This window comes from Crocodylus siamensis, chromosome 15 (assembly GCF_052110815.1).
Source record: "Crocodylus siamensis isolate JL-2025a chromosome 15, ASM5211081v1, whole genome shotgun sequence".
In the NCBI taxonomy this organism is placed as follows: Eukaryota; Metazoa; Chordata; order Crocodylia; family Crocodylidae; genus Crocodylus; species Crocodylus siamensis.
The window spans coordinates 2,803,768-2,947,946 of NC_143409.1; the positions used below are offsets into that span (position 1 = coordinate 2,803,768).

At 47.2% G+C, this 144,179-nt stretch overlaps 1 protein-coding gene across 3 annotated transcripts; it reads right to left on the reverse strand.

Moving 5' to 3' along the window:
• Positions 1-3,314: 3,314 nt before the first annotated feature.
• On the reverse strand, positions 3,315-109,312 carry GLCE (glucuronic acid epimerase). Of its 3 annotated transcripts, XM_090028951.1 has the most exons (6): positions 109,178-109,312; positions 77,115-77,213; positions 41,771-41,839; positions 24,687-25,282; positions 14,955-15,200; positions 3,315-8,547 (listed from the first exon to the last, which is right to left on the reverse strand). In XM_090028951.1, exons 4-6 carry the CDS (start codon positions 25,267-25,269, stop codon positions 7,523-7,525), a joined length of 1,854 nt encoding a protein of 617 aa, XP_089885077.1. In that variant the 5' UTR covers positions 25,270-25,282; positions 41,771-41,839; positions 77,115-77,213; positions 109,178-109,312; the 3' UTR covers positions 3,315-7,522. The 3 variants fall into 3 exon arrangements, with proteins under 3 accessions (XP_089885077.1, XP_089885075.1, XP_089885078.1); XM_090028949.1 differs by lacking the exon at positions 41,771-41,839; XM_090028952.1 differs by lacking the exons at positions 41,771-41,839; positions 77,115-77,213; positions 109,178-109,312 and adding an exon at positions 48,783-49,017.
• Positions 109,313-144,179: the final 34,867 nt, after the last annotated feature.

Genomic DNA, 144,179 nt, shown 5'->3' on the forward strand with positions numbered 1-144,179 from the left:
GTGGCAGGCAACATCCTGATGCTGTAAAAGGTTGTTAATGCATCTTGAGACACCTCAGGCAGAGGCCAGGCTCCCGCTACACAAGGCAAAACCCCGCAGTCTGTACCAAGCTGAGAAATATCATGCAATGGAAACAGGCTGAAATCAGTCGAAGATGAAGGCAGCCACACTTGGGACACACTGACTGGGCAGGTCTCGATGCACCACGACACGGGGCTGTGAACACCCAAGACACCTGCACTGCGCAATGATGCTCAGCAAGACGCAGAAGGGACCCCTGCTCAGGAACCCCCTGGGACAGAGGAGAGACATCCTGATCTCTGGTTTTGCCCAGACATCAGTTGGGACCTGCCCCAAAGGTTGTAGGCAGGGAAGACTACAGAGCCTCTGCCCTCTAAACCGCACCCTGGAGCCAGTCCCCAGCAGGCACCAGGCCTTGATCACTAGCAGAAACCAACTTTGCTGCGCCTGCATCATTTCACCCTGCGCGCCGCTCTCGGGAGCGTCAGGAGGGGAAGGGGCACCTTACCTCCGCTGACTGGACGGCCTCTTCACCTCCTTCTCCACGCAACGAGTTCAGTAACTCTTCCTCGGCTATGGCAGCTCTTCCAGAAACGCGGCCGGTTTCCACTCAAGGCCAGGCAGCGACAGAGAACCCGCCACGTCCCTCCTTCACTCGTTGCGATGGTTTGTGCATCACGCGCCTTATTGCAGCGCTGAACCTGTTTGGCCTTAGCCTCCAGCCACTGTCCTGCCCTGCATTTCTCTGCGAAGGCAGGGAGCCTGCAGTGCCCGGTGTCCCCCTGCAGATACTTCTACACAGCAGTCCAGTCGCTGTCCCCCGGGATCGAGACCTCCATCTGTCCAGTCCGTCTCCCACTAGGAGGCATTTCCCCAGCCCTCGAATTACACGTGGCTATTTCCTGCAGCCTCTCCAGTTTGCTGCCCCAGCACCAAAACGAACGCCGCGTGCCATTACCTGTACTTCTGCGCCCCACGGCCCACTCATAGCTCCCAGGACTGCACCAGCCTGGGGTGCCTTGGCTCTGTACAGAGCTCCCATTCAATCTGCTCTCTGCTCTGACCCCAGCCCCTCTGCGGGGTCCCTGCATTGCCAGCTACAGCCCCTACTTGGTTTGAACAGGCCTGGGTTTGCAAGCACGAGACAGGGCTGTCTGGCTGCCCTGCCTCCCGCGTCCTTTCCCATCCCACTCCCCCGTGGCAGCAGCAGGTTCGAGCAACGCCGATTCATTCTTGGAGACTGGTTTTAAACAAGTCTCCATAAAACTAGCTGTGACTGGCACTTGACCATGCTGTATTAAATGAACCCTGCATCAGCCCGTCCGTGATTTTGCCCAGGACTGCTGCCAGACGAACCAGTCAACGCTTCCCTCAGTTCTCATATTCCCCCTATTTGAACGCTGGCATGTCAATACTCCTCCAGGCTCCTGCAATAGTCCTAGGTGTATCAAACAAAAAAAATCATGTTCCAAAGAGACCTCCTTGGCCAGGTCTTTTAAGACTCTTGGAAGACAATTATTGGACTTGCTGATTAATTTTATCCCCAGTACATTTTTTGACAATTTTCTTAGGAGCACAAAGTACTTTGTTACCTCTGTATGCGAGCAAGCACATCACCCTGCTTCTTTTTATATAAGGTCAGAAACGTTTCTTGCACTTACCCTCGTATATGAGGCGCTGCAAGGTCCTGGGAAAAGAGATCCTAGAGGCAGATACAATTATTAGTTATAAATAAAGACAGAAGCAGCTTCACCACATGGTAATACACAAAACAGAAAACTGCTGCGACTTAATCCATAAAGAGCGAAGGGACCAGCGAGGTCCCAGGCAGTATCATAATGCAAATGATATCCTAACAGTAACGAAGCATCCAGGAGGTCACCCCTGCCCCCCAATTCACCATCCCACTTTTCCAGTTTAGAAAAATGTTTTGACAGCTGCACAACTACACTGACCGCTACAGTGCAAAAGCTGCTGTCTTCACCAAAATGAATTCTGACGACAGTTATCTGAACTATCTAAAAGACATCAACTTTAGAGGGTCAGAGATGAAGGAAAATTGCTATATTCATGGAGGATTGTACTGTCCTAAAGACTCATGACTGGCAAATATGGGCTATGCTTTCAACATCTGCACTTTGCCACAGCAAATTTGACCTTGTTGAATGCTGTAAAATGCCGTCCAAATAGCGCCTTTCCATTTTTGGAAGAGGATTAGTAAATTATAGAAGAAAGCTATTTAACATTCAGGAAATGTAACCCATATATGCAAGTTATCAATCATGCCAGGCAGATGGTAAATGTATCTCCTTTCACCACAAATTGAGCAACAAACATTCAAATTCATCACCAAGACAACATATTTAAATTTCCTTCTATTTTCAATTCTGACATTCTTAAATTGCTAAGTAATGAAAATCAATATTTGCATCCAGAGAGTTGAAGGAAAACGCTGGAAAGTCGGCATCGTGGCAGCCGAGGCATGCTCTAAGTATTTGACATCTAGCAAATTAAGAGACGGTAGATTGGGGTTAATATACTGTACGTAGGTCAGCATGATCTTGGCAACTAAGAAAGCAGGGCTCTCTCCCGCCAAGCTGCCAGTGCCTGGGCCACGGCTATCACGAGCAAGGTGGTTTCCAAGTACCGGGCCCCTGGGCATCCAGCACTACGTTTGCTCTGGACATGAAATGGGAGGAGTCTTGCAGAACAGGATTTTGTGTTGGGATTTTTGAGTTGGGGTTTCAACTCGGGTAGATGCCGCTGTTTTTTTAAGGCTATGGATGAACTGCCACGTTTGTGGGTAAGACAGAGCACTGGTTATCCGATTACCAGGTAAATGGGACTGGTAACCCTCTGTCTCTCAACCCTCTGGGTAGATCAGACTGCTGCACGTGGTCCCAGCCGGCTGTCCAGCTGCATCGTTAGTGTACAGGTCTAACGATTGCTTCGTATGCAGAATGAGCATGCCTTTGTACAAATCGCGTGGTCTCGTGCTTAATGCAGCTTCCAGGGGCCCGTCGGGGGAAAAGGCCGACATCCAGCAATGCAGCATCCGGGTTTCCTGGGAGGCTGGGGAGACAGGGAGGCATGAAGGGAAAGCCAGGATGACTGGCAGCCCCAAAGCAGCTACCTAGTAGCAGGTACGTTTAGCATTAGGGCCGTCGCTTCAAGGATACCATCTCCTCAGGATGACATTTAAAAGCCATTAGGCAGATTGCTCACCAAATGCTGGATTTGTGTCGACTTATCTGCAGTCAGGTGCCGACAGTCTCCCACGCGCACAGCTCAAGTGATGCATGAACCAGCCCGAATGCGCCTTAAGATAAAAACTTTTATTTTACAATTTTATAAAGCAGCTTTACATGAAGCACAAATGTTGATCCATTTACTTTGTATAGAAACATAATAGTACCTTTCCCTCTGCAAAAAATCATGTCTCGCGGTATAGAAAACTAACGTGTGCACATTGTGCTTAAACTGCAAAGTCTGTACAGCTTTACAAAGGACTACCCTTTAGAAGGGCATCCGGTAAACAATTTATTGCATATTTAACACATGGTGTATACCCCACATGTAAAACGTAGAAAACAATAATTAAAAAACCCAAAAGAATAAAGTACAATTACAAGGTGAATGAAAATAGCAGCTTTCAGTGAATGTCTTGCACAATGACCAAGAAAAACAGCACTGCCACACATCCAGAGTTGTGCTTGTGTGTCACTGGTTTGCATATACCCACGTGCACGGTGTTGGATGAAGTACACACACACACACACACACGCAGAAATCCTAACAAAAGGGTTATAACAGACCTTAGCCTCTAAGATCTTTGTCAGTTTTAAAGTGGAGGTACAAAAAGGGGTCGCTGTTATATGGTGAATTCAGACAGACAAACAATATTCGGCACTGGTGCCCGACAAGTCCCTCCCACGGCTCACCTCCTTTAAAAAAATTACAACAACAACGAAGAGGGATCACACTTGAACTCCTGTAGGTTCGAGATGCACTCACACCTGGTTGTTTAATTTACACTCACGCGCACACACAGGGGACAGCGATGGCAACAGCGTTAAGGGTAGAAGGATGCATCTCCTGTTTCTCTGCTGACGTTGCTAAATTATGCCTCCAAACAAGCCTATTTAGTCTGCTGCTGGGTGGGTTGGAAGGCAGGGTATGAAACATAGAAAGACCCATGTCACTAGGGTTTGGGTTTGGTTTTTTTGTGTCTGTCTTTTCCTAACACACTAGGAAATCGTGGCCACTTTGCTAAGGCACCAATACTCATCACAGAAGCAGTACTCAAATGTGCTCGTCCAACCCACCCAACTGAAACTGGCCGTGCTGTTGAGGAAATGCATATAGGAGGACGTCTGCCTCACTCCCATATAACATCAGTCATTGCAGAGGAAACAAGGATTAGGGGTTTTAGTTTTGATTGTTGGGTTTTTTTTGTTTTTGTTTTTTTTAATTTGAGGAGAAAAACTCATCTTTTAATACTTTGGTATTGATAAGCGATTTTAGGTTTCAAAACACTTCTGCTGCGGCACCCGCTAGGCGATACAACCGCATTCTGCATTTGCAAAGATCACAAGAACCACCACAGTTCCACGTCTTTGTGAGCAAATGGAAAAATTCAGTCAAGTCCAGCTGCGTCCTGTCCTCACGCCTGTCCTTGTCAGCAAACTAATGCCTGCTTTGTCTCTAAGAGCTGTTTGATTTTTTTTAACTCACAAATAACTGGTACAATAGGATTAATACCAATGTTTAAATAAATAAATGTACTTAGGGTTGGAAGGGACCTAAACACAGATCATCAGGTCTGACCCCCTGCCCCGGGCAGGAACGGGTGCCGGGATCATATCACCCCAGCCAAATATCTGTCCAGCCTCCTCTTGAAGACCCCCAAGGTAGGGGAGAGCACCACCTCCTTGGGAGCCTGTTCCAGATCCAGTTATTCCTAGTAATCCCTAGTGGTGCTCGGGGGAACAGGGACTCCCCCAGTGCCTGCTGGTCCCCCCCGACTAGCTTGTAACAGGCCACAGGATCCCCCCTCAGCCTTCTCTTGTGGAGGCTGAACAGGTTCAGGTCCTGCAGCCTCTCCTCGTAGGGCCTGCCCTGTTGTCCCCGATCATGTGAGTGGCCTCCCCTGGACCCCCTCCATGCTGTCCACATCCCTCCTGAATTGCGGCGCCCAGAACTGGACGCAGTCCTCCCGCTGCGGCCTGACCAGTGCCACACAGAGGGGGAGGGTCACCTCCCTGGACCTGCTTGAGATGCATCTGTGGATGCAGGACAAGGCGCAGTTGGCCTTACTGTCCACATCCTCACATTGGAAGCCCATGATCATCCTGGAGTCAACAATGGCTTCAAGATCCCTTTCTGCCACTGGGTTGTTGAGAAGGGTGTTCCCAGCCTATAGGTGTGTTGCTGGTTGTTCCTCCCCATGTGCAGCACCTTGCACTTGTCTGTGTTGACTTCCATCCTGTTCTCATCCGCCCACTTCCGTGACCTGTCTAGATCTAGCTGGATTCTGCCACTCCCCTCCAGCGTGCCCACCTCACCCCACAACTTGGGTGTCCTCAGTGAATTTGGACAGCGTGCATTGCACACCATCCAGATCACAGATGAAGATGTTGAACAGTGCAGGCCCAAGGACCGAGCCCTGGGGCACCCCACTGCCCACATCCCTCCGGGTCAAAAATGACCCATCCACCACCACTCTCTGGGTGTGAACATCTACCCAATTTGCAACCCATTTGACTGTGTAGGCATCAATGCTGCAGTCACCTCCTTTTTTTGAGACAATGTGGTGGGAAACTGTGTGAAAGGCCTTCTTAAAGCCCAGGAAGACTACATCCACCCCAACACCCTCGTCCATGGACTTTGTGACCTGGTCATAAAAAGAAACCAGGTTAGTCAGGCAGGACCTGCCCTCAGTGAACCCATGTTGGTTGCCCCTGAGCATTACCTTCCCTGCTGGGCCCTTGCAGATGTGCTCCTGGATAATTTTCTCAAAGGTTTGCTCATGTCAACATACACGTAATCATACTGGAAAATCCCTGGAGCTTTGGGGGCTGAGATTCATAATGTGCATATACCAAAATATTGGCAGGTATTAATACGGCCTACAACCAAATTCCAGCTAGTTTACCATATCAAATATTATTGGTCTAGCGACACAATCAATTGATTTTACTTCTTCGGGTTTTTCAGCAGGCAATCCACATGCTGAAAGACCATAAAGTCCAGCGAAAAGAGTTTATGAATACAAAAAGGAAAGTCGGTGTTAATTCTGAAGCCTGGATGGAGCGAACATCTGGGTTCGGATGCATTCAGTTATTGCACGGATACCCTCTCTCACTTGCCAGAACCACTAAGACGATTCAGACATAAAGAATAAGCTCAGGGCCGTAGGTGTTGTGAGTGTTTAAAGCATAGGCAAAGGTGGAAAGACAGACACAATCATTTCAACGTACTACGTTCTTGATCAGCTTTTTAAAAAAAGCATTTTAAAAACAAAATTGCCATAGGGGAAAAAAAAAATCACCAATAAGTCCGTTGAAATCAAGGCTCCTATGAGCTACTCAAAAATTAGCTCCTTAGCCCATATGTAGGATGCCAACAGAAATCTCCCCTGTGCGCACAGAAGCCTCTTCAATGCAATTGGAAATACAGTACACAAGAGATTTCAATGGCATGGCAGAAACGGCGACCAGCAAGCCTCAAACGTGATTGTAGCCTTGGCTTTATAAAAGAAAAAAAAAAGGGATGGTATGTTTGCAGAGTTTTGTGCAGTCAGCTAGTCCCACTTCGAGTTGTGCTTACATAACACAAGTTAGGAGCCCAAATGCTGGCTAGGTGCGTTTTCAAATCGACACACCCCTAAAGAAACCGTACGTTGAAAGTACCTCGATATATAGAATTGTAAAACAAAATTTGTGTATTTTTTCCCCCCCTTCAAGAAAAGAACCGGTATAAAAAACACTTTTAAAAAGATACACTGTCCACTACCCAGGCTACAAGTAAATACACAGTTACTGCATTACACCACGATTTGTTACTCTGTTGTCAACATATACACAGATTATTCCATTTTAAAGGAGGCCACATCCTAACTTTTCAGGCAAGTGCTGGACTTTTAAGGACTTTTATGGCTTCTGTAAATTATCTTTTTTCCCCCCCCCACTACAAAAAGGAATTTTTCTGCCCCCCGAAACTCAGGAGTACAAGTGGAGTTTGACACGGGGGAGCGATTTCATGGTGGGACACTATGGGCAGGTAAACGAGTTGAAGGAGATGCTAGCTTTGATCCAAATCCTCCCTACCAGATCGAAGCATTACCGTGCTGGAATGCAATCGTTTCACATCAGTTTTAAGGATCACTTCTTTGCAACAGCCCATCACTTAGTGTGCAGCCGTTTACAATGCACCCCTTGTTTCCCTTCGAGAAGTCCAGCGGTTCCCGCAGACAGCAGACGCATGGTTTTGGTTGTCAGCTCTAGTTGTGCTTTGCCCTGCCACCCTTCAGATAGCTCTTCCACCTCTTGACAAACTCTTTGAAAATTGGGGCCTCGTCAATTGTGCTCAGCAGCTGGAGCTGGTTGATGTGGGTGGTGTGGTAGTCCCATCGGGCCAGGTTGGGAGCCGTGCCGAGCATGAAATGGCGAAGGTCGTAGATCGTCCCTGAGCCAGTATCATAGAGCGGAAGCATGGCTTTGAGGGACTCCATGCCCCGGTCATACAGAAGTTTTGCCTCTTTTCCTAGTTTCTCCCCCGTGGTTTCTTTCAAGTCATACAGCCCAATTAACGAGTACATGAAACCGTTCAACACAAACGAGCTAGGTGAGGTCGGGTACTCTTCATACCAGTCGTGCTTCTTCATGAAGACGGCTTTCACACCGTGCTGCTCAGACAGGAGCTTGTAAGGTGCTGTGGCCCGTAAAGCTGAATTGAGGAATGTGTGGTCTTTCGTTAACAGGTAAGCCCTGACTAACGTGGAGATGGCCTGCCCTTGGGCCATGGCAGAGTACCAGCCTGGGTCTAACGACCGAAACCCTTCCCCGAGCTTCCGCATCACCATGATGGGCCAGCCCCCCCTTTCATCCTGGTTCCTCACTAGCCAATCGCTGGCGGCAAAAAAAGCCGCCATGTGCGCCGTGGTCGCTATCGTGATATTATCAATGAGGCCTTTTCCCTTTGCAATCAACCTGACCACCTTTTTCGGCATGATCTTTGTCTGCTTTACAGCTTTTGTGTTGGAGAGGCCCACTCCCTTCCGGAGGTCAGTGACCAGGTCTCTGGTGATGGTACTCCAACTAGTCCTAGGGCCGATGCCATAGTAAATGTCCCTGTCCTTAAAAGCGATCAGCTGCATGTTTGAGACGTAGTGCACTGTGAAGAGCTGGTTCTTCTCGGTCGTTTCCAGAACCACTGATACGCTTCCGTTTGTCAGGAATTTGAGATCAAAAGAAATAATGAAGTCCCTTGTGTTCCCAAGCTGCAGCGAGGCCCCTTCAGTATTTTCTGGAAGAAAGAGAAAAGCACCAGAAACAAAAGAAAATGTGTCAGGGATAAGATCTTCCTGTTAAATGTCGAATTCATCTGCACCCCAGAGGTCGTACTGTATAATGAGGTCACCCGATAAAATCCAAAATACTTCAAGGGCATTTGATCAATAAACCAAAATTCCCATTTCCATTTTTACATCAGTTCATCCTTGCCTATTACTAAATTAAACATAAAACGATCCAATTAATGAGTCAAGGGTGACTCCTGTAACACAAAGGGAAATTTCTCCTGCCTAGCCGATGCAACGCATCCTGCTGCATTCTCTCCAGGAGGTGCAGTGTCAAACCACTGGCCAAACTGCTTTATCAGCACCTTTGCTAGCTGACCAGTAGCTTGGCAGTAGTGCAGATGCCAGGATGGAGCTTCAGCCAAAGAGAAGATGGCATCAGAAACATGAAAGAATGGGAGAGGCTGTGATGAAAAAAAGAGGTACTAGTTATATCATAGAGATCCCGAAATGTGTTTGGTAGTATCAACACAGCCAGTGCAGACGGCAAAGTTAGCCACCCTTTTTAAAATAAATCCTATTCTGATCTTGGTTGGCATCCTAATAACATGATACAGACATCTTGTCCCAGGGGGTTATGACCAAAGACAGAAGGGCCGAATGCAAAAAGCAACTACCGCTATAGGAATTGGCCATGAGAATGCAGTTTGATGCACATAAATTCAGTGTTTCATTGTAGTCTGGAATTACTTGCTCTTAGACTCGCAGTCAGATGCATCATATCAACTACCTTGTGCCAGACATACTTAACCACCTACTTTTCTCTTCACTTCCCCAGACACAACCTTGTATCAGATCCCATTGTTATCAGCTTAATTGTTTAGTGATTCCCAGCATATCAGCTCTAACTCTGCAAACCCACTGAAGGCAATGGGCATTTGTGAAGGCAGAACTGAGGATCAAGCTTCATGACTAGCAGTGCACCAGAGACAACCTGGCTTGATATTCAGAAGCTCCTGAATTTGCAAGGAAATAACATCAGTTTCACACTGGAAGCAGAAACAGAAACGGAGAGAAACCATGCAGTCACAGCAAGGCTGCTTTTACGCTGGCTTTTTTTTTTTTTTTAAACAGACAACGGCAATTTTAGCAAAAGAGCTTGGTGAACCGAAAAAGAAACAGGTAGTTAGAAATCCATTGGGACCAAATCTGAAATCTATTAGCTGCATTTCTGCATCCTTGACAGCTCCAAGAGCAGGGAACTGATTGGTTTAGTGGGAAAATGAACACAAAATAAGATGACATCACATTTCAGTGTGTGCATGTGTGAGCATTAAACATCTAAGGGCAAAACTGCCGGTGCTTTCTGGTGTTTATATGTGCTAACAATTAAATAAGTTTTCAAAGCAACATGCCACCGTGAAGTCCAGTGTTTCTTCACAGGCTGGCTTCCAAGATGCAAAATCTTAATCCCCCCAAACCAAGATGATCAAAGGAATAATTGGTTTGTTAGACTGCATGCAGATCCTGTCATTCTGAAAGCACAGAGGGACGATAAACACTTAAAGGCAGTCGTTCTAAATTAATGGTTTTTCAAGGCATAAAATTCTCATGCGAGAGAGGCAATTGTTTCTTTGCTCGTGCTTCTTGATGTGCGAAATATCCCATAAATATTTCTAAGTGCAATAAATGAGTTACAAACCCTATTCCTGAAAGTCCATAGGGCTTTTCCCATTTCCCCGGCAAATCCATTTCACTTGGCATTAGGACTGTTTTCACATTTTGCCTTATAAGGCTTCATTCCACCTGTACCTATTTTGATTAATAAAGGCATTTTTTTAAATGCTCAGAGTCAAAACTGAGCTCCTCCAAGGTCACAGACTCAGCACCGAGAGAACACTAGCTGTGTTTTGCTATACTAAATGCACTCTACTGCAAGTGTGTAAGTGTAACCCCAGGTAACCCGCCTGTATTTTACCAGCTAGATTTATAGTTTCATACTTTCTAGGGTCAGAAAGGACCTGAGTAGATCATCTAGTCCGACCCTCCCGCCATGGTAGGAAAGAGTACTGGGGTCAAACGACCCCAGCAAGGTGTTCATCTAACCTCCTCTTAAAGCCCCCCAGGGTAGGAGCCTGCACCACTTCTCTTGGGAGCTGGTTCCAGGCCCTAGCCGCCCTGACCGTGAAGTCGCGCCTCCTGATATCTAACCTAAACCTACCCTCTGCCAGCTTGTGACCGTTATTCCTGGTCACTCCTGGCTGTGCTCAGGGGAACAGGGACTCCCCCAGTGCCTGCTGGTCCCCCTGACTAGTTTGTAACAGGCCACTAGATCCCCCTCAGCCATCTCTTGTGGAGGCTGAGCAGGTTCAGGTCCCGCAGCCTCTCCTCATAAGGCCTGCCCTGCTGTCCCCTGACCATGCGAGTGGCCTCCTCCGGACCCTCTCCATGGTGTCCATATCCCTCTTGAAGTGCGGTGCCCAGAGCTGGACGCAGTACTCCAGCTGCGGCCTGACCAGTGCCGCACAGAGGGGGAGGATGACCTCCCTGGACCTGCTCGAGATGCATCTGTGGATGCAGGACAAGGTGCGGTTGGCCTTCCTGACCGCGTCCCCACACTGCCGGCCCATGTTCATCTTGGAGTAAATGACGACTCCAAGATCCTTTTCTGCCTCTGTACTGACAAGAAGGGAGTCCCCAACCTGTAGGCATGGTGCCGGTTGTTCCTCCCGAGGTGCATCACTTTGCACTCATCGGTGTTGAATCCCATCCTGTTCTCATCTGCCCACCCTTGTAACCTGTCTAGGTCCGACTGTAGACTATTGCTCCCTTCTAGAGTGCCCACATCCCCCCACATCTTAGTGTCATCAGCAAATATGACCAGGTGCTTTTTACCCCCTCGTCCAAGTCACTGATGAAGATGTTGAACAGTGCGGGCCCAAGGACCGAGCCCTGGGGGACCCCACTGCCCACGTCCTTCCAGGCTGAGAAGGACCCATCCACCACCACCCTCTGGGTGCGGCCCTCCAGCCAGTTAGCGACACATCTGACTGTGTGGGTGTCTACACCACAGCCCCCCAGTTTCTTAATGAGCACGGGGTGAGAGACAGTGTCAAAAGCCTTCCGGAAGTCCAGGAAGACGATGTCCACTGCTACCCCTGCGTCTAAGGATTTGGTGACCTGATCATAGAAGGCCACCAGGTTGGTCTGACAGGACCTGTGTCTAATGAACCCGTGCTGGTTGCCCCTAAGCATGAAATCCCCTGCTGGCCCCTCGTGGATGTGCGCCAAGCATAATTTTCTCGAACAGCTTGCCTAGGGTCAAAGTAAGACTAACTGACCTATATAGTTTTCCAGGTCCTCCTCCTTCCCCTTTTTGAAGATGGGAACCACACTGGCCCTCTTCCAGTCCTCTGGCACCACACCAGAGCACCACGAGTGCTCATAAAGCTGCACCAGGGGTCCTGCAATGATCTCAGCCAATTCCTTTAGTACTCCTGGGCGGAGATCGTCTGGACCAGCTGACTTGAACACGTCCAGTCCCTCCAGAAGCTCCCTAACTAGTTCCTCGCTAACCCTTGGCCTAGATGTGCCTCCCCTGGGGCCTGAGGGGGGCCCATCAGGGGGGTGGCTGTTTCAGTCCCTGCTTAGGAAGATGGAGGCAAAGAAATCATTAAATATGTTGGCTTTACCGTTTGGTGTGACGACCAAGTTTCCTAACATGTCCTGCAGGGGCCCCACATTACCTGGAACCTTCTTTTTACCTGTATGTATTTGAAGAAGGACTTCTTATTGTCCTTAATCCGGGAAGCTAGTCCCAGTTCCACCTCTGCCTTGGCCTTCCTGACTGCCCCCTTACATCCCCGAGCAACTGCAGTATAGTCATCCCTGGTGATGTCCCTTCTTTTCCACTGGGTGTACGCCTCCCTTGTAGCTAGGAGACATTCCCGGATACTTTTGGTGAGCCATGGGGGCTTGTGTGCCCTCCTGCTCCCTTTGATCCTTGTTGGGATTACCTCTCTTTGGGCTACCACCTTCCCCACAACACCAAGCACCTCCTCACACCTCCAGTCTCTCATTCTCTTTGATCCTCACTGCCTGGCATTTGCATTTTCACAGACCTGCATTTTGGCTTCTATTCTACCCAGGAGACCTCACAAACACCAGACTCTCCCTGTGCCTGAAGAAGGGTGTTTGTGCCCAAAAGAACAACTTTTCCAACTATTTAGTTAGTCTAATAAAAGAGATCACATCTACCCAAAGAACCTTGTCTGCCTATGTCCTTAGCCCAACACGGCTACAACCCAACAGCTCTACTGTAAGTGACTACTGAAGTCACAGCTGATACTTAGAGAATGCGGTGAAGTTTGGGCTTTTGTGAAAGCACATTAGCTGACCATGCCAGCTCCCATTTCTACTCATTCTAGCCCCTTTTGCTTCCCATCACACAAACAGGAAGTGGGCAGACAGAAAATTAAGAACCAAATAACCCCCCCCCCCGCAAAGGTTGCCTATTTTTTGCACTGCATTAAGTGCTCATAAATCCATTACTAAAGGGCATCTAAAATAAGGGGATGCGAAGTGTGGCCTTCAAGGTCTGAAGATTACTCTGCCATCAATAAAGAATGAGGGGAGAATACATAAGAGATCCTATAACCTTTCCTCTCCTTCTATTTATCTACTACAAAGGCACAAGAGTGTTCTCAACGATCTTTTCCTCAGAGACCCAGGCCCAAGGTGCTGACTAAAATTACTTCATTGTCTTTTTAAGTAATGGACTCATTAATTCTAATGGGTATTGATTAAGGAGGAAAATACATTATGTCCTTATTAATGAGGCTGTCTTTAGACAAGGGGAATAGTTGCATAAAATAATGAATTTTATCCATGGCTTATTTTGTTAAGTATGAAATGGAGTACAACAAAACTCCAGAGGGAGCAGTAGTACCTCTGAAAACTAGCAGGAGTGGAGTGGGACCTATGGGCATATCTACACATGCATTAACGTGCTTTAGTTAGCTCACATTAAATCTAGTACCTCCATTGTGAGGTACTAGAAAATGCGCATTAGCCTGTCTTAATGCGCATTAGCTAAAGCGCACGCTTTTTAAGTGCCGTTTAATGCACATTAGCCTATTTTAATGAGCATTAAGTAAATAGCACAGTTTTAAAAGTGATGCTTTAATGCACATTATAATTAATGTGCATTAAAAAGCACATGTGTAGATGCACCCTATGGCTATAGGGAGAGACATATGTATTAGCTGGCCATGCTTCAGGGCAAAGCCTTAGCTACAGCTGGAAGTAAACAGCACAGGCCTCTGGTTGGGCTGTTTATAGTCAGCCATCCCTGAAACTACCAGAAAGGCTCTCCAAAGTCACTCCGGCTGCTCTCACCCCCAAAGGGCTGGCATGGGAGCTGGGGATCAGCTGGACAGAGGAAGCCTCACCAGCCTCTCTCCTGGGCACCTCCTTCGCTGTGACAACAGAGACCTGCTACAGCCTCTGGGATCCTGCTATGCAGAGATGATGATCCAAGTTACCCGTGACTGATTGTAGACTCAATGAAGACTGGATACAGGACACAGAGACAGTCACACCAGACCCCAGGAGTAGGGGCAAGATAAATCTCCATGAAAGTCCTCAGACCCAATTCCATCATCTTCCTGCACACAAGCTTTACTGAACCAGACAGCTGCTCCATTCTGTAACCTACAGATCCCATCTATTAAAGATCTCCCTCACCCTGAAACAACCAAAAGAGGTATGTACCAACCACTGTAACTCACTTGCAGACGAGCCCTGGCTACACAAAATTGACAGTGTTGTGCTGTGGCCACGAGAGCGTTCCACGGCTGAATACGGCGTTCTCTTGTTAGCTTGAAAGAGGCCAGGACTGAAAGGCTAACTATGGCAGAAAGACCTCGTATAGCAAGTGTCAGCCCAAATATCTACAGCCTCGCAAAAAGTTTCTGACTGTGGAGGTTGCTAAAGGAAGGGCCATGTAGGTAAGGCTGTACACAAGATTTCATGAGACCATGTTGGGATTAAAATGCTTAGAAAAAGGGCTCAGGCAAGTGTTGTTCTATACTCCTGAACCCATTAGGAAGTTTTCTGCCTCTGACGCATGGCAGCCCAAGGAGATGGCTCCTCCAATTGCTTGTGTAGCACCATCTCTTCCACAATACAGCTACGGCACATTTGCAAGTTAAAAGTCAGAAAAACTAAGCTGGAAGTTAGAAGGAAAGAAAAAATGAGGCGGCCGAGTGAAAGAAGTAGATGTTTCATGGATGGGAACCACCCCGCTGCAAAACAAGAATATACACATCTGTACTTGATCCTTGAAGTCAAGTCTTCACTGGGAATCTCCCTGCAAATAAACAAGTTTATCCACTATGACTCTACAGCAACCCACCTGGAGCGACAAACTGCTTCACGTTCGTGAACCGGGATTTATCAGACACCGTTGCAACAGAACAGCCTTTTGGGACAGTCCAGTCAGTAGGCCTGCTGCTTTTGTCCTTGTCTTCGGCTGTTTCGTACACCTCTATGTGAGGAGGTTTCTCTGTCAGGTTTTTACTGTAGTGACTCAAGCCATACTGTGCAATCTGGATTGGGTAGAAATAACCTTGAGGCCCCCACTGTGTAGATAACGGCACACCTATAGACATGGGGGGGAACCACAAATAATTTTGTAAGATCATATAAAATACAGTTTAAAACTCCCCAATCCCCACCTACCCATGTAAATACTGGCAAATAGTATTTATAACCTCCCATCATTAGTTCACAGGCCCACGCAAACAGCCCCTGTTCAAAGAGGTGACTTTCTCCTTATTATACCATGTGCAGGAACTAAAAAGCTGCTGTCAAAACAGACCAGATGCGAAAGGCAGAATGAAGTCATGTTGTACCACACAGGCAAGCAGCTGCTAGCTGAAACCCCACACTTGTCCATAGATATCTCATGCTTGCATGGATTTTTCTCTTCCACCTCGGAGACCATTAAATCCCAAAGCATGCCATGTTCTGCAGAATCCCCCCCCAGTATAAATCATTGGCAATTTAAAGATCTGTCCTTATTATTCCTAGAATCTGGCTCAAATTAATTGATGCAGAACCGACACTTTTACTCGACACCTACACACCTTCACTAATTACGACAGCTCTCCCAACTACAACCCTATTACAAGTAGTTATTGAAATAATGCCAATACAATCACATGGCAGCTCCGCTCTGCTATTAGCAGAACCTACAAGTGCTCCTTGCTCCAAGTTTCGTAGGTTTGGCTTCATGTATAGTTAAAGAACTGGCAACCTAGACTCTAGCCTAAGTCTCTCCTCTCAATCTGGCTGTCTCTAAGGTTTTTCTGAAGAAGCTGCCTTGTCCCAGAGCCCAGAAATGAAGGCTCCCTTTGTTTTATGCAACTGCCTCTGACTTGGTGCCCTTATTAATATCCATTCAGATGTACAACGATACCATCCCGTTCACAGCCCCAGCAACCAGTATCTCAGATATAACACTGCATCGCTGACAATGTGGGCACAAACACAGGGAAAAAGGCTATTATTTATATACAAAGAGGTGAGCATAAAAGCACATGCCTCTTTGAACCAATTAGTCTCCAAGGTGTGACCCTGCCTACCTTCTTCCTATTCAGCTAAAATAGCTTAATGAGCTATAAGAAGAACAGAAGTCCATGAACAGCACACGGCATTTAAGCTTTGGATAAAGGTTTCTTCAAATCAGGCTCCTTTTCAACTAAAACAATTCCCCAGACTTCCAATGGAAACTCAAAAGCTGAATCTCCCGTGGAAGGGAAAGCTAGGATTCCTGCCCCACAAACCTTTGAATGGGGACAAAGAGCAAAGCAAATTGAAAGTGAAAAATAAATACTGTGGCATTCGCATCATTTCCCCCTCTGGAAGCGGCAAGCTCAGAAGCCAGTGATGCCTGAAACCTGGTGTAATGAAAAGATTAGTTAAACTAAATTAAAGATGATACATTTTCATATATTTCTGTGCTCTCTGTTACTAATAATAAGTGTTCTTGATAGCGACTTGATGGACTACTACTGCTTGAAGAGTAAAAGCATCAAGGGAAATATTTAAGTACTGTGTATTATCTCAACTGCTGGAAGCTAACTTGCTTATTAATGCTAAGTGTTCCCCGTTAAGGGCGCGTGCATTGGGATCAGAAGACTCACAAAACGAAAGTCTGCTATAAAAGCCTTACTTGTAGCTGTTAATTTACGGAGATGACATGATTAAATTCTCCAGGTCATGGGACATGAGGCAACATATTAACCTTGTAGGAGAGAGACAAGGTAAAACATAGCAGCTCCTCTTCTCACGTCTAAGTGACAATAAAAACCTGCTTGGAACAAAATGATGCAGAATAACAATGCAAAGTCTTCTCCACTGGCTGGAACTAATTCTCCTATCAAATTTGTTTGCCAGACACCTGTAATTTGATTCCCCCACCCACATCGAGGCTCGGGCATCACCTCCCACAGCGACAGCTCTAAAGGGCGAGCTGCTAACACCAAATCTGTAGGTAAACAATGCTCGGCAATTTGGTTCAATTCAGTCCCCACCAGGTTGTGCCCAAAATACCCATCAGCAAAACATGTTGCACATCTGTCTGCAGCCTGTATGTTTTGCACACCAATGAGTTGTGTGTGTGGGTGGGCGGGAGGGGCTGCATCGTTTCGTAGAGTGCATCTTACTTGATTGAAATGTGTTAGAATAAAGTGCCGAGGGTGCCGCAAAGTGACCAGCAGCAGGTATCTCCAGGCACTCGCTCTATTCAACATGCAAAGCAGACAGTGTTTTAAAGCCCCAGAGTCACAATAAGGGAGGAATCATTTGAGGCTCCGGAGCGGTGAGAGACGCGTGGGTGAAAGCCCGCCGCGCCCCCGCTCCCCTGAAGTTCCCCAGAGACCCCCCCGCAGCCGCAGAGCCCCCAGCACAGCCGGAGGCAAGCGGGGCCCGTGGTGGGAGGGGGTGGCTGCGTGGAGCTGGGCCGGGTCAAGCTCCACCCGGGCCCCTACTTCGCCCAGCCCCGCAGGGAGCCACGCGACCGGAGCCGTGCGAACAGGCGCTCGTCTGCCGGCGCGCGTTAGTGCAGGACGGCCCGAGGCCCTGCCTGCGACCCCCCAGGGAGAGTCCCAGCCGCAGCCAGCCCACCAGCGGCATGACACGGATGGGCACGTGTCGCAGCCCGAGGGTCCCCTCGGGCTCTGCGCGCCCCCCCCCCCCCCCCCGACACCTCAGAGACGGCCGCCCAGAGCCCACAGTCCCCGGCTCCACGCGGACGGGGCCCCTGGCTCTCGGCCGCGGGGGCTGCCTGTCCCTTTTCCAGGCTCCGGGGCCCGGGAGCACGGCCACCCCCCCGTGCGGGGTCTGCTCCCTACTGGGGTCTCTGGGCGCCGGCTGGAGCAGCTCCAGGCCACAGTCCAGAGACTGCGCGCCATCGGGGACTGCGAGCAGGAGACAGACTCCTACTGCCAGGCCCTGCTCCCCCGGGAGCTGCAGGGCCGACCGCCGTCTCCCTCCAGGACAAGGGAGGACTCCGGGACCTCCCGCTCTGCCCAGTCAGGGCCACGGACCGAGGTGGTCAAGGGCCCCAGGCCCCTGCCCCGCCGGCGCTTACCAACAGGTTCGCACCTCTTGCAGGCCCGGCAGAGTCGCCGCCTCCCACAGGGCGCACAGGCCCGACCGCAGCTACCGCCCCGCTCTCCCCAAGACGAAATGTGAGTGGTTGTTGTGGGAGACCCCGTCCTGCGGGGCAATCTGTCACCCCCACCCCTTAGCCCGCGAAGTCTGCTGCCTCCCGGGGGCCCGCACCCGAGACATTGCGGAGAGGATCCCGCAGCTCCTCCGGGCCACAGACCACGACCCCATGCTCCTGATTCACGTGGGCACCAACGACACAGCTCGGAGCACCCCCGGCCAGGTCATGAGGCGCTACAGGGAGTTGGGAGCGGGGCTTAGGGGTCTGGGAGCTCAGGTGGTGTTTTCGTCGCTCCTCCCAGGCTCGGGCTATGGGCTGAGGAGGGAGAGGAGGATCCACGCGGTGAACCAAAGACTGCGGCGCTGGTGTCATCGGGAAGGCTTTGGCTTCCATGACCACAGCCCGCTCTTTGGCGAGAGAGGCAGCGAGCTGCTGGGAAGAGATGGCCTCCTCCTCTCTCCCCTGGGGAGGAGGCTCTTCTCAGCCAGGCTGGCTGACCTGCTCCACCGGGCTTTAAACTAAGCCCGCGGGGGGATGGGGGGACGACTGCCCCTGCTGGCCCGCTGAGCGACCCTTGCAAAGCCAGCGGACCAAGGCACTTAAGGGAGCCCACCCCTGCCCCAGCCCTGGCACAATCTGTGGGCAAGGCAAGAGCCCCCAAGGGCACACTTGCCTGCCTGTACACTAATGCCAGGAGCCTGGGCAACAAGCAGGACGAGCTCGTCCTCCTGCTCAGTGCAAATAATTATGATGTCATTGGGATAACGGAGACCTGGTGGGACTCCACCCATGACTGGACCACGGGGATAGATCGCTGTACCCTGTACAGGAGGGATCGTGTAGATAAAAGGGCGGGGGTGTAGCTTTCTATGTTAAGGAAAGCTACATGTCCCTGCAAGCCGATCTTGGTGACCAGGGCAGACAACTGGAGACCCTCTGGGTTAAAATCCATGGGGAACACGGTACAGGGGACACAACAGTGGGAGTCTACTACAGACCTCCCACTCAAAGTCCTGAGCTTGACCAGCAGTTCACCCGGGAACTGGCTGAGGCCGCTTGCTCCAGGACCTTGGTTGTCATGGGTGACTTCAATTACCCGGACATCTTGTGGGAGGATCACTCAGCAAAATCCGAGTGGTCGCAAAGCTTTCTCTCGTGCGTGGATGACCTCTACCTGACTGCAGAAGTCTATGGGCCAATGAGAGGCAAAGCGCTGCTCGACCTGGTACTGGCTACGGGGGGACGACCTAATCGGTGACCTAGTGATCGATGGGAAGCTGGGTGACAGTGACCATGAGCTGATCACCTTCACCATCTGCCGTAAAGCTGGCAAGTCAGTCAGCAACACGGAAGTCCTTGACTTCGGGAAAGCCAATTTTGACAAGCTCAGGAGGCTTGTCAGTGAGGCCCTAAGGGACCACGACCCCAGGGAGAGGGGAGTTCAGGACAAGTGGTTGATCCTCAAGGGAGAGATCTTCAATGCACAAGCTAAGTCTACTCCATCTCAGAAGAAAGGCAGCAAGAGGGCACAGCAGCCCCCCTGGCTCTCCAGGGACATAGCAGACCTCCTGAGACTAAAAAGGAAAGCCTACAAAGGACGGAGAATGGGATTCACCTCCAAGGAGGATAATTCTGCACTAGTCTGGTCCTGCAGGGACCAAACCAGGAAAGCCAAGGCTGCAACTGAACTCCAGCTAGCTTCGAGCATCAAGGACAACAAAAAGTCCTTTTTCAGATATGTGGGGAGCTGGAGGAAAAGCAAAGGCAACATTGGACCCCTGCTGAACCAGATGGGGCAGCTGACAACTGACGCCCAGGAAAAAGCCAACCTATTAAATAGGTACTTTGCATCAGTCTTTCATCAGTCCCATGGGACGCCCATGCCTGCTATGGGACAGGGAGGTCCGGGTGAGGGAGATCCCCTGCCCTCCATCAATTGCAACTCAAGGAGCTGGCGAGCGTCATAGCCCAGCCCCTGGCACGGGTCTTTGAGAGCTCCCGGCGCTCTGGTGTAGTGCCCGAAGACTGGAAGAGGCCAATGTGGTGCCAATCTTCAAGAAAGGGAGGAAAGTGGATCCGGCAAACTATAGGCCCATCAGCCTGACTTCTATCCTGGGGAAGATCTTAGAAAAGTTTATTAAAGAGGCCATCCTTAAAGGACTGGCCGATGCCAACATCCTAAGGGATAGCCAGCACGGGTTTGTTGTAGACAGGTCTTGCTTGACCAATCTCATTTCCTTCTACAACCAGGTGACCTATCACCTGGACAAGGGAAAAGAGATTGATGTCATATATCTTGACTTCAAAAAAGCCTTCGACCTGGTATCCCATGATCACCTCTTGGCGAAACTGGCCAATTGTGGCCTTGGGTCCACCACAATCCGCTGGCTGGGAATTGGCTGCGCGGTCGGACCCAGAGGGTAGTAACAGATGGAAGTCTCTCATCATGGTGTCCTGCAACCAGTGGGGTCCCCCAAGGCTCTCTGTCCTGGGACCCATATTGTTCAACATCTTCATTAATAATGTGGACATTGGAGTGAGAAGCAGACTGGCCAAGTTCACCAATGACACCAAACTTTGGGGCAAAGCATCCACACCAGAAGGCAGGCAGGCGATCAAGGCTGACCTGGACAGGCTCAGCAAATGGGCAGACGAGAACCTCATGGTGTTTAACACCGAAAAATGCCAGGTTCTCCACCCTGGGAAGAAAAACCTGCAGCATCCTTATAGAAAGAGACTTGGGGGTCATCATTGACCACAAGATGAACATGAGCCTCCAATGCGATGCTGTGGCTAGTAAAGCGACCAAAATGCTGGCGTGCATCCATAGATGCTTCTCGAGCAAATCCTGGGACGTCATTCTCCCTTCGTACTCGGCCTTGGTGAGGCCGCAGCTGGAGTACCACATCCAGTTTTGGACCCCACAATTCAAAAAGGACGTGGAGAAGCTTGAGAGAGTGCAGAGAAGAGCCACACGCATGATCAGAGGTCAGGAAAACGGACCTTATGACGACAGGCTGAGAGCCATGGGGGTCTCTAGCCTGGAAAAGCGTAGGCTCAGGGGTGATCTGATGGCCACCTATAAGTTTATCAGGGGTGATCACCAGGATCTGGGGGAACGTTTGTTCACCAGAGCGCCCCAAGGGATGACAAGGTCAAACGGTCACAAACTACTACAAGACCGTTTCAGGTTGGACATAAGGAAGAATTTCTTTACCGCCCGAGCCCCCGAGGTCTGGAACAGTCTGCCAGCGGAGGTGGTTCAAGCACCTACATTGAACACCTTCAAGAGCAAATTGGATGCTTATCTTGCTGGGATCCTATGACTCCAGCTGACTTCCTGCCCTTTGGGCAGGGGGCTGGACTCGATGATCCTCCGAGGTCCCTTCCAGCCCTAATGTCTATGAAATCTATGAAAAAAAAAAACAAAAAAAAAAGATGGAGAAGGGTAGAATGAGCTACATAGAAAGCACCTATCTAGATGAATAGAATAATCTGGCTGGGATGATGTAGTTGGGGCTGGTCCTGCTTGGAGCAGGGGTTGGACTAGATGCGACCTCCCAAGGTCTCTTTCCATCCTCACCGTCTATGAAGCTATTTTTGTGATATCTTAGATTGGATGCACAGTATAGTTGGGAAGTGCTAATGGACAAGCGTTGGGTCATCAGGCACTCTTGCTCTCCCAGCTTTACAACTGGTCCATAAAAATAAAAAATAAAAAGAAGTCACAAAAAAGTCTTTCCTCATGGCATTTGCTGGACCATCACGTCTACAACGACATTCCTGCCCTATCTAGGTTACTTATTCTCAAACAGGGTGCCAAGAGACCCCTTCAAGGTGTGCCACAGGGTGCCACACAATGTTAGCACTGTGAGGTGTGCAAACACAATTCACAAGAGAAACTCTGATTTCAAATAGGAATCACATTCTGCCCTGCTGTGGGGTTTTGAGTTCTTTGCCACAGAAGAATTGCTCTACTATTTTTCTATAGTCAAAAAAAGGAGGAGAAAAAAAAAAAAAAAAGACAAAGCTCAGAGCTGGCTTTTTCCAAGGAGAACCTTGAGTCTAAAGAAGGTTGAGAACCACAGGTCTAGATAACCACAACCAACACGAAAGCAATTGGCTGAAGTTTCCCAGAGGTACTTAATGTAATATAAGAAATGGGGAGAACATTTTCGTCTCATGGGCCTCACACAGGGTCCATGAGAACAGTCGCCAACACTGAGAAACACAGCATTTGTGCTTAACAGTATCTAGTCTCTAAGGCTATCAGCAGCAGCTGTCCTTGGAGCAGGATCAGCTGCTTCTGTGGGCAAAAAAGGTGTTTCTTGCTGCCCCGAGCTGTGGTGTGGAAGTGTGACATTCATGCTCAGGGAATCCCTGGCAGGAAGATTATGGGGGCAGGCCTCTACAAGCAGAAAAATCTAGGCAGGTGCTCCTGGCACTTTAGAGGTCCTTCCTGGGGTGTGTGGGACTGGACTCCTGCCTGGGGCAGCTGGAGAGCACAGGTAGCTCTCCCATCATAAAGCAAATACACACCCACTGTGAAAATGTGGCACATAAGTTTACCACCTACTGTTGTAGCCACAATTTTGGACATTTACGGTGCAATGAGGAGACAAGTGTCTGTTTGCTTGGGCTTTGTCCCGACATGCAAAATGTTTATGGTGGCACAAAGGCAATGCCCGTTTCTAGCCTAGGGCACATTTGCAGTTTTGAGGCAGCCACGACACTTAGCACTAGCCCTGTCTGTGGTACAGAAGAGTCAGTTAGAAGGCCTTTTTAAATGTCTGGCCTAATTCAGAGCTAGGTCACCTTGGGACGCAGTTCAAATGGAACCAATAATAGCATTGCACAGTCTTTTTTTTTTTTTTTTTTTTTTTTTACCACTGACATGCATAGTTTGAGATTAACTGCATCTCTCTCTCCCTGACTATTTTACTGAAGTGGGAGCTGAAATACGATGGTGATGCTCCTCTCTGTTAAAGGCAAGGTCTAATAAATGCTGAAACAAACAGTAAACTGAGTGTTTAAAAGCAGATGCGGGGAATCGGAAGTGGCAGTTAAGCTCAGGAAAGCAAGACAAATTCAATAATCTCAAAAGAGTCTTTTAAGATTTCTAAAGCCCACTGCTGGTAGAGATGTGTTGCAACAGAGTAGTTTATGTATTTTTTCCAAATGTATGCTCAAGATTCAAACTATTGAGATATTGATGGAAAAGGTGCAATAGAAATATTCACTCAGCTGATAACGATGTTCTTTGGAATGTGACCTGAAGGACAACGGTATTTGTGATTAATTCAGACACGGTGCATTCGCTCCTGGGCATTTTTTTCATATGAATAATCCTATTACGTACAGGGGCTTAGAAGTGACCAGATAAAGAAGTAAAAAGTTGATGCTAACAGAGTGGAATATCACTAACGACTAAGAAATGTGTGCATGTGCGCACGCGCGTACACACACACACACACACACAGGTGATGTTTCAGGGGTGCAGTCAATGGCTTGCAAACTGGTAATTTTTCCCTTAAATTAAAAAACTCACCATCCTATCAATGCATTTTGTTTCCCTGAAACAGTTTAGTTTTTCTCTACAATATGCCAAAGAGTGCCAATCAATTCTACAGTAAATTTTGTAAAAGTAATGCGTTCTTGGTACTACGAGACATCACTAGAGCACTTGTGCATACAAGTCATGGGCTGCGTGAATTCACTAAGTACAAAGCAGAAAGGTTCTACACTCAGCTTTTAATTTTCCTCACAGTCTTACGTGACAAAGCTTTAAAATGGTTTAAATGCTCTCATCTTTAACTCAACCAATTCATCTGCCCTCAGGAATTACAATGGCTCTGATACCCCAATTGGCTCAAAGCGCATGCTAGGCCCAGTTAAATCTGCATGAATTCAATCCGGCACTATTTGCTTTTGGTGCACAGCATTCACCTTTTCGCTACAAAAAAAGGTTTCCAAAGTGGGAGGTTAAATCGTTCCGTTAATTTGCACACGTATGAATGAAAACAAGTAAGGTATTATCTTGTTAAACTGCTGACTAGAGAATACTCCTGAATAGACAGTTCTGCCTTATGCTATTGCACAGATGACCCAAAATGCTCTCTGGTCCTTTGTGCCTCTGCCCTGAGATTATAACCTGTCTCCACAAGGCTGTGTAGCGAAGCACGAGAGGACCTTCTGGTGCTTCCAACCAGCTGCATTAGAGACGCATGAAGGAAGCTGGAAGGACAGGACAACGCTAGCTTGAGGCTTGCATTGGTGACACCCCGACTGAGACTTAGGGAAGCCAGAGACCTCTCAAGAGCTGCAGCTGCAGAGCAAAAATAAGTCTTGCATCTCTAATGACGAGAGCCAACTATAAAGGGGTATTTCAGCTGTAAAGCGGATCAGACTGACCTTCAACACCACTGATGCACTTCACTCTGTCGCGCACTTCCACATTGTAGCCCTCGAAGGACATGAACACGCCGTCGGGGTGGTAGGGGGCTCTCTGGGTGTACACTTTGGAGTAGCTATGGGAGAATTCAAACCGGTCGTACCCATCATACTGAGCAACCTTCCCATAGACCTCAAAGTACTTCTCCACCCAACTGAAGGGCAGGAAGACCTCGCTGCCCTCTCGCCTCCCTTTTATCGTATGCTCGTCGTTGATCAGACAGTCTATTTCCTCGTATTTCAGTCCCAAAACTTTGTTCCCGTTGCTGTTGAAGCCCCCCACGATAGGCGGGGCTTTCTGCTGCTCCTGTGGCGATGCCTCCTCGCTCTGCTGCTTCATGAGGCTGTTCACATAGTTGTTACTCTCCGAAGCGGCCGCTCGTTTCTCCAAGCTGTCCACGCGGAAGCCGCTGTTGAGACTCCGGGGGAATTGAGCCGCTTTATCGCTGGAGCATTTGTTCCACAGCAGCACCGTGACAAGTGTGAAGAGAGTGCAGATCACGATCAAAGTCTTATAGTTGACCCGAGCTGCCAGGCAACGCATATTCACATCATACCTACAAAAAACAAGATGGGAGAAGTTTTCAAGTACAAGTGGGGAGCAAGTCCAGAAGGAACCAACAAGGTCTTCGCTTTTACAAGTGGCATGTGGTCAGCGGGGTCGCTAGTCCCAGTTCTGTCTCCACCTCGGCCTCCCTACAGTCTCGAGCAATGGAGGTATAGTCCTCCTTGGTGATAGCCCCTCCCCTCCATCGGGTGTACGCCTCCTTTTTAGCTTTCAGCCAATCCTGAGTGCCTTTGGTGAGCCATGGGGGCTTTTGAGCACTCTTGCCCACTTTGACTCGCATTGGGTCTCTCCCCCTTTGGGCTTGAAGGATCGTCTCCTTAAGGAACGACCACTTGCCTTCAATTCCCAACTCCCCTCCCCTCTGGGACCTCAGCGCCTCCCTAACTAATCTCTTTACCTCATTGAAATCTGCCCTCCTGAAGTCCAGTCCTTGCTGCAGGCCCTTGACACCCTGCGCTGGATGGCGAATCCCAGCAAGCGATGATCACTAATTACCCAGGTGGTCAAGCACCCGCAGTCCACTCACCAGGCCGTCACCAGTGGCCAGGACCAGGTCCAACAAGGCATTTCCCCTGGTGGGACTGTGCACCTCCTGGGTTAGATGGAGGTCCTGTAACTCGGCTAAGAACCTACATGAGCGGTCAGACTTGGCTGACTGCTCTTCCCAGCAGATGTCCGGGTAGTTTAGGTCACCCATGATGACCACGTCCCTTGAATTAGCTGCCTCCATGAGCTGACCTGAGAATTCATGGTCCAGCTCTTCCCCCTGGTTGGGTGGTCTGTAGACACCCACCGTTAAGTCCCTTTCCCTGTGACCCCCTGTATTCTGACCCAGAGCACTTCAGTCTGCCCCTCCTCTGACCCAGTGCTGTTTGCTAAGGACATGTATTGCTCTTTGACGCAGAGTCCCACACCCCTGCCTTTCCTCCCTGTTCTGTCCCACCTGTACAGTCTGTAGCCCGTAACGTTTACTGCCCAATCATGGGTTGAATGCCACCAGGTTTCACTGAGTCCCACTAAGTCCAGGTTTGTGTTAGCTAGCAGGAGGGCAAGTTCCTCCTGCTTGTTCCCCATACTACAAGCATTAGTATATAGTCCTCTGATCCCAGGACTAATCTGGGCCCCTGCCACTTACCTGGGTACTTCTTGTGCTAGTCACCTGTCTTGGCTGGGAAGTGTCCTCATGTCCCCCTATGGCCCCACCCCCCAGCAAAGCTAATTTAAAGCACACCCTATGAGGTCAGCCAACCTGGAAGAGAAGACACGCTTGCCTTCAGGGGAGAGGTGAAACCCATCCCACCTGAGCATGCCTCTAATGTCTATCAGACAGAGACATTAGACAGCATGTCCGATGTCCATGTCTAATGCCTAGTCACAAGACAATAGACATGTCTAAGTCTATGTCCAATGTCTATTGGACATAGACAGGGAGAATGGCAGGGTTGTACACTACCACACTGGAGGAAAAGCTACTTTTTTTTTTTGGATCCAACTACATCTCAACCTCTAGCAGGCAGCAGCAAGAATGCGGGATGAAGAACCTTCCATTATCCTCTAGCAAGCTCTCAAACCAATGCACGTGTCTTGATGGTGGCACCTAGGAGATGCAAGAAACTTGAGAGATAAGCTACAACGGAGGGCTTTTATTTGGTAGGGTTAGAAAGGCAGGCCTGGTGGTGAGCTAGAAGTACCGAAGGCAGTAGGATGCTGAAGGAAACCCCCAAGTGACCTTCCTCTATTGAAGTCCTAATGAGATTTAAAGTGTGCCGATCAGTAATTCACCCCAGCAGTTTAAGGTACAAACAGAAGAGCATGCCGCTGAAATGATGATGTGCTGCATAAACAGGATGAGCCAGAAACAGCAGTGATCCAAGAGCAACATTTTTCTGACTAAAATGTGGTAAATCTATCAATAAAACACTCACCGATTACCAGCTAGAGCAGCAAAGGAGCACTAATGACTGTAATTCACTCCACAGCACACAGACAGGGAAGTCAAACACAAAGACGCTCCATCAGATACAGTCAAGTGCAGCAAAATGAGTCATTTTTAACTGCGTGCCCTCCCCCTGGAAGAAGATTTAAGGGAACAGGCCAACTATATTACTGTTCTGAGCTTTAAAATGGTAAAAAGTTAAAAAGTCATTAATATACATAAAGGGACCTTCAAATCCTAAGCGACAAGAATGTTAGCTCCAACTTGGATTGCTTTGTTGCCATTCATTATAGACGAGCAAATATTAAAAACCACTGTTATAAAATACATATATTTTTACAAAAGGTATGGCATTACTGAGCCAAGCTGGCACTGCCGCTAATTTACACGTACGTTAAATACCCCAAGTCAGGTATTTATGGAAAGCTGTCGCTGCTCATTTTAAACAGTTATTTTAATCATGTGCTTTCTCCAAAAGACAAAGTAAAAGTTTGAGGAACAAACCATACTTTCAGACTGTAGACATCTACGATAAATGCAGCAAACTGATTTTTAGCAAGCATGCGTGCAATTCCAAGCCACTGGGGTCTTCTCCAGGAGGAAAGTTGATCACGTCGGATGGGCTATTAAAGTTTCTGCACCTCAAATCCATTTGGTTTTTAAAAAATAATTCATAATGGGAACCAGCAAGCAAGCTGATGGCTGTGGGATTCACAGTGCTTCTCACCAGACTCGGTACATGCCAAGGGAAGGGATGCCAGATGATTTTAGTTAGAGGCCTCTACAGGAAACAGCAAATTGGGAAAATGTGAGAATGCCCCAAGGGACAGGAGAGAGACTTGCACTGTAGTGCTTTGGGGCTCAGGTTTCTTACCCAGAGTTTCCCTGAGAAGAAGGTAGGGACTGAGATGAAAAGGCTTCTAGCAACAGAAGTCCTTCTGCTCAGATTTTTGCAACATCAGATTTCCCGTCTGCAACACTCCCAAACCCTGCATCAGTTGGTGCAAAAACCAGGATACAAATTTCAGTTATCGAAGCATAGTTGTCCCTACTTCTAGTCAAGAATGAGACCCTTTAAACATCCAAATGACCTCAAAAACATTTGTTCATTTTCTAAAACTGCAAATCATGTGCCACTGAAATGCTGCATTTTTAATAGGATGCTTGGATTTCTTTTTACCAAAGGCAATTCTCAGCCACTGGTAGCTACAGCGTAAAATGTTGGATTTTTTTTTTTTTTTTTAATCCCAGCATCTTTTCCCCCTTGAAACTGCTTTTGAGGCAATGCCAATCACTGTTGATTTAAGGGGGGAAAATAGAAAATGGACCGACTTGACCTGGTGGGTGAAGTGCAGAGCTGAGGTTTGTTGGTTTTTAATTTTTTTTTCTTTAAAAGCTTCTCTCCTTCAAGCCTTGTCTTCATCTTGGTACCGAATGCTGCTCCTTCTTCCAGCTGTTTTCCATTTCTTGGAAGCTACAGCAAGTTTGAAAGCACTCAGATAAAAGGCTTTTACACAGCCTCAGAGCTGCTATCTTGCAATATTCGCTCTGGGGGTGGGACAGCTGTTGCTCCATGTGCAAGCAGGAGCAGGTAAAATAGATGGGGAAAAGCAAGAATTGAGCAAAGGACACGGCAGGCTACCTGATCTGTGGCACGGCACCTATCACCCAAAGTAATAAATCTGCATCATGCTGTCTGAAATGCTACCAGGAGCGAGAAAGGGTAAAACTCACGGGCTGGTGTAGCAAAGAACCCACAGCACAAGCCATCCACAACATAAAAAGCCGATCACAGTTGTAAAGAAATACCCACTACTAGCCAGATATCAGGACTGAAGGCCGCCACACACGTACAAAAAAGTTAATCTTATGGTCAGATTAAAAATGCAATTGCAATCAACTTATTACAATGGCCAGTGGATTCCTAGATTCATTTAGAAAAGAAGTGGATGAAATGCTAATTGGATTCTGTAACTCTTCATGTACTGCTGCATATGCATTTGGGGCAGCTATGAGAAATAACCTTAAAAACCAGCACTGTATTACCCCAGATGTTCTTCAAAGCACAGCTCAGGATGTTAAATTTCACATTTCAAATAACAGTACGGTATATGCACCGCTAGGGTCTATTCTCACCCAAGAAGCTGAAGTGACCTAAGGCGACTTTAATGAAATGCTGCAGAAGTAGCTGCAGTTTCTGCTGACAGACAAATATGCATGAGTTGTGCTCTACAAAAATTAACAAGACTCTTACTCGGGTTGCTTCCCCCCTTCTTTTAAATAGAAACAATGAATTACCTCTCCCTAGTTTTATGCTTCCACACTGTAAGCACCATCTGGCTATTTAAAACTGGACCTTAAAAGATAAGTGTCCTATTTTCTAAAAGCCTAGTTTACTACAAGCTTTTAGAGAATATAAATTTTTATATAATTGTATTTTTATGGTAATGCTAACATAAGAATAAATCTAATTTTCTGCATCAGCAGATAATTTTTAGTGATGATGCTTTCGGGATGACCTCAACAAATATGCTTTGCTTCTTTTATACAAAGAGATAATTCATTTTTAAATGGAGAATAACATTTCCTACATACTTTCCCCCTAGCTATAAAAAACATTTAAAATTTGGTTAAACTACCTGAATGGGGGTGGGGGGGAGAAGACGTATGTATGTTTTTCCGTGCCTATTACGCCAATGCTTTTAAACAGACTATTAAATGTTGCTTTATAGCATTGAATGGTTCCCAGGCATTCCGCTGTATTTTTTTTTATTTTATTCAATTTGCTTCCAATGCCTTGGGTGGCTGCATCTCCGCAGGCTCAATGCAGTTACTTGAAGTCATGCTCCAACTTCTACCTTCAGCTGATCATTCACTCAAAGTCACGCCTCAAGACCCTCAGGTTTGTGCTCAAGACAAAGAAACCTTGCCTTTGTGGTCGAACTTTTAAGATCTCCCTTGTCCTTCTGAAGATCTCAGAGAGACGCAAAACTAGCCTAACCAAGTTCAACAAGCTGCAGACAAACCATCGCAGGCAAGATCTGTGATAAGCCACCCATACAGAGTTGCTGCTAGTAACGTTAAGGGCCATCCTGATACATGTCTTGGACTTGGGTTGCGTGGCTAGAGGCATCCCATTATTCTGAACCATTGGTAAAGATGGGAGCAAACGGCAAGTTACCCTAGTTATGACATGGGAAGGAAGCCAGATCCAAGTTTAACCTGAGCCCAAAGCAGAAGAGACTGACATTCACTGCCAAGAGTTACAAGTTACTGGAGTGGTTCAAGGGAAGTGCAAGCGAAGGAGCATGAACTGGTGTAGGCTGAGATTTAGATGCATTCAAAATTTTGTAGGAGAAGCTGTCAATACATTCAACTATGGTTTCACTTGTCTTCGTCTCTTCTGAAAAGACCACTGCAGCAGACTGTGCTGTGCAACACAAAGTCTATATATGACAAGCCATGATATAGAGCCTGAAGTCCTTCTAGCTTTGGTGGACTGTGCCTCGGGTTGTATCGAAAAAGGCATTTCGGGTGCACCCTAGGAACAGAGTAAAAAAATGTGGACCTACAGTATTAGAGGCCCAGCATAAGATTTAAGGTGGTCTTGGTTGGCTACAGCTTGAGTATTACAAATATCTCTGTAAAGGCCTTCAAGTTGTGATGCATCCACAAACACTATTTTAAAGTAAAGTAAAATTTGGGTTTTAAGAACTACAAGCCCCTTCTCATAGATTTCATAGACACTGGGGCTGGAAGGGACCTCACGAGATCATCGGGTCCAGCCCGTGGAGCTCACGTCTCAATCGCTTCCCCGTCACCGTATACTCTATGCTTTACCTTTGTTCTCCATTACCAGGGGCTTTACCACGTGAACAAATATTTCTGAACTACTCAAACAGCCCTAATGTAAAGTCACAATTCTCGTGTCTCACAGCAACCAACTCTTATGCCCAGAAATAAAATTTCAAATATAGAACAAGTGAACTATTGAAGAGTTTCTGCTCCTGTTATGGTCAGGCAATGGTCCTTCATTAAACAGGGGAAAGAACAGAGAAACGTGTCTGTGCCAGTTCGAGGACAACTGGAGACTTTCACAACCTTTAAGCCAATTTTGTATTATAGACAAGCGCATGTACCAGTCAACCACAGAAGTCAGAAGAGAGAGCATGTAATGGGAAGGAGTGTAAAGCAGACCTTGAAAGGGTTGCTTTAAACTGCTTTTTATGTCTTTGTTGCCTCATTATGCTATAAATGCAGCTTTACTGTAGGATATTTTAACCTTTTAAGGAATGCAAGAATGAAAAGATTTTCTGCTTGGAAAGATTTATGGCATCCCATCCGTTTTCCCTGCTTTTACTGGAGGACACATGTTGCATGTTTTTGCACCTTAACCCAGTGGTCCTCCACCGTTTTACTCAAGGCACCCCTCAGACTCTGGGCAAGCCTCAAGGGAGGCCCTGAGCCTGCCCTTATCTGCTTATCTCCTCGCACTTCCTGCAGCACCCTCCAAAGGGGCTTGGGGCGTCCCAGGATACCCGGCACCCCGTGTGAGAGTCACTGCTCAACCAAATCCCCTGGTTCTCATCCATGAAGGCTTAGCATCACTTTATCCAAAGCCTTCGTTAGGTATTGGAATGACAAGCTTTAACAACATGCAAATGTTTCTAAACATCATGGCAAATTAGTCTTTTCCTCTCTCCATCGCTCAGTTTTTTAAAAAATAATTACTAACTGCATCTACTGCGACCGCTGACAGCCAACCAGTTGCCTTTCATTTGCTTCTGTATTCACCACTCAGCTGTCAAAATCACACAGACAACTGAGGAATGGGCTGGTTTTGTATCATTTGCTTCTACAGCGCGTCAATAAATTGGATGCCTGACAATGATCCTTAGTTGCTATCACATCAGAAAGTGTTACCCTTAAAGAAAGATTTAAAAAAAAATAAAAAAAAATAAATCAAGTGATCCCTGACCAGTTAGGGACAGTCCTTAAAACACTTTATCAACTTAGTCCCACAAAAAACTCAACATAGCATGTTTTTGTTACCGCAGAAATTATTTAACTAATTAGAATGCAAGGAAATTCCATATTTTATAGAAAGAACGAGTCGATTCCAAACATATGTTAAAAGGAAACAATTAGGACAATTTATTTTGCCAATGCAAATGAAGCACTGAGGTTTCTAAAACACTGTTTTGAATACAGAGAATGAAAATTAAGTTAAAAAAGCAAAACCCAAAAAAGCAAAAAAAACCCCAACCCTTAAACTACTTCTGTGACTGCTGTTGTATTAATTATGTCTGCAAGCAAAGGGAAGTCTCAGTACTCCATGCTATGAATTATAAATGACTGTCACAGCTGTATACTTTGTGCTGAGAATGCCAGAATTAGTTCTTCAGTGTTTGTTGGCATAGCTGTACACCTCCTATATGAAAGGAAACAAATTAAAATATTTGCTGTCATGATTCTCACATGCCAAGTCCTTTATGGGAAAAAAATATATATATTCCTAATGCAGCTGCATCTCTCAAGTTGATATTCCCCAAAGGTAAGAATCACTCGGAGCCAGGCTGTTGTCAGAACACAGAACAGAGGAGTTTCTTAGTCAACTGACTGTTACTCTTGAATGTCCATTTACAAAAAGACAGCCTTGGGGAAATTGCCTGTAAACTGGTTTCCAGCTGAGGACCATCACCCGCTAATGAGCAAGCTAGGGTAGAGGAGCATGATATGAACAGGAATCCTACAAAGACTTAGAGCAGTTTGTTTTGTAGGTGATCTTTTGCTCTAGCATCTTCTGAAGACCATCCATCTCCTTACCTGTGCACTTGCACAAGTCGTAGAAGTGCAGGGCTGGAAGGGACCTTGGAAGATCACCGAGTCCGAGGCCCCTGCTCTGGGCAGAAATGCTGCGGAGATCAAATGATCCCAGCAAAGTGCCCCTCCAGTCTTCTCTTGAAGACATCCAAGGCTGGGGACTGCACCACCTCCTTGGGAAGTCTAGTCCAGATTCGGGTCACCTGTACCAGAAAGGGTCACTACACTTGACAACCATGAGCCTTCCCAAGTCCCATTCTACATCTGTCTACTGCTTACAGCTTCTGGCTCTAACACTTTTTTGTAGAAAATCCTTTTCAGAGCAGTTTTCCAACAGAGCTCGATCAAACTGACAGGTCAGCACCTTCCCTGAGCCACAGGTCACAAGTAAGATCTGAACTGCGACCTGCTTCCCCCTAGCACAGACAGAGGGCACGGGAGTAGCAACGACTAACGCTGATGGAATAAAATCATCGGCTTTACACAACCCAGCAGACAGCGCAGTCGACAGGAATAGGTCCTTCCCGGAGAGGAATGACTGTCCCCGGCAGTGCTCACCGGGTAACAGAGGCCCCTAGGAGGGAGTCTTCAGTCGAGGGCCCCCAAAAGACATCCGATGCGTAGGGTGTGTGGGTAATTCTAGGAAATGCCTTTAAATGTAACCAAATGCATGGGGGCAAGGGGGACACACTGGAAACAAGCATCCCGCATGAACTTTAGGTGCTTGGCAAGCTATGCCAATGTAATGTTCAGCGCTGTTGAATCCATGTTGAGGACGAGGAGTCTACTGGGCTGACTGGAGTCTTTCCGTACAGAGCGGCCACAGGACACAGGCCACCCCAATAATCCGAGTGCGCTGCAGGGCCCTTCCCATGACTCGCATTTAAGTCCCAGGGTAAAATCCTAACCCTGCTGAAGTCAGCACTGAAACGCCCATTGTTTTCAAGGGGGTCAGGGTTTGCCTCTGATCTCAGGAGAGGCGCCACCAAAGCTGCAAGGGTCATGCTCCGTACCTCTACGTGGCACGACTTTCCACACGATTGTGCGTTGGGACGCAGACTGGAAGGAAGAAGCGTGTTTCCCAGCAAGGGAACAGAGAAATAACGAGAGCCTGCATGTGCAAATGTTTCCCAGAGCTTCAGAGACACAAATCCCATACCACCCGGGTGATGAGAGATCCTTTACAGCAGGGCTGTCTAATTGGTGACCCGTGGGCTCCTGCCCAGCCACCAGTCATTGCTCTTCCACCGACACTGGCAGGTTCCCCCTCTTTCCTCCAGCTTCTAGTTTCTGCCCCGATCCTGGGGAAAAGGGCAGGGAGGGGTGGTGACGTAGCGGGAGGGGGCCAGGTTGCTCATGCCATGCATGTGAACAAGGTGAGCACGCCGTGTACTTGGAAAAGAAGGGAGCCACATTGCCCTGCTGTCCAGAAGTTGGATAGCCCTGCTTTACACAGCAGCCTTTCAGGAAAGCCTTAGAGACAGGTTCCTGGGAAGAAATACAGGCACTCACAGAAGAGCACGACCCACATGAATCAATATTTGAGATTTATGGCGGGCCCGGATGCAAGTAGCAAGAGGGAAAAAACAACGCGGCTTCACCTGGTTACTGTAGCTTATAAATTTTAGAAAACCTGCAATGACCCCTGGGGCAGGTACCGTCAGAGCGCTGGCAGCCTCAGCGCACCAACTAATCCTCTGGAAGAATGAGCAGCAGAGAGAGGGGGAAAAAATAAAAATAAATCTGACAATGTTTCTGAACAGGCCGACCCAATATTTCAGAGCAGAGGCTGCATGCTGGCTTCCCAGACAACTCTGCAAAGGCAATTTCAAGTCTAGTGAAACATTTAAATGAAGGGGAGGGGGGAGGGAAGGGAATCAGGAAACCTGTTAAAAGCCAAGACTTCATCAGAATAAAGGATTTGGCCGAGAACTGCCCACCAACTTTCTGCTCCCCTTCCAACGGGGCACAGACACCCAGCGCTGTTAATGGGAGAATCTCTCTTCACCTCCCGGCAAAGAGTTTTAATGCACCCTGTCGAGCTCCCGCCTTGCATTAAACCTGTCAGCTCCGTCTCCCAGAATATAGACGGGCTCCTGCCAACGTGAGCCTTTGACAGAGGTCATCTTTGTTCCAACGGCTGACAGGATGTAGTAGGGAAAAGGAGAAAATGAGGCTGCTGCTTCACCGCAGACTTCTTGCAGCATCCCTGTGCTGTCAGGGCTCTGAACAAGGACGCGATCCTGACCGATACAGCCATGCTGGAGAAAGGGGTGTTGGTCATAGCCGTGTTGGTCTAAGGACATCGATAGACGACGTTCTTTGGGTAGATGCGATCTCTTTTATGAGACCAAGTAAATCAGTGGGAAAGTTGTTCTTTGCAAGCTTGTGCCAGAAAGCTTACAAAGAACAACTTTTCCAATGATTTAGTTGGTCTCATAAAAGAGATCCCATCTACCCAAAGAACCTTGTCTGCCAGTGCTGGAGAAAGGCCTTTGCATGGCCTAGGTGCTGGTATAAATCAGCAATGCTGCGCTCTCATGCTCTAGCTTTGGTCGGAGATTGTGTGGAATAAAGATCACCAGTAAGACTGCATAAATTGTGTGCACCTTGGGGCAGCTTTGGTTAGGTGCTCCTAGTGCCAACACTGCCTTTAGAGAAAGAGGTTAGCGCTGAGGAGTTCTAGATACAGTTGCTTCGCCTTATTTAATTTACCCAACAGCTCAGCTGCACCCAAATCAGGCTACTCACATGAGTAAGACCAGCAGGATGTGCACAAAGATTAGTCCATTATAAGCCTATGGGATAATCCAGTGCTCTGCTTGCGATAAAGATCCAGGGCTCAGGTTATTCCTTTTCACTAACAGCAAAAATGCACACATGACAAGTTCTCCTCTAAAAAATGCCAGATAAGGAAGAAAAATGACAGAAAGGGCTTTTGTTATCATTTCAGGTCTGGCCTACTTGTTGCCAAGATTTTTCCTCCAGGAGCTTTTCATAAAATGATGCTCAGGGTGGAAGAGAACACGACGAGCACACAATCTGACCCGCGGTAAAATAGGCAGTCCAATTTTCCCTAGAAGCTGAATTAAAAAGCAGTGCCTTTAAGAAAGGTAGCTCATCTTGCTTTAAAGAACCAGCAGCAATGACGAGTCCAGCGATTTTCAAAATCGGGGTCTTGGGCCACACTGGGGTGCCACGAGATCTTTTAAAGGGTGCCACAAGATGTCTAAGGATATAAGCAAGTAAGGGCAAACTCAAACTCCCCCAACCTTCCTGCTCCACAACCCCCACAGCAAGGAGGTGAGCACTACATTGCATCCTAAAATTGAGGGTGGGAAGGGAGCTCAGGAGGTCACATCCAGTCCAACCCCTTGCTCCAAGCAGGACCAGCTCCAACTACATCATCCCAGCCAAGGTTTTGTCTACCCGGGTCTTCAAAACCTCCAAGGATGGAGACTCCACCACCTCTCTGGGTCACCTATTCCAGTGCTTTATTACCCCCCTAGTAAGAATTTTTTCCCCCCCAACACCCAACCTAAACAACAATAATCTACAATAAATTAGGTTTTTGAAACAGGGCACTGCTCAATTCACAAGGGTCATGGAGGGACACCTTGAGTCTGATGAGTGATGGCTTATGTCTAACAAGGTTGAGACCCACTGGAGGAGTCCATCTCCCCAAGTAAACCATCCAAATGTTGAATCAACTGCATCGATAGGAAAGGCTGGATTGTCTAACTTCAACATCCAGCCACCGAATCTCACTATGCCCGGATCCATGAGACTGAAAAGCCCCCCACCATTGCATCTCTCTTCTGCGTGGATGTAGCTATATGCTGTTAGGATCCTGTGTCCAGTTTTGGGGCCCCCATTTCAAGAGGCATGTGGAAATACTGGAGAGTTCAAAGAAGTCGCACAAACGATTCAGTTCTCTTCAGTTTAAGCAGAGGAGGCCAAGCTAATTGCAATCTCACCAGTGCTTTATGAAGAAACCAGAGCACTTATCCAGTCTACCTCACAGGCCTTTCTAAAACACACAAGGACCATATTTTGCTCGTTTAGCCACTGAGAACTCATCTGAATCCTCTCCCGAGTCACCGTTTCCCACTCTCCCTGCTACGAGCATACCCTCCAGTCCTTTCTCTTGCACATCTGAACTTGCATTTGGCTGCATTAACAAAAAACCACCCACACATTTTATAATTTTGTATTTTTAGATGCATCTCCCATGCTATCTAAAAGGCCTTTTTTTGTTGTTGCTGAGCTCTGCCCATTTAACCAGGTGAGTCCCATCAGTAGCTGTCACCTGTCCTCACTGATGACTCCGACCAGTTATTTGTCTTCTGCAAACTTTCCTAAAGACGTTAGATAAGGGATACAAATCTCGAGTCGTGCTGGACTGACAACGAGTCCCACTGGGACACCTAGAGTAACGTGCCCGCTCACTGGTGTCTCGGCATTAGCAACTCTTTCGAGGTCTGTTACTGAGACCATTTCTAATCCATCTAATGTGTGCCCTGCTAATTCCATATAATGCGAGTTTGTTAATCAAGATGTCATGTAGTGCTAAGTCAAATGCCTTGGAGAAATCCAAGAGTGCTATATCAGCACAGCTGCCGTTATCAAGCAGACTTGTAATCTTGTCAAAAAAAAATGATAACAGGTTTGCTTGACAAGACCTACTTTCCACGAAGCCATGCTGACTGACAATTTTTAAGCTTCTAATTCTTCTTTGATCAGAGATCTGAATTAATCATTCCACCGCTCAGCTGGATGTCAACCTGGGCAAAACAGCCCATCATTCCCCGCACCATCTCTCTTACTGCTCTTAAATACTGGAATTACACTGGCAGCCCCTTCCCCGTTTGTTTAGTCCTTCCCCGTTTTTCCAAGGTTTATTTAAAAATGAACATCCGTGGCTCAGAGCGCTCCTCAGCTAATTACCTGACTCTTGGATGCAAGGTAAACATCTGCAAATCAAACCGGCCTCGTTTTTAGCAGACACCGCCTCACGGCCTCTTTCTATGCCGTGCACCAGATCACATGGGACGGACACGTCAATTCTGAATGCAGAACAGATTTACTGATTGTTTCCACCTTTTAAAATCTGCCCAGCAGGTTTCATCTTCTCCAGCTAGCAACAACTTTATACCCACCTTCAGACCTGCATTTCTGTTGTTTCTCATTAAATAATGACCTCTTTCTTGAATCCTTTTGGCCACCGAGATTTCATTGATTCCATTTTACTTCGCTTATCAATTGCCTACATTTAACAAAGTTCAGTTCACTGCCGTTACCTGTCCCTCCGCTTCCCTCCTTTACACATCAAAAGTACCATTTTTTCCCCAACAGCTATGCTGCCGTCTCCTGTTAAGTGGTACGGAGAGGCTGTTTGATTCCTTTTGAGAAGTTCTGGGAGAAAACGGATGCGACTCCCCAGCATTAAAAGAAATTAATAAGATGTCTTCTGTTGTCCTTCACTACATATGCAGCATAGAGTATTTTGTAAGCAGGGCAAGAACACTGAAATCAGTTTGCAGACATGGTACTGGAAACAAATAAACTGAAGAATAATACCCGCATGCTGATTTAGTAAAAAAAAAAAAAAAAACACAACAGAAAAGGGCCCACACCATTCAGGTCCACAGAAAAGCTCTCCAAAGACACTGCCAACCCTCCACTCCCCACAAGAAATTCCAGTACCAGGGAAATTCAGCAAAAAAAGTCCTGAAATTTGCTGACCGAACACCTGAGTCTGCAATTCTGGACTCCTTCACCATACACAACCTGGTTATTATCTCCTAGATTCAGCGCGCCTCGATATATGCTAAGAAGGGCAATTTCAGCATCGCTCCCCCCACACCCGACCCCAAAGCTACTGTATTCACAAGTCTGAAGTGCTAATGCGATTCTGCCAGCTTCACCTCCCAAGCTGTTCCCAGACACATTTGCCATTAAGGATGCAGAGTTATAAACCTCTTACTTTATTGAACATGAAGACTTCTGACTCGGGAGAGATGCAGACCTGAGGGGCAAGGCTTCACGGGTGGATATGAGACAGCGTTAGGACTCGCACTGCTCTCCTTCGCAGGCTGCTGCCTGGACAATTAAAGAGCACATTGAACTAGATGGGCAATTGCAGCATCCCACGTATTCCTTTTTACGTTATACTTCAAAGTGCAGAAACCATGACAATGGCGCTGCTCTCCTTCGCAGGCAGCAGCTGTAGCGAACAGCCTGCTGTCCGGACAGGACGGTATGTAACATGAGAAACCCATTTGATTAAATAGATGATGAATCAAAGGATCCATAACTTTTTTTTTTCTTTAATACTTTGCCAACATCCTTTTCGAGTTCTAGGGAGATGCTTGTGAAGATCTCATACTCGATGAGCGGCCCTCTGAAAGTGCTGGTTTTATGAGTTATTGTAGCAGGTCTTTTTGTGGTTACTCTGCAGGGGGGGAAACCCATTGGTATTTACACAGCTGACAACTTAACATAGCTACACCATCTCCAAGTTACCTCATCGCAAGCATGTCCTAACATCTGGCACCAGCGTTCGCAACATCTGCAGGGAACTCAACACCTAGACTTCACACGCATGTTCCCACGACCCCTACTGGCAGTTGAGATGGCTTCTACACTTCAGAATTTAACGTGCAAAAGGAAGGTATGAGATGCATCAATTGCCTGTGCTACCCAAGGTGATATTTAATTGTATACTGCTGGCCCATTATTAGAGTGCAGAGTGGTTGGCTGAAGGTGTATAAAAGTGTGTGTATGTGGGGGGGTAGGGGAGGTAGTTGGCAGTCTTGTTAGCTGGTTAGGAGACAACAGTTACCACTGACCCTGGGAAGGTGGGGCAGGCACATGGGTAAGAGTGAGATATACCCCATCTATAAACTACCCTAAGATTTCAACCACTGCCTTTCCTAGTTTTGCCCCAGAAAGTTCAGAGTTTGTGCAAGCGGCTCTGAATCAAGCCCCCTGGGACCTCCACTTTGCAGAAACCCCCTTATTTAACCCCTATTACCCACCACCATGTTTCAGAAACCAGAAGTTTCTCTTACCATTACCAGCAGGATTATAACGTTCCTGCCCTTTCTTCCAACACAAGCGTCCCACAAATGAAACCCATATTGTCCCCCACCAATGGGTTGCAGGTGTCAGGTGTTGTGCAGGTTGGCTTTCTAACAGAGGAGACATCAGTGATGCGAAGGCTGGATCGAAATCCATTTGCACGTGTACAAAAAGTCCTCGAACAAGCAAGCTGCAACCACGCAGGCTAATGCCTTCCAGGACTCCCAGCCCTTACAACAGCGCTCTGTTCCCATGGCACAGAGCTGCACGAGGAATTAAAATTTTAGCTCGAGGGATTAAATCAGGCGGCACACACTCCTACTGCTCACCCGGTTTCTCAAGAGATTTGCAACCAAAATATAAAAACGTTTCTTCTGAGATTAAAAACGGCGACTGCACTTGGCAAACACCTGCCATAATAATACTTTGCACAGCTATGGTACATGTCACCTGATGTTCTCAAGACGCTTTGCAAATAGACCATTAACTTTCTCCCTGATGTGGGACATATTACTTCTGTAGATATTCCAGTGCCAGCTGGATGATCTAGAGGTAATTTAATGTAATCTAGCCAATTCTTAAAGATCTTATAGGCTGTTTGTATAAGGTTTAAGGGAATATACAACTGGCTCTAACACCCCTCAGCTGCAATGGTACTAATTGTAGTATATATAGCCAAGGCTGTGCCCCCTACCACCAATTTTACCTTAAATGTCACTTACCCTTGTTTAGCAGCGTGCTAAATTCTTGGGTAAGCAGCTAAGAACTGTATAACTATATTCAAATACAGCAAATGTTTCTTTCTTCAAACAGTTAAAAAAAAGTTCTATTTAAAAAAAAAAAAAAAAAAAGAGAGAGAGAACTTGCACAAACTACCTCTCTCAAACAGGCTTAAATCAGTTGGTGACACAGTTTAAAAATAAATGTTTAAACAGTGAAAAATAATAGATGCCCATAGAGATTTTAAACATCTCAGACTAGGTTAGTGCAACAGCCCTGTGTTTGCCATGTAGGAAGAAAGTATTTTCACTGAAGATGGGGGATTTCTGTTGAATAGTGATAAGCTACCTATTTACTTTGAAGCTTCAATGTCAGGTTAAGCTATTTGGTAAAGAAAAAATCTGAATAGCAACTGCCTGTCTGAGATATGTTATATGTGATGGAAAAAGATAACACACACTTCAACCACAATTCGGTAGCCAAATAAAGCTGTAGCAGACAAGAACTTAAATATCTACTGATCAAAATAATGGAGAAAAACAAATAAATCACAGGTAAATTATTTAAGCACAAAAAGATTCAAAAGTAAATAATGTGTTCCAGTGCCTTTTCATTTTTACGTATGACACACAGCGAGATATTATATATTCCAGACAGTCGCATTCAGTATTTAAACAGTTCAGTTTCTCTATCAATTGTGATCACTCTCCTCATTAGGAAAAGGATTTAATAAATGCCACCTTTCTTCCCGCAACTCACATAAGCCTTAAAATAGAAATTTCAGCATTTATTAAATCTTGCTGACAGAAGTTCAGCGACTGTCATATGAATTCAATCAGCCCTTCGAAAGCAAATTAAAGATTTTTTTTTTTTTAAACCTGATCCGTTTCCTTGGGTACATTTGCTCCATCCTACCTCGCAGCACATTTGTCCTCACAACAGCAAACGATGCAATCCAGAACTTCAGCTTTGAAAGCGCCGGGGCTAGAAAACACATGAAAAGATGGGCTCGAGCATTTTGCAGCAGTTATACACATTGGAAGAGGCACCGAAATGCCACAGTAGTAAGTGGGATTTATTTGAATGTTAATCTCAAAAATTGGCTGGAGTACAATAGCTCATCTACACACTGTTAGCATTTTCAATACATTTCGACTAAATACAACCAGCATAGACATTTGGAAAGTACAACTGGGTTTTCCTTTGTGCTGAGAAATTACCATACTGTAAAAATACAAATGAATAGTCCTAACATAATTGAATCTAGATTACTACTCTCTACGTTGGCTGACTCCTTAAGATAGATTTACTATTTAATTACGGCTGTTAGCAATATTCCATCTGTGTATCATTTGAAAGGAAAGATCTAGATTGTAAAGTAAAATGACAAAGTGTCCAGTAATATACCTTACATTTCTCTAATGTGACGAGAGCCTAATATAATTTCCTCTGTTATCAAATTCTAGTTCCTGCTTATCTTTAGAACAGAAATATTTACCATTACATTAAAACAACCCTGGTACAGCAACCTACTGTATACATTTTATATCCGTTTATTTGTAATCATTACTTTAATTAAAACCTAGTGGATTTTGCATCTAGTCTCAATGCCAGCCACTCAGTATCTGCATCGATTTGCTAAGTCCCCTCCACACGGCACAGTTAGTACCACTCGCGAATAGGTTTTGCTCCTGCCTACATACAGACATGGTGATGCACCCCAAGCTTTTTGCCACCTGGGAAAAAAGCATCTTCACTCTATTCCCCAGAGATCCTCTCTCTCTCAAGAGCAAGCTATCTTGGGTTTCAAGAGAAAAATATGGCTTTGTGAACATAAATCCAGACAATTAAGGAAATCCATGCCAACTACCTTCCCAATCCACAACATTTCTGAAATATGCAGACAATTTCACTAGGAAAACAAGAAGATTGATGTATAGCATGTGTACATGTCTCCATCAAGATGATCAGAACCATTTTATACATCATGAAATCAATCCTGCCTTGATACAGGGGAACGAGTCAATCCCCCACCTTTTTCCACCAATTTATTAGGCAGATAATTAAGGAAGAATGGAGTAGATGTTCTAGGTCTTACAAAAAACCGCCTTAGTTTTCACGTCTTCATAAATGCAACTAAAAACCAATCTGAATTCCTTGCACCACAAAGTAACTCTACATAAGGTCTTCAACTTCCATCCCAGACTCATGATAGAGGTGATCTCTTTTATTAAGCTAACTAGGCTTTTGGGAAAAAAAATTCTTTCATTGCAAGCTTTTGGGTGCAAACACCCTTCATCAGGCATCAGAGAAAAGTTCTCCTGGGTAGAAATGAAAGTTCATATTTCATAGGAGATCCAAAGGTGGTAAAATCTCCTGTTTGGAAAAGTTTTTCCTCTAGACCAATATGGCTACAACCTTGATACCTTAAACTCCCATCAGCATGTTAGAGACTCTAGCACAGTGGTTTTCCACCTGTGGTCTGCGAAGCCCTGAGGATCTGCCCACAATTACAATTCAAAGGGATCCGCACTTCCATTCAAAATTTTTTTAGGGGTCTGCAAGAGAAAAAAGGTTGAAAGTCATTGCTCCAGCACAAATCTTTTCCCTAAATAAACTCTTCTATTACATGTGATAAATGACAATGTTCCCGAGTCTCTCTTGCAATGGAAACCAACTCTGTGCATCAAAAGTGTCCCGTGAAACATGCCTGGCCCTGACAAGGTGCATCCTCGTTACGCGAGGAAGTGCCAATAGAGGGAACAACGCTGATTTTTAAGTACGGGTCCCAAAACATCCCTCTCTCTTGCTTCTCATCGTCTTCACGTGCTCTGCACATTCCCATGTTCTCTACCTTGCACCATCTTTAAAATCCACATTTCAAAGTTCAATATTGTCCTTGAAATGTTTTAGGTGAGAAACACGAGCGTATGTTTTAAAGACAGGCAGATGCTCACCCGAGCTACACAAAAACCGATCAGAATTGAGCTTGTACATGTAGCTGTGCTAACAGGATTTGCAAATTAAGGGTGCAAAGACGTACTTATCTTGAAAAATGAGGCCTTCTGTTACCAACAGCGCAAATATAAGGTGCCTTTGTCATTCTTCTAAATTGGAATTTAATATAATTTTTTGTTACAAGTCATTTCATTTTCTTCAGATTCTGTACTGATTGTGTGTCATATTGGGAAAAACAGAGTTAGCGGAAATTGCTGCCGTAATTATGACCCCATTTAGTGTACAGTCTAATAAATCTACTTGCTCTCCAGATGGATTAGGCTATTAAAACCCTTGCTAATGGCACAAACAATAACTCCAAAATCTAGCAGCTGCTTACAAATGCATTACAATGCTTCTTTTGAGCTACCAAGTATTATATTGTTACTATGCAGATTAATGAAGCAAAAGATTAAACGGTTTCATCAGTCTCCCTTATATTTAGGCTTGGAAATGGCTGTCTCCAGACAGCAGTGCGAGCTTGGTAACTAGCCTCTCAGGAAAGCACCTTCCACAACACGCTCGGCACTATTTCAAGAGTCAGAGTCCTTTCTTAGACAGGTACGACTACAAACAGATCCACGTGCCTGCTTTTAAAATGTCCTGATGTGGGCAAACATGTCACGGAGCGACTGCTTTACCCCCGACAGCGATGGGCCACTGGTTAGACGCTCCCGCAGACTCCAAGCCAAGACCCAGCTTTTCCAACACCTTGAGCAGAAACCTTGGTTTCTAAGCACTGCTCCTCTGAAACCACGTCCTGCCTTGCACGGAAGCATCACCCCTTGGCCACAGAGAAGCCAGCACTCAAAACAGGCTCAGCGACTGGACTCATGTGCAGCCTGGGAAGGAGCAGATTTTACAGTGGTAGAATCGGCCTCCACCCAGTGTCAATTAGGAAAATTTAATACGCTGCATTTACATATGGTCTGTGTGCAACCAACTACTTTACTGGCTTGGGGAGGGAAGGAAGAAGCTTTTCTAATTCACTGCTCTTAATATACTTTTTAACTGTGAAGCGTAAGCAGGAAGAGTGCAATGGAGTGGAAAAATCTGGGCGCAGCATGGAGCGCGGCTCTGCGCAAGCTTCCTGTAGGACCGTACCCAGAGCGGGGAATGGGTGGCCCAAGGGATCCAGCACTTCTCATCTCCCTCCACGTAAACAGGAGCAGCCTGGGGATTGTGCAAGGCCTAAATGCAAAAGCTTCTCCACACACCACCTGGATGATCTAGGGCATATCCAGGGTATGCTGAAGCACACCTGAGTTTCAGGTAGCAAATCTCAGCAGTGTAGAGAGCTCCTGTGCCACCCTGGGCAAAGCAAGGAGGAAGGAGGGGATGCCCAGAGGCATGCCTGAGGCTCTGCGTGGTGTCCAGGACCCAGGGGGTGAAGGTCAGGGGATCTCCGGTCCCGAGACAGCTGCAGGACTCCAGCTCCGGAGAGGGGATGGAGGATAGGGTGAAGCGAGGGAGCTCTAGGGTCCTGGCAGCTATGGGGAAAGATGTCCCTCACCTAAGGAGTTAAATGCATCTCGGCTGCCCCCCTCCCAAAAGATGCCACTTGGTGCCATGTTGAGTCAAGAAATAAAATCACTAATTTGGTGGCAAGAGGGTGCGCCCCCCATGTCTTCACCCCCTGCTTCTTTCCTTCATGGCACTTATGGACCACGAACCAAAAGCCTTCTTGACATTGCTGCTTGGCTCCTAGCTTTGCAAATCCAACGTAAGTCTTCGATTTTTAGAGCTGAAGTTATTTCACCCTCTAAACTCCCTGTAAAAGCCAGGAGGAACCCTTTCTTTGCAGCATTTTCCTGGTTGACTACTTAGCTTCATAAGTGGCTTTCTTAAACTACAGACACTTCCTCAGCCTGGTATGCGAAAGCTCGCAAAGATTTTTTCTAACTATTTGAGTTGGCCTAATAAAAGATATCGGATTTACCCAAAGAACCTTACCTGCCTCTGTCCTTAGACCAAACACAGCCACAACCTACACCCCCGTTACAGAGGTGAGGAAACATCAACTTGGTGGTAGTTGAGTTGGTCACCAACTACTAAGGGATAACACCCAAGGGCACTGAAGTTTCAGAAGTCTCCTAGTAATTAGCTTTGACATTGCACTAACCATTAGACACTTGAGCTATCTAGCTACCTCCCAGCCAAGCCCTTGCAAACAAGTTTTATTCCAAGGTGCAGATTACCTACCGCAAATCATCTGAAACACATTAAAATCACAGTCATGAACGACTGCATATATTCACTCACTTTCAGTGGAGTAAAAATGGTTTGCAGCTCTTGCCCCGTGAACTGTGTCCCCTTTTGAATTTGCAAAGGTTGAGTCTTCACCGTGTCTCGGGCTTCTAGCACTGTGCCACTGCTCTACCTTCTGCAGAGGTCTCACATTTAATCAGGCAAGCTGACAACCATTACGTACTACTGTGTCAAGGACCTATTTGGGAACGTCCTACTAAAATGGAGACATTTTATAGCACAGATGGAGGCCAGAGACATTGTAAATTATCACAAATCCCCATCTCCCACCCTGCTCTTCCACCGATTCTGTTATGCATTATTAGGACACAAGTACGAGCAGCTGCTGGGGTCAAGAACTTCAGTAGAGAGCCCATTCTAACCCTATTTTCAGTTCCCAAAAGCAGTATCTGCCCAAAGACAATTTAAAATGTTGTGTTATAAAAGCCCTGACAATTATTCCATCATTATAAATTTCACACAAGACCATACACGTGTTCTTGTGGCTGTGCAATAGCTACAACGGTTCGCTATTACACTGGAGTACAATGGAGTCGTGTAGTCTGGGCACTGGTATAACAATGCGTATGTAAAAGAGGCAGTCTAGACCAGTGCATTCAAGTTCATCTCTGCAATCTATTTGTTGGAATGGAAACTCTATACTCAGCTACACTCTGCTAGGAGCCAAAAATATCACATAATGTGGCTTCCCCAAATCAAGTCCTGCAACCAGCTCATAAGCAACAAGCGTCAGATCCATCCGATGCAAGAACTTTGTTTAAAATGTATGGGGGGTAATTTAATTTTTGATCACACAGCTGGAGAAGGGAGAAAAAATGAGTAATTACTATGGCTGATTTATTAACCATGAAGGACAAAGCACATGTAGCTTGTAAACCTATTTTTTTAATATTCCTGATGCTGCAGACTTAACCTGCTCTGCGGGGTAAAGCTACACCAGTGTTTCAGAAGCATCAAAAGTCTGGCCTGAAGGAGGACATCTACTCCCCGACCTCTCCACACAAAGTCTAGAGAAAAGGAGGAGTCACCGTATCAGCAGAACTAAGACTACTAAAGCCACAGGTCTAATGTTGATCGACAGACAGATCATCCAAAAGTTGAAGACTCTAACTGTGCCCAAGACTTTTTTGGATGATGGGGGAAAGGAGGGGTTAGTTTTTTTGGTGTTAAGTGGCTTACGGCAAGTCAGGATGGTAACATAGGGGAAGCCCTGAAACCTACTCTGAAATCAACAGCTTTGCTTCAAAGTGCCACCCGTGCAGTTTAAGCCTGCACCGTCTGATTTTTAGCCCGAGTTCTCGTTTAAAATACTGAATCAAGAGGCAGGCACAAAGCTGCGTTCGCCCATGAGCAAGAAAGCAGAAAAGAAAAAAATAAAACTTGCAGCCATTTTCTGGTGCATGCTAAAATTTCTTGGCTCACTCGTTAAGGTTGTTGCAATTCAAGCAGAGGATTGCATCTACATTACAAGGATGACACAGGGATCGAGCCTGCGATGCTGCTTTAAGAACACCAAAAAGCCTCATTCATTTTAGTATAAACTATGAAAAAGCTCAACCTGATGAGAGACAGAAAGGTCCAAATGCTACACTTGCAAAGGACACTTCAGCTTGGTTCCTCTCCCCTTTGGTCAGCGATTCTCAACCAGGGTGCTACAAGATCCTTCTAAAGGGAGCGACACAATACTAGCATTGTTTGCACACCTAACACGATTCACCAAATAAACCCAGAGATTTCAAACAGGAATCCCTAGTGACAAAGAGCATCCTGCCCTGGTGCGGGCTTTCCGAGTTCTTTGCAACAGGAGAATTGTTCTATTATTTTTCTGTAATCAAAATGACTGACAGCTAAGAGCTGGCATTTTCCGAGGGGTGCCTTGAGCCTAACGAGGTTGAGAATCACTGCCCTAGGTCATCAACCACGTCAGTTAAAATTACAGCTGGCTTCTGCTGCAGATTTGGTAAGGGGGCCGGAAAACCCCGGATGCTCTTGATCCCTTACCAGCACCAGTAGCACCGGAGATGCTTGAACACTGGGATCCCACAGCCAGAACTATGAAAGCCTGACAGCTATGAAGATCATGATCCAGAGGTGCTTCACCGCCTGGGTTTTGGGTCTGGTCTGTACAGAGCAAGAATGGCTGGGTAAAGCCAGCTTCTTGGCAGCGGTGAAGAGCAGCCTCATACCTTCAACAACATCCAAGTCTTCACTTATATCCTTCTATGATGTCTTCCAGCTGCCAGACCGCCACCACTTTGTAGGATGGCAAATATTCAATTTGCTGAAAATTCATATTCTCTTCCCGTCACTTGGTACCCTCCTTGAATATTACTTCAGCACAGCCCATCGGCAGCTCAACACCAGCGTTACCTAGTTTTGCCATCAAAACCGAGGGCAAAGTTCCCCCTCCCCTTCACATGAATCCCAGAGCGGCAACACTTCATTAAGCTTTCTCTCTCCTTTTTTGCTTTCCTAATGAGTTGGGAAATTACAGTTGTAAGTTCAAAGCAACCAAGACATGCAAGATCCCTTCTTCCTGAACAGAAGAATTTATATTTCACTCACAGCATGTGCTTTGAAACCTTTGCTTGGACAGCCAGGGAAAGCTTTTACTTTTGTACTTATTTTCCACCCCCCTGAATTGCACTATAGCCAGACTCACCTTGGTATAAAAGGAGCCTGTGGTCCTCAGAGAGCCTGCTTTTGTAGCCTATCACGGTACTTTGAAGAGTTTTCACTCAATCCTGATACTAAAAAGATCTCTCCTTCCCACAAGCACAGCTGATATATTCAAGTTGCACGTATACTGAGAAAGCAGATCTGCAACTCTCTCTCGGGGCAGAATGGAGTTGCAGTGTAGACAAGAAACAGGCATCTTTAATGCCTGGAGGAGTTCAATATGTAGCACATCCAAGGAAGAGCTTCAGGACATCTGGTAAGTATTTGGCAACTGCGTACTTGTATGCAGACTTCAAATAAAAATAGGAAGTATGCTTGTAATTTAAGTAGTGTCATCATTTTAAAAAAAGGAGTGGGCGTGAGACTGGATTACAGTATAAAAACGAAACGCGAGCATTCCTGTGAAGCAGACGTGACTTCATGAACGTGCACCGACATCTCTTCATCTTTTGAGGGTAATTCCCCTCAATTTTAGCTTCTCTCTTTCTGGATTTTTAATTTACCTTGCTTTTTTGAGTTGTAAACCCTGGCTATACTGATGCCACAAAAGCAGTGTTACAAATTTGGTTTCAGGATAATAAACCGATATTTGTGGTGGAAAGGGAATCTCCGTGTTCTTTATTCATGGCCTCAGGCTTCTCATTTTCCCAGAAAGATGCTCAAGCACATATCCACCTGAATGCCAAGAGACCTGTGGATGGGTACAGAGTATATGATGTACAATGCTGCATTCCCACTTGTACATGCCTTTGTAAAATTTCCATTGAAATCTGTCTTTTGGGGTCTCCAATTACTTACATCTAGATCCCATATAATGTGAAAAAAGAAAAGAAAAGAAATAAAAAGTTTCCTTCCCATATTTTGACACTGCAAAAAAGCACAGGTTAAAGAAATGAACCTGCCTATTGAATTTTTTTTTCCTTAAGTCAATTTAAAATACCTAAAATAACTGGCTGACTAGGCCTTATTTTTAATGGTTAGCAAATTCGGGAGTTCTGTACAGATGGTACTGCATGAAAAAGCTACTGCTGGCAGTTATTCAACAACAGAATTATTACATGTTTCAGTAAAATTTTGCTGCTTCTCCAATTAAGCCTCTTCAAAAGAGAATGGACTGCAGAGCAGAGAGAAAAGGGAAGTTAAAATAAGTTAATAAAAAAAAATCCCAACCATAATTTCCACGGAGAATTTTACACCTCTGCCACATGCACTGGGATGCATTTTTTCCATAGCGTTTTCATAATTATGAGATAAACAACTGCGACTATTCCCTCTCCTCTCAGAGTACATAATGTAAAAATACTGGCAACGACTGAACCTTATCATTGGTGAATGTGAATGAAGCATGAACTTATGATTTCCCCGATGTACAATTTTCAATGCAAACAGTAAGGTTACAAAAATCAAATTAACTGGAACGCAGCAGGACCCGTCATTTACTGCCGTCCCTCCCTGCACCTCCAACTCCACGGTGGACTGAGCAAGTGTCATTTTGGTCATTTTAAAAAAATTTAAACTAAAAATAATAATAATAATACTTTAAAAAAAACAAACAAAAAACCACATGCAGCTGCACCACCAGCACATACCAACATATATTTGACTGAACAGGCAGTTCAAGCTGAAAAGCATGTGCATGTCGGTCAAGGTAGTGCCTTTACAAAAAACCTTGTTTTCTAATGCCTACACTGGCACACGCAAGTGCGCATGCCAAGGGCTAGTGTTCATGGGCCAGATAAATAGATACCAAGAGTAAGAACTAGAATAACAGGCATTTAACAAAGGGATCTCCTGCCTCGATCCATCTATTTTGGGAAAGACATGCCGCATTTCCTTCTCCTAATCCTTCCAATCAAACTCTGTCTGGCACTCGGTACTCTAAATAACGAGCTGTCCCAGCAGGGTACATGTTTAGACTCTGACATTAAGGGCCTTGGCAAATGTGTTTGAAAAACATACTGTTTCTTCACATTTTTTTTTTAAATAGCCGGCAAGCCACAGATTACTGGGATGTACTGAGCACTGGGTAAGAGACAGACAAAGGTAACGCACAAATCCTCTTTTTATTGCAATTGCACCACAAGGGCAGCTTTATCCCTCAATTAAACACAACAGAAAGTCTTTATAAATCAGGTCTTAGAGCACAACCACCCCCTGCCTCCCCCACGAGTGCACACGTAGAGTAAGGCCTAAAGGACTTGTATCCTCTTAAGGTCACTACTTCAGCCCTTCAGGAAAGTTGGTGAAAAGGCAGGAGGCAGGAGAAAATGATAGGCTGCAAGCTGGGTGATAGTGGTGTTTTGGACACACTTTGGATGGCTTCTCTTCAACAAACCGGTTACGCAGGAGGCGGCACGTTACTCAATGCCCGGTGGATAGAAAACAGAACCAGGACTTTTCAGCAAGGTTTAAAGAAAGGTCAGCAGGGCTTCACCCTCTATTTTACGAGAAGAGGCGTAGCATAGACGCAACGACTCTTGATGCGTGTGCTTTCAACTCACTGTGCCAAGTCTTAGGAGTCTTGCTTTGAACTCTCGATTCCAGGAAAAATCAGACCAACTGCAGATGCTTCCTCAACCTGACGAAGGGTGCTTGTACCCGAAAGCTCGCAAAGAGGAATTTTTCCAACTATTTGAGTTGGTCTAATGAAAGCTACCCGATTTACCCTAAGACCCTTGTCTGCTGGTTTCAGGAAAGACATTTTGGCACGGTGCAAAAAGCGATATGGGGCAACGACGCAGTCAAAACAGCATCCCGGTTGTTGCTTAATGCTATGCTGAAGGATCCATAATATGACAGCACTAGAAAACATGTACAATCTCATGGGTATCCAGTCCTGCCCACCCGACACGGACACCACGTCACTGACATTCACGGAGACGCCGCAGGTCCCACGCACGCACGCCATTCGGAAGGGAGTTGCCGGCTAATGTTTCGTCTTTCAGAGGCTAATTATTAACATGGCCCCTCCTAGCCGGGGTCTGTACAGAACACAGTTGCCGCCTTGAAGGGCTTAATAACCAAGGACAGATGTTACCAAATACTCCCTCAGACAAAACGTTATTTATCTTACATCCTTTGAGTTTTACTGTCTAGTTTTTCTGCTTGGTCAACTGTTTGGAGACTGGTTCATTAAGTGGTCTGTCTGCCAGAAGCTTAAACAAGTGGCAGGAGAGGCTAGACATTCAAGCACGCCCTATGGCAGGTCTAAAACTGTACTTTGTCACAAGGAAGGGAGACAGAAAAAGAGAAAGACAATCAGGGGGAAGAAAAAAGAAAGAAAGAGGGGAAAAAAGAAAAAAAGGGAGGAAAAAAAGAAAGACAAAAAGGGGAAAGAGAGGGAAGGAGGGAGGCTTCCCATCCCTACAGGAATGTTTAGAAAGTTGCTCTCAGTACTCACATCCTTGTATCCACGTCTTTTTCTCATCTCGCACCATTTAATAAGTAAGATAATCTCTCTCAACATGGCAACAAAGCGCAAGCAATAGGTTAAACTGATGTGCTTCATCGCCATCAAGAATCTGAAGAAAGCAAGGACTAAAAAGCAAGCTGCTCAACAGAAGCAGCCGGAAAGGCCTGCCTGAGACTCGAAATGATTACCAGGAGTGCCTGCAATGAGAAAGACCTGGCTAAGCCTCGTTAAAAGACCATTTCTAGGTGGGGTCCAATCTGGAGCTCTACGGCCCGTCAGTAGCTGAAATGATCCGAGGTAGGAGTCTACCAGAGAGCTGGAGATTTTAGCAGCCGGCAGTGCTTCACAGCTGAATTATTTGCATCCTTTATAGAGGGTAAGTGCCCTAGAGGGATCTGACACAGCTGTAATGTCTGATGAAAAAGTCTCGCTACCATCGCTGGTTATTTAGGACCAGCAGTGCAGGAAAATGCCGTCCTCTAGGCTGCGTTTACCCTCCGTTAAATCCCATCCAGCAAACGGGAGCTGGGATATTCCCATCCACGAGTGGCCCAGTGCAAAGTGTAAACACTGCACAGACCGTTACCAGAAAGGTAGAAGGGCAGATCGGCAAGTTAATTTCTAAAGCAATTAAGTGCCATTAAATCCTTAATGCAACTGTTTCTCTCCAACTTACAAAGACCTTATCATATCGCAGCCGGCTCCAGATTGTGAAACTTTACAGGGGCAAATGTTAATGACTCCACTATCTCATAAATGTTGGTGCCACGCAGAGACTGTATTAAATCAAGTGCAACTGCAAAGGAGTCGCTTCCCAAGAAAACGCAAATCTCCCCGTGCTGGGCTGACAGGGTCACTCTGTCCCCAAAAGGGTACTGCACCCTGATCTTCAATATACAAGATCACTGCACAAAGAGCTTTCGTCTGAATATACCAGGGCAAAAACGGAGTCTCTCCTGCAGAAGCAGGCCCCGTATACAAGACGACTCGCCTTTCATTCACCAGACCCCACTAGGTTTTTAGCATCTCATGTCTTCTTTTTCTGGTGGCATCTGCCCCAGCTTCTTCCCATCAGTTTATATCCCCCACCTTGGCTTCAAAAACCCATTAATAGGGGTTGCAGGGTCCCGTTTCTCAAGTGTACCCAGTTGGCGTGATGGCCGCCACAGTACTCGAGCCGGCTGGAGCAGCAGCACGGCCAGAAACAGAAGCCGTATTAAACAAATACTAAGTGGAAGCAAAACCACAAGATACCGTTACACAGCCTGTGCAGCCCACTGGCTCTGGGCATTCACACCCACTTGCTGGAAGCAAGAATAAAATAGGTTTGCATACACCGAAAGGTATAGGTACTCATTCTCATATACTGCAAAGTGAGCGTGGGTTGCAAACCATCTGGGCTCCACTGCACGTATCAACCGAGACGAAGGATAAATAGGCAGCAGTAGGAAGGAGAAGTCAATAATTTCAATCGAGTTGTTTTCAGAGAGAGAAGGGGCAAAGTAGGCACCCAATTAGGCACATTGCATAGTTATTCCCACATAAAAGAATGAGTTGAAGTTATTAACAAAAAAGGAGCAAAGCATGAAGGTAAAACATGATTCCATCATAAAAAGACTTTACTTACCTAAGCCAGTACTCAAGCCAGTGCTTAGTAATCAGAAATATTTTTTTAAACCCAAAAAAGAAAACAGGCTGCTACAAGGACAGTTGTTACCCAACATAAAACAGTCCCTCCTTCTGAAGCTCCTAATTTTCTTCCTATTCAATAGTTTGTATGACTAAAGGCATCAAATAATTAGGGAAATCTGGCCGATCTGGATCTCCTGCATTTAAGAGGAGCACAAGGGTTTACACTCAATATTTTACCCAGGCGGAAGGTTTGCAATATCCAGAAGCCCCCTCTAAGACCTATGGCTCAGCTTCCCAAAGTAGATAACATTTTTACATTACAACGCAAAACGTTTTAGAATTTAGTGTAAAGAAATATACGGTGCTCTAAGAGGACCCTTGCGATAGAGTTTCTTCAACCCTCAAGTGCTCTATACCCCACAGGGAAGCAAGCTCTGATCCAACTCTTTTGCTGCCCTTCAGGCAATAAATAGCCTGCTTTTCTGTATAGCATCGATCCTGTAAAAAAAAGGCCAGCTAGAGATCTGGTTAATGTTATCACTGAACAAACAAGAAGAAAGGAACGGCAGCAGCCACCACGTCTTGCACAGTGGCAACACAAAGAACTGGCAGGGGAACTCTCTCTGTGCTGCCTGACTTTTGTCCAGGTTTGCAAAGCTGTTTTCCATTTCTTCCATGGGCTTTTTGCTTGATTGGATTAAACTTTGGCCCCAATCCTCTAGTCCCTCAGGCAGAGCTCCCCAGAGACAGCCAGCAATATTCTTGCCAAGGGAACTACAGGACTGGATGTTGAGATTGCATTCTGGCGGCATTTGCTTTACTAGCTTCCTTCAGTCTCCCTATGAACAGACTAGATACACGCACCCCAGCACGGCACGGCATGCACCACTCCTAAATTGCGGTGGTACGAGTACATCAACCAAGTCATCGCTATACTATTTTGGTGCACAGCAGCTGCTGTCAAAGTCTCTTGACTTTCTCCTCTCCCCGGGCGCTTCAAGAGACGAGATTAGCTGAACTCACAGATCCGTTTGTCAGACGCTAGCACCAAAAGCCCTTTCATGTTTGGGTTCATCAGAATCCTCACTCCTACAGTACTTAACACCTGGTGCTCAGACAATTCATCTCCACTTTGCTATGAATACTTCCACGGCTTATAGTATGCAGCATTCCTTGAGAGGAGGAACTAAAGAACAGAAAACCAGAAAAAAATGGAAAACTAGAAAAAACAGAAAACCAATGATTGGGTCTCTCGTGGTACCCTCCTAAGCAGGTGAAAGACTGTCGGTCCAGGACTGCAGAACAGAGCTGAGGTCACCAAGGCATACAAGAACGTTCTCTGATCACGCATTCAGCAATTAGGGAAGTCATTTGTTTAAAGCAGCGGTTCTCAAACATTTTAGACGCGTGGCACCCCCCTTCAAGAGACTAAAGACGCCCCTTGGAAAATGCCAGCTTAGTTTCCACTCACTTTTGGACTACAGGAAAGCTAAGAGAGCAATTCTTCGGTTGCAAAGAACTCAAAATGCCCACAACAGGCCAGAATACTTTCAACACTATGAATTCCTATTTGAAATCATCTTGACAGCTGTTTTTGCAGTGCTAACATTGCATGGCACGCCATGGCACCCCTAAAAGGATCTCAAGGTGACTCAGGACGCTGCAGGACCCTGGTGGGGGGAAAAAAAAAAGAAAAAAAAAAAAGAAAAAAAAATCACCACTGTTTTAGGGTCTATTGGCACTAAAGATATTACATATTTAGGAGAGCACGTATTCACCCATCACCAAGAGACTGCAATATGCTGACAGCTTGAATCCATTAATACTTTGTCCCAGTCTTATATTAGGTCTTCCCCAAAAATGTGTTTTCCCATCACCGCTTTATGACCCTCCAGGTACCTGCATACAGAAGGTGCCTTGTTTTTGTGGCGCAAGGGGTTTCCCAGTAAGAGTGCAAACAGGTATCCTCTTTCTGGTCTCAGTTTTGACAAATGGCTCCAAAGCAAGTGACACCCTCGATCCTTTCAGGAAATGCTGATGTTCTCCTTATTACACTGTCAAAATTGTGAGGAATACGGTTTTGTTCCCTTCTGCTTTTACAAAGTAAGTTAACTTTAGTGAGTCACAGAGAAAGTTAGCTTGAGGCCAGGGGCCAGCAACCCATGGCCCGTGGGAAAAATTGAGTCCAACAAGCCATTTTATCCTGACGGCAGGAGCTGCCTTCAGACTAAGCCGGATTACTTCAGCTTCCCGTTGCTACAAGGCTGCCAAGCCTTGCTTTAGGGAGGTGCAAATGTAAAACATTGTTTTAAAACTTAACATCCAACCGTGATAAGAAAATTGCTTTCCGTTAAAACGTCTCCTGAACTACAGGCGCAAAAAAGTTTCCTCTTTGCTGGAGAAACAGGAAGCTTCCATAGCTGCTGAAAACGCAAGACTAAATAAAGACTGTGGATCACACCTATATGCGCATGCTAACTGTCACAATGTTTAAGCGGGAAATTTAGCACATTTGATGCTACGTGCGTGAACTCAATCTTTTCCAAATAATAAAGCTGATTTGCAGTCGACTGGTTAGTTATTTCCTCCAAAAAAAGAGGACTCTTACGGAAACACGGGCCAACTTTTTGGCAGGTGCACCACAAAACAGCCCTGCACCCTTCCCAAGTGCCACTCCAATACCCTTCCTGTGCCGGATCTTCTGCTCTGCTTGCTGCTCCCAGCCCTGTGCCCCGTCTGATCTGCTGCTCTTTTCCCTCCATATTTCGCTAACCAATTTCCAGCTTTGCTTTCTGCTCCCTGCCCTATTTATACTGCCTGACCCCTTCCCAGTCTGCTGCCTGCTACTTCTAGCACCTGTGCTGGAGGCTGCCCACCCATGTTTTGGTAAAACTTCCGTGGCCTGAAGATATTACTACAATATGCAACCCAAATTCAGGATATTCTCTGCACCCTACCATATTTTCTGCTATGACACCCACCCTACCTTACCTAGTTAAAGGGACATCATTACTGAAGATGACTAACCAAACTGGTCTGATAATAAAAACTGAATTTAGAATTTAAAAAAGGGGGGAGGAGGAAGACTGAATGTATTTACAGCTGTATCATTACTATTCTCTATTACACAATTTGCATCCTAAGAAGAATCATGTTATCGATCGTCTCCGGAGAGAAACTAAATCAAAATTTATTATTTTTTAGTTTTAAGTGCTTTGATTTGAATTTATTAGGAAACCTGTTGCTATGGCATCAAGAAAGAGCACATTTGGCATTAACTATTCCTAAAGCACTTTAATAGATACAAATTGCATTATTTTTATTGATTTTACATTAGGATAAAGATCTGCTTTTGCAGTAATTGTGTAGATTTCAGGATTAATTAAAAGCAAACCCAGCTTTAACCTGGCAACAGAATTCTTATTGTTCATGTCTGCGGGTATCGTTTTAATAAGAATTTGTTCACTGACATCACTGCACTGTCAATACCGACTGCTGTCGCTTATAACCCAGAACATTCAAAAAATTGCAGGATGTCTAGACTAGCAAGAGAAATCCGCGATCCGTCGGGAGGTATGTTGCAGAACATTAAAATATTCCATTCTTCGGCATTCCTTTAAATACAGTTATTACTGCTTTTCCTCCAAGGAAGAATATTTGCCACAACAGAAACATTTTCCCCAAATAAACTACTTCAGCTAAATATATTCATCATAAAGTTTCCAACACTCTTAAATTAGACTCCACCAAGGTAAAGATAAATCTGTCAATGCATCCGTTTGCATTTACTCATTTAAAAAAAAAAAATTGAAAAACATTAAAGATCTGCTGGAATTGCAGATATCATACACTTGCAAACCTGTATTCATTCCCTACCCTCCACAGATATTTTATGCACCCTGAACACACGCATGACACTCCAGCCATTGTTCACTATTGCATACGTAAGTTAAGTGATGCCTTTTTAAAATTATTCATCTCCAGGAAAAATACGTTGCCAAGAAAAGTTAACAAAATATTCCTATTTATTTGCCAGCAGCTTTATTAATAGCTTGTAGCTAAGGTCAAAGACAGGAAATTCAAATTTCAGCATCAAGGAACAAAATCTCAACTCTGACTTTATAATCTGAACCCTCGAGATAAGAGTATATCAGAAGTACAATAACTTCCGAAATTCAATAGCCTATACTAAAAAAAGCCATTCTAGCCACCCCACAGAAGGTACATCTAGCAGTCTAGAAAAAGCTAAAATGGAGAAGAGAAGTTTTTGCAGAAATCCCAAGGGACTGACTCACAAAGAGGCAGACTATGCTGGAACAGGACTCAGACAGGAGGGAGGCAATTCCTCAAGAATCAGCCTCAGATCCAATCTTTTAAAAATATTCTCATTTATGCTCTTGGCACAAGAATCTCCTCTGGATCGAATCAGCACCCGAAGCTTTGCACAGCCCTATAAAACGTCTCCAAGGGTGGAGACTTCACCACCCCTCTGGGTAACCTGTTCCGGTGCTGTACTACCCTTCTCATGGGATAGTTTTTTTTAATATCCCACCTCAACTTCCCTTGCTGCAGCCTGAGCCCACTGCTCCTTGCCCTGTCGTCTGCCCCCACTGAGACCAGCCCAGCTCCATCCTCTTCGCAGCCCCCCTGCAGGGAGGTGAAGGCTGCTATTCAATCCCCCTTGGTCTTCTCTTCTCCAGACTCAAATCAACCCATTTCCCTCAGCCTCTCCTCACAAGTCCTGTCCCCCAGCCCCTAAACCATTTGCGCTGGCCTCCACTGGAGCCTCTCCAATTTGTCTACAAATCCAATTGGTCTACAAGGCCACCCTAGGATGCATCAGGCAAGACACTTCTTTAACATACAAAGCACTCGTGAGGCTCTAACGGGAACACTGGGCACAGTTTTGCTCCACTTGTTAAACAAAGATGGATTCAGATAGGATGAGAAACAGAAAAGAGCTGTAAGTAGGGAACTGCCTAGATCAGTGAGATAAAAGGGTTCTTCATGGCACGCAGAGCTGATTTCACAATGGCTCTGCCCTTCGGCACTGGTTGGCAGAGAGGTCCCGGGGGGAGGATGGACGAGGGGGCAGCTGTTGTGTTGTCTGCTACCCCACTGACCGGCACCTTCTTCTCCCCCAGCAGCAAGGATTGCTGGCTCCCACTAGGGAGCCAGTGTTTTATTGTTCAGTTTTTTGTTGTTGTTGATTTTGCAAATTTTGCAGACAATTCCAGATTTCGCAGTTTCCGCGAAACCTCAAATTAAATAGGTCCCTAGCTGTGAAGATGCAAAAGAAAATGGAGAGTCTCTTACATGACAAGACTAGAAGAGACAGGCTTGCTGAGTCTAGCAAAATGAAGGCTGAGATACAGCTACGCTCTAAATACCTTGGGGCAAACACAAGGGAGCAAGAAGTGTGATTTAAGGTAAAGGGCACAGCTGGCAGAAAAGCACATGGCACAACTGTCCAGGAATAAGTTCAGGCTGGAAAAACCTTTCAACAGCTGTCCTGGAAGCAAACCACCCAAACAGATTTAAGATGAAGCTTAACAAGTTTATGAGCAGATTTTGGTGGTGTGGCTGCATGTAATACGAGACTGACCTTGATCAATCCCAGAGGTCCCTTCCACTCCTAAGCTCTAAACCCAGGGGCCCGCCAGCTGAGCGCAGTGCAGTAACAGATTTGATGGCTTTCGGATCTGGTAAACGCAATACAGGTAGTCGCCCTCTATTTAGTAAATGAGATAGGGTCCTCAGAGCTGTTTAGAGCAGCGTTTCTCAACCCGTGGGTCGCAAAAACATTTCCAAGGGTCGCAAGCTGCAGCAGGGCAGAGGGGTGGTGGGAAGGCACCTGCCCCTTCGAGCAGGGGGAGGGGGCCGAGGGGAGGTGCAGGGCTGGGCTGGGGGCATCACAGCCGGTGCCCATGCTTGCAGGGGTGGAGCGACCAGAAGTCGCTGCTTGGCAGGCAGGAAGTGCCACAAGGAGGCTGCCTGGAGTGGCGCGGCAGGCGGAGCAGGACGGGCGCATCCGGGGCCCCTCTGGCAGGGCTGGGCGGGGCGGGGCAGGGGGCTGCGGGTCGGGAGTGAGGGACACTAGCATGGCCCAGGGAGGCAGGCGACTGGGGGCAAGGCACTGGCAGAACCCGTAGGGATGTGGGTTGGGACAGACATCTTTACAAATGGGGCCCAATAGGAAAAAGGGTGAGAACCACTGGTTTAGAGAAACTTTGTTTTTCCCTCCCCTGGTCAGCAGCTCTTTGCAGAAGCGTTCCTTTTTATGGTGGTAAAAAATGCCTCACCTGAGCCCCCAAACAAAACAGGTTGAGCCTGTGCAACAATAAATATAGATGTTATTGGCAAAAAAAACTGCAGAAGTTCTGGGTTAAATGAACATTTTTTAAAACCTTTTAACTCTGCTTAGCTTGAAATACCCAAGGAGCTCACGGGCAACATGAGAGCTGCAGATCATGAGGAATACACTAAAAGTCTCTGCAGGTAAATTCACATTTAAGCATATATATTAGAGAGGAAGGGGAGATGCTTTCTGCTTTAGAAAGGTCTCGCTCACTCCACTGACCTAAAAGCCTGAGTTTTGTTACTTTCTAACTTTTAATTTCATAAAACAGAATTCTATTCACTTGAACCCAGATTCCTCTGGAAGTGCTAGGTATATCCATGTCAATATATATTGATTTCCAAGCTTCAAGAAGATCATAATGACACTGAATACAAATACATAATGATTATTCTATGGGCAAATTTACATCCATCCTACAATAAGATCATTAATCTAATGAAAATATATCAAGAAAAATGTGTTGAAACTGACAACAATACTATACCTAGTCATTAATCTTGACCATATAACATTACGAGAGGCAAAAGAGCTATTAAGATAAAGACTGTGTTAAATCACTCTACAAATGGAACCTATTGATCTCCTATAAAATAGTTTATTGGCAAAACAGTTTAAAAGCATTATCCAAAAACTTTACAACACTTTATTTAGCATGTAGTATGCCCACAGTCATATAGGTATGAGTTTAATTAAGACTCAAAAATAAAAGATATTTGAAAAAAACATGAGTTTCTCTCTGTGTCTTCGGTAGAACAGGCCGGCTGTTGGAACGTAGTATACCAGGAACATCTACCTCCAGAAATAACAGTGCCAAGGAAAATCTTTTTAGCAATTGCCACTGACATTGCGAGGAAGATTTTCAAGTTTTCAGGCATTCAGTTATACGCTCCATCTAGAGAAGATGTGGCTGCCTATACCAGTTCTTGTGCGGACCACCTGCAGTATCAGCCATTTGCTGTAGTAGAAACGTGCACATATGCACTAAGGACAGATATTCAAAAAGTCCAAGCCTGAATTGATTCACTCTTTGCAGGTTAGCCTAACCTGCAGAGATTGAACCAACTTGCAAGTGGACAGACATCCACTTTTCATTCCAGAAATGCAGGCACATGCCTGCAGTGGCTCAGGCCAGAAGCCCCAGGGTGCTGAAGAAGCCCTCCCTTCCCTTCCACAGGGAAGCTGGGCTGCAGGGGGGCGGGGAGAGGGCATGGCCAGGCCTGAATAAGACTGAAGAGGGCTTTAAACCCCAACCCTGGCCTGCAAAAGTTCAGAAGATGGGGGAAGAGGGGACAAGGAGAAGAGGAAGAGCCCTGCCTGCCACAGCAGGTCCCCGACAGCTGGGAGCAATATGGGTGCACAGCTCCATTGCCCAGCTCCAGATAAGGGCTCTTCCCGCTCCTCCTTCCTCTCGCCCTCCGCCATGGGGTGGGGAAGAGGGCTCTGTGCAGTGCTGCGCAGCCCAGCCCAGCCCAGGCTGGGCACAGGCAGAGGCTGTTACTGAGCCACAGCTGCTGGGGATGACCCTGGCCCTACAGCTCCGGCTGGTTCCACTCAGCCCCTCCCTCCATCACTGCTGGCTGCATTTGGGGGGGGGGTGGAGGGGAGGGGGAAAGGAGGGAAGAATTAACCCCCTCCCTGCCCACTTTGCCTTAACTGAGCCATGCCACAACACATCTGGCCATGTCCCCAATCCTGCCTGGGCTAGAGAGCAGAGGGGTGGTGCCCTGCCCAGGGCTGCAAAGCATGCTGAGATGGTGGAGGACTCTAGTTTCACTTGAACTAGGAAGAGGTCTGGGACAAATGCATAAACTGGTTTGACCCAAATCATTTAAGTCCAATATTGCATTCAACCAGGTTTATCTTAAACCAGTTTCGGCCATTTTGAAACCAATTTATGTACACTGAACTTATGTTCTTTTACAGGTTTAAACCAGTTTCTGATCACTTAAACCTGTTTGTGTAACTCATGTCCCTAGCCTTAGAGACAAAAACGGAAGGAAGATTACTCCGGCCTCTACTTCCTTGGTCAATGGAAAGACCCAAACACAAGTATAAAGGGGCTGAACTTTAGGCATTTTTTATATTCTATTTTACTTCAATGACCATTCCGTTTACTGTTACTGATAGCTAACAATTTAAATTCAAATACAATTTTATTGAACGATTTTTCTTCTTTCACAGCAGTGCTGATAACCACAGGAAAAGCTAGGCCTCTGGGAGGTTTCAAGTGAGGACGCAAGTAACCGCTAGCTGCTGTTGAAAGTCTTAACCAAAATGTCTCTGTGTTACTGTCACCACCGGGAAAAGAAAAGTACATGCTCCCAGGCAGACTGTTAGTCTCTGTTAATATGCTTTGCTGAATTGGCCCAGGATGCTGTGTGGGGCTACCACAAAGCAGGATTAAACTTCCCAAGGAAGCAGCATGGCCATTGTTTCGTCACTGTTCATGTGATAAGAGATGGCAAATCCTACTGGGTCCTGGAGAGCAGATAGCACCTTGAGGGCAGCTGTCTTTCCCACCTGCTCTGGATAGGGTAAAAACTCATCCCATTCTGGAATAACGACCAGGATTTAGGGGCCAATTCAAATCACCTCCTGAAGGTGTGCACGTACATGCACACACAACTAGATGCTTGTACTAGAAGACTAAACCAAATGTTTCTTGCATGTTGGGATGGTCTTTCATTCCCAAGGAGTTCTTTAAACCCCTTCCTGCCCCAGTCCAAGGTGGAACTCCATTCCTAAGTCAGCCAACCTTCCTCAAAACAGTGGACAAGCAGGTCACCGTTCCCCAAGCATTCTTCTGTTAGCATGAGGCCAACACAAGTCAGGTTGGGGGGGCGGGGGGGTGGCAGAGTAGGGGGCACAAAGTCTCCCAGAATCCCCAGTACTCCCCTGCCTGCTTACATCTCCTCCTGTGGGCACCCTGAGCATTCAAGTACTATAGTGATAAGCATCATAGACAGGAAAAGAGACTAGTCTCCAGCCCTGCTGTGCCTTGTAGCATTTGGATAAAACTGAGGATGAGTGCATAACTATAAGAAGAAAGGTGCGACATAAAAGACCTTGCAGCTTGCACTGCCATATGTATTAAGAACACAAAGGCATCTATTGAAAAAAAAAAAGAAAAAAAAAAATCACTAGGTGCTTCCTGACCCTCTGAAAAGATACTTTTTTGACAAAGGAAAAGAAAAAGCAGGAGTGCCATCACATCAATGAGTGGTATCAATATGTGGGTACACACAGAGGCTTCATTTCTGCTAATAGTCTCTGTTCTCTGAGCACAGTTATAGCAGACAATACCCACAAAATGACATCCCAGGTAAAGGGCCTGGCTCAAAAATCTTCATTACATGGTACAAGCCAAATGCTTTCATGAGCGCACAAGTTCGTATATAAAATCCAAACAGCAGAGCAGTAGCCCAATGAATCTGATCTGAAAGCAATTTGCATTTACGCTGAAGTTAGCATCATGTTACAGGAAACATGTTTTAAAGGGCTTCGCATCCGTCAAAAAATGTTAGACGAGACGAGTATATTTTGTCCAAAAATGCAATTAGCAAAAGCCGCCAGATAAGATGCTAATAACCATATTCATCTTCTAAAGAAGGCGTCAGGGGCTGCATTTTCCTGTTTACTTGAATTTCCAGTGTTACAGATTATTCCGTTCTAGACGCTGAGAAAACCCAATTACAGAAGAACAGAATCGTCTCTGTCAAATAACCCTAAGCAATTAAATCTCCTCTATATGTGATATATTGGGCTGGTCTTGTACATTTTATTGGGCAAAGTAATTGCATCCCAAACTAAAATACTGTCCACTTGATTAGGTAATTTTAACTAAGATCTTTAAAGTGTAACAAATAAAATATCAGAAATAACTCCTTGTAATATAGAAAATTGCTTTTTCTTGACTAATTTAAGGAGGTGCTTAGCCAGAAAGAAGTATAGATGAACTCTGTTTTTCCAACATGAACGTACAGCTTCAAATACTTTTAAGGATTAGTGTAGGTCTTTGTCAGCTCATCAATTAACCAGAATGGCCTTCACATAAAAGACTTACACACATGTGCATTCTCACTCCCTCACTGCATGCAACTTTCTGGGACCTTCCAGCAAAGAAGAAATCTTTAAAAAAGAAAAAATTCAAGCAACAGATCTAGGCAATTATATTACTGACTCCAGTAAGATAAGTTACTAAATGATAACCAAAAATGCAATTAACTAGTCTAAATTATGTTTCTCAACACCAGCTTGAACTGCTGGAAAGCAAGTGATAAGATTTCACATTTTAATTAATGCAATCAAAAGAGTGAAGAAGTGAGAATTTAAAAAAGTGTTTAAATAAATATTCTAGCTTGAATTAATTTTCTGTTCTGAACGCTACCCATAATAATGCCAACAAGTCTTTTAGATGAGTGGCAGACTATAATAAATACATTTATTTGGGGAAATAAGAAACATAGATTCCAAAATCCCATCCTACAAAGACCTTGGCAAATGTGGAAACTGATGCTTCCAAACATTAAGTATCATTATTTAGCCAGCCACTTTAGAAATTTGGTGTATTGGATAACACCAATCCACAGGACACACTGGGTGAAGATAGAGCAAACATAAGTCAACAGTCCGACTTAATATATTATGATCGCTAAAGAAATCTTCCAGACCAAAATCAATATATAAATCACTCTTTTATGAGAAGAGCAATAAAAAAAAGTATCTGTGTTATCCTAAGTTAAGCTCATACCCATCACCTTTAGCACTATACATGGTACTGAATTTAATGCTAATAATTTATTAGGAAACTTTAGTATCGGGGAACATATTGACATCGTAAATTCTGGACTGTTATTCAACAATAATATATTGACATCTTTTCAAGAAACACAACATTAAAATCTCCTCTTCTCAATACCTGCAACTTAGCCACTTTTCAAAACATTCCCAAAGAAAGGTCAACCTCTGTAGAAATTTGACAGAATTTGAGAAACTATTGGTCGCATTTAGGAAACAACAGGCTTGTGCGTCTGTGTTACATAAAGCAATTTTAAATAGGTACTCAGAAGAAAAAACAAAGTTTATGGCAAAGTGGGTAGTTGACATTGGGCGCATCTATAAGCTGCTGTACAGCAGTGTTGCTATGGCACCATGCTTTACTACTTCCTTTTGCAAGTACTACAGCATGGCGCAATGGGCAGTTACTGCACCGCGTGTGCGGCGCACAGTTAAATTTTGCTGCTATGTTGCCATAGCGGCACGTTATAACCAGGGAGTGGGCTGCTACAGCAACATAGCTGGCGACCATGTGTAGACCCATGTGATCGCTATGTCACTGTAGTGCGCCATATGGTGACATAGCATCTCATTATGCAGCCCTATGGTGATGGGTAGATGTGCCCATTGAATCAGAAATTAGTGCTGAAGAATGGGAGACTCATCTGAAACCATGGTCCTCACGCGTTCTTCTGCAGGATTGTAAAAGAAAAATATTTTTTAAAGTCCTATATTTGTGGTATCTCACCTCACTTCACATTAAATGCATTTATGGTACAGGACGGGGAAAGGCGAGAAGGAGCACGGTCCGTCAGAAAGATCCTACCACACATGTGGTGGACGTGGCCCAGAATCAAACGATTTTGGAAGAAAGCTGGAGATATTGTGAGTGAAATAACAACGGGGGATTATCTGACAACTGGCATCCTCTTCTGAGAACTCTGCAATATATAAGGATCATAAGGAATTAATCACTCATTCCCTAATGACTGCTAAAATTAGTTTCAGAGGCCTGGAAGAGAAAAATGACACCCCTAAAGTCACTAACTGGTTCCAAAAAGTTTGGGAAGGTTTAAGCAATGGGAAAATTGTCCCATCAACTCAATGTTTTACATGGGAGAAGGAAAATCATATTTATAAATTGGATGGAAATTTTTGGAATCTGCTATTAAAAAGGAGAATCTTCTCCTGCCTCCAAACCAGAAAGTTGAAGAAACTCTGAGTATTAAGGAAAGTGCAAGTTCTACAAGGTTACGCTTAGGAATACACTTAAAATGTAAAATCAGAGATGAGTAGAAGATAGTGAGATTTGTATTATACAGAGCTGAGCAGGAAGAGAGGTGGCGAATTATTAAATAGAGATGAAGAAAAGCAAAAGCTTAACAATGACTGAAACATAAAGGAGCTGTCAGCGGTTGAAAGGAAAAGAAGAGAACATGAGCCTGTGGACACAGACTTAAGGGAGCACTGTTGATGGAAGTTAAAATATATATGGAGACAGATATTTTAAGGCAGTGGGGGCCCACCTTTCTGGTAGCACCACACCCTCCCAAAGTGCCACTCCCATCCCCTTCCCCTGCCCACCTGGCTCCTCTGCTCCCTGCCCAATCTGCTGCTCTGTTTTCTGCTCCCCGATTTACTTGCCACCATGCTACCTACCCCCTCCTCTGGTCTGCTGCATGACATGTGTGCTACAGGTTGGCCCACCCCCCCCTCCCATTTTAGAGGATGATACGCGTCTTTAAATGTTAAAATTTATAATTTTCATAGTGGGATTAATAAATAAAGTTTTTAAAAAAATGCTTAAATATGTCAGGCTAAGGAAGCGTCTGAAGTTGGTCTGTGCTCTTCCTCAACCTGATGAAGGGTGTTTGTACCCAAAAGCTTGCGAAGAAGAATTTTTCAAACTATTTGAGTTGGTCTAATAAAAAAATACTGGATTTGCCCAAAGAGCCTTGTCTGCCTATGTCCTTAGACCACCACGGCTACAACCTATACCCCTAAATACATCAACTTGTTTAGAAGCAAGTCCACATTACAGAAAGCTTTTTCCTTTCTTCCCACGACGGCTGCTGCCACCCTGAACAGATCAAGGAGAGGAAATTCATTTTAGTGCATACACACAGGTTATTTCTAAACCTGCACTCTCAAGCTGACAGCTTTATCTCAAGGCACCTAAAGACTTAAACCCAATGTGCTTCGAAGATCTAGGCACAGATGTAAACAAAATCTACTCCGCGCATTTTACATCATTAAAACTAATTAGATGTGAACAACTTGCCAGAAGGCTAGGCAGTGCCAATTGCAAAAATCTCTTGCTATCTGTGTATCAACAAGTACAGCTGCAATTTGGGGAAATGGGGAGGGAAAAAAAACTGTTTGAGCTGAAGCATGGCTCAAAACAAAACTTCAGCCACAGGCTGCTTCAATCAGACGCTAAACCCCCAATGACAGATGAAAGCATGCAGAGAACCAAGCTGCGCCACGATAAATCTCCACTGTATCCTGCCTCCTTCCCACCTGGACCAGAATATATTTGGAAATCAACACCCTTCTAGCCAAGAGGTTCACTGCCAGGTGGAAATATGAACTTCCAAGAGAAACAGGGACACAGAGCCAGTGGCAGGCAAACGGAGCTGCTACAACAATTGTTAACTGCATTTTCTGATGTGCGTGTAGAAGTAAAGATTAGCCAGCAATTACATGGTTTAACTCCCACTTTAGGGGCACTTCTCTACTCCAGAACAGAAAAATTATTTTTATATGCATCCAAAGTGGGTAACAGTGGGGTGCCCCAGGGCTTGGTCCTCGGGCCCTCACTGTTCAGCATCTTCATCAGTGATTTGGATGAGGGGGTAAAAAGCACCTGTTCAAATTTGCTGATGACACTAAGATGTGGGGGGACGTGGGCACACTGGAAGGAAGCATCAGGCTTCAATCAGACCTAGACAGGCTACAAGGGTGGGCAGATGTGAATAGGATGGGATTCAACACAGACAAGTGCAAGGTGCTGCACCTGGGGAGGAACAACCGGCACCATACCTACGGGTTGGGGAACTCCCCTCGTCAGCACGGAGGCAGAAAAGGATCTCGGGGTCATCACTGACTCCAAGATGAACATGGGCCGGCAGTGTGGGGACGCAGTCAGGAAGGCCAACCGCACCTTGCAATGCATCCACAGATGCATCTCAGGCAGGTCCAAGGAGGTGATCCTCCCCCTCTATGCGGCACTGGTCAGGCCGCAGCTGGAGGACTGCGTCCAGTTCTGGGCGCCGCGCTTCAGGAGGGATGTGGACAGCATGGAGAGGGTCCAGAGGAGGCCACTCACATGGTCAGGGGGCAGCAGGGCAGGCCCTACGGGGAGAGGCGATGGGACCTGAACCTGTTCAGCCTCCACAGGAGAAGGCTGAGGGGGGATTGAGTGGCTGTCTGTAAACCGGCCAAGGGGGACCAGCAGGCATTGGGGGAGTCCCTGTTCCCCCGAGCACTGCTGGGGGTTACAAGCAATAACGGTCACAAGCTGGCAGAGGGGAGGTTTAGGTTAGAGATCAGGAGGCGCGACTTCACGGTCAGGGCGGCTAGGGTCTGGAACCAGCTTCCAAGAGAAGTGGTGCTGGCTCCTACCCTGGGGGTTTTTAAGAGGAGGTTAGATGAACATCTTGCTGGGGGCGTTTGACCCCAGTATTATTTCCTGCCATGGCAGGGTCAGACTAGATGATCTACTCAGGTCCCTTCCGACCCTAGAAACTATGAAACTGGTACACACTGATGTAGGTGCACAAATATCAGGTGGGTGGCAAATTGGCTATGGGGTCGCACCCAGAGAGCAGTGGTAGACGAGTTGATATCGACCTGGAAAGATGTGGGCAGCAGAGTCCCGCAAGGCTCGGTCCTCGGACCAGTGTTGTTTAAGGTCTTCATGGCATAGAGAGCACCCTGTTCAAGTCTGCAGATGATACCACATTATGGGGTAAAGTTAAACACACCAGAGGGTAGGGAACGGATCCAGGCGGATCTGGGCAGGTTGGAAAGGTGGGTAGAACAGAACAGGGTGTAGTTCAACAAGGACAAGTGCAAAGTGCTGCACCTCAGCAAAAAACCTCACCAACACACTTACAAGCTGGGGGATGACCTTCTCAGCAGCAAAAAGGGATCATGGAGTCATAGTTGACTTGAAGATGAACATGAGTCGTCAGTGTGATGAAGTGATCAACAAAGCTAACCGTGCTTTATCATGCATTAGCAGGTGCATGACAAACAGGTCCAGGGAGGTGATGCTTCCCCTCTATGCAGCATTAGCCAGACCGCAGCTGGAGTACTGCATCCAGTTTTGGGCCCTGCACTTCAAGAGGGATGTGCACAGCCTCGAGAGGGCTCAGAGGAGGCCACTCGTATGATCAGGGGCCTGCAGGCAAGGTCCTACAAGGAGAGACTGAGGGACCTGGATCCCTTCAGCCTTCACAAGACAAGGCTGAGAGGTGATCTTGTGGCTGCCTACAAATTCATCAGGGGAGGGCAGCAGGGAATCGGAGATGCTCTATTTACTAGGGCACCCCCTGGAGTAACTAGGAACAAGAGCCACAAACTGATGGAGAGCACATTTAGATTGGCCATTAGAAAGACCTTCTTTACAGTAAGGGTGGCCAGAATCTGGAAGGGGCTCCAAGGGAGGTGGTGCTCTCCCCTACCCCGGGGGTCTTCAAGAGGAGCCTGGACATGCACCTGGTTGGGTCATCTGACCCCAGCACTCTTTCTTGCCCAGGGCAGGGGGTCAGACTCGATGACCTACTGAGGTCCCTTCCAACCCAAACATCTATGACTATCAGAATACACAGTGGGATGTGAAAAACACCCCAACCCACACGAGGATATTGGTTGTAGTCGTGTTGGTCTAAGGACACAGGCAGCCAAGGTTCTTTGGGTAAATCTGATATCTTTTATTAGACCAACTCAAATATTTGGAAAAATTCTTCTTTGCAAGCTTTTGGGTATAAATACCCTTCCTTCCTCAGCCTGATGAAGGGTATTTATACCCAAAAGCTTGCAAAGAAGAATTTTTTTCCCCAAGTATTCAAGCTAATCTAATAAAAGAGATCAGATTTACCCAAAGAACCTTGTCTCCCCAACCCACACAGGTACTTCAGGTTTTGTACATATGACACTGAAAAATCTTTTGCACATTTGGCCTTTAGCTGCATCTCAGGGGATTTTAGAAGATGAAATATTGTATTAGACAAAAATATTGCCTTGTAAGCCAAGTTCAGTACAAAGTTAATAGTCGTTTCTTCTCGGTGCTTTCAATATTTAGGATTTCAAAGCCTGCAATAAATAAATAAATAAATAAAATTAAATTAAAAAAAAAAAAAAGAATCCTTTGATTGCTAGAAAAGGCCAAGAAATGCTTATGAATTGGGGGGGGGGGGATGCTTTTATTTGTATTCCAGATATCTTCCAAGGCCTGTACCAATGTGAGAGTTTAAATTCTAATATCATTAATTTCCTGCATGTCATACATACTTAAAGTATAATTTATAAGGCCTATCATTTGTGTAACAGTTTAAAAGCACATTTAGTTACTTGCAATAAAGTAGGCACACATCAAAACAGCCTTTAAAGTTGCTTCTGTGAAGTGTTCAAAGAGAAATCCTGACTTGTGCATTAGGGTATTAAAATGTGATGATGTGGCACTTATCCAGCAGCTGAAGGAATGCATGCTTGGACACTGCCCCTGACAGGCAGCCAGGCTCACCTCCACTGGGAAAGAGCTGAACACAGTACACAAAATAAAAAATGTGAATTTATTTTTGTGGAAATTTCCAAGCTGCTCCTTCTGGAAAAAAACAAATACTGCAGGCGCCGCGCTCGGCAAAGGAGTTCTGGAGAAATTATTCTAGACTCTACCCTTAATATGATATAGCACTGGCAGGGTGGATAAAAAAATATATATATATATATATATAAAAATATAAAATAATAATGTTTTTTTTTAAATAAATATAAAAAAATCTGATTACCTTTTAAAAAAAGTTTTTTTAATTGTATTTTTTGTTTTTTGTTAAGATGCTTTTTACAAAAACCTCTATATAGCTTTAATTTATGATATGTCAAAGCACAAAGATATCATCATGGAATAAGGATTATAACTTCTAATGATATAATATTTGAGACAATATATTCATGTAACCTTTTTAGAAGAGTTTTATAAATAGGTCACAACAGGCCATGGACTATATTAGGGGCCCAATCTCATGGGGTTCCCAGAAGCTTCTCTATAGATCAGTCAAGATTAAAGAAAACCCAATGGGGTGCTCAGTCTAGAAGTTCCCATTTAGCATTAATGTGATGCTTAGTTTCAGTTCTCAAACTATGGATTGGTGTCTCCAGTGATCACAGCCTTGTTAACAGCAATATATGGAGATGAGAGAGAGCAGACCTGATTACCTACCCATCAGCTCACTTGTCTCAATGCAAGTTTGTGTACCACAATCAAGCCCTTACCTGTCTCTAAAAGTACAAAAGTTTCAAGAAGTCAAATGAATAAAAGATATCAAACAACAAGAATGCAATTTTGTAGAAAATGAGGCTTCCTGACCAGTAGCTTAAATTGATTCAATTTAAATCAAATCCACCCTGAGCAGTGGTTTGCAACCTGTGGTCTATGGACTCCTGAGGGTCCGCAGACTATGTCTACATGGTCCACAAAAGAGGACTATGATCAATCAAAAATATGCAAGTGTGGGTATTCACAATTCAAAGGGGTCCTTACCTCCATTCAGAAAAATTAAGGGGTCCACAAATGAAAAAGGTTGAAAACCACTGTGATACAATATTACCTAATCTAAGAAAGAGAGCTCACATAGGATGTCCTAGCAAGGAGAAGGAGAAAGGGGATGCTCTGTGACAGTCTATCCCAGGATGAAGTCTCAGGCAGGAGCAAGGAAGCCTAAAATAAAAGTAAGGGGGTAAGTCCTCGGGCCAATTTTGTTCAATATCTTCATTAACCTGGAACATGGGATGGAGTGCACCCGCAGCAAGCTGGCAGATGACACACCAAGCCAGAGGGAGTAGTAGGTATGCTGGAGGGTAGGGCTAGGATTCAAAGAGACCTCAACCCATTGCAGGATTGGGCCAAAAGGAATCTCATGAGGTTCAACAAGGGCAAGTGCAAAGTCCTGCGCTTAGGACAGAGTATCCCATGCACTGGTGCAGACTGGGGCTCACAGGCTGGGCAGCAGCTCTGCAGAAAAGGATCTGGAGGTGACAGAGGACAAGAGGCTGAACATGAGCCAGCAGCTCCATCCTGGGCTGCATCGGTAAGAGTGTTACCAGCAGATCGAGGGAAATAATAATTCCCCTCTCTTCTGCACTGGGGAGGCCACATCTGGAGTCCTGTGTCCAGCTGTGACCTCCCCACTATAGAACAGATGTGGACTAGATAGAGAGTGTACAGCAGAGGGCAACAAAAATGGTTGTGGGGCTGGGGGACTTGACTGGTGAGGAGAGGCTGAGAGAACTGGGTTTACATATTCTGTAGAAGAGAAGCCCAAGGGGGACTGAATAGCAACCTTCACCTCCCTTCAGTGGGGCTGCAAAGAGGATGGAGCTGGGCCGTTCTCAGTGGGGACAGATGACAGGACAAGGAGCAATGGGCTCAACTGCAGCAAGAGAAGTTGAGGTTGGATACTGAGGAAAAACCCTCTCATTAGGAGGGTGGTGAAGCACTGGAACAGGTTACCCAGAGAGGTGGTGCAATCTCCATTCTTGGAGGTTTTTAAAGACCTGGCTAGACAAAGCCTTGGCTGGGATGATGTAGTTGGGGCTGGTCCTGCTTTCAGCAGGGGGTTGGACTAGATGTGCCCTGCTGAGGTCCTTTCCAACCCGCATTTTCTGTGAATCATGGTATTTAATTGAACAATATCCATCTCAAGTGAGGGAAACAGGACACATTGGCAGGGAGGTCTAAAATTGGACTGAAATGTTCTCCCCTAACCAGGATGCCATACTGAAGTTCACAGGGAACAAGGAGGTGGAAGCAAACATGGAGCTGTCCTGGGTCAGACCAGGGTCCGTCTCGCCCACTGAACAGGGCGTATCTAGAATGCCTTATCCCCTGACCACTACCTGCCTCGGTATCCACGAGTGTTGCAAGTACGATGTTGGACGCTTTTACATCAAAGCTAGTGATGTTGCTTTCTTGTTCAAACTAGACGAGACTGTCCTAAAAGACTCTTGTTCCAGAGGCTGCTGGATCGGATCAAGTGCGACTTGGAAGTTCAAGCAGAAACGGAAAGAAAACCAAAGAAATCAAAACATATTGATACAGAGAGTGTGCATTCGGGAGGAACGGGGGGGCGGGGGCAGGAGATATTCATGCACCACCTGCTTTCAGGTAGCGTGATCACGACTGTTGTTGAAGTTCAGACACGCATCATTCATGGCAGCTGGACCGAACTGCTTCCTAGGACTCTGCCCAAGGTAAAGACAGACAAACAGAGGCTCTGTTTCTATTAGGCATCATTAAAGCAGCACCAGACACCAGCTCCAACCTGGCCAGGAAAGAAGGTTAAACTGATGAGTAGCTCTGAAACTGCTAACAGAGGCTGCTAAAAGGGAGAGAACTTTTACCTCCAACGGAGACTAGTTGTCTCCAGTTCAGTTGGGTTAGGAGATGGCAGACTGGTCAGACAGGCAGGATGCTACAGAAAAGAAAGATGAAAAAAGACCAAACCAAAGATTTTGAATCTATCTGGCTACTCAAAATCCCCTAAATCCAGGTCTGCTGGAAAGGACATACCTAAATGGGTTACACCAACACAGTCGGCTGTCCCCACAACCCTGCATTAAAGGTGCCGTACTGGAAATACTGCTGCAATACTCCAACTAACATGCTAGCAAATGAAAACCAAGCAAGGCTACTACAAACAGGTGCCAACCATTTTAGAAAAAAAACAAAAAGTTCACCTTAAAGTATTTGTCTTTACACACACACACACTTACTTTTAAAGGAGGAACACATCTCTTACACATGTGCACAAAACACTGTACTCTTGCCATGACTATTACACAAGACCACAACATGGGACCAACAGATCTGAGAACTGCTGAATTCCATGATATAGAGTTTAATTTTTTTTTTTTTTAAATAATATAAAATCTTTGAGAGGAGCAAGATGGTGGTGCGAGAAAATAAAACCAAGCAACACCACACGGACAACCTTACAAGTATTTTTGTAGCCTCCTGCTTCTCTGTATTCAAGCATACACACACACCCCAAAAAAAAGAGAGAAAAACATTAAAACTCTTTCAACAACACCTCGTGATCTAATTTCTTATTAATGCTTCAGGGTTCCTCTTCGACTACAAATCCATTATTGCTCATTCCCTATTCACATTCAATCTCCTTGAAGTCCTGTCAATATTCCTTTCCACTGCAACACACCAAAAAGCACTGGCCAGAATCAAGACCCGATTGTGCTAAAACATTAAAGCATATGGACATTTGCCCCCGAGACCTAAACTTGGCCTTCTTAAGAGCCTTAAGTATGGGAAAACAAAATCATCCGTGCACTTGTGGAATATTTTGGGCAGAAAACATTTTTCACTTCAAGTCAACAACCCATTCTTCACTGCTGCTGCACACTGGCAGAGAATTTATCAATACACCCAGGTCTTTCCCCTTCACCATATTAACTGATTCAATGTCATTTAAAATATATTAAATAGTGCAATATAACAGACTTGAACAACTGAATAATTCATGAAGGGAAAAAAAAAAAAAGGGTCTATACACAAAGCTAAGGCATTTTACAAACATCACTCATTCCCTTCTTTTTTTTTCCCCCCTCCATGGGAGGATTTTTTTTTAAGCCAATACTGAATTTGGGGCAATTAATGTCTGATACAGTTCTACCTACAGCAAAATAATCTTTAGCAGCTCCTTCACACTACTCGTCTATACCATCCATCACTTAAAAAGAAACAGGCCCAAGACAGGAGTCTATGAATAACTCTGCCTTTTCTCCAGGATTCAATCTAGACTGCTTCTAAATATGTATAATGCCTAGGCTACATTAACACATTAAAGCTTTGCAGATTGCCATCAGTGCTTTTGCAGCTTAATTTCATCTATCCCTCACAATTCAGATCTGCAAGCACTTTCATACTAAAAAAAAAATTATTCCAATTTAAATATAAAACTCCTGGTGCCTGCATAAGCAGATTGTTTAAGAGGATATCTATTTAAAACCCAGCAGCAAAACTTTATTTCCCCACAAAATAGGAGTACTCTCCCAAATTCTATTGCCTCCTAGTTAATAAAAAAAAAAAAAAAAAAAGGCAAGCATATTCTACACACAGTTAAGTTTGCAAGGGTTTGAGGACTGTGATTAGTTTGACAAATCATTTTTCTTCTGAAAGTCAGAAGCAGACTTAGTAGAGAATTTCAGAAAAGGTGATGATGTTGAGCACTTCGGGGATAGGTACAAAACTGAAAAGGATCTGCTGCCTTCCTTTGCTCGTTAGGAACTGCCGAGGATAGGACAATACGACACAAAATGGATGCTTTTTTTTTTTTTTTTTTAAATACAAGTACAGCGACTGCAACTTTGGAAGATATTTGTCTCTCCACTGAAATGTGCTTTGTTGCCATCTTAATTAAGGACTGGAATTATTAAGTCATATACTATTTTCTGTTCATCTCCAAATCCAGAAATAAGATGTTTTAAACTCCCTCTCTCATCTGACAGTCCTGCAGCACAAAGTAATTCAAAATGACAGATCACGTACACCAGTACAGACTGCCAACACGTTAACTTCTCTTCAGGTTTCTGAGACTCAGAAGAAGCTCCTTAAACCAATCAAACCATGGCATGGAGTTTAATTATAAAAAAAAAAAAAAGAAGAAGAAGAGAGAGAGGAAGATTTGATAAAATAGTTAACAACATAAAAAGGGCGCTGTAAGTTACTTTAATCTTCTATGAAAAAATTATTCCTTTAATCAACACAAGACATTTTGAAATGACTTTGTTGGAACAGTAGTTCCAATACTGCTTTTATCTTCCAGCCAGAACATGCCAGAGACATGCACTGGGAATTCAAGACAGGGTTTGCTAGTCTTTAATTTTGGTTTTTCTCCTTTACAATTTGGTTTTCTAAAATTACATGTGGCCAGCAATACCACACACTAATACCAACATGGTTTAAATGCAAATCCCACCAAAAGAAAGCCTTTCAACTTTTCAATGGCATATTAAAAATCCTTACCAAGTCAGGCTTCATTTCTTAAAAAGGTTATGCTAAGAACTATCTAAACATAAAGCCTCTGGGGAAAGCGTATGCAATTTCAAGGCTGCATATTTGTATATCGTTTTTATATTGTCTATCATTTCAATTGTATATAATTTCTATGTTCCCTCTTGCATCGTCTTTCTGATGGGAACCATCACAATCCTTTTTTTCAACCCAACATGCAAGATAATAAAACCAGCGCACAGCCCTGCAAAGAAAACCAAACTGAGGCAGACCTGCCCACGCACAGATCCACTCTCAGACCCAGAACTGAAATGGGTTTCATGCAAACACTCAATTAACACTTGAGCAATTTTGTTCTCCCACTATACCCAGGGCTACTGCTTACCTGATCTCAAGTTTCATCAGCAACACCACCAAACTCTTACACCTCTAAAGGAAAGACATTACAACCGCTTCTCTCCCTCTCTCCATCCCTCGGTCGTTACTGAGCTTCCAAACCAGATGAAAAAAAATTGCTGATTCGGTTTCATGCATGAGAGACGTTCAACTAATAAGATAAAAACAACCAGCTCATCTCTGCCTGAACACACTATCATCACCCTGGGTTAGTCCTTGTGATAAGCAGCCTGCTTTCATTCCTCTGGGCAAACAGAATCTGGTTATCAACACATGACACCGTCTGCAAATACAGAGCCATATGCCTTTTGCAGCTGGAAGTTACTAAATTGAATGAGCATTAACCATTTAAATGTGGAGGGTTCTCTCCACATTTTAAATGCATTAAAGTCCAACTCTAATTAGAAGTTAAAAAACAAAAACAAAAAACCCCTGCAAAATTAAAGAGAGATGAGCGGAAGACACGATTTCCTTAAAATAACCTTACCTTAATCAAATGAAGGTCTCCAAACTCTAATGCATCTCAGATTTCTAACTTTTCAAATATGGAGTAGGTTAGATGAGGCTAATCTTCCTTCCCAATTTCCTGGGGGAAAAAAAAAGGGGAGAAAATTAAAGTGTTTAAGCACCTGCTGTTGCTTCTAGTTCTTAAATTTTTCTCTCTCCGTTAAAAATCCTCTGCTTGCTCTTAAGGCAGCACTGCTGACGAATTTCAAGGCTCAGTTCTTGACATGCAGAATCACTGAAGGATCAAAAGCATAAATGTCACTTCCTCCAGGCAGCACATCAGCTGCAAAGAAGTCTAATCTGCTATCCCCACCACAATCCTACCTAATTGAAGAGTAAATCCCGACATCTGCCTGGCGGTATCATAAAACGTAGGGCTTTCATTAAACATTTTTGAAGAATTCCACTTTAAACCCCATATTTAAAAGGATTCCGGTTTTAAATAAACCATTATCGAGTTCCAGTTGAGAAGCTGCATAAAAGGAATCGCTGTAACACGAAAAGCTAACAAAAATAGGATAGCGAGTCTAACCTTGAACGAACGCCGACTGTCTGCACTTGGACTGCAGGCATAACCCAAGCCCAGGAATTCTTCACTAAGTTTTGGGACCGAGTCTCAATTAAAGATGCTCCTCTGCAGTGCTTTTTTTTTTTTGTAGTGGCTGTGCTGGTCTCAAAATACTGGCTGAGATTCCTCCCCCCATCTACTTTATTACTTTTGCATATTTGTATTTCAGTCCATCAGACGCAAGGTCAACAGAGCCCAGGGACAAGTGCTTGGAAAAATAATAAATGAGGGAAAAAATGAATATTGTGATGAAAGATTTCAAAATCCAGTGGCCTACACTTCCCTGGACGTTAGACCACTGTGTGCATAATATCAGACATGTGATGTGTGTAAATCAAAGGGGAAAAAAATAGCTATATGAAAAAAAATTAGAAGTGCGATTATTTCAACATTTCAGTTCAAGTTATTTTTAGTGTACTTCAAGCACCGTATCATTAACTCTTAGAGGAGGATTTTAAACGGCCCCAACCCCCACCCCCCAGGTTGCATAACCGCATTCTCCTTTAGCTCCCAGCCTTGCCCGTGTACTCCTAGATTTACAAATTAACAACATGTGTTCTGCTCATACGCTTGCCTACAAGTGTTTTTATTTTAAAGATGTTACCCTTTGCTACAAACAAACTGGCCTCCGTAAAACGAAGTCTCTTTGCTACAGGAAGACAGCAAATGCACCACCTACCACCCACCCGAAACCTGAATTTGCCTTTTCCGAAGCATTTACTGAAGTAGCCCAACAAGGTAAATTTAGTTCCAACACCCGTTAAAACTATGCCCAATACATCCCGAGCCTTGTGCCGTTTCTTCACATAATCTTCTCACTGGAGGCTCAATTTAATAAACAAAGGCAGCTTTAATAATTCAAATCTTACTTTCAAAGACGCGATGTGCCTGTCAGAAGCTTTCTGCAATATAGTCAGTAAATTTCTTCAGTCTCTCCAAGGCTTTGCATACATTTAAGCCTGTGTCTTGCCTTTTGAATACTGATAACTACAGTGTTTCTTTTCTCTCCTTTAAAGGATTAAACACAATCACACAGGCATTTTTATTAGTGCATCATGCACCATCAAACTGTCAGTTTTTTCTTCCAGGATTCTTCCCTTTTTTTTTGAAAAATAATATCTGTGGTATTCAAAAACATCTTTATAACAAAAAACGGGCATTTTCCCAGCATTTCATATTTATAAAATCGAAGCAAACAAAACCAAGGGGCGGCTTATGCAACTCAGCTTGTCTTCCGATGGCCAACAATTTAAAAACCAGGAAAAGAGCCCATACTGGCAACTCTTGAAAGATTATGGTGTGATCAGGTAGCACTCCAGAAAGCCTGGAAGAGTCTCCTTATTGAGTTTTGTACAAACTTTGTCTTCCTTCTCATGGCTCATGCAACATATTCAGGCTTCAGTGGCCAAGATTCCCTGGTTTGGCAGACCCCGCAGAGAGAGAACAGATTTTGGATTTTTTGAACAGATTTTGGATGCGAAACCGCTTCCAGGGACTCTGCTGCAAGCAATCTAGTCTTGAGTCAAGTGAAAAAATCTGACTGCTTTGCCCACCTCGCTCCCGTATCATCATTACACATGAACCAGTATAAGTGATTGGAAACCAGTTAACATTTGTAACACAACAGAAGTTCAGTGCACATAAACCGCTTTAAAAACAGCTTAAACCAATTTCAGATCAACCTGGATGGATGTAGTATCAGACTGAACTGATTTAGGTTAAACTGATGCGTTGAACTTCTGTCCCAGATTCCCGTCCAGATTCAAGTCAACTCACAGTCCCCCAGCATCCCAGGGTGCTTTGCACCTCCCCAGCGAACCCCTCCCCGTCCCTTCAGGGTGGGCAGGCTAGCCCTGGCCCAAGCTGTCTGCTCCAGCAGAGCAGGGAGGCATGCTCTAGCACCCCCCGGCTTCTAGCCTGGGCCACTGCAGGCATGTGGCTGCATTTCTGGAATCAAAAGTGGACGTCTGTTCACTTGCTTATTGGTTCAATCTACACAGCTTAGACTAACTTGCAAAGATTGAATTGACTCAGCCTCAGGCTTTTTGACCGTCTGTACTTATCCCGAGAGTTTGAACTAGGAATCACCATGAGACACTGAATGGAAACAAAGCATGCTAATTGCTGTTTATGACTAAAAAATGCAGGGTATATTTTTTGAAGAAGCAAATGTAGCACAGGTAGGCTTTGCTCTGCCAGCTTCAATAGGGGGAAGAAGGAATAACTCTGGAGCCAGCCAACAACCCTACAATCCACCATGGCCCCTGAGCATATATATAGTTGAGTTGCTGGCCTCTCCAAAGCCCATGCCACTGCATCTTCACTGCGACTGCTACCCATCCTAGTCAGATAAGAGACCCATACAATAATCTTGTTGTGTAGGCCTATCTCAAAAAGAAATCCTGAACCCAGTTACTTTAACAACTGCAATAATACCTTTACTTTAATTTCACAACTGTCCTCCGCTCTGCCCTACGGAGCTGAGCAATCTGGAAAGCCTAAGTGGGTCAGCGACCACCTCTCTCTCACACTTGGCAACTGGTAGGTATAGAAAGCATCCAGACTACAGTAGCAATCTGTCTACTGACCAGAAAAAGGGTTGCTTAAGCCAAGAGATCCAGCCAACGCCTCCATAACGGTGCCGCAGCTCCAGCAAAAACAAAATTTCACAACTGGGTGCTGTTTCACCTACTTCAAAACGTCAATGGCCACGACCCTGATAGATTTTTTAGATTATTATAGCAAGAATAAACTGAGCCACAGACAGCCCCTTAAACTCCCAGAGGCACAGGAAAATAAAAAATATATACATTTCCCTGCCTTGATCATGTTGGTTTAATATGAGTAAAAAGATCCGTAATGCACCAGTAAAGAATCAACTTGTAGCCTAGCTGAGCGAGTGTAATATGCAGCTAACAAGGCTTCATATGTTGTAGCCACCATCCTAATGAGGCTATTCCAAAGTGGTAAGTTAGAGCAATTGAAAATGTACCTTTCTTGTCTCGAGACACACCATGATGAAGTATATAACATTTGGGACACTGGGTTTTTCTCTATCAAAGAAAATAGGCTGAACACTTTAGCTTGATTTTTAAAGTCAAGTCTCATTCATATAGCACCAAGAAAGCCAGTAAATTTTTATTGCAGTAGGAACCTGCTTTACAGACCTCCCATTCCACAACAGGACAAATGAGGAAATGAGATTATAGAGCACAATTTCCTTTTATGCATTTTAAAGGGACACCTGGCCGTGGGGCGGCACGCCGAAATGGTGTGTGACACCAGAATACAATGAAAGGGCTTAGCAAGTTATAGCACAGCATTTGCAAGCAAACTGAAGAGACACACAAAGATGGCTCACAAATAAAATGGGAGTCTTGTTTTCCCTATTTCTACTGTAGTAAGCAGCTCTGTATCTTAAAAGGAAGCAAAAGCCCAGGGAAATTACTGTTTTACCATATAACATAGCAACTTATTTTTAGTTTGGTGGGATTTTTTTTTCTTGTAGCACTGCATAAGTTGTATACATGTGAGTCATCTCAAAGCACTGTTTACTGTGTCAGTTAGCATTCAAGCTTTGCAATTCTATACTATCATCATGCTAGAGAACTGGAGACTTCTTTAAAAGCACAATTTTTATTTTTGCGCTTTTCCCTCATAAGATGAAAAGTTGCCAATCTCACTTGACATCCAGGAGGTCTACTGTACTGGAGCTTTAACATTATGTTGATAAAAATCCAAAATGCTGTCATGGTCCTATTTAACCCTGAAAAATCGAGAGAGTCTGTACATAAAGGCACTTCCCTTGAGACACGCGTGTCCTCACTCAGACAGAATTGTGCTTATTCATTACAGTCAGCCAGGAGGGACTGGATAGAAAGGACCCCAGTAACAGATTGGAGATAGAAACGTAAGTTGGCCAATTTTTCCTGATAGACTATCTGGTCCTGGCTTGGAGAAAGAACAGCTGCGGGGCCTGAAACTGAACCCAAGGGACCACACAAGAGGGACCAACAGATGCATTTCTCCGTCTGTCTTTGCAAAACACTTCCAAGGTACATGCTAAACAGACCCCCACGTGGATGAGATTCAGGAGGGAGGTCAGGAAGCTTCTGCACAATTCGCAAAATCAAATGGCCGGAGGGCTATCATTCGGAGGCAACAACTGGCAAGGACCTGCCAACAGAGAGATGGGCTAAGTCTAGGGGCCAAAGAAAGACCTAAGGAAACGCATCGTTACAAGACAGAACCAGAAGCCGCTGGTATTGAGCTCAGCTCCCTTCACTCGCCTCACTCCGTTTTTCTCAGGGCAATGCTCATGAAAGCCAACCGCATCTTTATGCTCCAGTGGTCCAGACCTGCTTATTGTTGGAATATTTTCTCTATGTTTACATCAGGCAGGACCCAAAAAAAAGACAGCTGACATCTCCTGCTTCCATGGCAAGGAGATGCTGGATGACGCTGGCTCTCACCTGGGAGAGGCAAGAGGCTCATCCACAGGGGGGAGTCTAGGGATGGGAACTCCCTGGAGCAGGCCCCCTTGATTCATAAAAACTAGGCAGCCAGGGCATTTCCAGTTTGTCCCAGGAAGACGAACCTTGGCCGAATGGCAGGAGAAGGGAACAGCCATGAGCAGGGCAGAAGTAGCAATGGAAGTTGACTTGCAAATCCTTTTAGGCCAGGAGAGAGGCTGCATCTTTTTACAGAGTGAAAAAAATTCAGCCAAGTCCACAAGGACGCTCCGAAAGTTGGTGGATAAAGCGGCAGCAGGTAAGACAGCAGAATTCACAGATGACTGGCCACCTGAATGCCTGTCAACAGGATCCTCAGGGATAGTCTTATTATTCAATGTGAAGAGGAGAGGTGCTTTTCTGAATTTGAAACGACCCCAAATCCACTTTGCCAGCACTGGCACAACATTTCTGCCTTTTCAACAGGCAACTTGCTTCTGAAATTATTGGCAGAGAGGGGATCGAATCTAAAATTAGCAGTAGCCCATCTCCATTTGTATTCTTCCCTCTTTTGTAAAGCCTTTGGTATCTACAGATGAAACCGTTCCAATAGCCAAGAATTAAAAAAAATACCAAACAAGTTTATGATTCCTTTCGTCCCTGGTACAAGCTATTTTTATTTGTTTTAATCGTTGCCCGCTTCTTTCAGCCCTCTTCACTTCTCTAATTTAGAGATCCTGGACTCTGAGTCGGGCACCATGACTTAATCCCTAATCACCATAAAGAGTTATGGTACTATATAAACATTTTATAATAGAAGCTGACCTTGTTACTCAGAAAGTAGCTGACATTTAGAGCATAAATACAGGGACTTCTAAAGTCCTTGATCAAATAATCCTGTTCAGCGCTTGCCTTTTGTGTGCCTGACAGTTGGGGGTGGGACAGGACGTGGCTAATGCTAGCGTTCCTTCATTCAGCAAGAACTATAGCGCTATCGCTGCAAAAAAATCAACTCGTGTCACGATGGACAACAGCTCCCCCAGATCTGAAAGTCAAATCCATATCCGGTGTGAAGCGAGCTTCGAGCATGGCTCACTGGAAAGCACGGCTCACCACTATAAAGAGGAGTTTTGGCATCTATGTGTTTAAAATCCTGAAACCAACACACATAATTATTGCAATATTGCATTATGACACTCCAGGGCATGCTTTAGTAATCCATTAATACATGCCTTGGCTTGCAGTCTTAAGTTTCAGCACATCGAAAGAGGTATTACATTACCAAATCATGCCCTGCTGTGTCTTAATGGTGTATTTTGCAATAAGCTATGAGCAAGTTGCAGAATTATAAACGAAAACCCAAACATGCAGGTTTTAGACAGCCATCTTCCAAATCCTTTATTGAAGCCAGTTAAACATTCAAGAACAGCATTTGAGCATAGATCAGACTTAGCAGGATAGTGCAGAAATGCAATATCCTGATAGGATTCGAACACGCAGAACTCACAGCATTTATGTCTACTGTTTCTAAAGAGATATTTCTGGCATTCGTTTAATCCTTGACAGCGTGCCCTGGGAGATGCAAGTTTAACCTGAGCAACGGCAAGACTGGATGAGGCACAAGATCAACCCCATGTTCTCGCATGGTCTGAAGACCCTCTCTAAAAATCAAAATTTCTCAAAAAGAGGAAAAAAGTCACTGCCCTGTCCTGGGTAAAAACATTAATTTGGACACATGGCAGAGCTGAGCCTGATAAAAGACACAGCAAGTGAAAACACAAATTCAAAGCAAGAACCAACGGCTGAACAAGTTCAGGAGTAAAAAGTTAAGACTGGCTGAAGTAGAGATCAGAGGCGAGTTGTACTCGGATTCAGTAAAGGAGCGAGCTAGAAGAGCCCAGCCTCAGCAGAGAGGGGGCTCTAGACACCCGAACTTGGAGGGGGGGAGCTGCAGTTGGCAAGGAACGAGCTGCAGGTGTCTGGACTTGGCCAGGAGACAAATAAAGAGGAACATCTCGACAGAAAGAGAGAGAGATAAGAGTTGGCATGGAGTGTGGATATCGAGGCTATAAAAGACAGGGGTTGCAAGCCGTGCCCTTCTGCAGTGATTTGAGGGGGGAGGAGAGGGTCTGTGCACATAATGCATTGCTTACCATCGTCTGAGCAGTTTTGCTGACTTGGGCCAAAGGCTACGCACACCCACTAGCTACTGTCCAAAAAGACAAAAAACCTTTTCTTGAGCTTGCCACCGAATACAAATTTGAATTGCTCTTTCTGCACGGCACCCCAGCTCCAGGAGGCTGGTTGCCGGCAACTATCTTGGAGAGCCCCCGGCCCAAGCAGCCTGAACCCTAAGAGCGACGGCAGGCAGGAGGACTGGGTGCCGCAGAGCAACACACAGCACCATCTGAACAGCCTCATGGGCAGCGATTCTCCTCCAGGGTACCATGCAGTGGCAGCCCCGTTAGGGTTATCCACACAATTCACAAGATAAACCCAGAGGTTTCAACTAGAAGTCCAGCTGCGGCCTTCCTGAGTTTTTTGCATCAGAAAAACTGCTCGATTATTCCTTTTCTGTAGTCAAAAAGAGTGAAAAATCAACAGCTGGCATTTTCCTACGGGTAGCACGAATCTATCCAGAGGTGCCCAGGATCTAAAAAGGCGGGGAGCCACTGTTCCAGGGGACGGAGTAAACTGAGACGGCTCTTAAGATGCCCACACTTTACACTACTATAACATGCTCAGCTAAATCCCAATCAAGGGTTTTTATTAGATTTTTATTGGAAGACTTCAAAAGGAGACTGGACAGACACCTTGCTGGGCCATTCGATCTCCACAGTATTCCTACCCAGAGCAGGGGGGCTGGACTCAATCTTTCAAGGTCCGTGCCAGTCCTGAATTTCTATGATTATCTCGTAAAATGGACATGACCCACACAGACCTGGTTTTACTTCTGACTAGGCTTGCATGGATCTGGAGCGGTCCTTCACTAAACCCTACCAAAAAAAAGAAAAAGCCAAGACGTCACTTAAAAGGACTTCATGTTCTTTAGTTGAAATCTCCCCATCGCTGCCTTGGTGGTATTCCACTCCAAGCCTCCACGTATCCTTAGCCTTCACCTGGGAACACTTCTGTCTAATCAAACAAAAGTTGACGTCACTTCCAGTGGCAGCTTCTTGTCCGATTTTAGTCATCTGCAAGTAGCCTTTTACCAATGATCCTGGGTCCCGCACACAACTAGAGGGGCTGAAAAATCTACGTCCCTGATTTAGCGGCTCTGCAGAGGGAACACGTGCACGGCTCAGAGCTTTGCCCGCTGCATGGCTTATGCACCTGCCACTTTTTTGAACTAAGGTGGCCCCAGGTCTGCAATTTGAGTTTTGGGGACCAGATCATATCCTAAAAAGTACTGGCTGTAAACTTCAGGTTAGTTATTTGAAATATAACCAAACCAGACATATAGTCCTCTCTCATGTGACCCCCCTCCCAAGCACCCTGCCCTCATTTCTGTCCGTGCAAATGGGTGGCTTTTCCACTATTCAAAATTGTACTGGCTCCCAGATGTACAGGATGCCATTTTGGTCTGCTCTATTATCAATGGGAAGGCAGGAACTTTGTAATGGAAAACACTTGATCAAAAAGCCTAGCCAAGTAGCACAAAGACTTAAAGGTTAAAGATTACTTATCAGACAGCGGTGGTATGGATGAAGCCAGAAAGCTGCTTTTAGACATGACAGTGGGAACGCGTGGAACTTTATATTGACATTTGTCATTTATTAACAGCACTTTTCAATTTAAATAAGGTGCTTAAGTATAGATGACACCCAATTAACTGCTCCATATCGAGATTGCATTAATATTCATGAAAAATTTCCAAGTAGAAATGGAGTTCTTAATTGTCTGAATCTGCACGTTGCAAAGCTGCACTAATGGTGTCCCATCCAAGAAGAAATTAAGCATTTAAAATCACTGAGTGAAGTTGTTCCCATTCTGGTTTTCATTCATTTTGTGAACACTCAGCAACAGAGCAGTTCCTGGCTCTGCTCATGCAAGCACGAGACATTTTCAGCTCTCACGGAGGGGGTAACAGGCTTAATGCAAAGTAGGCCAAAAACTCCACTAAGGCCCAGGATGAGCAGGAGGAAGAGGGATTTGGAGGCGCCAGCTGTAGCACCCAAGTACATGAGAATATCTAAATAAACAGCTACCATGGGGGTCTTTCAAAGGAGGCTGGACATGCACCTGGCTGAGTCGTCTGACCCCAATGATCTTTCCTGCCCAGGGCAGGGGGTCAAACTCGATGATCTACTGAGGTCCCTTCCAACCCAAACATCTACAAATTTATTAACTCTTCCTCGCTTTTGAGCTTCACAGAGAATTAACATTAATCTTTGCATGGTTATTTTTGAACTGCGGTATAGTGCGAAGTGTTAAAACATGACATCAGGAAGTGGAAATGTCTGTCACATGGAAAGCTTCCTCTCCTTCATGCCAGAGACTTAAAAATGTCACAAGAAATGTGGTCAACAGGCCAAAATATTCAAGCAAGTGTTTTCCTCTTTCTGCATTAAACAGTTCAGGATCTGGTCAAATCCACCCCAGCAGTTCGACAGGTTGGGCTGTTCGAGCTTTTGGGGGTGGATACACAACCCCCCTTGCACAATGGCAGCATTGTAAGTGTGGGGGCTTTGCAGCTGTGTTAGCTTTTTATTAGCATATAGTTATCAGATTCTCTTCAAACTCAGCTGATTTTCTTCCCCTTTTTATGTGAATCAAATCTGTGAAAGGCAGAATAATTACTTACTTCATGCCAAAAGGCTGCCAAAACATGCCGTTTGGAGCATGGTCTTTATCTTCTTTTATGAATATTGAACCTTCAGCTCCAAAAAGCTACTGATACTGGAAAAAGCCATTTTAAAAAAAAACTAAAAGGAGCTGCCTGTGAAGAGGAGATGTACTTAGCGGCACTAGCGCATGCATGGATGTAGTCTGACACATGGAAGGGAACGGAAAAGCTATTCCAATTCATTAGCTGGGGTAGCTTAGGCCTTACCAGCTGCCTTTTGGCAGCAGCAAGGGGAATGATGATCAACAGGGATCCTGGTTTTCTTCGATTGAAAACAAAACAAAAAAAACAAAACATAACCCAATTTTCAGGTTAAAAAAAGTTCGCCACAATACACATTTTTCCAAGATTAAATGAAACACTACTACTTATCTATCTATAATAAAAGCCTTTGCCTATCTGTCCATAACCCTCCAGGCCAACTGTACATGCACAGGCATTCATGACAGGCAATTTGCTAGTACATATATATTACTGGTGTTTCATTTTAATCATGGAAAAATGTGAATTTGGGGTTATTTTATTACATCCAAAGATTTGGGATTTTTTTTTTTTTTAAATCAGAAAAAAACAGGATCTCTGATGATTACGCTTGAGCAAGTCTGACACTGGAGCCAGGAGAGCTCACCAATACACAATGGAAAGACAGTGTGTGACACACAGACACATAGACATACCAGGTTTTATTGGAAATACTAAACATTTCTGTTACCTTTTGTATATTAAGAGCCAAGAAATTTATTAAGTGGTGTAAGATGAGTTATAAGAAGCAGGGTACATATTTAGCAGTAGCATGAGTAGTTATTTAAATGCATTGCTTTAATCTGTTAAGGCACAAATTGGTCTAATCTGACCAAAGTACCAAGGGTGCTGTTTATGAGAGGAGCAAAGTTCGCACACGGGGCTGCAAGATGAACTCCAGTAAGGCAGCAAGCGTTTCACAATGCCAGAAAACCCTGGTGGAAAATCCTGGAGCCTGAGCAACATTTCAGCAACACTAAACCAGGGGTTCTCAGCCTCTTCAGACTTGAACCACCCCTCCAAAAACACCAGCTCATAGTTTTCACTGATCTTTTGACCACAGAAAAAGAGGAGAGCAATTCTTCTGTTGCAAATAACTCAAAACCCACATTAAGTAAGAATGGTTTTAATGCTATATATTTCTGTTTGAAATCCCTGGGGTTACCTGGTGAATCACTGCACAGCCCCCTGCGGCACCCTGGAAAGGATCAAGGCACCCCAAGATGTTATGGCACCCTGCTTGAGAATCACTCCACTCATCACTCTCACACTTCCCCTGCCGAGGACATACGTGGCAGAAGATTCTCCATGGCCCCATAGCCCAGGCTTGAAAAAACAACACTACAGAACCTAAAAAACACTCTCACATGGTTTAAGCATTGAAACATTTGACCATATAGAGCGCTACAGGAGCAACAGTGGCCCCTTTACCACTCTGATATGGTATAGGGTAGTTTGCAATTCAGGCCCTCTTCAAACTCAAGCAGATGTCTGCGACTAGTTTCAATTTTTTGTAAAGATCTTGCAGAAACTGCATCACCTAGAGAATCACTTTTAAAAAGAAGACGAGACTGCAGGATGAGCGATTTCTTTCCACACCCTCTCCCTTTCCCCCCACTCCATATCTAACCCTTTGCCCTTTGTGCGAGTACAGGCTACATTTTGGGAAACAATGTGTAAAACTGCCAGTTGCAATGACGGTAGTTGAACCAAATGACAGAGCACATAGAGAAAGCAAGTCTTAAGTATGTAATCTTTTTCCTTATAAAGCTAGAAATAGTAATGTTAGTCCCATGCTGTAGGTAGTTTCTACAGCAAGCAGGAACAGCAAGGAAAGCTCAGCAGGAAGAGTCCTATAGAAGAGCTGAAATTTCAAACTGTAAAAAGAAAATTAAACTGAAGTTTCAGATAATCATGCATATGGGAAGCTGACAAACAGCTGCATCACGGACCACGAGACCTCACCTCTCATTAAGCTAGCATTTCAGCCAGAAGCAGCACCTGCTGCAGTTTGGTGAAACCCCTCTCACTTTATCAACTTTTTCTGCTGGCTCGCACAATAGCTCAGCCTCTACATAAAAAAAAAGTGTGAACGATTTCGTCTTACTACCCTTAAAGCACACATTCCTGTTTGTAGCCGAGTAAGCCCAAAGTTACCATTGTTACATTGGTTACTTTCAAGCAAGTTCTACAGAAAAGGAATTGCCCCATTTCATATAACATGAGGAAGCCAACTCAGGCAAGGACAGTCAGAGCATGTGCCTGTGTTGCTGGTCAAGGCCCAACCAACTCCCGTTAAAGCTGACCTGTTTCAAATGGAAATTACAAATGCTCAAGGCTCAAGCTAGAAAGCATGTGCTCTAGAAAGCATGTGAAGATGCAGCATCCGAATTCTGTTAATACAGTACAGGACTGCTGTCTCCCCTTTTTTTGTTTATGGAACAGGAAAGAAAAGATTGAACACAGGAGATCTTAAGATATTTTGGGCTTCTCTACATGGGGACACCTAGGAAAAAAAAATTAAGCTGGACTAGCTTTCGGAGTGTGCAAGTTAAACAACATTAGTTGCCTTGATCCAGAACAAACGTGACCTTAGTCTGGTGCAGCTTAATTCACCTTGGAAGGGGATTTAACTTTAAAGGGCTCCTTGGGCACGTCTACACAAGACATTTACTGTGCATTAGCCTAATAACGGTGTGCAGTAGCACGGCACAGCACAAACCGTGCTATAAACCTACTACACAGTGTTATTAAACTAATGCACAGTAAGCATCACTAAAATAGTGTGCCAGTGCTACTGCACAGTAACTCTAGGTACTGCACATTTAGTTAGTGCTTTATTAAGAAAGTACTAAACTAAATGCACAGTATCTAATGCATGCTAACATGCAGATGTGCCACTTCTGGATCACTGTGTCCGCCCAAGCAGCTAACTTGGTTTAAACAAATGAACTTTACACTTACATATTTCCTTAGTTTGGGATTCACTTTCAGGCACACTTGTCCTCAAAAGCCTATATCCATTTTTCCACAGAAATCCAAATAGCTGGAGCAGCCCTGTGGGGTGTTCCGACATCCTTTTAAAGGTGACACGCAATATTAAAACTATTAGGCATGCAAACACCTACATGACTCACAAAATAAAGCCAGAAATTATAGAGGAATTAAAACTCTGATCCAACGCATTTTTTCTGAGTTCTTTGCAACAAGAGCATCATTGCTCCAGTATTTTTTCCACAGTCAATAAATGAGTGAAAGCTCAAAGCTGGCATTTTCCAAGGGGTGTCCCGAGACCAACAAGGTTGAGAAAAAGCCTGAGCTAGTAGAGTGCTTTACATTTCCTATATTTAAGCATCTGGTTGCAACGATCCTAACACAGCAGTGCTTGAAGCTTAACAATCACTGGCTGCGTCGACATGAGACACTGACTGCGCAATACCTCATTACTACTGCGCAGTAGTGTCGCGTGGCATGACGCATGATGCAACGCTACTGAGCGGTAATAATAAGCTATCATTACTATGCATCAATATATTGGTTGCCTATCGAATTGGCACCAGTAAAAGGGAAATTTACATTATTGGCTATTTTTGGCCATTGTAGCCAATAATGTTCTCCGATAATTATGCCTTCTGGCCGGGGCCCCCAAATGCCTGGGTTCCCTCTTGCCTGCAGGGCTGGGGTCCCCAAACGCCTGGGTTTCCTCCCGTGAGCCAAGGTGACCCCAGATACACCCCCATCCCCTCACCAGTGGGCCAGGCTGGAGTGGAGCAGCTGCTGCGGTGTCCTGGGCGCTAGCGTGGCACGGCATGGACTACAGGCGGGGGCCAGGGCGGGCACTGCAAAAGATGCCAAATGCCACAGGTGTGACTGGGGCGGGAAGGGGTGGGCAGAGCTGAGCTGCCCGTCCTGATCTGGCCTGGTGTGACTCAACCAGCAGCGTAACCGAACCCACAGAGAATACTGGTTGTCAAATTGGTATCGGCTTATAGGGCTGGTTAATAATCGGCTACTGGTATCGGCCAAGCAAATCTTAAATTGGTACACCCCTAAAGAAAGTGGCATACTAAAAGCTAAAGATGACTTACCCCCTTCCTCTGATATAAGGGGTTTCCAGCAAAAAAAAGGAACTTTAATTGTACATCTGCTCAGCTGAACAAATGCTGCTTTTACACTATGGTAATGGCAGATGGCAGCAAGAATCCACAAGCAGAGTTGAGTCCGCTGTAGCCTTTGATTTTTTTAAACCAAAAAACCCACAAAAATCACATTTGTTTAACAAGTCCCTCCAAACAGCTGCAATGTAACCAGTGTGCTTTGCACTACACCAAGGGTAGGAGTGCACACTCCTATCCTAAGCCTTTTTATCTAGAGATGAAATACGCAGTCCAAACATTTACCTAAACTATAAACATGACACAATGACCGACAGTCAAACCTTCGAGGTATGCGCAGGCTTTAAAATAGTTAGAAACAAGGCAGGTTATTGAGAAAGATGACAGGAGGGTTGGCTTTTAAGGCAAAAATGTGAAGAATGGTGAGAGGCTGATCTGCCTCTTTTGGTAAATTATTTACCAAGACCTCTGCTCAGAAAATGCAGAAGAATTGTGCACCTGGTTTCTGCGGTGGACCTGCAGGACAGACCACCAACCCCATGTAGGGAAAAGGGAATCAAAGGCAAGAAAAAGCAAAAGCATCTTCAATTATTCCACGTGCTTTGCCTGTTCACTTGAACAGAAAGTCTTTCCAGATACAATAGGTCAGCTTTTAATAAAAGACAGCACAACACCCACATTGTGACACTTGGAGACAAAAACGTATTCCACGAGGTGTCAGAACTAGATAGGAACAACACCTTATGCAAGGATGAAAAACCGCTGTGAAATTTTCTTTTAGTTCTCCTGTGGATGATTCATGAGCTCTCCCCTAAGGCACTATTCTCCAGTTTCTCTCCATTTCCAGAACAGCTGCTCTCCTGCTTTTCCTTTCCCCAAACAGCTAGAAAATTAAATGTAAAGAATGAAAGACTTGAGAATTACATTATTTTAAGTAAAGGTCAGAGCTGGATACGTCCAATCATCCACTGAGAGAGAAGCAAATTTTTGCAAATAGCTAAAAAACGTTTTGCTATTATGCATTACCATGCCGCTCTGAGTGTCACAGCAGCAAGCTTGCATACTTACTACACTATATGAAGTTTTACAATGCACAAACACTTTTACATACTTACTAAATATTGCTGTCGTGAATTAAGTGGCTTCCCAAATAAACTCGGTCCTGTGGGGAATTCAGAATAAGCACTAGACAGCAAGATACCCACCTCTGCCCATGTTCATTCTCTGCCACTGCCAAATAATCACTAACCTGAGTACAAAAAAAAAGAAGGTCAAAAGCAAGTTCAAAAACATTTTATGCTCCGAATGTCCAAATATACACGACCATTTTCCTAGCTCTGGAATCGGATTTCCAAAATGCAAAAGAATCTCTAACGGTGGTAAATGATCGGGGCTACATCCAGCAAACTCATGTCACTCCAACTACTGCGCAAGTCACTTCCTCTCACTTTGCGGAGAACCCCGGGGCCACGGGAAAATTCACACATGGGATCTCTCAGCTGCTGGCAGAATTCATCTGAGTTTTCAAAGTCACTAATCTTTACTGGGCACAAGCCCAGATACACACAGCTCCAATGAGGGTAACACCAGGACTGAAGGACTGAACTGTAAGACTGCGCAAAGCGGCTAGTATTTGCTTTGGATTCAGCCGATTTGGGGGACAGTGATTCGATTCGGTGATTCTAACCACTGCCTCTATTCGATTCGGCCAAATCACCAGGCCAGGCCCATCCCCCGCCCACTCCCACCCCAACAATGGCCGCCCTGCCCGCCCCAGCTCCCGGCACTTCAAAAAAAATCCCCAACTCACCAGGTGCTGCTGGGTGGGGGATGATCTCCACCCTGCTCCCCCAGACCTCCGGTGGCTGCCCTGCCCACCCCAGCTCCGGCTCTTTAAGGAAAAAAACCCCAACCAAACAAACCCTGGACTCACCATTCCTGCAGGTGGGGAGCAATCCCTACTGCCCCACACTGCATGGGGGCCTCTACATGAGCCCCCAAAAGCCCCAAGGGCTGCTACAGGAGCAGTGAGTCGTGGGGTTTTTCCTGTTTTTTTCTTAAAGGGCCGGAGCTGGGGCAGGCGGGGCAGCCATGGTGGGGAGGCAAGCGGAGGTTGGAGGATGGGGCCTGGCAGGGGCCCTCCATAGTCCCCTCCCTCGCCCCCTACTTACCAGCTCCGAGTCCGCATCCAGCTCCCTACTGCAGCTGATGGGGACTGTCCGAATCATCAAAGCTCTCCGAATCTCTTCTGAAGATTTGGAGAGCTTTGAATCGATTTGGACCTTTTTATTGGTCCCCCGATTCCATTTGGATTCCATTTGGAGATTCGGCCACTGAATCAGGCCAAATCTCCTCCAAATTGAATCAGCACCCGAAGCCTCGCACAGCCCTACCGAACTACTAAGAAAACTACGCTCTTCAGAACCAGTCTCCTAGAAGCACTTCTGCCGGGACAGCTGAACATGTGCCCCCTTTTATCACTGGCTTCGAGCAGCCTGAAAACCATCAGAGCAGCTCCTCAGAGGGCAGTGGCAGACTCGTATGCCTTCTATGGAGAAAGGAGACATTTATTTTTACATAAGAGTTCTCAAAAGGCAGATTTAACACTCGAAGATATGAAGTTTTATGCATCTCCGGTAACAAAGACAGAATGAAGGAAGCATTTCTGCTGCCTCAGGATTAAGGCAGAACAAAGAGAGACTGAAAATGTTATCTTGGGAAGAAAGTGTGGGACAGGTTTTTAGATCCTCTGAAGTCTGATGAAAGCTAAGACGCCTTTGAAGAAGAGCAGCTCATCCTGGTCCCGCCTCATCTTTCTGTACTGTGCATCCCTGGCTAGGATAGAACAACTTGTCCTTGGGACCAAAATCAACTCAACTGGTGACACGTCACTCCTCAGCAGGACAGAACCTGAACCACTTCTCCGTCTCAAATCCTTTAGCCACAAGAGATCCCATGTAAGCCACAGACAAATCATAGCTTCTGTTAAGGTCTGATAGTTGTGAGGGATGTATTTGGGAACTGTGTCGGTCTGAGACGAAAAGAAATGCAAATATCTAGAACTCTTGGTTCAGAGACAATACCTTTTAGTAGACTAAGAAATCGCAAAAAAAAAAAAAAAAATCTTTTTCTACAAGCTTTCAAGCTCACATGCCCTTCATCAGACTCAGGAAAAATTAAACAGCGTAAAAAGTTCCTACTTATGGGGACTTTTTGCCATCTTTAATTTTCCCTGAGCCTGATGAAGGGCGTGTGTGAGCCTGAAAGCTTGCAGAAAAAGATCATTTTTTTGCGATTTCTTAGTTGGTAGTTATGAAGTATATGTATGCATGCTGGTGAGAACTGGGCTGCCAAATCTGTGCAGCTACTCCAGAAGTAAAAGTCGCCTTTAAAAGTGCCCCCCTGATGCAGCCTAGGTGCAAAAATGCACTGTTTCCCCAACTATTTAGTTGGTCTAATAAAAGATATCCCATCTACCCAAAGAACCTAGTCTGCACTCTGAGACACATGCCAGAAATCAAATAAGATAAAGTTACTTTTACAAACCCTCCCTTTTGTCTTTATTAGAATATTTCCAGAGCCAGTAAATGATCCTACACTACCAGCTTCTCTGCCCAATATCCAATATCCCGTATCCTATGCAAAAACTCTCAAGATATGGGAATGCTGCTAAATGGTCCCAACCCCAGCACAAGGAATAAAACAAACAGTGAGGTCCAACTATTCTGGAAGAAGCACCCCAAATGAGCCCCACATCCTCCCCAGGTGCCAGTCAGATCTTCTGCTCTGCCTTCCGCTTCCTGCCCTACCCACCATTGTGCTTCCTCTCCCCTCCCTGAGCGCCCACATGCCACTTGTACCACAGGCTGGCCAACCCTGTCTTACAATATTGATTCCCTCAATTCTTCATATTTCATGCCAAATAAACAGCACTTAAGATTTTTAAATGCCTAACTCTGGAGCAGAAATGCGGCGAACAGCCCCTGGAAGTGCTATATATGCTTTAAAAGAAATTCTGTATCATTAAGCAGCCAAAACATTCAATGTTTGAAAACAAAATTATCCATCTGCCAAGGGCTTTGGAAGCATTACATATCAGAAAGATTTCCCATATTAAAAACATTTAATGTTAAAGAAGACTTTCCAGACGTGCAAAGCGCTAAGCTTTAAATCATCCTTTCTATTTACTATAGATCTCCCTTGCAAATAGGCAATACTTGATAGCATAAGCCTGCTCTGTTTACTCAGAAGTACCGATTTTGTTTTGCACGGTATTTCAGTTCTCAGACCAGCACCATCCCTGTGAAATAATGCCACTGAAAAAATAATCATAGCACTTAAAATATCTGACCTACTTTCCTTGGCCACCGAGGCATCCATGTGGCATGTGGGCATTGTACCAATGGTAATGGGAGGGTGTCGCACATGAGACTGGAATTTCACTGCTAGACATTACCAATAAAACAGCAAGTTGCGTTTGCAATCCACTCTGGACACATACTAAATCCTTTACAAGCAAGCACCAGCCATGGAGGAGCTGGATCTCAACATTTCAATGGTCAGCCCTGGCATTCACATTTTCTTCGTGCAAAAGCACTGTTTTTGTTGGGTTTTCTCCTAAATCAACCCAGGGATCAGATACAGATTCTACTTGCATGCAAAGATACTGAAATATAAATACGTTTCAAGACCTACGGAGGATTTCTAAAGCTAAAACTAGCATCTATAAATTTAAAATTTCTAAACACGTGGTAAGAACATACCACCATTCGGGGTGCGTCTTCATCCAACACAGCATCCAGCTTGAAAACGGCAGGCATCCTACTAAGTCTGGAGCCCAGACCTGCTCTCAGTGGTCATCCCAGACGTGGGTGCAACTAAGAAGGTCAAGCAATGATGCCTGGCAAACAAGCCAACCTCTTTACCATCTCCAAGTGTCTGTAGGGGTGACTAAATTTGCTAAACCACTATCTCCAAATCCAACCCAAAGTCCTCAGGTTGTGCGTATCTACCTTGCCTTCACACAAAACACAGCTAACTACCCCTATCAGCTGGCGGCCGATTCAGATCCGAGAAGCAGAGTCCCTCCATGCTGCTGCCGGAAGGCAAGCACCCAAACTGGTGGGTGGCTCTCTGCTACCTTACTACTCCCCACACCCTTTTATTTTTGGTATCTCTCTCACCTCCGTGCACCTGGATGTGATGTCAGGGCCCACAAGTCTCCAAGAACATAAAGGAATCACTGGACTAGGAAGAATTATTTAAACCCTGAAAGTGTTAGCTTATGGCATGTAACTTTGGGTACTTGCTAGCAACCACTGGCACCACGGCAATCCCAAAAAGGCACACCGAGACCCAGGAGGGTCCTTACATGCGTTAAACATTGCAACCATGTTCCCCCCCTTAAAAGCAAACCAGGGGATTTTAGTCACAACAGTGACTAGCAAACCTTTCCTTTCCTTGTTCCAGAAAACAGACAGCCGACTCACCTATCAAAAAGCAAAAAAAAAGTGTTACATGTTTCCCCTGACATTACAAAAAGACGTCCCGATCTTATTGTTGACGTTTATCATTAAGCAGAGAGACATCTGAATGCCTGACAAGGAAGTAAGGCTTCTTAGGGTTTGAAAGAAGCCTACATTAAACAGCAGGGATGCAATCATCGATTAGCCTGACAGACTGAGACACACTGCACTGTTCATGCAAATTTCTGAATGGACTAAAATGCAGCTAGCACCATGCAGTAAGTGGCCCTTCATCCCGAGACAAAACTTTGTAATCAAATATTTATTAACCAAGCACGGATTTTGAAAATGGTGCTGATTGCAAGAAATAAACCACTCCAATGCTGGCTGTGTTTTCCCTTCTGAATACGTGATGTGAAAAACACTTTTTTACAACGTATTCGTTTGCTACTACAGGACGATCGTGAAATTCTATTTTTTTAGGAAACTTCTCCCACACCTAGAGGTGGAAATGCAGTTGTAACCTCAACAGGCACAATTAACCACATTTTATACGCAAGTCCCACTGCTTCGAGTAATCGGAGGCTAGCAAGCTACTAACAGGAACAGCACGATGACTTGGAGGCTGCAATACTGTGAGCATGCCAGTTCTCCAACCCAGGTTTTCTTCATTTTTAAGAGGGGGTTCTTTTTGCACCGGGAAGTTGTCAGATTTCTATACATACCATGTACCCAAAACACCACCTCCAAAAGATAAATAAATAAAAAATAACCCCACCACCTTACTTGGAAAGCTCACCCCCCCTTTCTGAAACGGGATTATTTAGCACGTACTAGAGGAGTCTGAAAGCTACGTTTCAAGTTACCAACAGAATAGCCAACGTCCTGCTCAAATGGCTCACTACATCTTATGAAAGAAGGAAACAGAGAGAAGGGACAAAAAAAGAAAAGAAAAGAAAACGCACTCGTGTTTTGGGGCGCAATCCCAAAGGAAGCCTTCCCGTCGACTTATGAAAAACGGGGCCGGTGAAACTGATTGAAGAGCTCGGCTCTCATTCCAGCACACGAGCAAAGTGACCCAGTTTTTAGCAGGTGCGCGGATGGGTCTCAACACAACACTGTGCCCACAGAAAAGCAGCTGATTGCTGTTCACTTCATTTGCATCCCTATTTAGACATCAAGGTTCATTTCGTTTTTTTAATCTCAGCATAAGAGGGGGAGAATTGTGCAGCCTCTTTAAATATGCCGCATCTCTCCAGAAAGCTTCGTGACTTCATCTTTTTTTCAGAGCACTGTTTGCCAACATCTTGCTATTAGCTGTCCCACCCAAAGAGCTCTGAATGACCTGGCTTGGGTATTGGAAGCAGTATAGCCACGTCGGTGCTACACAGGCCACATCCAAGAAGGAGGAAATGAGTGCCTGAGTATAACACTGTGCTCACAAGGAAATACCCCGTCCAGCGCTGAAGCTGGTATCTCGGCTCAGCGCTATCTTACCCGCTGGAGATATACTTGTGGTTGAGATGCAGCTTACTCAGGCAAAGTGATTTAATTTAATATGTAACATTATAGCAAATTTGGACCTCGCAAGGTATAAGATCAGGAAAAAAATTAACATTTCAAAGGTGAAATCTAGATAAAGACTGCAGGGGTTGTCTACACCTGAATATTAAACCAGCAAATCCACTAGAGGGGAGAGCTCATGCCAGTAAGAGTCCTTTGTCTGATACAGTTTGAACCACTGGTGTAGACAGAGCCTAAAGTCAGAGTGGATTAAAAAAAAAATAAAATAAAAAAATCAAAATCCCTTATTAATTATATCCACTCTGGCACATGCATGTGCACACATGTGTATTATTTTATATATATCCTAGCTTCCTCTCTCTCTCTCATATACATATAGAGGAAGCAAGGTTAAAGCCTTAGCTTACTGTAATCTATTAAAGTCATTTCAATTTTCCTGTAGTTTAATTCTTTAGAATTAGGGCAGTAAAATATGCAAAGGCAGTTTTCTATGCAACACCTTCCACTGGGCTCAGCAGCTGAGCTTTTAGAGGAGCAAACTTGCACAGGAAATTATTTTTTTCATGCTGGATGGAATCGTTATATGAATCCAGCTCAAAAGGGTGAAACGGGGAGGGGGAAAAAAAGGAACCTAGATACAGATCCACGCACTTCCCCTTGGCCACGCTACAGGAGTTGTGCTGAGAGATGTTATGTTAGCACTCCCATTCTGGGCATGGACTCAACTATGAAAAATGGCCTCTGTCTCTACAGAAGACCTCCCTCACTGGGATGGCTACATGCATTTTTAAGTTAGGTCTTTTAGCCGCGTCCAGGTGGCACGGACATTTGGCTCCCCAAGGACAACTAGCGGCAACGCATCCCGCTAGTTGTCCCCAGCGAATGCTCACACCATGCACACTCTAGTATGCAGCAAGTTACCCTGGGTGGGCAGGGGGAGGCTGAAGCCAGCACTGTGCTGGCCCTATGCAGCCTTACTTGGGGTCCTGGGGGCCTCCCCGGGGTGCAGAAGCAGCAATTCTGCCATGCAAAGCCTGGCTGGCAGCCGCGGTGCGGTTCCACCTGGGCCGGCTCCAGTTTTCAGCAGCGTGTACTTCCCATGAGTGCATCACCCCGCTTTTGACCAGGGTCAAAAAAACCCTCCGTGCTTCTCCACCGCAGCACGGAGAACATCTGAATGTGCAGTACGCGGCATCTGCGGCACCACATATCCCACGGCCGCACTTGTCTGGACACACCCTTTGGAGAACTGATGGTAAAACATCTGACTGAGCATGGGGACAGAAATCAGGTGCAGCAGGGTCATAAGAACTGCCACTGGCAGGGTCAGACCTAGGTCCATCTTGCCCAGTCTCCTGTGTCACGCCCTGGCAGGGAGCGGGTGTGGAAAGGGAGAGCGAGCTGGGTCTAATCAGGGTTCCCCCACCCCACTGTTCCTCTCTCACTTGCAGCCTCCAGCATTGAAGGTCTACAGAAAGGTCTGATTCAGGAGCTGCATCCTCAACTCCTGTGCTCAATACCTAACGATGCCCCTTTCCTCCAAGAATTTGTCCAATCCCTTTCTGAATCTTCGCAACACCTTTCATTGTGCTCAGCAACCAAGCTGCCTCTTCACTCACAAAGGGCAGGAAAAGAGATGACGCGACCTCCAGAGTGAAAGGGTATAAAGAAACCCAGCCTTTTCAAGCCTGATAAGGTAGCAGAAGCTTGGCAATTATCTGACAAGGCAGCTCTCATGTTCCAGGATGCAACCCTGTTGGACTCCCCGTGCAGATCTTAGTAGAGCAAAAGAAGCTTTAACAGTGGACGAAGACATTTCTTCCCCTCATTCTCCAAGTAATGGATTTCCACGAAGAACACACCAGGACACTTTCCTTATTGAGTTTACTGCTTAAACCTAAGAGCAACTCGCAAACGTAAAATGGAATCTGCGGGGAAAAAGATCTAATTCTCTGTACTCTACATTATAATTTTACAAGCAGAAAAATGCAAGGATAAAAAAAAAAAACAGAACCAAAAAAAGGACCCCTGAGCTTCAACTTCATTTTTATTTTCTGTGTCAAGCCATCTCAGAAAATGAAATCCTTCAGTCTGAATCTCCTGTTTTATAATAAAGCTCACGAGTAAACAAAGCTATATCTATGCATGCCGCAATATGGTACTTACTGGTTTCATACACCCTTAAGTCAAGCTTATTTGCGCTGGAGGAATATGAAAAGCAGGCCCAATTCACCCGTGCGCTGCACCTTGTCCTTTCCATCCTTCTAGCTCTTGCTCACATCTTCATTTACACCAAATACAGCACGATGGTGATACTCTGATCTAGACCCTTTTACAGTCCTCTTACCCTGCATCTGTCCACTGGTGGTACAGTGTGGCAGCAGAATTTGGCCTTATTTATTCAGAGATGTGAATAAATCTCACCAGTATTTTACTTCTTGGTGAACACCTAGCAGTGTCACCTGTGCATGCAGGTGTGCATCTCCAAAATAAATTTAAAAATTATTTTAAAATTACACACACACACACACACACACACACACACACACACACCCCTATATATCTATATCCACTATCACTCAATCTTATCTTTAGTTAAAGATGGACATTTTGCACAACTGTAAAGCAATTTAAACCTTTTGGGTTCAAACAAAAAATCTTATTTGTTATGGAATGAAAGGAAGGCAATATCTAACCCAGCAGAAGCCAGGAATAAGAAAAGGCTTGACTGACAGTATGGACTTTTCTTAGGACTTCAACAGAAAAATCCATTACATGGAAATATAGCCACATTTCTCTGCAATTTCATCTGTCCACTGAGGTTCAAAGAGCATGCCTTGCAGTCAGCCTTACATTACGCCTAGTTATGGAAAGCACTTTCCTAATACAAAAGAAATATTCTCTTTAGGGTAGGACTTGACATTTTAAGAACTGTTCTGCTAATATTTTACTTCTAAGCTGGATTTAACCACAACACAAGAGAAATCGCAGCGTGCCAAAGAAGTCTGACTTAACTGCCAACTTTCATAACAGTATGAAAATAACCTGATGAATTCTCGCCTCGGTAGTTTCTTGCAGAGAAGAAAGTTACCCTCAACCTCAGAGCAAATATTCGAGAGCAAAAATCATAAGAGTCTTCTGACATTTGTAAAGCTTTTTTCCTTTTCTTTCTTTCTTTCTTAATTTCCCCCCATTCCCAAAGGGACACAGAGCTGGTCAAAATCAGCACCTTAATTAAACCAACTGTAAATGATTTGAGATTACACACCCATTGTCTCGACTAAATTTGAGAACTGAATGTCATTAGTCCCCTTCCTCCCCAACCCAACAGCATGATGGCAATATTCATTTGAACATTAATGAGTAGAAGCTGAATTGCCCCAAATCATGGCATGGTTGCATTAGACCCCTGTTGCAGCCATGATGGTCCAGGGAACGTGCAAGAGGCAGGGCTTATTCAGCTATATCGCTGCAGTTAGGAGAGATGTTAGACAAGCTTTCAGACACGACATGCCTTTCCGCAGACCTGAGAAAGAGAGAGAAGGGGCTGTTTGAAAGCTTGTCTAACATTTCTCCCAACCACAAAGTTGATCCAATAAAAGATATTTGAAAACAAATCCTGCCTCTCACGTGAAGCCTGCTGAGTAAAGAAGAAAGAGGCTCCATTCAATTTAAGTATTCAAAGTGCACATTTTAAAGTATTAAAGTATCTTAAGTGTTAGGATAACTAGTTAACTGCTATACAATACAGAAAGCAACCTCTCTCTCTCTTACCATTCAAGTTCACCGACACATTTTTATTCTAACGCAGTAATTTAAAGCCTGCATCTTTAATACAATGGATATGCTGCTCTAAAAAGTGACTGATACCATGTCAAAGTCTTTTTATTTAAAGACTAAGTACAGCATGTGTAACAACCATTCAAGCACTTTCCATGCTGCCTTAAATATAGATCTTCATTTTGACGTGAAAGCTGCAGTGAGCTCTAACATATAGTAGTTTTGCTAATGGGCTGAACAATGGATTTGTATAGGACGTTTTGGACAGGGATGATCCTGCATCAGGCAGGGGGTTGGACTAGATGACCTCTGGAAGTCCATTCCAACCCAACTTTTCTATGATTTCAACAAAAATATACCTGGAAAAATTAAATCTGTAGCCTACACATGAGAGCAAGTAGTCTCTAAAAACTAGATTGGGTCACTGATACCAGCCAAGTTAACCCCCAACTCAGAAAGCTCCAGCTTATCTTTTAACTCTAATGGTAGTAATAGCGCTATGCAACCAAGAAGGACTACACCCAAGGTGGGGCACTCAAGATAGAGACACCGATTAAAACCCGTTTCCCCTGGAATCAGAAGCAAGCCACCTTCAGAGGAATCTAGTTACCAGCATTTTCATCTCTGATGCTTCCAATCTTTCTACTTCACTTCTGTTAAATCATGGCTTAAAAGTTAGGCAAAACACTGAAGGAAAGTTGAATAAGATTTCATCTCAAAAGTACAATATTAAAGACTGACGTCAAAAGAATTTATATGTTGTTTTCCAGAAACTAGAGAAACTCTGGACATGTGTTCTGCCTTCCAAAATTACAATTAAATTATAGCACAAACTCCTAAAGTCAAACTCCTCCAAGACAGTTTTAGGCTGGACATACAAAAAAAACTGTTTCACTGTTCGAGTCCCCAAGACCTGGAATAGACTCCCTCCAGAAGTGGTGCAGGCACTTATTCAAGAAACGTTTGGACGTTTATCCTGCTGGGAACCTTCAACCCTACCTGACTTCCTACCCCTGGGGCAAGGGGCTGGACCTGATGATCTTCGAGGTCCCTTCCAGCCCCAATTGTCTATGAAATTTATAAGAAGACAGCCAAGTCCAGGTGGTAGGGGAAAAGAGAGACTATGTTTAAGACAAGAACCATAGGCCACTATGTAAGAAAACATTATTTAGTCTGTTCCAGTGCCTCTGTCAACAGCTTATGACATGTTCTTCATTGGACATTCAAGAGCAAGGCTAGGCTGGGCTGGGCTGGTTTAGATAGGGTTGATCCTAGCAGGGACTAGACTAGATCACCTCCCAAGATCCCTCAGAGCCTTATTTTTCTACGGTTCTATAGTACAATACATCTTATATCTTTAACGAGAGAATGAGGAGGAAGCACGAGAAGAGAAAGTCTGCAACACAAGAGGAAAAAGTCAGGACGAACAAAAATTCAAAGCTAAAGAACCAGGCTTGAGAGGGGAAGATCTGAAGGAAGGAGGACTCCGTGTTCGGGAAAAAAGATGTCACCCTGGGTGCAGAAGCAGTCTGAAACCAGGTAGAAAGCAGGAGCAACAAAGCTAGAGAAAGTGGAGTGCTGGAGGCAGGGAAGGCCGTGAGATCAGAGGCAGGCAGGTGTGCAACATCTTACATGAGGATGAGAAGGTTGAATGATGCAGCAAAAGCCCAGAAAACAGTTTGGTGAGCTGGGAAAGTAGGCAAGAGTAAGAGGCGGTGAAATCCTCCCCCGATGCATTAGATGTTGATCCAGGGAAGGCAGTCGAGTTACTGCAGACATACCACTGCAAACGGAGCATGAGTTATACCATCACTTTTATTCAGATGCATAAAAACGTTAGCCTGAACAGTTTTTCGCTAAGCAGCAACATAGCTATAGTCAGGAGCGAATGGTGCCACCACCAGAAATCCTGACACTTGTCACGCGTGCAAGGCACAAGGCCCTCCTGACTCGAGAGTCTGCTGAGACGGCCTGCTCTGAAGGTCTGGGGAAATCAAAGGCAGGCAAGGTTCTTTGGGTAGATGCGATCTCTTTTATTAGACCAGCTAAATAGTTGGGGAAAAGTTCTTTGCAAGCATTCGGGGGCAATCATGCTTCTTCAGGCATTGGGAGACTCTGTTGCTGTTCTCAAATCAAAATCATGAAGTGCTTTAGAACGGTGCTACGATGTGGACTGAAAACCCCTTACCCAAAACTAGCCAGAGAAGACCCGGCATGTCACTCAGATAATGCTCTTCACCAACTACAGACTAGATCACCTGCAAGAATGATTTCTTTTCCTGTGGAAACAGCCATAAGGATCAGCATTGTAAACAGAAGTTCTATTGTCAACGAATCAATCAATTGAATAATAAAGGAGCTAAGGACACTTGTCTTACAAAAAAAATTACCTCCAAACGCTGCCAAACCCAGTTTTTCTTTTTTTCTGGGCCACTAGCCAGATACTAATCATTTTAGGACCTTACTAATTTTTAGCGGCGTAACATAATGCTCAATAGCACAGACTGTGCTTTAGGATACTCTCCTGAACTTTATCTCCTGTTTTATCCAACATTTTGCTACTGTTTGGCACACAGAAAATAGTATCCATCCTACTTGAAAAGAGCTAAAGAGCTTCACAAGACATCTCTTTAAGAAGTTACATGCGTTTTTCTTAAAGCGAATGCCTTTTACCTTGCTTTTAAGTCATTTTTCATGCATGAGAACATGATGGCCGGGCGTGTTCCACTTCCTCTTGCAACACAAACTCTGCGAGCGAACGTGACTTTGGTTAATACTAAGCTCACCAAACTAGTTCATCGTGGAGGACTATTCTTGCCCCAAGCAAAAAGAAAATAGTGCAAGTTTTGACAATGTGGATATCTGAAACCTGCAAAAACAGACTTCAGTTGCAACTTCTATTCAGATATGCAATTCTTTTCAAGTGGAGCAGGATTCAGAGAACAGTGAACGAGGATTCATTTTAGAATTAAGCTTGGTCTCATTTATATACATCCATCATTGGGGTACCTGACAGTCAAACATGTTTACTGCAAGGTACTTTAAGCAAACATCTATTGCAATATTTGACACAGATACACAATGCTTACAGTGCCAACGAGCATATTTGCAGAGCAAGATACGGCCACAGAAAATTTGAAATATTATCAAAGCACGTTACAACCAGCCAAGTTCAAAAGTGCATAATGTCCTTACAATCCTTCCTGCTTGGCTAGCACTGACTGAAGAATTATTAATAAAACTGGCAACTCTTAAATCTATAAGGCTGCCGGCCATATTGCTCAAGCTCATAGTCGCCTTAAAGAGACTGTTCGTAATCAGAGTTTTTTGTGCTTGGCACACACCACTCCCTTTCAGTCGAGAAGGCATCAGGTATAAGACTGTGGAGGGACTGGCCTTCTACATAAATCTGCCTGGCTACTGGGAGGCGATGGGATATACTGGTCTGAATCCTCTCAGCTTGCCTCTTGAAACTTGAGCATGACACTAGTGAGATGACACGTACGTTCACAGATGCGCAATGGTTTAAAAGCAAGGGCAATGTCTGACTTACAGTTGTCGGCATATTCCCATCTTTCTGTAAACAATTCCAAAGCTGTTAGGTAAAGGGTAATTTTCATATCACTTTTTTTTTTTTTTTTTTAATAAAATTAGCAGAAGAGGACAGAATGAATTATCCTTCTTGTTACCTAACCTTCTGTTTGCCGACACAAAGCTTCCCAATTCCCAGGGGGTTCAACTATGCCTGGAGTGATTTTAAATTATTCTCCTGCAGGAGAAAGATTGTTTGCATCATGTATCCTTTGCAGCGAGTTTGCTCTGTCCTCTTCAGATTATTCAATGGTCATTATTTCCTGAAGGCACAATGAGGTGCCAGTGTAGACTTTGCCCATTTGAATTAAATTCACAATTAAACTGGATAGATATTCTTGCACTAATTCATTTCCAGCATGAAAATGCTTAGCTATTACTTATTAGCATTTTTGTAATATAACAAAGCTTCAGTTTATTAGATCTAGTGTAGGATCAGCATGTAGTAAATGAAGATCCTTGACACAGATACCATATACAAGTAGACCTTTTCAGTCATTATCATGTATTCCCATATATCAATCCTGTAATCTTTTAGATGAGTCTTGAGGACCGATCCAGTACCCTCAACTTCAGTCCAGTGGAAACGGGAAGAGAAGGCTCTCCACTGTGCTGAAACGGGTTACTCTACTGTAAGATACTAGAGAGAATAAGCAATTACCAACACAGAAACCGTACTACTGTCAGCAATGGAAAAGAGTTCAGAGACAACTGAACAGATGCTTCTAGGAAGCCAATCAGAGAATCAACATGTAGTCAGCTTCCCAGCCATAAAGATACCCTTTGGCATTGGATTTCCTTGTGGCAAGCCTACAATTCTTTATATTGCAAAGGATTTTCAGTTAAAATCATAGCCAAGACAGCAAAAACAGGCCAAAAAAATATTGTGGGGCAACTCAAACTAAACCATAAGCCAAATAAACTCCCAAGCTGAAGCATGGGAAGGAAGTACATTCCTTGCTCAAAACCTGAAGCCCACACTTATAAACCTTGGCCTTCTGACCTCAAACAGGTTGGGGGTTTTTTCCTCCCACTGAACGAGCAATGGGAAAAGCTTTCCAAAGCCCTCTCCCTTGTCTCAGCCAACAAAACTGGCTGTAAAAGATTACAGACAGAGGGAGCCTTACAGCTTGATGCCATAAGTTTATCTGAGATAAAGCAGCAGCACAACACAACAGGCAGTCGGTCCTTCCGAAGATTGCTGCTGAATATCACAGGTGTGTTGTTTGGCAGCTGCCAGAGCCGCACAGGTAAGGCGTGTTGCTGTCCAGCTACCGGTCATTTATTTTAAATTGCTTTTTTCTTTTTTTTAAATCCCAAATACCTCAGAAGCTTTGCCCAAGCAATTCTTCCACCATATGGATTAGAGAAAGTATTAGGAAAGAGAACACGTGGGACTCTTCGTTGCTATTTAGTATGCGCAGAATTAATTGTAGCCTTTCACGGGCTAACACTATGATGGATCTTTACGCAGCACTTTTCAACAATGGATGTGAAGAACTGACAGGTGTGCAAGTAGCAATATTCCCCTCTCTCAGACAGAAAAACCTAATCGCTGGTCTGTGGCCACACAGGGGCTGATGGTATATGTTCATTTTCATCACTATCTGGGTGCTTCTTCCATCCCTTTACAGTTACACGTGGCCCACTCCATGCTAAAATCTAAATGAGAAATACCAAACTGAGGCAAGGAGAGTTTTTTTGGTATTATTATTTATTTCTTTATTCCCCCCGCCCTCCTTCCCCAACTACAAAATGAATAAAGGCCCATCCCTTGGAGATGGGCAGAAGAGAAAAAGAGCCTTGAATGAGCAGGACAGAGAGAGTATGATTTAAACCCCCCCACCTCCTTTTCTACTCTCTTCCTTGCACACCATCCCTTCAGCTGCCTTTACTATCTTGCTCCCTCTATTACTATCCATAGATTAATTACACGGAGGAACAGTGCTCTCTCTGCACTGAGGCTATAAGCATATCAAGAGAGCCGGCCCTTGGATTCTGCATTTTAATATGCTTACTATAACCCTCATTCAACACCTTGGGATTGTTTGAAAGGAAACCAGCATTTTTGCCACATCACGACATGCCAGATGCACGTGTTCGGTTGCCGAGCCCCAGCAAACCTAGGAGTAAGCTACAAACGCACTGGAATTGCTCTGCCTGTTTTACAAACAGAAGAGCAAGGAGGAGGTGGGAATAAACGTCCTGGCGATTTCACGCCATTTAACAAAGAGCTTGAAAAGACCCCAAACGTGCAGCGAGGCTTTTTCGCCGGGCATCCAGTTATCCTTGACGAGCACCGATACCTCTACAAAGGACAAGCCAAGGAGCAAGATATAAACCGGGAACGTTGCACTGAGACAGCAACAGGACACTGCTGTAGCAAGGGAAGGGCAACTCCTCGACAGCAACAGTTCTGTGCGGCTGATTTTCACTGCACAGATGCGAGCTGCAATCGGGTCAGAGGCCGGCAGAGCGCTCCTCAACTTCGTCTTTGTCTAACGTGAGTCTAAAGTGGTGACTCTCGACCGTTTTAGACACGAGGCGCCCCCCAAATAATACCACCTTTCGGTTCTCACCCCCTGCTTCCCTCCCCACCCACCACTACAGAACAATAACAGAGCAGTTCCTCTGCTGCAAAGAACCTGGAAAGACCCCAGCTTGCAGGCTCTCTCCAAAACCTCCACGTGTCTCCTGCGTGTTTGCACACTGCATGCTGCTGGCACTGCCTAGCACGCCGCGGCACCCTCAAAAGGCTCCCAAGGCCCCCAGGGAATGGCGCACCCCTGCACGAGCGCATCGAACCTCTCTCAACAAACGGGGCAGGTCACGCCTGCAGCAGTCACGCTTGTATCAAGAGCCACCACGCCATGCTCGTAACCCAGCACCACGCTAGCCACTGCTAACATGCTCGCACCGCACTAGCGCTCTATCGCCACGTTCGCACCACGCTCACGTGATGCTAATGCGCTCAACACCACGCTCGTACCCTACCACTGTGCCTGCACGGCACCACTTTGATGCTAACACGCCAGCACCCGGCTTGCACAACGCTAACAGGCTCGCACCCTAGCACTGTGCTTGCACCACGCTTGCAAGACACTAACATGCTCGCATCACGCTCACACCCTAGCACTGTGCTTGCACCACGCTTGCAAGACACTAACATGCTCACATCACGCTCACACCCTGTGCTTGCCCCGCACTAGCATGACGCACTGTGCTAACATGCTCGCACCACATCTGTGCCAGGCTAGCATGGCGCTAACATGCTCGCACCACGCTCACACCACAGTAACACCCTAGCACCGCGTTCGTACCACGCTCGCACCGTGTTTGCGCCGCGCTGGCACGACGCTAACACGCTCACACCCTCGCGCTGCGCTGGCACGGCACTAGCACGATGCTCGCACCCTTGCGCCACGCTCACACGGTGCTGACACACTCGCCCCCCGCCAGCAGCGCGGCACCCCGCGGGCTCACGCGGCAGGACGCGGCCCGCCCCCGCGCCCCGGGCCCGGCCTGGCAGGGGCCGGCGGACGCCCCTGCGAGCCGTGCCCCCGGCAGAGGAGACGCCCCGCGGGCGGTGCGCCGCGCCGCGCCGCGCTCCCCCGGCCGGAGCCGCCGCCGCCTCCCGCTCCGAGGCCGCCTCAGGCCCGGCCCGGCTCGGCGCAGCGCCTACCTGTCGGCAGCGGCTCCCGGCGCGGGTCGGCGCGGGCCCGGCTCGGTGCAGCTGCAGCCGCGTCCGGCCGAGGCGGAACCCGAGCGCGGGGAGGCGGGGCCGGAGGAACGCGCCCAGCCCCGCCCCGCAGCTCCCACCGCCGGCCCCGCCCAATCGCGGCGCGCCGGGGCGGGGCCGGCCAATCGGGCCGAGGGGGGAAACCCCGCCCCCACTTCCCGCGAGAACCGCGCGCGGGGCTCCGCCCAATCACGGCGGAGGGGGCGGGGCGAGGGGAGCGCCCAATCGGCGCGCGGGGCCGGGGTCGGTTCTGCCTCGCGGTGGCGTCCGGCTGAGAGGCCGCGGGGGTGGGCGCCCCGCCCCTGCCTTCCCTTCCCTTCCCTTCCCTTCGCAGGTCAGGCCCAGCGAGCCCCAGGGCGGCTGCTTCGCGCGCCGGGCCTGGTTTAGGGGGCAACCGTAGTGAAAACAGGGGCGGGAGAGCCTGCCGGCCCCACAGCGAGCCCCAGGAACTGCCCAGGCCGCGCGTCCGGGGCCGCCGCCGCCTCCTCGGGAAACGCCGGTGGCCGAAGCCCTCCATCTGCCCCCCGCTGCCTCGACTCGGAAGAGGAGGAGCCGGTGGCAGCGCCCCGCGAGCCTCCTGCCTCCCCTGCGTCCACATCCCGCACCTGGCTTCCCACCGACCCGGAGTTTCACTCCCTGACCTGACTGGTTTCCGCTCCGGCCGACCGGAGCCGGCTCGCCCGCCAACCTCCGGCTCCGCTCGTCGCTCTGGATGTCCGCTTTGGTTTCCCAAGCACGTGGACTGCCTTCTGGCTATGCTTGGGTTGGCACGCTGCCCTTGGATCTCGGCTGCTTCGCCTGACTCAGGGTTGACCCCCAGACCTGGATGCCTGGGGCCCAGCCTGGCCGGAGCCAGTGGACGCTGCCCAGTGAAACGGTGCCCAGGGGCATGGAGGGATAAGGGATGGGAAGATGGCCCCACCAGCACTGGGGGTCTTCCAGCCAAGAGCCTCCTTGGTCAAGTCTATGGCCACTTTGCAAGGACCAGGAGGAGGTTGAGCAGGGGGTCCCAGGACTTGGTGTGGCCACATATGGGGAGAACATTAATGAAAAGATGCGGGGAGAAATGCACCCAGAACATCAGTAAAAGGGTCTGGAGGAGGCATTGAAGGAGCTTCAACCTGGCTATGACAGGACGTGCTAAGCTCATGGGGGAACAGGCCTTGCTACTGTCCTGGCATAAGGGGTGCCTGTGTTTCTCCCAGAACAGTGAAGTCCTGGGACGGGTGTGTACACGCGCTGCCCTTCCAAGTGGGACTGCGTGAGCACTTTTCTCATGTCGAGTCAGCGATGCAATCCCAGGATAACCAAGTGCCTGTTGCCGTGTCCCAGCACAAGCTGTTCGCAAGTCTTACCCCATGAACCCATTTAGGCTTTATCCCAGGACAACAGACAGGAACTTGTGAATGGCTGCGCTTTGTCCCAGCATAATGTAGTTTATCCCAGGACAAATCTGACATCTGTTTGTAGCCCTAGGGAAGTGAAGCATAGGGCAGTCTCCCCAGCATTTACTGTGCAGGCCCTAAAGCCCAGCATCCTCAAACCAGTCAGCATCTCCAGAGGTTCAGGCACCTTGGAAAGAAAACCTGGGCCTGTGTCAGCTTAATGTAAATGAATTCAGTGCAACCTCTGCAGAATGATTGCCTCCAGACCAGCTCTTGTTGGGAGAAGCTATACAAAGTGGTTGCATGGGACCGCTCCTTTGTAGCTCAGCGTTTCACAGGGCAGCTCAAACTCTGCAGCACCAAGGCTAATTATGAGAGGGCAGGAAAAAAAAGTGGCCTGACATTCATTTCTCCCCACTGCACCCACAGACCAATTTGTGACCCTGGTAGTTGGTGGGTAACCACACTAGCCAAAAATGTCTTGACATCTTTGAGTCATTGTGCATTTTATCTTCACATTATTGCTGAGAGGATGCTTAGCAAGCCACCCGTTAGGCCAAGAAAGTACACACTGCGCTAAATTCATCTAATCTCACCAACACTGATTGCATAGCTCACGTAGAATCTCCAATTTTTAAAGTATGAAAATTAAACCTTGAGGTGCTTCAGTTTTTCCTTCTCTCTTCTGCTTCTGGGAAGAATTCAGTTCTGTGTAATGTGGGGGTTTTTTTAAGCCTGATCAACCTGCCCTCTACATTTAAAATCGTGGAAGTTAAAGAGCCTGCATAATTCTTCTACAAGGTAGCACTTTACAAATGCCAGGAACAAGGCCCTCAATTAGTGTGCGTTTGTGTGGCTCTGTTGAAGTTAACCATTCAGTCCGTGCCTCCTAAAGATCTCTCCCTGTGTATTCATCTGAAACACTACTGTTCTAGCGCATAATCTAACATGTCTCTGATTGAGCAGGTATCTTTTTATCAGTACGTTAAAGCTGCAGAACTTCTTGATCATAGCCACAGGAGCCATCATCATGAGTTTCTGCACACCTTGTACATCTTTTTATATATATATATTTTTTTTTTTTTTTGTATGAAGAGGGAAAATATATCCAGAATTGCATATGCTGAAATTTATCAGCAACTTTTTCTTCCCTCCTTTATCTTAAAAAGGAAAAGGGGAAAAAATAGAAACCAAATCTGAGATCTTTCTCTGTATTTCAGTCATGCTTTTCTCTCTCTGATTCTTGGCTTGCACTATGTTAAAAGTACAGGGGAAAAAATGCTGTCTATCATTTTTCACTACAAATCTCAGTTTAGCTCCGGGATGCTTCATGACGTGAGATTTAAATTAGGTGCAGCTTCTTCAGACTTCTTGTCCTTCCTTTCCAGGCACGTTCCTGGCACAGTCCCAGCAGGAGTGGTGCAGTCACCATCATGAACGACGCATGCCCCCAGAGGCTGGGGGGGCACACCAACCTCCCACAGACGGCAGTAGCAGCGGCGGGGGCATGGTGGTGGTGAGTGGGGAGCTCCCACAGGCAGCCACAGCAGTGTCGGCGGCGGAGGAGGTGGCAAGCACTGACCAGCGGTCAGCAACCACCTGCAGACACGACCGGCAGTGTCAGCAGCAGCCAGCGATGACCAGTGACTGCCTGCAGACGCCTCTGGCGGTGTCAGTGGCGACGGGGGGGGGTGGTGAGCGGTGACTGCCCACAGGCACTGCCATCAGTATCAGCAGAGCTGCTTTCAGGGGTGCACTGCCAATCTCAGGGGGGTGTGCACACCCTACGCATCGCCAGTGGTCACCATCGTTGGAGGTGGTTCAAGATGAGGCTGGACAAGTACCTTCTTGAGCTTGTCTGAGCCCAATAATTTTCTGCCCGTTAACAGGACTGGGTTCTCAGTTCTCCTTGGCCAAATTCTTGGGGGCTGATTCTCAGGGTCCAGCTTCGGCTTAAACTGCAAAATAGGGCAGTGCACATCAATCTTGGTTTAAGCCCCATATACCCGAGCCACACCCTGGGCCTGTTGGTACATGGTATATGGTATAAAATCAGTGAAGTTACCCCAGGTGGTGGAGAAGAATGAGCCCCTTTACCTTTAACCCCGCCCAATCCATGTACTACGGGCCAGGAATTCTTTCAGTTTGACTGTGAGCTTCCAAAGCCTGAGCTTCAGGAACTTGGGGAAGAATGACCTCTCTCACTGATTTCAAATTAACCAAGTGAGAAAACACTCAGCACATGCCTTAACTAAAGCATTATCTTAATTACTCATTATTAGCCTAGCTGTAAAAGACAGGAAAGTATTTATCATAGGCAGGAACTCACCATCATCACAAACCTCACAGCGTTGCATTTCTTTGACCTTGTCTTCTGTAATGCAAATACATGGTAACATGTCTACTAATAAAGCCCAAAGCAAAAAGCAACAAAAATAACCCAAGCACCCTACCTAAGCAAAGCAATTTGCTGCACACATTTCTGCCTCCCTGGGGACAGGAGTAGAGAACAAATAGCATGTGACTGATTTAAGTAATGTCACTTAATACACTAGAAGGTATTAGTAATGCATTGGAAGGTATTAAGACATTGGAAGAACCTATACAGAACCACATAGAATAGAACTGACTATTGTACTTCATCGTTACTATACACAAAACGGTACTGAAGTATCGGTACAACTGATGGGTCTTAAATTTTATGAGTCTGGTAGCTTTTCAGAATGTGCACGCTGCTAACAGAATTATTTTCCAAGCTTGTCCCACAGATTGTTTCCATGGTGACATACACACACATCATTCCTTTGTCTAAATTATTCTTTAGTCTTTTTTGTCACACATTGTGAAAACAAAATCATAGGGTAAAACACAAAGAGATTTCAGGATAATGAACGGTGATTGCTTTTGCTTTCTCTTTCTTTTCTTTTCTTTTTTTTCCTAAGCACAAAGGGTACTTACAACCTGAGCCATCACAGCAAGTCACTCTCAGAAATTTCAATTGCAAATGAATTCAAAATCATACCCATGCTTTCCCATTACTTTGCCAGATGTAATAGGTCATATACAATACACGCTTTATATTTAGCACCCTCCATAGAAGAATTTCTTAAAAGTGCTGTACAGGAAGTATCATTAAATTAAAAATGGCAGTTTCTGACATTAAAATGCAACAATAAAAAATAAGACTTCCATTTCAGGTTTAAAGGCCCAATTCCACCATCCTTGGGCTCAGTGAATAGTAACTAATTCCACAAGTGCTTCTTAATGTGAGAGTAGAAAAACACAGTGTAATGGAGCTAATGAGATGTTGCCTCCAAAATGGCAGTGGACAGAAAGCAAATGCCTGTCTTGTAAAGAACTTGGGCTCATCATACTGCTCAGAGGGCCAGAATCCCAGATTCAGTCCCGTACAGCGTGCAGGAGGGGAACGAAGAACTGTATATAATGCAACAGTTTTGCTTCTCAAACTGTTTGTAGATTAAACAGTTTTTCATAAAGCTTTGACAAGTTTGTAGTGACAAAAGTTACCATATTTTCTCACGCACGTTGCACCCTGGAATAAGATACACACCTTGTTTTGGAAAGGCAGGATGAAGGGAAAAAAGATCTTTTCTTGTAGTGAATAATTGAGGAGCAGCAGCGAGGCAGCCGAGCTGTCTCGTTGTTCTTCTCCCTGAGGTTCAGAGGCATCTTGGCAGAAGCTTAGGCAGCAGAAACAGCTGTTACTGTACTTCCTTACTTATAATGCACACCCCCATTTTCAGCAGCTGGCTTTTTAGGGACAGAAAGTGTGTGATATGTGAGAAAATATGTCACTTCACAATAGTTTTAACCCCTAGCCTTTACAGTGACACTCAAGAGGTAGAAACAAGAGCCCAAAAGAGCTCTTGAGCTGGCTGCCATGTGCAAACAGTCCAGCAGTGCCCGTCGGGTACACAGCTCAAATGTGCCAGTCGTCCTGTGGCTTCCTTCCAAGAGGTCTCTGAGATTTTGAACATACATCCTTCACTGAGAGCCAGTTTTTGTAGTTATTTCTGAGGGCAGTTGTTTAGTGCTTTAGTGCTCCTTCCAATTAACATCAATTGGAAGGAGCTTCCAGGGCCGAGTCAGTCCCTCTGCATGGGCAGGCAATTATGAACACCACGCATCTTCATCAGCCTAGAGGCTTTCTTTGGTGCTAGCTTCCAACAGCTTCAAGACAATGCACAATCACTTGAGTGCCCTCACAAGGGTAGTACACAGATAAGGCTCTTTGGTGCATGTGATATCTTTTATTAGACCAACTAAATAGTTGCAAACATGGTAAGGGTGTCTGCCAAAACGATCACCCTTGCAGCCTTCTTTGGAAAAAGAACCACAAATCCAGGCCTCTCTGAGTGGTTGGAGCAGGTTAAAGCGATGTGGACATTGCAGAGTGGCTGTGAACCACACCCCAAGGATGACTAAATTGCAGTGCTCCATCAACTCCATAGCTGAGAAACAGCAGGTCTCCCCAGGAGTAATGGAGTAAAACAAACCCTCCCCATCAGACATCCTGCCATGTACAACAGGGCCTCGGTATTCAATCGCAGTTGTGCCTTTGGGCCACAGGCGTTCTGTGCTGATGACGCCAAAGCATACCATGAATAAGCAAGAAATAAAGCAGAAGAAAGAGTCGGGTTCTTGAACTTCCACATCTCACTGAGTTTTAATTCAGAACAAAAACACATTGCTCTTTTTCTATGCTAGCTTCTTTAAAGACGAGCCGTGATTGCTGCTGTTTCACTTTAAGGTGCTGACCTAGTATCCTATTGGATAGTAATTAGGTGTACTTAAAAATGAGAACTGTAAACTCAGAGTTTCTATGCTCATGGTTCAGCAAAGCAAAAAAAGGTTTTCCAGTAGAGCCCTAATCACTGTAATACATTTAAACGGCCTTTAAAAGATGTATGTGATCCCAAAGCTAGGGTGAACATTTACATTGCAATTATTATCTTGTTACAGATTATCTGCTGTGCTTTATTTGTAAAATCCTTTATTTCAGACAGCCCAAATATCAAGTTCAGTTATTTTCCTCTCAGTCTTTTCCTGAGTTGGATTCCCAGCTGATGATTCATGTATTAATATGTGGTTATTAGCTGACTCCTCTACCTCCACTGCTGCTATCTGTCTTTGGCAATGGAAGGAGGAAATGAATTCTTAAAATCTCAGGAACAAATGAAACATGCATAGAGATCAATCCTCCTCATTGACGTCAATGGAAAAATTTCCATTGACTTCAGTAGGAACAGAATTAGGCCCATATATCATATATTAGTGTGATTTATAACCATGAGAATATCCATATATTTGGAGGGGAAAATCAGTATCTGGTAAAGAAAAGTCATAGGAATTAAGTGATTGTCAATGATACTGAAATAGGGAAAAAGCCAATATGAGAGGTGTCAGTTATAACCACTGGGTTATCTACTATACGGTAGCTAGAAGTGCAGCCAATGTTTGTCCCTGTTGTGCTCGCACGTGATGAGATGCTCCGTGCCCTACAGACATTCAATTGGGCCCCAGTTCAGGACAAAACTCCACTAGCTGCTATACTTCATGCATGTGTTTCAGTGCTGCCCTAAGTAGGGATGAGTTACTAGTGTACTGTCCAAGAGACAAAGCATAGGTTTTTTCCCCCTTTTTCTACCGAGGGAAATGGCAGAGAGAGAAAGAGAAAGGGTCAGACTTTCTGAGTCTCTGCAGTGCTCACTGCCTGCATTGGACATTGAAAGTCCATGCAACCTCCAAAATCAGCCCTGATTTTTCCAGGTTCCACAGAGTCCAAATCTTCCGAGCTTCAGCCCGGTGCCTTTCTCACAAAGCTCTTCTTCTGCAGGAAGCATTGTGTCTGTGCCCCTCGGTCCCATACACTTCCTTTCTGCCCTTCCACCAGAGGAAAACCTTCTGAGAAGACATTTTCATGGCAAGGGAGACTTCTGCCCCTCGTGTGAAACGTGACAGATCCCTTCGTGAGGCATGCAGATAACATGCTAACATTGGCTGACATGCTCAATCCACCTGCAAAATCAAAGTGACCCTAGTTCAACAGGTTACAGACAGAATGATGATGCTAGTTTCAGGCCTTCAACAGCCTCATGAAGGAGCTTTTACAGGCTGTGACCTGCTAACTTGTTAACCTTTACCGCCCGACACAGCAACCAGGGAAGCCAGTTAGGCTGCTGGCTGGCAAGGACAGCGCATCATACACGGACAGCCAAAGGAAAGAAGTATCACAGGATAAGCTATAATTAGGAACATCGACGGTGTGTCTACGTGTGCATTTAAGTGCATCTAAATTTAATGTACATTAGCTTAATGTGCATTAAGTGGTTTACACACACGTCTACCCATGAAGGTGTTAAAGTGCATTAACGCAGTGTGTGTGGACTGACTTGGGAATAAAGTTAGTCCCAAGTCAGTCCACACACACCACGTTAATGTGCTTTAACACATCTATATGTTTGTTAATGCATTTTAACTATCTGAGCCTAAATTTGATACCTGCATTTGAGCCTAAATTTGATGTCTGCATAATATCAAATTTAGGCGTGATTAGCCACAAATAGCCATTTTTAAAACGCATTATGGGTACACACATGTAGACGCATGCCCTAATGCACCTTAAATTTAGGCTAAAGCACCTTAAAGAGTCTCATGTAGATGTGCCCTGATAGTTGGAAACATCAGAATTACTAAGAACAACTTGTATTTGAAAGATTATCTAACTCTATGCTAACTACTGTGTTGGTCCAATAAAAGAGATCGCCCTGAAAAATCCTTGCCTCTTGCATAATTCCTGGACCACCATGGCTACAATATCACTGTAACACCCCCACTAAGAACAACTCCTCATAGTCACCCTACTGAAATTCATATGGAGGACCTAGTAGCTTCCCATCCATTTGTTCTGGAAGTAGATAGTGCCAAAAATGAGACTTAAGGAGTTATTACTTGTTAATTAACTTATCTCCCACATTTGTTTGGCATTGAATTTTACTTTCCAAGTCGCCGCTGGAGTAGGGCTATGTGGCTGTGGACACAACCATGACCGAGCTGCTGTTGAGAAGAGCCCAGAACTGGAAGCAGGGGCATGCTTGCTGCCCCGTGGAGCATTTGAACGGTGTATCAGACAAGCTCGGCTGCTGGATCGTTGCCCACAGGGCCAGCAGCTTTTGATGTCTGCTAGCAGAAAAAAGGCAAACATGAAGCACAGTCAGTCATGCTGTTCACAGAAGGTAATTATCTGATGGAGTTCAATTAGATTACTTGGAATGATAATGAAAAAATCATACATCATGGTAATACAAGTTCCTTATAAACATTTCGAGTTGTTGACTAAGCTCATTGAAATAAAGCACATGCCCTTCTCCCCCCCTCCCCCCCACCTCCCTACCTCTTATTGTAGATCATTTGTGTGGTAAAACAGAAGCAGCAGTCTTAATGCTCAATATAAGCTTTGTACCCTGTCAAATAAATGATGAATGAAGAACAGAGATAATGTGAAACCTACTGCTTTTGCTGAAGTCTGTTTGATCACTGGCCATTGGTATTCAGCCAGAGTTTCTAATTGTCACTTTGTGATGTGTAGCAGTACTGTGGTTAAATGCGCTGGGTCCTGTATCTGTTATTAACCTTTATGTTGTGCCTCCAGCAAGTAGGGCCGAGTGAGATTGGAATTCTGATCTAGTTATATTTAATGCACTGTTTCTCTTGCTTGACTAACAACCCAGTATTTTAGTTTAAAAATTGAAAAACAAGATTACGGGGGGGGGAAATGTATGTATTGATGACTCGGCTATGGTAATGTCCCCAATTTACATACCTTGTGTTCCTGTTACTCGGGACAGTCTCCCAGCCATTAAATAAGCACTCTGCCATTTTGCAGGTAGCATATCAGTAAATCACCGTCTTTCAACACATTTTTACTGCACCATTGCCTGAAAATAAGGATTTTATTTCATTCTGAATTTATTACTGTGACTATACCACTATTTATCTAAATGGCTACTGTGTGCATTATTAATGGACTACTTTATTGTTGTGCTACCCAATGGGAGTCATACAACCAAGCTCTTCTTACATTCATTGCAGAATCTCACTTTTAAATTCAGGTCCAGAAGTGCCACAATCGGATGGTTTGGGGAAGCGTTCGGTGATACGGCACCTAGAAAACAACCACTATGGGGGAAAAAAGAGCAAAATGAAAGGCCATCCCATTTTAAAGGCAAACAGTGTGATTTATCCCAGTACTTGGAAGACTTCTGCAGGAGTTGGCTGTTTGCATCCATCTGTAGAAGAGGCCAATTTATGCTGAGAATCAGACCCGGCGCGGCGTTGTCACCTGCTAGCCCTGCTTCGGGTTCGGTGCAGGCAGGCACATGACTGCTTTACCTTCCCGAGCATGTCACTCTCTGTCTTTTTCCTCTATCGGGCCTTTTATCAGGGAAACCAGCCACTGACACAGCCGCGGAGGATTAGTGATCAATGCAGGTCAGCGCAGGAGATTAAAAGTAGCAGCTGGGGAAGGCGATGGACTGACCGCCGCACAAAGAAGTTACGAATTGTTCAACACATATGGAGGCATGTGCACCTCTGGATGACTCCTCTAGGCTATGACACCAGCCAAGGACTAGCAGGGCACCCCTGAAGTCAGTGCAGACCCAGCAGCATGGAGCAGTCAGGCTCTGCAATGGCACACCCGGGTGAAATGCCCTTGTGCTGGGCCCTGACCCCAGGTTGTGGAGGTGCTGGGAGGGAAGCTGTGGGCCTGCCGGTAATGCAGTCCCCTCTCAGCTGCACAGCAAGCCAAAGGTCACTGCAAGTTATTTTTGCATCAACAACTCACAAAGGAAAAAAAAAGCAACAATCCCCTGTTGTGTCATTAGGGCAGCTCTTGAGAGCAAGGGTTTTGATTCAGTTCAATGGATGCTGTGCTCCACCTTTTCCTGCAGATAACAGCTGCTGGAAATAGCAGCTGAGCACAGCATCTGATGTCAGGGACTTTTTGTACCCTTGACACCGAGGGGGGCACCCACTCTCAGCTGTGAGGAGCAATCTGCATCTTCTAGCAGTAGCTCAGATTTACTGGTATCTGGTGCCTCCATCCTCCTGCTGGTACTTGGGTAAAGCTCCCCCAAATCACTAGGGACAGAAGTTATGCATAAACCAGTTTAAGTGATCCAAATCTGGTTTAAACCTGCAACAGAACAGAAGTTCAGTGCACCTAAACCAGTTTCAACATGGCTGAAACCGGTTTGGGATCAACCTGGTTGTATGTAGGATTAGACTTAACTGATTGAGCTCAAACCAGTTTACGCAATTTCTGTCCCAGCCCGGTGTCCAGTGCTCAGGTGGCTCCCCAAATTGTGAGAGGCTGCAAGCATCCTGGCACTCATCTCTACATTTTGGGCATAGTTTAGAGTAGACCTGGCAGTGGAGGGATCCCCTCTATCTCTGCAAAGGCCAGTCGAGTAGCGGCTATGCACTGTTCCTCTCCAGAGTAGACCAAGAGAGGCCATGCTCCCTGTGCCACTCCATGGCAGCCCCCAATGTGGGGGTGGGTGAATCCTCTTCCCGTGACTCCTTTGGGATTCTCTCTCACTGTGGCCCTGTTTAGCAGCCCCTCTAGCTTGCAGACTGGAAAAGGGTGAGACTGAAAGTGGGACAGTGTAGTATAGTGCCCAAGGGATGTGCATGTGGGGTGGGGGTCTCAGTTTCAAAATACCAGCTAGCCTCCTTGTACAAAGGATTGTGAGTTAGGGCCGACAGGGTCTGTAGTGACCACAGGGTTCAATAAAGATAGTCAGGCAGGGACAAAAAGAACTAAAAAGTTGTTATTGTGGAGCACTAGGCAAGCCTCTGCAGACCCTTTGTCTGTCTGTCCATCTTTGTCTCTGACTAAGGGACCATCTTCCAATTCCTAACTTTTTCAGTCTTCTAAATTAGGGAAGATCTCTAAATTATACTTTCTGTCCCTGCGGAGGCCATCCCTCTCCTGCACCACGGACCCAAAGTCTTCTTGCCAGTATGTGAGCCCTGCGCCCACTCAAAACCGAGCTCCCTGCAACGCACACTACCCTTCTTCCACCCAGGGACCTTTTTCCATAGCACAGATGTTCACCATTATACATTTGTAATGAAAAACTATTGTTGCAGATGCAAGCTCTAGCTATAGCATGGGGCCATGCCATGAACCCGATCTGCCTGCTAGCAGCTCCTGTTACCTATTTTCCATAGTCTGTGCCCAGAGCAATGCTTCAGCCACTAATATGCACCAGCAAAACCAGCATATAAAGGACCAGGCCTGGAGCTCACACTTCGATGAACTCCCCGATCCCTAATCCCACACAGCATTGAAGCCCAGAGAGCGTGACTGGGATCTGCCTCTTGTGGCTAATGAGAAGGCAGGGAGTGGGGGAGACAGGTGCCCAGACCTACTGGATGCTAACGCTGGGCAACCAGCCCCTGAGACACTGCCAGCACTCTTACAGTGCACTTGCAGCATCCCAGCATGAGCCACATACTGCAGGAGTAGCACGCCGGGCTCCCGGCTACAGCTCTGCAAAGGAGCACAAAGGAGGGCAGAGATCAACCCACCTGAGCCCTGTTACTCACCAGAGCAGCACACTGGGAGTGAAGCTGCCCTGACCGCTGCAAGGGAGAGGCATCATGCAGTGAACAAGGGCTCACCTGGCAGTGCTGCCTGCAGCTGGAATGAGATGCATCCTTTCATGCCACCACCTTTCTGTAGCGGGACAGCTGGGAGCGAGTACTGAGCTGAGAGCGGCCCTAGCTAGTCGTTAATGGCTTGCCCTGTTGTCCAGGGTGCAGGGAGAGAAGAGAGCTTCAGGGATAGTCCCAAGGACCCAGGAAGAGTTTGGGCACCAGTTCCCACCGACTTCCAGCTGCAACTTGGTGACCAACAGCTTCGAGTGCCTCCTTCGCCCCGAGTCCGCCAACCCCTCGTGCAGTCAGTCTAAAGGGGGCCTGTGAGGGCCCAAGCGACCCCGACAGAGACCTGCAGCGTGAGATCCCCTTTAGGAAGGACCCGGAGAACACGCCGGGCTGCACCAGGCCAGGATGCCGGCTAACGGGCTGCACAAGGTGACCTCCACGCCCCCACACCCGTTCTAGGGGCAGAGGCTGAAGCGTCCATCTGTCAGCAGCTCAGGGAGTGGGCAATGCAGGGGAGGAGCCGATCATCCACCCCAAACCCCTCCCCGCAGGCATCCTCCGTCACCGAGAAACCAAACAGGGCCTGATCCAGCCCCCAGCCCCGATTTCTCTTGGCGCTCATTGTCTTCGGGTAGGGAGGTCTCATTCGGGGAGGAATCTCATCCCCAGCCTCCCTCTCGCTCTTCTGGAGAGTTAAGGCACGACCAGGGGGAGGGGGCACTACCGTATTTCCCCGCCTGGTCTGCAGCCCTTGCCCGGGGCCACGTAAAACACACGTATCTGCCCCGAGACCTACCGTCTGTTACTGGCAGCGGGGGGACGCACCCAGACAGACAGAATACAAGATGAGGAACGATTTCACAAGAGACGAGGAAGGAATCTGGGCCATGTCACGGCATTCGGCGGCAGTCGCGGCCTGCTTTAGCACTCGGCCGTTTGCTGTTTGGAAGAGGCTGCGGGTGGGCTCGGACGTCTTCCCCGCGCGTCGGCGACCGCAGCTGCGAAGACAACCTCCGGGCCGTCGAGGGCTGGAATCGGGGTGACAGCGGGGACGGAGCAAACGCGCCGACCGACTGCAAAGGCAAGGGGAGGTGGAGGCCGGCCCGGGGCTGCCCGTGGACAAAGCCGGCCAAGCCAGGGCTGAGTGGCATTGGCTCTCCAGGCGGTTGGAAGAGCAGGAGCAGGAGGCTCCGCGTCCCAGCTGCCGAGCCGGGAGGAGGCGTCGAGTTTCCAAGGGAGTCGGTTCCCTGCTCTCCCAGCCAAAAGGTAAAAGGCCCCGACAGCAGCTGCTCGACGAGGCAGGGCGAACGGGTGAGCAAGCCAGAGACTCGCTCTCGCTTCGGGGCCCAGAAGTGAGCAGCGCCGGCTGCGCGTTTGCCAGCCTGCTCTCGGGCACACAATGCCAGAGAAAGAATGGCTCCTTGGAGGAAAATAATACACGTGTCCTGCAAAGAGAGTCATGTTTCCCCGCTCCGAACGCCGCGCCGGGAAGTTATTGTAGGGAGCGGATCGTGCGAGGAATTCGCCTCCACCTTTAAAACATCACACTGATAAGCGACAAAGCGGCAGCTCGGCAGGCGCGCAACCCGGCTCCGGCTGCGCCGCGGAGCCACTCTTTCTGGGTAGAAAGTCACTAATTGATTATGTTGACACAAAGAGCTCCTGCCTCCCCATTGATTGTGGTGACAAAGAGCTCCTGCCTTCAGGACCTCGCAATAGAGAAATAATACAGCACTTGATATTTCATTCCTGCAGTGCATACAGAGCCGCGACCTGACAAGTGCCCTACTCGCCGGCCCACCCCCTCGCCCCGACCAGCCCCACGCCTGAGACAGGGCCAGGCGTTGCCGATGCCTGGCGCTGGTTATCCTTCCAGGGTGACAGGGGGCTGTGGCTCAAAATCAAACACAAACGCAAAAGTAGGGTAACTCGGTAAAGGCTTGACTCATCCCTGAGGTGTTGCCCAGAGGTCTCTGGCCAGCAATCGCTTTGCCTCATTCTTGCCCATGGTCCATCACGTATAAGAGAATTTGCACAGCGATGTCCTAGAAGCACGGACAACGAGGGCTGGAGGGGACCTCGGGAGGTCACATCCAGTCCAACCCCCTGCTCAGAGCAGGACCAGCCCCAACTACATCATCCCAGCCAGGGCTTTGTCTATCCGGGTCTTCAAAACCTCCAAGGATGGAGACTCCACCACCTCTCTGGGGAACCTGCTCCAGTGCTTCATCACCCTCCTCATTAGAGAGTTTTTCCTAATATCCAACCTCAACTTCCCTTGCTGCAGCTTGAGCCCATTGCTCCTTGTCCTGTCATCTGCCCCCACTGAGAGCAGCCCAGCTCCAGCCTCTTTGCACCCTCCTGCAGGGCGGTGAAGGCTGCTAGTCAATCCCCCTTGGTCTTCTCTTCTGCAGACTCAATCGGCCCAGTCCCCTCAGCCTGTCTTCACAAGTCATGTTCCCCAGCCCCCAACCATTTTCATTGCCTTTTGTGGACTGTCTCCAAAATCCTTTCTGCAGTGAGGGGCCCACAGCTGGACACAGGACTCCAGATGTGGCCTCCCCAGTGCTGAATAGAGGGGAAGAATCACTGCCCCTGATTTGCTGGTAGCACTCCTACTGATGCAGCCCAGGATGCTGGTCGCCTTCTCCACAACACGGGCACACTGCTGGCTCCTGTCCAGCTTATTGTGCCACTGTCACCCCCAGGTCCTTTCCTGCAGAGCTGCTGCCCAGCCCGTCACCCCCGCCTGCCCCGGTGCAGAGGATTGCTCCCACCTCAGTGCAGGACTCTGCACCCGTCCTTGTTGAACCTCACGAGATTTCTTTTGGTCTAATCCTCCAGTTTGTCTTGCTCTCTTCTGTTCTGACTGGAGGTAAAAGCTCTTTGGTTGCTAGTTAGCTAGAAGAGGCTGCATTACTATAAGCGTTGCCAGCAGATCAAGGGCAGTGATGCTTCCCCTCTGTTCAGCACTGGGGAGGCCACATCTGGAGTCCTGTGTCCAGCTGTGGGCCCCTCACTGCAGAAAGGACCTGGACAAGTTGGAGAGAGTCCAGTAGAAGGCAAAAAAAATAGTTCAGGGGCTGGGGGACAGGACTGGTGAGGAGAGGCTGAGGGAACTGGGCTGATTGGGTCTGGAGAAGAGAAGACCGAGGGGGGGATTGAATAGCAGCCTTCACCTCCCTGCAGGGGGGCTGCAAAGAGGATGGAGCTGGACTGGTCTCAGTGGGGGCAGGTGGCAGGAGAAGGAACAATGGGCTCCAGCTGCAGCAAGGAAAGTTGAGGTTGGATATCAGGAAAAACTTTCTGAAGAGGAGGGTGGTGAAGCACTGGGGCAGGTTTCCCAGAGAGGTGGTCTGCGAGTCTGAAATCATCACAGAACACCTACTGCAGGCGACAGGAGTGCAATCCCAGCGCTAAGCCGGTGAAGCCTTTTGTCTTGTGCTAGGGTGCCATGAGCTCCTGGGACTGTGGGGACGGCCTCCTGGACAGCCAGTCACCCATCTGATGGTCCTCACAGGTTTGCCACTTGTGCAAAAAAATAGCAAGGGATGACGGACCCTCATGGGTGTGTGCTGGTGAGGGGATGGAGGTGGAGGTAGAACTGGAGCTGTACAGGCAATTTTCATTCTGGGTGCTCCTAACAGCGTGGCTGGCTTGGCAATCTGCAAAGCACTCTCCTAACACAGGCCAGGGTGCACATGGGAACCTGAAGCCTGTCGGACAAGGAAACCAAAAAAGACCAGTTCCATTCGGAGACACCATATTGACACCCACCTGGGCCCCCGAGACCCCTGAGACCTCTACTACCGGAGTCACTGATAGTAAGAGGAGGTTATCCTCGATATCGGGTTTGCAAAAGAACAAGTCTCCAAAATCTCCATCTATGCAGAGCGACGCGTCTCTCTTTCTGGTTGCTTCTGCACCTCACCAGCTTTTCACAGGCACTTACCAAAGCAAATCAGCCTGCTGTGGACACCAGGCAGAAAAACTTCTACCCAAATTCCATTTATTAGATCAACTAAATAGCTGGAAAAGTTGGTCTTTGCAAGTTTTTGGGCACAAACACCCGTCGCTTGTGCCCAAAAGCTTGCAAAGAACAGTTTTATTTAGTTGGTGTGCTAAAAGATATCACATCTACCCAAAGAACCTTGCCTGCCTCTATCCTTAGACCAACACGGCTACAACAAACAACCCTAAAGCCCAAATGACTCACATTGGGCAAGGTCCTGAGCCACTGGAAAAGGAGGTTTTATAAGGGGAGGTGTGCCCAAAATACAACTTGCAAAGATCCAGCCACCTTCATGCTGGTGCCTGTATGTGGATTAAAACATGTAGCTTGGGCCCTCGCTTCGGAGTATGTCCATCTTAACCCTCTGTGTGCCTCCACTGGGGCACCTCTGCAGCGCAAGGCATAATATGGAGCCCCGTCGCAGAGGTTTAATGCAGCTGGCTGAATGCTTCGCAAGTCCTCTGAGATCCGGGATGAAAGGTGCGATAGCGCGGCACAGAACGAGTTCCCTGCTCGCTTGAAACAGCATACCTAAGAGCGAGAGGCGGCGCATGCACCCAGCTCATCACAAAGCAGGCAGCTCCAGAGCCTTTAAACAGCCTGTGTTGTGTTTGATGCTTTCTGTCACAACCTGACAGAGATCTTTGGCTGCAAAGTGACATGTAAGCAAAGCAGACAGGCTCTGAATTATTGATGGCCTGGAAAGCAGTTGCCTGACTGCCGCACATTGCCGGGGCAGGAGCTTTAGCAGCTCTCTTAATCAAAACAATAAAGAGACTGCAATTCTTATGCTCAGATCCATCCCCAATATAGTCCAGCCTTGTGAGCATGATACACACACAAAGGAGTCCGTAGGAAAGTTTGTCTCGTGACAACATCACAACATCCCGTGCGAGGCACTCTCTCTCGTGGGCACGCTTCCGAAGTGGCTCGAAACCCTCGGACGGTAGGAGACGTTGCGCCATCCCCACACGCACACCTTCACGAGCTCATTGTTCATTCTGACAGCCCTTTCCTCCAGTCATCCCAGCCGGTCCGGACATAAAAAGTTAAGTATCTTCTTTGCAGAAAATGCCTATGAATAATGACTTCGAATGAACCCGCTGAAACTGCCATAAAATTGACAGGAGCGGAGATTTGCAGTGCAAAATGACTGGCCACGCACGGGCGCGCGGGATGACGGGAAAGCCGCCTCGCTGAAGCACGGCTGCAGGAATGGAGCAGAAAAGTCCCCCCCAATTAGTCGTGCCAGCTGGTTCAGCTGGTGCCCGCGGCCACCTGCCCTCACTCGGTCATCTGGGCAAGCGTGGTCTCACGTGCCGGCCTTCCCAGAGAAGGCAGGATGTCAGCGATACCCGCGTGAGCAAACATCTGGGAGACGAGGGTGACTGGAAGCCCCCCTGCAGCGGGCTGGGGACTTGAAAGACAGGTTGGGAGAGGGAATAACATCAACACGATAATGAGCTGCCGCAGCGAGAGGACAACCCTAGCAGTGGATCCAGTATCAGTGTTGCCATGAGAGAGAAGAGAGGCCTGGAGCCTCTCTGATGTACCAAGGACGCACATCACTCCCCAGCTACGTGCCAGGTCTCAAGGGGGTTTCTGCCCTTGGGACCCCCTAAGAAGGTGGCATCAAGCAAGGGCAGGGGAGATGCTGTTAGGCACCTCTTCTCCGATGGACGCTGATTCAGGCGGCTGCTGAAGGGATGTCCTGCTGGGGGCCCTGCCCTGTCCCTCTGGCCAAGACGGGGCAGGGTCACGCAGCAGCTGGTGCTGCACACATGGCACCCAGGGGCGTGAGGACACATCCTCCTGCCTCCTCCCCACGCAAGTGGGTCAGGCATGCTTTGCACATACTCAAACAGCCAGTACCTCCCCAGTCCCGATCTGGAGCAGCCCGAGCTGTTCTGAAATGAATGCAAGCACCTGTGCTTTATGTGGCGGCAGGCAGCCTCAGGCTTTCCCAGTCGAAAGCGGGCCAGCTCCAGTCTGTTCGTCCCAAACTGGGCTCTCAGCATCGGGCTGAGAGTCTCCAAACAGCAGTACCTGGGACCAGCCATGTTCCACACCAGGCAAGGCATGTCCTGCCCCGGCACCCGTCTGCAGAGCACCGGAGCATGCAGAACGGCACCGGAGCAGCAAGGGTCCCAAGACGCTCCCGGCACCAGCCCTCTCCGGCGCAGCGAGGCCCCATGGGCTTGTGAGTCAGGGTGCTTGTCTCCTCTCACTACCCCTCCCGCCAGGAGCGCGGCCCTGGGAGGGGGCTGCAGGGAGAGATGCTGATGGCTCGTGCACGGTGCGGAGCCAGAGTCTCGCTAGGGGAACGCACGTGGGGCATTTGCAGTGGGATTGAGCAGATGCCCTCGCATGCTTAAGCGTTTGGAGAGGCAGCCTTTGGGAGACGGAGGCCGTAGCAGGGAGCAGGGGCTGAGAGTAAGCACCAGGCTAGCTGCAGCAGGGCTGGCGCACATGGCAGGTGCTGGGCCCAGGGACCCCCCTGCCATGCACGCTGGGTGCGCCTTTCCTCCCCACACTGGGCTCCCGTGTTTTATTCCTGGCCTCCTACGACGCTGCCAGCAAGCGGGACTGTCCTCGTGAAGGGCCCCTCTGCCATCCTCTTGCTGGCCCAGCCGGGGAGCTGGCCCGGGCACCCGGAGCAAGCAGCTCTGCCCCGTGGTGTTCGCAGCTGGAGAGCAAGCCGGCACACGCGTGGCCCCGGGAAGGGCCAAGAAAGGGCAGGTCGGCTGCCGGGCACGGCTCGACACGTGCCTCCCGTGCATGCACGGACCAGGGCGCTCTGGGCCGCCACGCCGGGCCCTCGAGCTGCTCCAGCCTCTCCTCCCCCTGTACACCCCCGGGTCTCCTCCGCCTCCTGGAGACGACTCCATCCCCACCTCTGCAGCGAGTCCAGTCTCACCTTGGACACCGAGCCTGTCGCCGGTGAAGCCCCGTCTGCTCTGCCGGCAGAGCGGGCTGGAGCGAAGGCCGGGCGTGGGTTTCCCACCGCCTTCTGCCACGGACCGGGCGATGACACCCCGCTACACAAACCAGTGACTTGGGCCACTTTCTAAGGAGAGAGGTGGCTGGTAGGAGAAGGGCAATAGGTGATAAAGAGCCAAATAACACCGCTGGAGGTACAGCTCTCCTGTCCTCCCCTGAGGTACGCGTGTGCGGACAAGACAGCCCGCTCCTTGCCCGCTTACATACATGTGCGCGCGCACACACACAAACCATCTGCTTTTTTCTTCCCCTTCAGCGTGCCTAAATGTCTCGCGTGCACGCCGAGGGCCAGGGTTCGGTGGGAAGCACCGCTCACCCCCTGAGCAGCCCCTGGCCTCGGCGCGTGGCTCGGGCAGCCAGGCTTGCAAAATAAAGTTTGTCTGCGGCTCTCCCCTGCACCCAGGTAGGTCGGTACCGGGCTTCCACTTCCTGCACGGCATTTGCCTTGTCCTCCGTCGGCCACGAGCCAGCTCCCGCGGGCCGGCAAAGGGCCGGCTCATCCGGATGCAGCGCGTGCCCCATGCTGGGGCAAGGGGACAGACTGGCAGGCCTGGAAACAGGCTCCTCGCTCCCCTGAAGACGAGCGGGAGGCCGGGCTGGCAGCCAGCGAGGCTGCCAAGCATGGTGGGGGAAGAGCTGTGCACGGACACGTGCTCGCCGAGAGCGAGACGGGAGCCCTCGGACCACGTCCACGCCAGGCACGGAGCAGCTGGCGTTCGGTAATCGTCTCCGGGCACCGCTCTGCTGCGCCAGCCTGGAGCCGGTGATTCAGAGACGACGGGGTCTGCAGCCCCATCTCAGTTGCTCGAGACAGGGCAGGTCTGCCCGAGCCAGCTCTGATGAGCTTCTTGCCAAGGCTAATTACTGCGGAGGAAGCACCTCCCCAGAGCTAGAGCAAGCGCTGCATCAGGCCCTGCAGACCCGTGGGCCAGGCCCGCGGCCACTGCCGACAGCAGAGAGGCTCCTGTGAATTCCCAGCTTAGGGATTTCAGGTCCCTGCCGATGACACCAACGACGCCAAATAAATGGAGCGATGCATTTAAGTGACAGCCACAGCCAAGCCTATCCCCTGATTTAATGTAAAGCAAACTGTGGCTCTACAAAATCTGAGGAAGACGCTAAGGAGCATGGCCTCTTTGGAGCGAGGACGTGCTACCAAGCGGCATGCTGCACAGCACTGCGTTATTTGTCCATTGACACCCACGTAAGGGAAGGCTTGAATGCTGAAGCCCACCCAGGCTGTGGAGCACTGCCTTGTGCACGGTTTGATTACCCGGTAGGCAGCTACTGTTGTTAAGCGCACCAGGAACTAGGTTGCCCAAGACAGTCTCCGTAAAGCACTCTCCTTGGATGGCAATGGTCTCCCTGGCCTGCTCCAGCTTCAGAGCTCATCCGGCAGTGACACGCCAGGTCCCTGATTTCACTGACAACACAGAGACCCCCCCTGCAGACACGTTCATCCTTCCTGGTGACCGTGCGATCTGCATCACTGAGATCCTGCTTTCCACCTTTCCTTTCCAGGCGCAGGACACCCAACACGCGGCAGCATCGTTTCTCTGTCTGCAACCCCCCCTCCGGCCTAGTTTGTAAGGGGCGCCGTGATGGGGAGAGCATCCACATACATGTGCAATTAGCTTCCCTTCTGTATGCTCTTTGGGGCAGGGGCTCTCTATCGTCTGTTTGCACGGGACCCCAACCCTGCTTAGGGCCTGTGTGCATTACTGCAATTACTGCATTACTGCAATGTAAATATTAAAGAAAGAAACAGTCTGACCGAGCGCTGGTATCAGCCGTGACGTACCACCGTGCCCGATCAAAAACAAAAGCCCATAACGTAAATGTGGAGGGTAGCTGGATGGAGCAAAAAGCTCCGGCCAGCGCTGCGGCTGCCCCGCGTGGGCTGTCTTGCACCGTCGAAGGCTCTCCTGAGATCTCTCTTTCTAGCAGGTAGGAAGCCGGACCAGCGGACACATGAAAGCCGATGTACTCCAAGCGCAAGAAAGCATTAGCCGGTCTACCGCACGCTTTTCAATTCTAGCCTGGGGAAGGTAGGCAAACTCAGCACGTGCCCAGCTGGTCTTCATTAAGGCCCGTTCGATGTTGCTCAAGCTAGCTGGTAGGATCTACTACAGTATGTTTAAACCCCGGCTGAGACGAGGGTCTGGGTCGTGTCTATCAGAGAACAGTGCGGCAGGCTGAGGTTATAAAGGAAGAAGGATGAGACAGACCCCACGGGCTCGTCCCGCTGTGTGACACCCCAATGTGGCAGGGCCGGGGCTTGAATGCTGCACGCTACGCAACAAGCTGACCGGTGCTCAAACCACCCAGTCCAGTGCTCGGGCAAGGTGTCGCCCTCCTGTACAGAGCGTGCGGGCCTTCCCACGGGGCGGAGGAGAGCTATTCAGCTGCACAAGCCCCGAATCAGAGAACCGGGCCACCCAGCAGTGCCTTCCCTGATGAGATGAAAGGCAGGACAGGTCTGCGCGTGACACGGGAGCCTGAGCCCTTTGCACCAGAGCCAGCACAGATGATAAAGGCAGCATCTGACATCACTCCTGATTCACTGAATCGCAGAAATGAGGGTGGGAAGGGAGCTCAGGAGTCCAACCCCCGCTCCGAGCAGGACCAGCCCCAGCTACCTCATCCCAGACAGGGCTTTGTCCAGCTGGGCCTTAAAAACCTCAAGGATGGAGACTGCACCACTGCTCTGGGGAGCCCATTCCAGTGCTTCATCACCCTCCTGGTGAAAAAGTTTTTCCTACTATCCAACCTCAACTTCCCTTGCTGCAGCTTGAGCCCATTGCTCCTTCTGTCATCTGCCCCCACTGAGACCAGCCCAGCTCCATCCTCATTGCAGCCCCCCTGCAGGGAGCTGAAGGCTGCTATTCAATCCCCCTCGGTCTCCTCTTCTGCAGACTAAGAGATTGATCGCGCCGAGCCGATGCCATTCCCTAGAAATCCCCGGCACTTCCACCAAGCAGCCTGTCTCCTGCCGTGGGAGAGTGTGTCAGCCGCTCATTAATTCCTCTGCTCGCTCTTGAATAATTTACCCTCGCAGATGCCACACCAAGTGCTTCAACATAAACAGTGACTCACGCCGCTCCCAGCCCGAGCTGCGCACAGCGATTGCTGCCGGCCTCTGCCCTAAGCCCACGGCCAGCGCCTACGCTTTAAAGTCCTGGAGATCAACCTTTGCAAAGCAGGCAGTGTGCGCGGAGCCACCACAGCAGCGATGATCCCTGGTCATTTTGTAGGACAGACTCATTAGCCGGCAACAGTGCCTGCAAATACCTGAGGCCTAAGCAATTCAGAGAAGCCCCTGGGTAACAGGTGTTTACTATTATACATTCATCCTCTGAGCTATAACACAGCAAATTTGGTGATTATTATAGCTAGCAGGTAAAAAACTAGAGGGAAAAGAGCAATGGCAACAACATATTAAAATATATCCGTGCATGCATGCAGGATGGATGGATGGATATTTCTTTCTATCCATGTCACGCAGGTGGGGAACGGGCAGCTTTTGAAAGACTTGGGGTCAGGTCCTCTGCCCAGGGGAGTCCTTCACAACTTCCTCCTCCAAAAAAAAGATCTGAGTTAGATGCCCCCAAGCCCAGCGTCCGGCCAGAATAACTCCACTCGCACAGCAGAGAGACACGACCGAGCCGTGGCTCCCAGCCGGACGGCGACCCTCTGTTACTCCAACCGGTGCTAGATCAGAGAGGGCGGCCCCCACTTGTTCTGCAGGACCCGTGCCCCCCCCCGAAAGCAACCCCATACCGGAGGGACACAGCCAAAGCCATGCTGCCTCGCTGCAAGGAAGAAGAGATGCCCGTTCACTTCGCCACTGGTTTCACCTGCAAGGATGGGGATAAGGGAGGCATCTCTGACCCCATTTAATCACTGGTGGGAGGTGGCATTTACCCCCTCCCCGGGGGTCCCAAAGTTGCCGATGCAGTTTCGTGGGATGGGAAATCCTGGATGCCCCGTCTCGGGAAGATGGAGAAGTTGGCCACTCAACTGGAGAGACTCTTGTTGTCCCTCTGTCCCAGTGCACCTTTTGGCTGCCAGGCAGGAGCGTGGCCCTGGGGGCAAGGAGCCCTGCTGGTCTCCTGGAGAGGCCGGTGGCCTGGTGCTGTCTGAGGAGGAAGGGGCTACGAGGCTGAGCACCCCAGCCTGAACCTGGCCTCTCGGCCTGCGCCACGCAGCACCGCGATGACGTGCCGGCTGCCGGCTGACCACGCAGCCAGAAGGAAGGAGTCTGAAAGAAAAGCAGGGGGTGAACCCCTGTCTCCCGAATCCCAGCCCAGTGCTTCCTCTCCATCACGGCTCTTGGTGCAATGAATGCAGCTGCTGCGGCCTGCATCCAGCTGCCCCCACCCAGCCCAGCCTCTGTCGGAGCCTGGTTTCCAAACCCGGCCCCCGATACTACCCGGGGGCATCGGTACCCCCAGCACAGAGCCCCGAGGCTGTTCCTGGCCACGTGGCTCAACACAGGCTTGGAGGAGAGCATGCAAAGAAGTGGGCTTCCAGGGATATCTCCCCACGTGAGCAGGCCAGAGCAAGGTGGCAATATTCTTCTTCATCCCAGGTGATGCTCCTCAAACCCCAAGGAGGCTTCAATGATGCAGCAGGGTGCCTGGACGTCACCACGTCAACCCCTGGGGAGGAGCGCCGGGCCCCCGGGACCGCCCGGCAACTTCCAGCCTTGCATTTCCACGGGCCCATCTGCTCGCACGCTCTCTGCCCCCCAGCCCCCTTCCCGAAGAGAGGAAACCACCAGCCTCATTAGAGGTCACCTGCAGTCTTTGTTTCACTAATTTGAAGCCACCAACTAATTAGATGTCACCCAAGCAAAATATTAGGAGTCACATAATAATTATATCAATGAAATCAACAACACTTTAACAGCAAAGGTTAATTACACTGATATAAAAATCTGATAGGGAAAAAAAATGATGTTCAAACAGTTGGGCAGACTAATTGAAAGCTAATGTTGCCTCTAAATTGAATTTCAAATGAATTCTACATCCATAGTTCATTTTGCTAATTCCGTTCTCTGTATCCTGTAATTTGTTGCCAGTGATTGATTACTTAAGTGAATAATATGTATGTACCAGGACCACTTAGTAATAGAACATGCCAAGTATGATCATACTGTTAATAAATACAGTTTATTTAAAAATTCATTCCATCCTTGGATTTCCGAAGGACAATAGCATGGCGCGGGTAAAGCAGCAAATACCTCTCTGAGTTTATTTTTGACAATAGGTTGGAAAGGCATTTCTGTTGAGATGGCAGCTGCCTACTCCAGCATTTCCAGCAGCCGTTTGATATATCGCATCATTTCAGCCGCTCTCAAGTCCTCGTTTCTATTTGTCAAAGGGCAGAAATTTATATTGACAGTCGGTCGTGAAATATTCTGCACAAACGCGCCCAGTGTTTGCACGTGACTTCCAACTTAGCCGTACTTTTAGGGCCAGATCTCGCGCGCGCTGAGGACAAGAGTCATCGCTCCAGCGATTTCGGTGGGTTTTGGATGGGGCCCGGCGAGGAGCAATTTCTGTTCCATTTCCCTTTCTAATGGGCAGAGTTTGAAGCGGATCCAAAACGCCTCCAATCTTTGCCCCCTCCTTCTCCCCCCTTAATGATGGGATGAGCAATAATCAGCTCTGCAGCCAAGTTTTATGGCTTCAGACTGTCTCCACTAAGGCAATTAGAGACGGTTTAGATCCAGCTGCAAACTGCAGCAGCAAGGAAAGGTTTTCTACCCAGCCTTTAGGATCTGTGACACAGGAAACCCCAGCATCCAGGCTGTAGAAGCCAAAGCAACCAGGGCTTGTGGTAGAGGTGATATCTTTTATTAGGCCAACAAGGTTTTTGCAAAAAAAATAAAAGTATTGCATTGCAAGCTTTCAGGCACAAACTCCCTTCACTGGGCATCAGAGGAAAGATGGTAAAAGTTCTCCTGGGGAGAAATGAAAGTTCATATTTCAAAGGATGTCACAGAGGAGTCAACAGACGGAAAACTCCTGGTTTTCCAAAGAGCAGGCAAGGTGCAGTGGTTTTTTGGGAAATAAAAAATAAAATAAAAAAAGTAATATAAAATACCGTAGAAGATCAGCCCAGCACCTGTGGGCATCTGTAGACATTTGGACGCTCCTGCGCGGCACAAGGTTAATCTGGGAACCCTCCTTCCTCTCTTCCGGGCTCTGAGGACTACAAAAAATTGTGCCCGGTGAAGCGCTTTGCTTCTGGGTCCCTTCGCGCTACTCCAGACTCCACTGATGCTTGCAGAGGAAGGCAGGGAAGCCCACTGGTGCACCACTCCCCGGATAGCTGGCTTTGTTTGAATGCCAGCATTAATTTGGTTACCAAGAGAAAGCAAGTTTCCAGCACTTCTAGCTGCAAAGAAAAGCTGGGGAAAATACAGCAGATGCACCCCGAAAGCAGCACGCATGTCTGCCTCTTCTTAAGGAAAAAGCTCCCAGTTTCAAGCCAACTCAGGGGTCTTTTCGGGGGCTGGAGCATGAGGCTTGAAGTTGGGGGTTGGCTTTACGGTGCACCACAGCGGGATGCAGAGAGCACCCCCGGGAGACGGGACAAGGACGGGCAGGAGCCGCGAACACCAGGGGAGACTCGCTGCTGCGAGGGGTTCCTCGAAGGTGACCCCAGGCCGGTGAGGCCAAGGGGAATAGCTCCCAGCTGGCCGCGCGGTCCCTCCTCTCCACTCACCGTGTCCATCCCCGTCTTCACAGCATCTCCAGCCACTGCTGCTTGGACAGCGCTCCCTCCCCCTCCACCCCCTGAGCTGTCCCGTTAGGCGGGCCACCCCCTTGGCTCTGAGTGATTCCTGCTGCCACAACGGTTCCAGCTCTGGAAGTCCCCCGACGGGACACGCAGGGCACACACAAGCTGCCCGGGAGGTGTAGCCCTCCAGATCCAGGGGGGGCAGCTGGAGCGGGTTTACTATAGCGCCCCGCGCGGTCTCGGCAAGCAGCAAGGGCCAGCAGAAAGGGAGACCGTGCACCGGAGCTGGGTGCCTGCCAACAGCTGGCTCCAAAGCCTGGGCTCCCCGTTAACTCGGATGGAGGGGACAGGTGAATCTGCAGTGGAGGAAACCAGGCATTGGGCTCCACGCACCAATGGAAGTCAAGGAGCGAAGTGTGTCTGAACAGAGAGAAAAAGCAGGTCAAAACGGGGCCTGAAGAGCCAGTCCTGCCACGGGGGGAGGCTCAGGGTCCCTGAGTGACGACCACTGCGGTTGGGACCTGGGACGAGCCCCTAGAAGAGAGACGATTCACAGACCCAGAATTAACCCTTGGCCAAACAGCAAGCGTCCGCCAAGCAAAGCGAGTCACCCGGCACAGACCGTAGCTTGAAGGGCCGGCCTGGTGCTCGGCGGCTCTTGCGCCCACAACACGAGCCCTGGGGCAGAAGGACGGAGTCTGCAAAAGCCCTGCGCCCAGAACTGCCCCTCTCCCTCCTCGGTGCAAACCGTGCAAGCCCAGCCAATGCCCCGTGTCTGGGAGAAAGGGCAGGAGCTGCAAAACGGCAATGCTGCAACAGGCTCCCCAGAGCGGTGGTGCAGTCTCCATCCTTGGGGGGTTTGAAGACCCAGGAAGACAAAGCCGTGGCTGGGATGCTGTAGCTGGGGCTGGTCCTGCTCCGAGCAGGGGGTTGGACTAGATGCGACCTCCTGAGCTCCCTTCCAGCCTCCTTCTCTACTGATAACATCATTTTGCAAGTGCAGCCGAGCACAGAGAAGGCCATCGCAGGGGCAGCAGATGACACCACGGCAGCCGACAGAGCCTGAGGTGCAAGCAAGGCATTTCTGAACGTGACACCTTGCCCCTCCACCATGGGGAACAGTGGTGGGGGCCAGCAGCACCCTTGCAAGAGGTCGTCCCCTCCTGCTGCCAGGCTGTCCCCAGGAGGGGTGCGATGGCAGGAAAATTCAGGGACACCCTCCCAAATCCTAAAAGAGAGCGGGATGAAAGCACCAACACAGCTCTTTCATCCAAGAAGGTCCCAACCAGGCATCAACCAGGGCACGACAGAGCCCCAACGCCCAACACAAGATAGACGGGCACCTCCTCCCCATGTCTTTGCTTTCTGCAGACATCTGGGCTATTAAAACTGGATTTGTGCAATGTCTGGGGGCAAGGGCATTTGCAAGGACTCGGCCCCTACAGCCTGGACCCGTCGGCAGAGTCAGCATCACCGAAGCTGGGAGCCGAAACCGTGCCGGGTACCAGGCCAGAAAAGACCTCTGGTGCACCTCCAACGTGGGGTATTACAGAGCGGGGCAGAGTAAATTAAACGTGCAGAAACGACGGGGTTGGATAACGGCGACAGCAGGTTGGAGGGGAACGCACGCGCAACCTGCTTGTAGCTATTCCCAACAGAAGAGCTGAAATCTATAAAATAATGTCTATGAAATCTAATCCCTTCTCTAATGTCTCTGCTGTGATTTATTTACCCAGCTCAAGTTACAATAAGGAGAAACTCAGCCCAGAGAAGCTGGCAGGAGGGCTGGGAAGGGGAGCACCCACCCGCCGTGCGAGCTAGACGCACGCTCCCCATAATTCTCCTTTTTTCTCCAGAAACGTCTACCTGCGAGAGGGGCTCTGCAGAGCCTGCTCCCCTTCGAGTCCCAGCCGCAGAGCAGCGGCCCGCGGTGAAGAACGACCAGAAAAAAAAGACGCAAGAAGCCACTTCTCTGCTTTCTGCCTCGTTGGAGCCTCCGCGGCTCCAGGATGAACACAATTAAATCTCAATAAAATTTTAATACGGGGAATTATGCACTTTGCAACGAACCAACAATTAGCTGTTGCTATGCTACAGCCAGAATGTAATCACAATAATGAAGCCAGCCAGGGGAAGCCATTAATCAGAGAGGAAGCAGGGCTTCCATTAGCCAGCATTGCCCCGCGCTTTCTGAAGGGCTGGGCCGGGGAGGCCTGTCGCTTTAACCCCAAAAGAGGCCTCTGATCCAGTTCTTGGGCCGAGGCAAGCCCGCGCGAGGAGCCACGCGTACTCCCCCAGTGCCGGGCTGGCCCGCTTGGGCCGTTTGGCAGGCTGGGACGAAGCCGAGTGCATCTCCCTGGTCTTGCACAGGGGCCAGGTCCTGCCTGGACCTCATGGGCATGCATGGGGTGGAACAAGCCTGCTCCTACCCCCTTTTTCCATCCATGCTCCCCCACATGCCTGCCCCAGCATCTCAGAGGTATGTGGGGCACGCGGCTCCTTCCTGCATGCCAGCCCATGCAGCAAGAGGACCCCGCCGGGCAGCGCAGGGTCTCTCCGCGTGGCTAGGAGCACCCCGGCACATTCGGGGTGACCCCCGGGACTGAGGAGCCTTGCACTTGAGCATCCTGTCTCAGGCCCGAGTGGCTAAGAGCGGGTCGGTTAGCCACGGGGACCGGCCTCCCAAGACCCTCAGCGGCCCCCAGCCAAACCCGGCATATATTATCAACCCTGGATCATCCTGTTAATTAAACCCTGGCCTGCGGGCGGAAATGCTCTGCTAATTAAATCTGCCATGGTAGCAGGTCCTTGCAGGTAGCCCGAGTACCCGGGACGCTTTTGCAAGCGCACGCGTTCATAAACAGCTTGCCCGCCGCATTAGGAAGACACGCGGCTGGGCTGGCCGCCTGTCCATCTCAGCCGTCCCGCGCCCAGCTCCGCTCACCCAGACGGTCCGGCCGCGCGCGCGCCTTGCTCCGGCCTGGCTCTGCTTTCACCTTAAAGGACGCCCGGCTCGGAGAGACGCGGGTATTTATTTAATATTGAGAGCAGCCGCGATTCCGCTCAACGACTCTGGGAGCGGAAAAAAAAATCTTTTAATCATTTATTCCTTAGCTCCAAAGGAAACATCTGATGAGCCAGAGATACGGAGAAAATGGCAGCTGATTGAGCTTCTGGAGATGGAGAGGAAGAAATTCATTAATTTTTCATTGCCACGGCTGGGACGTGAGCAGCTTAGTATTCATCATGTCAGCAGTGACCTTGATGCTGCTTACATTCCCCCTCGGAGAGCTCTTTCCCACCATCTGTTTAGAATTAGCCTATTTGTGATGCTCACCTTCGTGTCGGGATGAAAGGAAGGCGCGCCGGCCGGGCAGGGACGAGGCCCTGCCTCGCGCAGGCCACGCGCCGAGCGGATTCGAGCCCAGAAACGACTTCCCAAGCCACCAGGACTGTGCAGCTTTCCAGCCAAGACCTTTAAAACCCTCGTTCGCCATCCACAAGTGCCCGGGGCCCTCCTAGGAGGAGGAAGGCACGAGTGCTCGGAGGCCCGACCCTCCCGCGGGCCCTGAATGAGGACGCGGTGTTCGTAGCGCAGGCGGGTGCAAAGCCACCTGCCGTGGCGCCCAGCACCGCTACCCCGCGTCCTGCTGCTCGCGTCCGACGGCTGCTCGGCGGAGGGGGGGCGTTTGCATTGCAACCAAATTCACTCTGACAAACATATGTCAAGCTGCAAACAGCCTGCACGCTCGCTGGCAGGATCGCCACCGGCTCGCCCGCACGCCACGGCCACGCACGTCCCCGCTGCTCTCGTGGGGCAGGGGGAGAAGTTGCACGCCATGAAAACCATGGAGGTGCTAGGAGACAGGTTCGAAACGGCGTACCAGGCCCGCGTCGTGCTTATGTTCGGCACCCGGGGAGCAGAGGCCACGCAAGGCACCTGCCTCATGCAGGAAGGGAGAATTTCGGCTAAGAAACCCCGCTCCGGCAACGATGGCTGAAGGGGCAGTTGAGTCCCCAGTGGCCTGGCAGGGCCTTTAATTTTAGGGTCACTTCCAAAGGTCATCCCACCGCAAGTGCAATGGGAGCGGGGAAACTGAGGCACGGGGAAGCTTCCTGCTTTGAAGTGTGGGAGCAGGGAGGATGGGGGCATGGCGAGAGCAGGGTGCTCGGGCAAGCCGGGCTCAGCCCAAGAGCAGACCTTGAAGTCGTCACTGCTCAGAATGGCCTCGGCAGCGGTGCTCGCGTTGTACAGACCCTTCCTGGTGCAGACGCACAGGCCTGGGCCGACCAGCTCACACGGCCCTGGCTCGGGCACGCGTTCCTACCCACCTCTCGCTGCGGGGCAAAAACCAGGGAGCTAACCCCAGGATCTTACCCCGAACCCTCCTTCCTCCCTGAAGCACCGCGCTCAGGAACGTGCTGGTGCATCCAGGTCGCCTCTCATGTGCGGGGCTGTAAATCAGAGGCCTCTCCCTGGCCGCGGCGGGGACAAGGCCGTATAACACAGGAGTGAGAGCAGGCGCCGGCCTTGGGCTGCGTATTTATGGCTCTTTCTGGGCAGAGCCCGGGAACTTCTTGCTTCAGATCAGCCTGCGACTCCGGGCAGGTCTTTTAACCCATAGATTTCATAGATTTCATAGACATCAGGGCTGGAAGGGACCTCGGGAGATCATCGAGTCCAGCCCCCTGCCCAAAGGGCAGGAGGTCAGCTGGAGTCATAGGATCCCAGCAAGATAAGCATCCAATTTGCTCTTGAAGGTGTTCAATGTAGGTGCTTGAACCACCTCCGCTGGCAGGCCGTTCCAGACCTCGGGTGCTCGGACAGTAAAGAAATTCCTCCTTATGTCCAGCCTGAAACGGTCTCGCAGGAGTTTGTGACCGTTCGACCTCGTCATCCCTTGGGGCGCTCTGGTGAACAAATGTTCCCCCAGATCCTGGTGGCCACCCCTGATAAACTTATAGGTGGCCATCAGATCACCCCTGAGCCTGCGCTTTTCCAGGCTAAAGAGTCCCATGGCTCTCAGCCTGTCGTTGTAAGATCTGTTTTCCTGACCTCTGATCATGCGTGTGGCTCTCCTCTGGACTCTCTCCAGCTTCTCCACATCCTTTTTGAATTGTGGGGTCCAAAACTGGATGCAGTACTCCAGCTGCGGCCTCACCAAGGCCGAGTACAAGGGGAGAATGACGTCCCGGGATTTGCTCGAGAAGCATCTATGGATGCACGCCAGCGTTTTGGTCGCTTTACTAGCCGCAGCATCGCACTGGAGGCTTATGTTCATCTTGTGGTCAATGATGACCCCCAAGTCTCTTTCTTCCGTAGTGCTATCCAACGTAGCACTGCCGAGCCTATAAGGGTGCTGCAGGTTTTTCCTCCCAGGGTGGAGAACCTTGCATTTTTTGGTGTTAAACACCATGAGGTTCTCGTCTGCCCATTTGCTGAGCTTGTCCAGGTCAGCCTGGATCACCCGCCTGTCTTCTGGCGTGGATGCTTTGCCCCAAAGTTTGGTGTCATCGGCGAACTTGGCCAGTCCACTCCTGACTCCAATGTCCACATCATTAATGAAGATGTTGAACAGGATGGGTCCCAGGACAGAGCCTTGAGGGACCCCGCTGGTCACAGGGCACCACGATGAGTGACTGCCATCAATCACAACCCTCTCGGTCCGACCACGGAGCCAGTTTCCCAGCCAGCGGATCGTGGTGGAGCCAAGGCCACAACTGGGCAGTTTGGCCAAGAGGTGATCGTGGGATACCAGATCAAAGGCTTTTTTGAAGTCAAGATATATGACATCAATCTCTTCTCCCTCGTCCAGGTGATAGGTCACCTGGTTGTAGAAGGAAATGAGATTGGTCAAACAAGACCTACCCACAACAAACCCGTGCTGGCTATCCCTTAGGATGTTAGCCTGGGCCAGTCCATTAAGGATGGCCTTTTTAAGAAACTTTTCTAAGATCTTCCCCAGGATAGAAGTCAGGCTGATGGGCCTGTAGTTAGCCGGATCCACTCTCCTCCCTTTCTTGAAGATCGGCACCACATTGGCCTTCTTCCAGTCTTCGGGCACTACACCAGAGCGCCAGGAGCTCTCGAAGACCCATGCCAGGGGCTGGGCTGTGACGCTCGCCAGCTCCTTGAGTGCCCTGGGGTGCAGGTTGTCAGGGCCGGCTGACTTGAAGGTATCCAGCTTCTCAAGGTGTTCCTTCACGAGGTCAGCATTGATGGAGGGTAGGGGATCCCCATCACCCGGACCTCCCTGTCCCACAGCAGGCATGGGCGTCCCATGGGACTGAAGAAAGACCGACGCAAAGTACCTGTTTAATAGGTTGGCTTTTTCCTGGGCGTCAGTTGTCAGTTGCCCCATCTGGTTTAGCAGGGGTCCAACGTTGCCCTTGCTTTTCCTCCGGCTCCCCACATATCTGAAAAAGGACTTTTTGTTGTCCTTGATGCCTGAAGCTAGTTGGAGTTCAGTTGCAGCCTTGGCTTTCCTGGTTTGGTCCCTGCAGGACCGGACCAGCGCGGAGTAATCCTCCTTGGAGGTGAATCCCATCCTCCATCCTTTGTAGGCTTTCCTTTTTAGCCGCAGGAGGTCCGCTAGGTCCCTGGAGAGCCAGGGGGGCTGCTGTGCCCTCTTGCTGCCTTTCCTCTGAGATGGAGTAGACTTAGCTTGTGCATTGAAGATCTCTCCCTTGAGAAGCAACCACTCGTCCTGAACTCCCCTCTCCCTGGGGTCACGGTCCCTGAGGGCCTGACCGACTAGCTTCTTGAGCTTGTCAAAGTCGGCTTTCCTGAAGTCAAGGACTTCCGTGTTGCTGACTGACTTGCCAGCTTTACGGCGGATGGTGAAGGTGATCAGCTCGTGGTCGCTCTCACCCAGCTTCCCATCGATCACTAGGTCACCAATTAGGTCGTCCCCCGCAGCCAGTACCAGGTTGAGCAGCGCTTTGCCTCTCATCGGCCCATAGACTTCTGGAGTCAGGTAGAGGTCATCCACGCACGAGAGAAACCCCTTGGCTTTGTTCTCACCAGCCACTGAGCAACACAGGGACAGCACAGCAGATCCCTTGATCAGACAAGAATTAGACCTGGGTCTACTAAAAGTGGAAGAAGCATCTGAATGCTGCTGAAAACACAGGTATTTGGGGTTATTTCAGTGCATTTGGCACCACTGGCTGGGCCAGTCGGTGCCTCCGGCTACGAGGTGGGTGTGCATCTCCGCATCCGTGATGAACACGGGCTAAGGAAAGGTGTTGCTCTGCCCAGGTCCGTTACATTTAGCCAGCCAGCACCTGCACAGCACCACTCCATCACCAGCATTTACTCAGCTGATGCTGCCATCCTTACTCTGCTCTCCTCAGCTCAGGTGCATTCATGGCCTGCGTTTCTCGGCCTTTGTACTGAGATTGAAGCCTAGTGTCCATGCCTTTCTGCATGCTTTAGAGAAGCCTGGACTCTGCCCAGGTGTGTTTTCTGCACGTAAAAGTGGCACAAATGGGCCTAGGAGGAACTGCTTCCGAGCACACGTAGATACACGCCTGATTAGCATCCATGCTGTCGGCATCTCTGTTGCACTGCAAGGGATGGTGCAGCCAGAAGATGCTCGGAGATGCACTCTTTGTCCCATGCTCTCAGAGCCTGAGGCCCCTTTTGAACCTCATCTTACTCCTGGGGCAGCAAGCTCCAGAGGTGAAGTCTGTTTTGGGGAAAACGATGGATACTCATCTCTCCGAGGTTCAGACCCGGAGCGCTTTGCGGCGAGCCGGGCTGGGCCCCAGCAGAGCAGACGCCCGGGGAGTTGTGAACTCTCCGTCGCTGGAGGTGTTGAAGCGGAGGCTGGACAAGCGTTGGTCTGGGGTGACCTAGGAGGATCTGGGCCGATGCTCTACAGAGGGTATTTCCCAGGCTTCTGGGTTTTTCCAACTGCTCCATGGGTCTGGGAGGGAACTTTTTCCCTTCTTATTGCTATGTGCATCGGGGCAGGGGTTTGCCTGCCTCAGAAGCACTGACTGCTGGCTGCAGCCCAGGCTGGGGACTTAGACGAGGGTCTACAATGCCCCTAGAAAGTCTTGCCCTTGCACTCAACGCCATGGTGGGGCAGGAAGGAATTTTAACCCATGCTGGTCAGACTGGTATGGACCAGGGGGGCATCTTCCTCTGTAATCCTCTTCCTGGGATCTCTTGCACATATTGTAACAAGGCTTTGAGCAGCCAGACATTGGCTGCTGTGGTCCCCCTGGGGCAGGTTACGGCGCTATGCCTTGTGGCTGTGTCTGGCCTGACTGTGTAGAGGTCAGACAACGGGTTTGTCTTGGATGCTTTGGACAGGGCTGATCCTGCCTCAGGCAGGGGCCAGACTAGATGTGAGCTCCGGCTGTCCCTTCCAGCCCCGCTGCTTCAGGAGTCAATGATTCAACATTGTCAATGCAGGGGCAACGGCGCCTCTTTTATGTCCCCTGTGGATTACCATGGACCAGCCTTGTTGACAGCAATGCTTTTAGGATTGTTACCCCACTCTTGACCTCTCCTCTGTTGCCTCTGGTCTCATACACTGCAAGATCTTTTGGGGCCAGAGCCGCGGGGCAGGGATTTGCGCTGCAGGTTGTATGGGACCAGGTACCACAGGGACTTATCTGCCAGACTGAGGCAATATTGCAATATAACCAACTGACTGTGTCCATCAGTGCTTTAGTCCCATTTAACCTCCGAGTGCAATCAAACAACACACAACAGCCAAATTCTTCATTCCTCCCCTCCAAGAAATCATGCACTCGCTTTGACAAGATCTGAGCAGGGGCCACTGGCCTCAGCCTGAAATAAAACCCCTGAGCAGAAAACAGCGTCCCTAAAATCAAGCTCTAATTACACCCATCTGACACCAGTGAAGTCAGGCTGGTTTCAGGGCAGAGTCATAAGCAGGGCAAGTGATGTCGGGGCACAAAACACCACTCGAGCTCCAGTAAGTTGATGAGGATGCTGTAGCACGCGCTTGCTTGGAAGCAGACATTCAGGCAAACGATACTGTCTTCACCAAGTCATACGAGAAGATAGGACTGACACTTAACATTCAGAAGACTAAGGTCCTCCATCAACAAGCTCTTATGAGCA

Coding starts and splice junctions, on each gene's coding strand:
- GLCE (XM_090028949.1), bottom strand. CDS start 25,269: ATGCGTTGCCTGGCAGCTCGGGTCAACTATAAGACTTTGATCGTGATC. Junction 15,201..24,686: donor GTGCATCAGTGGTGTTGAAG/GTCAGTCTGATC, acceptor CCATGTCTATAG/GTGTGCCGTTATCTACACAG. Junction 8,548..14,954: donor GAAGCAGTTTGTCGCTCCAG/GTGGGTTGCTGT, acceptor TCTTTCTTCCAG/AAAATACTGAAGGGGCCTCG.